At 34.9% G+C, this 121,319-nt stretch overlaps 18 protein-coding genes and 4 non-coding genes across 22 annotated transcripts; 8 read left to right on the forward strand and 14 right to left on the reverse strand.

Annotated features, from left to right (window-relative positions):
* Positions 1–463: 463 nt before the first annotated feature.
* On the reverse strand, positions 464–4,744 carry LOC148543606 (uncharacterized). Its single transcript, XM_088500620.1, has 4 exons — positions 4,618–4,744; positions 2,835–3,185; positions 2,175–2,279; positions 464–552 (listed from the first exon to the last, which is right to left on the reverse strand). Exons 1-4 carry the CDS (start codon positions 4,742–4,744, stop codon positions 464–466), a joined length of 672 nt encoding a protein of 223 aa, XP_088356746.1.
* Positions 4,745–6,639: 1,895 nt separating this feature from the next.
* LOC107614756 (uncharacterized) lies at positions 6,640–7,098 on the reverse strand. Its single transcript, XM_016316894.1, has one exon. It carries the CDS (start codon positions 7,096–7,098, stop codon positions 6,640–6,642), a length of 459 nt encoding a protein of 152 aa, XP_016172380.1.
* Positions 7,099–15,800: 8,702 nt separating this feature from the next.
* LOC148543607 (uncharacterized) lies at positions 15,801–17,295 on the forward strand. The gene is made up of 2 exons (XM_088498594.1): positions 15,801–15,927; positions 16,895–17,295. The coding sequence occupies exons 1-2, from the start codon at positions 15,801–15,803 to the stop codon at positions 17,293–17,295; spliced, it is 528 nt and encodes a 175-aa protein (XP_088354720.1).
* A 14,907-nt stretch (positions 17,296–32,202) lies between these two features.
* On the forward strand, positions 32,203–33,015 carry LOC107614753 (uncharacterized). Its single transcript, XM_016316891.1, has one exon. The coding sequence runs from the start codon at positions 32,203–32,205 to the stop codon at positions 33,013–33,015; it is 813 nt and encodes a 270-aa protein (XP_016172377.1).
* Positions 33,016–33,419: 404 nt separating this feature from the next.
* Positions 33,420–34,604, forward strand: LOC148543608 (uncharacterized). Its single transcript, XM_088498595.1, has one exon. The coding sequence runs from the start codon at positions 33,420–33,422 to the stop codon at positions 34,602–34,604; it is 1,185 nt and encodes a 394-aa protein (XP_088354721.1).
* Positions 34,605–37,502: 2,898 nt separating this feature from the next.
* On the reverse strand, positions 37,503–39,310 carry LOC148543609 (uncharacterized). Its single transcript, XM_088498596.1, has 4 exons — positions 39,028–39,310; positions 38,539–38,880; positions 38,059–38,456; positions 37,503–37,970 (listed from the first exon to the last, which is right to left on the reverse strand). Exons 1-4 carry the CDS (start codon positions 39,308–39,310, stop codon positions 37,503–37,505), a joined length of 1,491 nt encoding a protein of 496 aa, XP_088354722.1.
* Positions 39,311–49,961: 10,651 nt separating this feature from the next.
* Positions 49,962–51,414, reverse strand: LOC107614752 (F-box/LRR-repeat protein At3g26922-like). The gene is made up of 2 exons (XM_021112335.2): positions 50,461–51,414; positions 49,962–50,258 (listed from the first exon to the last, which is right to left on the reverse strand). Exons 1-2 carry the CDS (start codon positions 51,364–51,366, stop codon positions 49,962–49,964), a joined length of 1,203 nt encoding a protein of 400 aa, XP_020967994.1. The 5' UTR covers positions 51,367–51,414.
* Positions 51,415–53,539: 2,125 nt separating this feature from the next.
* LOC148543610 (uncharacterized) lies at positions 53,540–55,090 on the forward strand. The gene has a single exon (XM_088498223.1). The coding sequence runs from the start codon at positions 53,540–53,542 to the stop codon at positions 55,088–55,090; it is 1,551 nt and encodes a 516-aa protein (XP_088354349.1).
* Positions 55,091–59,523: 4,433 nt separating this feature from the next.
* Positions 59,524–60,757, forward strand: LOC107614751 (F-box/kelch-repeat protein At3g23880-like). The gene is made up of 2 exons (XM_016316888.2): positions 59,524–59,919; positions 60,050–60,757. The coding sequence occupies exons 1-2, from the start codon at positions 59,524–59,526 to the stop codon at positions 60,755–60,757; spliced, it is 1,104 nt and encodes a 367-aa protein (XP_016172374.2).
* A 5,809-nt stretch (positions 60,758–66,566) lies between these two features.
* LOC107614749 (uncharacterized) lies at positions 66,567–67,118 on the reverse strand. The gene has a single exon (XM_016316887.1). It carries the CDS (start codon positions 67,116–67,118, stop codon positions 66,567–66,569), a length of 552 nt encoding a protein of 183 aa, XP_016172373.1.
* Positions 67,119–70,447: 3,329 nt separating this feature from the next.
* On the reverse strand, positions 70,448–72,019 carry LOC148543611 (uncharacterized). The gene is made up of 4 exons (XM_088498355.1): positions 71,954–72,019; positions 71,178–71,304; positions 70,698–70,777; positions 70,448–70,564 (listed from the first exon to the last, which is right to left on the reverse strand). The coding sequence occupies exons 1-4, from the start codon at positions 72,017–72,019 to the stop codon at positions 70,448–70,450; spliced, it is 390 nt and encodes a 129-aa protein (XP_088354481.1).
* Positions 72,020–73,653: 1,634 nt separating this feature from the next.
* Positions 73,654–75,101, forward strand: LOC107614748 (F-box/kelch-repeat protein At3g23880-like). The gene has a single exon (XM_016316886.3). The coding sequence runs from the start codon at positions 73,656–73,658 to the stop codon at positions 74,934–74,936; it is 1,281 nt and encodes a 426-aa protein (XP_016172372.1). The 5' UTR covers positions 73,654–73,655; the 3' UTR covers positions 74,937–75,101.
* A 3,514-nt stretch (positions 75,102–78,615) lies between these two features.
* LOC107618793 (large ribosomal subunit protein eL28y) lies at positions 78,616–81,717 on the reverse strand. Its single transcript, XM_016320950.2, has 3 exons — positions 81,380–81,717; positions 80,862–81,025; positions 78,616–79,033 (listed from the first exon to the last, which is right to left on the reverse strand). Exons 1-3 carry the CDS (start codon positions 81,606–81,608, stop codon positions 78,887–78,889), a joined length of 540 nt encoding a protein of 179 aa, XP_016176436.2. The 5' UTR covers positions 81,609–81,717; the 3' UTR covers positions 78,616–78,886.
* LOC148543612 (small nucleolar RNA R24) lies at positions 79,329–79,416 on the reverse strand. The gene has a single exon (XR_015901837.1). It is a non-coding gene; the product is annotated as a small nucleolar RNA R24 (small nucleolar RNA).
* On the reverse strand, positions 79,600–79,689 carry LOC148543613 (small nucleolar RNA R24). The gene has a single exon (XR_015901815.1). It is a non-coding gene; the product is annotated as a small nucleolar RNA R24 (small nucleolar RNA).
* On the reverse strand, positions 79,901–79,989 carry LOC148543614 (small nucleolar RNA R24). Its single transcript, XR_015901826.1, has one exon. It is a non-coding gene; the product is annotated as a small nucleolar RNA R24 (small nucleolar RNA).
* LOC148543615 (small nucleolar RNA R24) lies at positions 80,129–80,218 on the reverse strand. The gene has a single exon (XR_015901804.1). It is a non-coding gene; the product is annotated as a small nucleolar RNA R24 (small nucleolar RNA).
* Positions 81,718–83,342: 1,625 nt separating the features above from the next.
* Positions 83,343–85,650, reverse strand: LOC107617128 (elongation factor 1-delta). The gene is made up of 8 exons (XM_088498245.1): positions 85,484–85,650; positions 85,093–85,178; positions 84,864–84,980; positions 84,559–84,646; positions 84,362–84,482; positions 84,122–84,235; positions 83,694–83,865; positions 83,343–83,562 (listed from the first exon to the last, which is right to left on the reverse strand). The coding sequence occupies exons 2-7, from the start codon at positions 85,176–85,178 to the stop codon at positions 83,702–83,704; spliced, it is 690 nt and encodes a 229-aa protein (XP_088354371.1). The 5' UTR covers positions 85,484–85,650; the 3' UTR covers positions 83,343–83,562; positions 83,694–83,701.
* Positions 85,651–86,443: 793 nt separating this feature from the next.
* LOC107614747 (Ubiquitin-conjugating enzyme family protein) lies at positions 86,444–91,201 on the forward strand. Its single transcript, XM_088500115.1, has 11 exons — positions 86,444–86,601; positions 86,865–86,930; positions 87,032–87,099; positions 87,468–87,501; positions 88,060–88,129; positions 88,299–88,356; positions 88,575–88,700; positions 89,259–89,350; positions 89,989–90,067; positions 90,540–90,618; positions 90,737–91,201. Exons 1-11 carry the CDS (start codon positions 86,595–86,597, stop codon positions 90,814–90,816), a joined length of 759 nt encoding a protein of 252 aa, XP_088356241.1. The 5' UTR covers positions 86,444–86,594; the 3' UTR covers positions 90,817–91,201.
* A 984-nt stretch (positions 91,202–92,185) lies between these two features.
* LOC107617127 (uncharacterized) lies at positions 92,186–100,006 on the reverse strand. The gene is made up of 16 exons (XM_016318916.3): positions 99,657–100,006; positions 98,602–99,203; positions 97,698–97,827; positions 97,402–97,603; positions 97,041–97,127; positions 96,909–96,968; positions 96,716–96,802; positions 96,228–96,299; positions 95,829–95,884; positions 95,639–95,724; positions 95,333–95,423; positions 95,095–95,252; positions 94,865–94,956; positions 94,408–94,488; positions 93,447–93,520; positions 92,186–92,648 (listed from the first exon to the last, which is right to left on the reverse strand). Exons 2-16 carry the CDS (start codon positions 99,131–99,133, stop codon positions 92,573–92,575), a joined length of 1,884 nt encoding a protein of 627 aa, XP_016174402.1. The 5' UTR covers positions 99,134–99,203; positions 99,657–100,006; the 3' UTR covers positions 92,186–92,572.
* Positions 100,007–103,484: 3,478 nt separating this feature from the next.
* LOC107614746 (dentin sialophosphoprotein-like protein) lies at positions 103,485–112,286 on the reverse strand. The gene is made up of 12 exons (XM_088498114.1): positions 111,132–112,286; positions 110,413–110,639; positions 109,462–109,529; positions 108,238–108,309; positions 107,790–108,139; positions 107,603–107,671; positions 107,438–107,526; positions 105,135–107,324; positions 104,935–105,012; positions 104,722–104,833; positions 104,006–104,056; positions 103,485–103,894 (listed from the first exon to the last, which is right to left on the reverse strand). The coding sequence occupies exons 1-12, from the start codon at positions 111,471–111,473 to the stop codon at positions 103,844–103,846; spliced, it is 3,699 nt and encodes a 1,232-aa protein (XP_088354240.1). The 5' UTR covers positions 111,474–112,286; the 3' UTR covers positions 103,485–103,843.
* A 701-nt stretch (positions 112,287–112,987) lies between these two features.
* On the forward strand, positions 112,988–116,028 carry LOC148543616 (uncharacterized). Its single transcript, XM_088498597.1, has 4 exons — positions 112,988–113,236; positions 114,866–114,923; positions 114,990–115,231; positions 115,420–116,028. The coding sequence occupies exons 1-4, from the start codon at positions 112,988–112,990 to the stop codon at positions 116,026–116,028; spliced, it is 1,158 nt and encodes a 385-aa protein (XP_088354723.1).
* Positions 116,029–121,319: the final 5,291 nt, after the last annotated feature.

Consider the following 121,319-nt stretch of genomic DNA (forward strand, 5'->3'; position numbering starts at 1 on the left):
TTCATATTGAATTTCTCAATTAACTTCTTGTGTTTATAATTTGCTTTTATTCACTTTTGGTTTAATTTCCAATATGTAATTAGTCAATTTCATCCTACATTATAAGTTCAAAATATTCCCAAATTAATTGACCGTGGTACTTAGAACAATTTTATATTATTTCTACGTGCCGAATTATATAAAATTACAATTTTTGTATTTAAACTCGAAAAACAAATTAGCAGAAACTAATCATAACAATATATATAAAACATGGAAAAACTATTAAAGAAGAACAGTGCTGCATACTTTTATTATTTAGGACATGTATAAATAAGTTATATAACAATCCATCATAGCTAATATCTACATTTCCATGCACAGACTCACATAGTCACATTATTAGCTAATTCATAGTAATGTGTGCGTAGCCTCTCTTCTTCTTTTTTTTTTTTTTTTTTATATTTTTAACTCTAGCTATGTGTCATGGTAGATGTTTTGGTTGCAAATACATGAAAGTTTCCCAGTCAACTTCTGAATGCCTCACTTCATATCCATCATCCTCATACTTATCTGTTAAGATTTTATTATTGTGTTAGTTAGATAGAGAACCCAAACCCATGTGTGTATATATATATATATATATATATATATATATTGAGGATATAATAATAACAAATTTAGTTTGTTTTGACAAGAAATATTGCTAATTAGAATAAGATTATGATTTTAATAAAAAGTTCAGTTATCATGCACTTTAGTGCAAATAACTAAATGTAGGACATGATAGAGAACGATAAAGAAATAAAATTAGTGAACTAATAGGAAAATAAATAGCCAAGATAGTCTTTATATCTACGTATATATTAATGCACTCTTTTATAGTTAAATGTGTGTAATAATGACAAATGTAAGATTAATTAAGATGGTAAGATTTTTACATTCTAATTATTTAGTGAAAATTTAGGTGCAGTTAACTTCACATAAAATTAATAACTCAAAATTGTTAGATAAAAATTTAGCTAAATTAATCAAATTATTTAACTGTTCTCAGCTATTAATTTCACAACATAAAATTAATTGCACATAATAAATTTTCATCATTATATTTATGTAAGTTTAAAATTTAGATGTGCAATTTTTGATTTATTGAATGTGAGAATATTTTATTGTTGATTGGTTATTAATTAGTTAATATTTGTTACATCTCTAACAAAATTGTACATATATATTTTAGAAATTCATTTCCTTAGTTTTTAGAGTATATGTGGATTGAGCTTCCTCCTCAATTATTAAAAAAAATGAAAAACGTTTGTTTTTAGCCGATTTAATTGTTCTGATAGTTGTTATAGTTTTATCAAATTTGTAATTAGATAGATTTTTATATATTTTTTTAATTAGATTCCTATATTGGTTTAATTTTATAATTAGGTTCTTGTTAGTGTAAAAAATATTAGAGTTAATTGACTATTTTTTTCGCAAATTGAAGGTATTCACAATTAAGAATCTAATTAAATCTTTGACTACATATTTTTTTAAAGAAATATTCTGTTATTGTTAATATTTTTGACATAAAAAGAACTTAATTACAAACTTAAAAACAGTATAACGACTTAATTAAAAAAAATTATTTACAAATTTGATAAAATTATAAGAACCATAAGAATAATTAAACCTTTTTAACATGAAATTATACTTTCAAATTTTATATAATAATGAAGCTACGGGAGAAAAAGAAAAGATAGAAATTAAGTTTTAATAAATATATTAGAATGTCTCACCAATAAAATCTACCATGCTTAAGGCTTGATGGGTACGTAGCTGAATGAGTATAGTGATTTCTTTTGGTTGAAGGCATCAAAGAAGAAATAGGTTGATATTCATGGTTTTGTTTAACTTTTCGTAGCCTAGGAGGTTGACGATGATGGGGACGGGGACGGCGAGGCAGAGGCAGAGACGGAGGCGAAATTGGTATGGTTGGAATCGGAGAAGGATGTTGTGGATTTGGATATGGAACTGTCGGAATTGGTTCTATTTCCATTGGATACACCATTATTCCTCCTTGATAGTAGTAACTGGGATCATCTCTAACTAAAGGAGTAATAAAGAAGGAATAATCCATGGAATGTCCTTGGAATGATGATTAATTATTTTAATTTAAGAAGCAACCAAGATTATTTGGAAATTCACCATACCTACATATGCAGGGTCATGTCTTTGTCCTTTTTCCAAATCCTTCAACAATAATGTTGGATGCTTGAAAAAATTGTTTCCGGCATCCTTGTCAAAGTATTCTACCCCTACATTTACATAAATTAAGGGGCTAAAAAGAGAGAATGAACAAATAAAACTAGTACCTAGTTAAGCAAAGATATTTTAGATATATGAATTTAATTTTTATACATTGTTAATACAAAAAAAGTTTATATAATTGTATATTTTTAAATTAACAAAAATAATTATTTTTTAAATTTATTATTTAAAATTTTTATCTAAACATATGAATTTAATTAGAATCGTATAATTTTTTGGAAAAGTCTAGGAGACCAGCAATTTTATTGAATTTTGGCCAGCATGTAACCAGCAAAGAAAGGTGAGCCATTAGATGAAATCTCACAACAATCTCACACCATTAAATCATCATTGATGGCTATTTGATGGCTACTAATCACAAATGTTGCTGGTCCCCTAGCATTGCTCTAATTTTTTTTTACATTTTCAATACATCAAAATTAATCTCTCTGCATATATATGTTACCTATAATAAGTAACATTTTAAGATGAAGTTATACTAATTGTAATATTAAAAGGCTGTGGCGGAAAGAAAATAAGTTTTAAATATTAGAATTTCTTACCAATAGTATCTTGCATGCTTAAGGCACGAGGATAGTGATTGCTTCTAGTTGAAGGCACCAGAAAAGGAATATAATAAGGTTGATAATAATAATAAGGATAGTAACCAACTAGGTGAGACGTATATATGGGGTTTTTCTTAATCCCTTGAAAGGCATTAGAATGGTAACCCAACAAGTTTGTATGATAAGGTAGCAAATTAGGACGAGGAGGTGGACGCGGCGGCCGACGAGGCGGCCAATCTGGAGGTGGAGGGGGTGGCGGAGGTGAACCCGGAGGCGGCACAGGAATTGGTTCTAATCCCGTTGGATATACTATGAATCCGCCTTGGTGGTAAATGAGATAATAGCTAACTAAATAAGTAGGATAGGATGAAAATTTAACAACCAAAAATTAAAATTAAAGTTAAATTTCATGCCAAAATAATAAGAAGGAAAAAAATTTCCAAAAAAAGAGAAATATTTGATAACAAAAAATTAATTAAAAAAATTTAAATTTATCTTATTTAATATTTGTTAATCATTGTTAAAATTAATAAATATTAAATAAAATAAATTTAAATTATTTTTTTATCTTTCTAATATTACTAAAATAAAAAAAAGATGGCAGACAATTGTTGCTTAAAAAGAAATGAATGGATATATTTGGGTAAGATGCAAAGTTAAAATAATTTCAATTATCAATTAGAAATATAATTTATTTTCTCTATTATTGATTACCATAAATTTAACTCTAGGATTTATATATTAAGTAAAGGCAATTTTAATGTAATGTGTTTTTCTTGGCCTTTGTATTATATGTAAAAAACTAAAAATACAAGAGTACACTGATAAGTGAATAAGTCATTTTTTATTAAATCAAATTTAAAATAAAATATCTCAAAAAGTCCAAAACATAGAATTAATGTTCTTTCTTTTTCTTCTCTCACTCTTATCTTCTCTCCTTCTTTTTCCCGCCTTCTTTTCTTTCTTTTTTTTTCTTTTTTTTCTCCTCTTATTTTGTCTCCTAACATGTTTTTTTTCCCTTCTTCACCGTTATTGCGATTTTTTTTTTCCTTCTTATTTTCTTTCTTCTCAATATATTTATTATTCTTCTTCTCTTATCATACTCTATTATTTATATAAAATATTTGTGTTTTTATAAAATAGTTTTCTCAAACATTTTTATGTTGGTTATAAGAAATTTTGTGTTTTCTTCAAAAGTTTTTTTGTTTTTTATTTTTTTAAAATAATGTTTTAGAGACTTAGTCGAAACTTGATTTAAAAAAATAATTGTTCATCCAATATTTCTAAAAATATTTTTTATTTTCTCCATTTTTAATGCAAAATTTTTAGTATCGTATCAGCTAGTCTAATGGCTAGTCATAGTAGTATTAATTATTTAATCAATTTAAAATTCAAAAAACAATTTGATTACTTAGTGAAAACCTCATGGACCAAATTAATAATTGGTATTATACCTATATATATATATATTATTCATAATTCTGAGAAATAATGAAGATTTTTTAATGATGCATATATTAATAAATATATATAATTGAAAAAAATATTTATATTTTAAATAAATATGTTACATTATTTTTTTCTAAGTATATAAAGGATATAATTAACAAGATATAGTATTAACATGGAATTCTCTAAAATTAAAGTTTAAGATACAATTACTTTTAATTTCAGGGTAATTATTTTTTACATAAAATAGATGGAAAAAAATTATTCAATATATAGTACAACTGTTTTGTTTGAGTGCAAAATTGAAATGAAAAGAAAAGATCATACTTACCCTCAGATATTTTTTGTGTCAAGACATGAGAGAATAAGTGAAAAATAAAAAGAAGAATAAAGGGAAGGTAGAGCTTTGGGTTAATCATGTTGTAACTCTCTGGCTTGAATGGAATGTAGTGATTCATCAATACCTTCTTATAATGTTAGGAATCCATCATAACATTTCATCAATACCTTCTCTCGCAAGCAAATGATTATTTTATGAAGGTTTAATCAATTATCTAGCCAATATAGAAAGCCAAGAGTCATGTATATCAAGGAAGATATATATTGATAGGGTAAACGTATGATTAACGGTCACGGATATGAGATACGACACGATACGAAAGATATGGTAACACACGAATTTTAAAATTTTATAAGATATAGAATACATATATATAAAATATAAAGTATTTTTTAGATAAATTATAATGATATTTTGATATTATAAAATATAAATTAATTTTTTAATTATTTTTAATATTTTATTTTAATTATATAAAATATTTAAAATATATTTGTTTTGATAAATAATAATATATACTATTTCTAAATTTATTTCAAAATTACATATTAAGAATAAAATTAGACACGCTGATATGTAATGATATTTAGGTGTGTTCAAATGTGTCTGAAAAAGTTTTTTTATTTTTTATTAAGATATAATTGGACACAACAAACATGTATATCGAACGAGTATCGATGAGTGTCGTGTCTAAAATGTGTCTGTGCTTAATAGTGGTAAACTAATGTTTAGGACTAAGTAATCATTTTGTTTAACCTTCTTTGAAATGACTTTTTATTTTCTATTCATTTTATTTTATTTTATTTTTTAGTTAATTTTTTTCCTTCTAAATATCCTCTTTTCTTTCATCATCAATTTCTTTAATTTTAAGGAGTAGTAATAAACTAATAATCACATAATAAGTGTGGTAGTCGTTGTGGTGATTGTAGTAATTTGGTAATAAAATTGATAGAATAATATATACAATAAAAATTATAATAATAGAAAAAGATGAATTTTTAAATAAAAAATTTTAATCTTGACAAAAAAAACAAAAAACAAAAATGACACAATAAAGTGTTAGAGACAAAAAAAAAAGACATTTCATACATTAGATATTAAATTAGAATTTAATTTAAGTTTAATTATCCCAATAATTTTATTAAATTTTTAATTAAGTCTTTATAAATTTTTTCTTTTTAATTAGGTTCTTATACGATATTAAATTTTATAATTAAAAGGTTATTAGTTATAAAATCTTATATAATATAAAAATTTAATTAAAAAATATATATAAAATCTAATTAAAAATTTGATAAAATTATAAAAATCAACGGAATAATTAAATTTTTAATTTAAACATTAAAATTTAAAACAGTACTTGGCTAATATATTAACTTTTTTCATTAGCGAAAAGTAAGAATATATATTTTTAATTCGCCTATTTTTGCTTTTGGAATTTTATATTCTTTTAACTTTGTCTTTTTAAAATACGGAAACCACAATATTATATCAATAATGCTTGCAAGCAATCTAGCATAGTCGAAGTAGTAGATTCCAATTTAAATAATCTAACAACTAAAGTATGTGTGAAAGAACATTAGATCAATACATCGTGTAATGTCTGTTTGAGAAATAGTATCCATATGTTATATATGTATGTTGATAGGAAAATTAATTATGTCAGTTTATGACTTTATAAAAAAAAATTAAATAAAAATGTGCACGTAATTAATGACAATCTGTTACCAGATCAAAAGGAATAAACGTATAGCTGTATGGAAGTACATAATTAAGATTAAGTACAAGTCTGTGGAAGTGTATAAGGTATAGAATCAATGGAAAAATTGGAAATGTTTGCAAAATTGGGTAAAATAAGAAGTTCCAAGTTCACCTGCGCAGAAAAAGCATGAATCAGCACAGGATAAGCAAATAGAAAGGAAAAACAAAGAAAATGAAAGATAGATGCAGAAAGAAGGTTCTCACAATCTCTATGCCTTTCTCAGTCCGCTGCTGCTCCTTCATATTGGCTTCTCACTCCTCTCCTTCCATGTGAAAGTTTGTTAGATCCCCTTTCTGTTGCTCTCCTTTTTTTCTAACGGTTTTCTCTCTCTCACTTGTAACATTACCCCCTCCATTGAAATGGACCTTGTCCTCAAGGTCAAAATTAGGATATTGTGTCTTCATTTCTTCATAGGGTTCCCACGTTGCCTCCTCTCCCAAGGTATTTTGCCACTTAATGAGAACTTCTTCAATCCACTTGCCATCTTTTTTTATCATCCGATGCCCCAAGGTTGTCTGAGGTTGTAATTGATAGCCCTTCTCATCTACTAGCAGCGGAGAAGGGATGGTAGCTGGTGATGGGACTCCTTCACACTTCTTGAGCAGAGATATGTGGAAGACAGGGTGGATTCGGGCTGTATTGGGGAGTTCCAGCTTGTAGGCTACCTTACCTATTCGAGCAATGACGGAAAAAGGACCAAAATAACGCATGGATAATTCTGGTTCCGCCTCAGGGCCACAGATCGCTGGCGATAAGGTTGTAGTTTGACGTACACAAAATCTCCCACTTGAAATTCTAATTCTTTGCGTTTGCTATCTGCCTGGTTCTTCATTCTGGTTTGGGCCTTTTGTAAGTTCAGTTTTAAGGAAGCTAACACCGAGTCTCGCAGGAGTAGTTGTTCTTGTAGAGCTGGGGGATCCTTCGGGTGGGGCTCATATCGCAATAAAGGAGGAGGGTCCTTGCCGAACACTGCTTTGTATGGTGACATGCCGATAGAGGAGTGAAAGGAAGTGTTATATCTAAAAGCCGCCCACGGTAAAAGGTTATACCAGTCCTTCGGGTTCTCTTGCGTATAGCACCGCAGATACATCTCTAGGCAACGGTTTAGCACCTCCGTTTGGCCATCAGATTCCGGGTGGTACGCCGAGCTTCTAGCCAAGCGTATACTTTGTCCCTTACAGCACTGCTCCCAGAACTTGCTCGTGAAGACTTTGTCCCGATCCGAGACAATGGACTAAGGCAAACCATGGACACTCACCACATCGCGAAGAAAGACCTCTGCCACTTTTGGTGCTGTGAAATCAGCCGGAAGCGGTATGAAATGAGCAAATTTTGATAAACGGTCTACCACCACCAATATGACGGAGCAGCCGTGGGCTGGGGGTAACCCGGTGATGAAGTCCATCGAAAGATCTTGCCAAATATGTGTCGGAATAGGGAGAGGTTCCAACAAACCGGCCGGAGGTTGGGTGCTGTATTTGGCCTGTTGACAAATGGAGCAAGATTTGATGTAGTCCTTCACTGATTGCGCCATGTTCTTCCAATAAAATTGGGCGGATAATCTAGATAATGTTTTTTGCACGCCGCCATGGCCACCCACAATTGAATCATGAAATTCTCGTAACAGGTGTTCTACCAGAGATGAAGAATTTGGAATTACTAATCGGTCAATCCAGTACCAAAATCCACCACGGTTCTGCAGCTTACCAGAATTCATCTCATCCTTAGAAAATTCACTTTCTGGCCGAAACCGTTGATGCTCATCCTTTAAGAGCGGTAGTAATGCCCAAGAAGTTGTGGAGAGCTGCCAGAATGATCTGGACAATCCGTCTGCTGCTTTATTCTCGCACCCCTGCTTGTATTTTATGGAGAAATCATAACCAAGTAGTTTGGCCAACCAAGTTTGCTGTTCTGGTGTCTGAATGACTTGCGTTTGGAGTTCCTTCAAGCTTTTATGGTCTGTGCGGATGTCAAACTTATGGCCTAGTAAATAATGTCGAAACTTAGTCACTGCCGCGAGAATTGCTTGCATTTCTCGTGCATATGCCGATTGTTTCTGTGCTGTTGGTGCTAGCTTTTTGGAGAAATAAGCAATGGGGTGACCGTCTTGGCTTAGAATAGCCCCAATTCCGGTTCCACATGCATCAGTTTCCAAAACAAAAGGCCTAGAAAAATCAGGTAAAGTCAATACCGGAGCATGAGAGAGAACCTCCTTCAATTTCACAAAAGCCATTGTGGCACAATCAGACCAGACAAAACCATCTTTCTTTAGGAGATCAGTTAGAGGACTCGCAAGGATAGCAAAATTCCGGATGAATTTGCGGTAATAGCTAGCCAAACCGAGAAAAACACGTAATTGTTTGAGTGATGTAGGGAGTGGCCATTGAGTAATAGCTTACACCTTTGACTCGTCGACCAGGACACCCTCCCGTGATACCACATGGCCCAAATAATCAACCTGTGTTTGCCCGAATGAGCACTTAGAAAGTTTGGCAAATAAAACATTCTCTTTCAATATGGATAGCACCTGTCGCAAATGTTCCAAATGAGAGGGCCAATCTGGACTGTATACTAGTATGTCATCGAAGAAAACCAACACAAATTTTTGAAGCACGGCAGCAAACACCGAGTTCATAAGGCATTGAAAGGTAGTTGGAGCGTTGGTCAAGCCAAATGGCATTACCAACCATTCATACAAGCCTTGGTGAGTCCGAAACGCCGTCTTGTAACGATCCTCTGTCTTAACACGAACTTGATGATATCCTGCCCGCAAGTCCAATTTCGAAAAATACTGGGCACCGCAAAGTTCATCCAGAAGTTCATCCACAGTCGGCATAGGAAAAGAGTCCTTAATGGTCACATCATTTAAAGCCCGATAGTCGGTGCAAAATCGCCAAGAGCCATCCTTTTTCTCAACAAGAAGGACTGGAGAAGAGAAAGGACTGGCACTTGGTTGTATGATCCCTTCGGCCAGCATTTCGCACACAATTCTCTCAATTTCGAATTTCTGACTATGCGGGTATCGCTAAGGTCGCACCTTTACAGGTGCCGAGTTGGGCAGCAAGTGAATTTTATGATCACGAGAACGCACCGGGGGTAACCCGTGGGGTGTATCAAAGACCTCTTTAAAGGAGTACAATAGCTTTTCCAAATCCGGAGGCATGGAAGTGGGCAGGTCTAGTACCAGTCGAGGTTCTTCAGGTATAGGGTGTAACTGGAGAGTATATAATTCTAAAATCTCTTGTGCAGCATGTAAACGCTTGAGATTGTGAAACTGAACTTGAGTAGGTAAGTGAGTCAATTCACCCTGCAAGGTCACAAGCTTATTACCATCCATAAAAGTAATGAATTTCTTCCTATAATTCACCAAATGAGTATCCAAAGTCTCGAGCCAAACATCACCCAAAACAAGTTCCTCAGTCGCTATTGGGAGGACAAAAGTTGTGATGAACAGAGTGTGGCCTTGAATCATCACAGGCACCTGTCGGACTTCCCCTTCACATTGTAATAAGGCGTCATTCCTAACTTCAACTTGAAATTGTGGAGCCTGGTGAATGGGCAGATTCAAACGTTGGGCTAAGGAGGGATGGATAAAATTATCCGAACTACCACCATCCATCAAAACTCGGACCTCTCTGCCCTGAACAGTCCCAGAGAAGCGAATAGACCTCTTGGTCGGTCTCCCTGTTAGCACATTATAGGACAAGTGCAAGGGTTCTGGTGTTGCCACTACCTCAGAAGGCTCCTCCGGCTGCTTAATCTCATGAATTTCCTCTAACATTGGTTCCTCAGATGGCACTTCTTCCATTGTCTGAATTAGGAAGTAATGCTTGGCTGTACATTTGTGGCCAGGGAAGTACTTCTCATCGCATGTAAAACACACCCCCTTCTCCCGTCGAAATTGAATCTCAGTAGGGGTTAATTTGTGCAAGGTCCCTGGCTTAGTGGGTGTGGGTAGTAAAGGGGCACTTTGTGGCGGGGTGACAGTAGATGGGGGCGAGAGGGGAGGTTTGGGGGGAAGGGTAGCGGGCGATTTCGAATAAGGGGGAGATGAGAGTGAGTTCCACCAACGCTGGGGCTGTGGTAGAAATTTTTCCTCAAACAGTTTGGCCAAAGACACCGCATGCCACAGAGATGTGGGGGAGCGAGACTTGACCTCGCGTTTGAGTTCCGGGATTAACCCACCAATAAAACAGTCTAACAACAGGGTATCATCCAATCCATACGCTCTCGCGGCCAGATCATTAAAAGCATCAAAGTATTTTGTGACTGATGAAGATTGTTTCAGCTTAAACAATTCCTCGCGAGGGTTCTCAAACTGTGATGGTCCAAATTGAATTTGAATAGCAGTAGACAGAGAAAGTCAGTCATATACCTGTTCAAATTTCTCCCAAGTTTGGAACCAAGCCAGAGCTCTGCCTTCTAAGCTGACCGCAACTATGTCGAGTTTTTAATCCTCGGAAATATCATAAATCCTGAAGAATCTTTCAGCCCTAAAAATCCATTGTAGCACATCATCACCGCCGGAGAAGCGTGGGAAGTCCACCTTCATCTGGCGTGGCAGAGCAAAGACAGAGGGATGAGCATATGGTTTTGGAGATTCCTCCACTCTCGGGGCTAGGTGGGCTTGAATCGCTGCCAAAGATTGTGCCATCGCCGTGAGTTGTTCTTGCTAGCCATCAACCTGTTCAGTCAATTTGGTGATAGCCGCCTGCATCGATTGTAATCGGGTATTTTCTGCCATGACTCAATGAGAGCACCAATTGTTACCAGATCAAAAGGAACAAACGTATAGCTGTATGGAAGTACACAATTAAGACTAGGTATAAATCTGTGGAAGTGTATAAGGTATAGAATCAATGGAAAAATTGGAAATGTTTGCAAAATTGGGTAAAACAAGAAGTTCCAAGTTCATCTGCGCAGAAAAAGCATGAATCAGCACAGGGTAAGCAAATAGAAAGGAAGAACAAAGAGAATGAAAGATAGATGCAAAAAGAAGGTTCTCACAATCTCCATGCCCTTCTCAGTCCCCTGCTGCTCCTTCATATTGGCTTCTCACTCCTCTCCTTCCATGTGAAAGTTTGTTAGATCCCTTTTCTGTTGCTCCCCTTTTTTCTAACGGTTTTCTCTCTCTCTTGTAACACAATCGTAATTAATGACAATTATATATATATATATATATATATATATATATATAAAATTATAAATTGCCAAAAATTATTTTTATTAGACAGATTGATAATTTTATTATTTTAGAGGTACTAATTTTTTTATTATAATAATAATAATAATCCTTTACCTAATTATTTTTTTATAAAATTTATTATATATTTATTTGTCTAACATGTATGTTAAAATTTTGATTAAAAATAATGAAAGAAATCTATTTGACAAAAATAATTTTAAAAAATTTCTGATAAATAAAAAATTATTAAAAATAAATTAAAATATATCATATAATTTTTTTTTAAGAATCAATTTAGATGTTTAAACACGCAAAAACTTTTAACAATCAAGAAAATACTTTTAAGGAAAAGTCCTTTAACAATCACTTATTATGGTTTTGGATGTATTGGATTTATATTTATATTTATATTTTTAATATTTTGTGAAAAAAAAGAGAGAGAATAATAAAAACTATAAAATTTTATTTTTATTCTCATTTTTATTTTCTTACAAAATTAAAGAATATAAAATATTAAAAATTAAAACAAAAATAACAAATACAAAACCAAAATCAATCTTAATTTTTTTTATTTTTTTTATAAAAATACATTTCAGACACCACAATGTAATTTCTAAGTTCAATAAAAAATATAATAAATTGCCAATTCTAGATAATAATGTACACATAATTTACTACATTGAGATTCACCATACAATTCAATGAATTCATCGTATCTATAGTTCTTGTGATCCACGCCTTGATTCCCACCAAGATATATATACATCAACAACCAATTCTCTAACGGATATGCACAAATTCCCGCTAACATTTGATGTAAAACTCATAATATTCTTCTTCAAATTAAACTCTCCAATCCATCACCAATTTCTCCCACCAAATCGACAACAATTGTGCTCCTAGATAATTTTTCATTAACAATAGATATACAGACTCAATTGTAATTAGTTAGTCATTAATAATTAACTAATTACAATTGAGCCTATATTTATTACTAATAAAAAATAATCTAGGTAACAAATTAAATTGAATTTGCGATATGATCGAGTATCATCACTTGCCTCTAGACTCTAGAAGTTCCAAAACGGCCACTAACTTGGCGTGCATACGCTACAACAGCCTTAGCCCACTTCTTGATCTCATCTTTCAATTTGTTTGAGTCCATTTCTTTAAGCTTCTTCCCCGGCTCCAACGACACCTCCTCCGCCGACGAAAACCACCGCTTGAACCGGCCGCGTTTCGCCGGCTTCTGGCCCTTAAGGATGGTAATGGCGTTTCCTCCGTTAAGTGATAGAGATTTCTTCACCGACATGGCAGTTGTTTGTTGAAAGATATTTGTTAAATTATTGAAGAAGGTTTGCATTTTATATCGAAGTTATTTATATGAGGCTGTTGAGTTGCACTAAGACAAGTAACTTAGTATTCCAATGCGTGTGATAACTTGCTTTCATTGACTTTTGACTTTGTCAACACTTTGTAGGATGGATTGCACAGCAAGTTTCAAACCAATAGAAATCAAGAAAAATATTTTTCTAATTTTTGTTTTTTTTTTTATCAAAAAACTTAATTCAAGGGAGCATATCATTAGAATAAAATTTGCTCAAAACATAACTCGCTTTTACTAATAAGTTAACTCATCTTTGTAAAAGCGTGGCAATAGATAAAAGCGTGACAAAAAAAATTATATCAATAAATCAATAAAAATATGATGATAGAGCAATTGACACACTTATAATTATGATCCTTTTAAAAGCGTGTTAATAGTTTAAAAAAGTGACGAAAAATTATTATTATACTTTTTTTTTAATTTTTCGGCACGTTTTAAAAACATAGTAATAGTCTATTTTTCTTATAGTGTTTATTAATTTTTTATATTTATATAAAATCTTCTAATGATGAATAAGTGATAAAATAATTTATCTAGTTGAGTAAATAAGATGCATGATTCACCAAATAATGACTCTAAAATAATGAATATATAAGGCAGTTTAATTTATCATAAATTATATATTTGAAAATCTCATATTTTTCTTGTGTTCTTTTAATTTTTTTTTTACTCCTTAATTTTGCCAGATAGAATAAAATCAATAAATTAATGTAATAACGAAAAAAAAATATAATCCCTTTTGTTTCTTTTGTAAAGGACGAACATATATATATACGTAATAGATTAGAGGTTGGTATTCATAGGAAAGGTGCTTTTTACCTTTCAATATTTGATTTATTCTTGTCCGTACAAGTTTACAAATTAAATAATAACACAATTTGATCTCGGAATATTCTATGAAATATTATTAGAGACCGGATTATTAATTAACTTAACTATGAAGGATAATTACATAGATTTGATCAAATGCAAATTTGTAACGAGAAGCTCAAAGGGCATCACATTCTTTCCGGGGTTGGATTTGAAGAATTCGTTCTTGAAGACCTGTCACTTTCGCCACCAACTTTCAAAACTCATATGATTGGTTTTTACTAATTTAATACATATATAGTCAACAATAAATCACAAGCTAAGGTTAATTATTTAAACTTGGACAATAAAATACCAATCAGGTATAACAGATGAGTAGTATACATATAAATTGGAAGAAGATAACATAATATAAATTTTATTCGTATAATTGCTAGAAATGTTTATACTTAGTTGATAATTTGTGATTTAAAAAAAAAATTGATAATTTAAAAAATAGAACGTTTGGAATAAAAAACACGGTTTAGAGTAAACGACTAGTCACACTATAATTGTTCAATAAAAAAATATTTGCAATATATTCTTGATAAGAATAAATGATATTATGATGTAATATCAAAATTTTTATAATCTAAAAAATTTAAATTAATTCAATGGCTATTGAATGAGGGTATACATGATAAATTTATATTTTAAAATTTTTAAAATAAATAATTTTTTTCATAAATTTTATATCTATGTATATTATCATAGAATCATGGAATAATTCCATTACATTTAAGCACATATACTTAAAAGACTCCTTTTGGCGTATAAGAAATAACTGAAAACTTGTTTAAGGCAACACAAAAAGATACCTATTGCTTGTTTCTTTGTGCTGTTAAAATAATATTTTTTTATATTGAATTAAAGTTCTTTAAATAATTAAAATAATTATTTGTGGTGCTTAAGTTTTATAATTTAATAAATCCATGCAATAATTATCGTACTTTTAATCTATTTAGAGATATTCTTAAAGTGAAGTAATGAAGCCCACAGCTTCTAAATTAAGTAGTTTAATTTCAAACTTTGAAGTTAGTCTAAATTTATTATGTGCATTTATAATGTGATACATACTACAATAAGGCACGGCATTGAATGAAGATCGATAATTAGTAAGAGTAATGACAACGAGATAATAATCACAGTTATTTTATTTAATTTAATATTTATAATTTTATGTATATAATATCAAAAATTACTTACTTATTATATTTAATATTATGTATTTTTTTAAAAGTAATTAATAAATATAAAATAAAATTATTTTTAATTATTTTTAATTAATTTTTATTATCTTTCAAATATATTTGAATTAGTAATAACCATGCAACGAGGTGTGCAATTACGTTAATCAAACTCCGCCAGCTGTAAGAGTAACAAATCTGATCTCTTAAATAGAATTTCACGATTGGAAAAAAAAAAAGACCGATAAACATGCAAAATATATAGAATTTTCCACCATAAACCTTTCTAATAATATAAGTTTTACTATTATGGCGCGCTAATGTGATATGATCATATGAACAACAAACTATAAAGTGTCACGTGTAAGGATCTAAACTTTAATTATAAGTCTTTTCTTCTTGTTGAGCCTAGTTTGATTTTGGGTTAAGTTATGATGATAAACATTCATTTGGGTTAAAATCTCAATATTGTTTTATGAGTATTTTTAGTATTGCAGGTCCAAATATTCTAGTTCATGCTACATCAGTCCATCACAGCAAATAGAAGAACAGCTCACATTGTTCTTTAGTGCTGTCAACAAGTCCAACAATTTCTCATAGCACCATTCAGCAATTAAATGTTTATATATTTTACCAATTGTTATGAGAGGACAGCTGTATCATGCAAGGACAGGTGTGGCTCTGTAAAAGCAAGAAAGGACACTAGGACAACCACTAACCCAAAGACATTAGCTGAGTAATACTAGGATCGTGGTTGAGCAAAACACAAACGAGCAAAGAGCACAGAGCGGCAGCAGCAAGGAAATGGAGCAGAATGCAAAAGAAGAGCATGCCAAGGAAGAAAGCAAGAAAAAGGACCACAGAGGTGGTGGACGAGCTCCTCCAGCAGCAAGGGTAGTGGAGCATGATGAAGAAGGACAGCTTGCTAGCTGTGCCAGCTCCAACGGGCAGCAAGGACAAGCAAAAGGATGAAGCTACAATGAAGCCAAGCTGAAGATATATAACAAGCTTCACTCTACCATTTCAAGTCAAGAAAAAGATAGCACACATACAGAGCACCATCTCATACATTGAGCTGGAATCTTTTTCTTCTACTCAAACTTAATTCTGATCTTTGTGTTATGGCTGTCTTGCGTTATTTTCTATTTTGAAAAGGCAATTATGTGAGGTTCAAAAGCCAAGAGAGAAAAGGCAAGAGTGATGCAAAATAGCCACTGATTTCTAATGTAATTTGGGTTTATGAACTAGGATTAGTTTCCCTTGCCAAGTTGGGTTAGCACTTGGTGAGATTGAATCTGTTTAGATTCCCCTTCCAAGTTGGGACAACACTTTGGGGTTGCTAAGCTTTGGTGAAGAAAGCTTAGGGGTAGATACTAGTTGAATTAGGGAGTAATTCAATAGTATTGGTGTATGTAACCTGAGAATTATAGTGAAAATTCCACCATGGTTTGTGGTGGAGACTGGACGTAGGATTTATGGCACTGAGAATCCGAACCAGGATATATGTTGGCCTCTTTCTCCTCTTCTCTGCTCTTTTTATGTTCTGCGTATGAGATAATTTCAAATAATCTCCTGCAACTCAAGCAACAGCAAAAACAGAGTTTAAAACTTTAAGTTTTAAGCTAACTTGATTCAACCCCCCCTTCTCAAGTTCTACAAGAACCATCAATTGGTATCAAGAGTAAGGTCTCAAGGAGTCAAGCTTCACAGCTTTGTGCAAAGATCCATGGCCAACAACATGAGTCCCAACATCGTGGCGTTCACTCTCACTGAAGGGAAGTCTAATAATAGACCTCCCTACTTCAATGGCAGCAACTACTCTTACTGGAAAGAAAGAATGAGAATATTCGTGCAGTCAATCGACTACAACATCTGAAAGATCATTCTCAACGGACCAGATGTCCCCACTAAACAGAATGCTGATGGAGAAGTTGTGGCAAAAGAAGACAGTGAATGGACAGATGAAGAAAAGAAGAAGGTTGAACTCAATGCCAAAGCAATCAACCTGATGCACTGCACAATTAGTTTTGAAGAGTTCAGAAAGGTGTCAAGGTGCAAAACGGCTAAAGAAATATGGGACAAGCTCAAACTCACTCATGAAGGCACTAAACAAGTGAGGGAAACCAGAATTGACATGCTGATGAAGGAGTATGAAATGTTCAGTATGAAGGAAGATGAGAGCATCGATCAAATGTTCGAAAGGTTCTCAATAATCATCAACAATCTGGACGCCATGGGAAGGAACTACTCTGAAGAAACTCTAGTAAGAAAGATTTTGAGAAGTCTTACTAAGAAATGAGAAGTAAAAAGCACAGCCATCTCTAAAAGGAATGATTTGATCAAAATCACCTATGATGAGCTGAGAGGCAAGCTGCTGGCCTATGAAACCACTCACATGTCTCAAGACAAAGATGACAAAAAGAAAAGTATAGCACTAAAATCAAGAATGACAGCCCAAGAAGAAGAATCTGATGACAGTTTCTCAGATGAAGAAATGGTGCTCTTTGCAAGAAAAATGAGAAGGCTATTGAGATACAAAAGCAAAGGCAAAGGAAGCTCTTCATCCAAAGATGTCAAGAAATATCAAGTCAAGTTCACATGCCATCACTGCAAGGAACCTGGTCACTTCAAGTCAGATTGCCCTCAACTTAAGAAAGGCGAAAAATCTAAGAAAGACAAAAAGAAGGTGATGATGAAAACATGGGAGGACTTGGAGAACGACACCGGCTCAGAGAGCTCAGATCAAGAAGCTCAACTATGTCTGATGGCAGATCATAATGATGAAGATGAGGTTTGCCTTGCATCCAAGAAGAAAATGGACATGTGGTATCTTGATAGTGGTTGTTCAAGGCATATGACCGGAAGGGATACTGTCTTCATTAAACTCAACAAGTATAATGGAGGATTTGTCACTTTTGGAGATAATGGTAAAGGTAAAATAATTGCCATTGGTAAGGTTGGCAAAGATTTTTCAACTTGCATTGATAGTGTCTTTTTAGTTGATGTGTTAAAGCATAATCTATTGAGCATAAGTCAATTGTGTGATCTTGGATATGTTGTAACCCTTAGAAAATCTGATTGTAGAGTCATAAATGAGAAAACAGGGACTGTTTTATTTGTTGCCAAAAGAAGTGACAATGTTTATGGTATCACCCTAGATGATCTAAAAGTTCAAAATGTGACTTGTTTCTCTTCAATGGAATCTGAAAAATGGATGTGGCATAAGAGGTTAGGACATGCTAGCATGTTCCAAATTTCTAAGCTTGTAAAGAGAGGCTTAGTTAGAGGTCTTCCTAATATAAAATTTGATAAGGACATCATTTGTGATGCTTGTCAAATGGGTAAACAAATTAAAACCTCTTTCAAACCCAAGAAAGATGTCTCTACTAAGAAACCATTGGAGTTGTTGCATCTTGACCTGTTTGGACCAACTAGGACTCAAAGTCTTGGAGAAAAGAGTTATGGCATGATAATTGTGGATGACTATACTAGATTTGGCTGGGTGTTCTTTCTTGCTCATAAACATGAGACTTTTTTTTGTTTTTGAGAAATTCAGCAAAAAGATTCAAAATGAAAAAAGTTTAAAAATTGTTTCAATTAGAAGTGATCATGGTAAAGAATTTGAAAATCAATTCTTTGAATCCTTTTGTGATGAACAAGGCATATCACATAACTTCTCTTGTCCAAGAACACCTCAACAAAATAGTGTAGTTAGAGAAGAAATAGAAGTTTACAAGAAATGGCTAGAGCTATGTTATGTGAATATGAAATCCTCAAGTTCTTATGGGCTGAAGCTGTGAATACAGCTTGCTATGTTTTAAATAGAACCATCATTAGGAAGTTTTTGAAGAAAATCCCATATGAACTTTGGAAAGGGCATCCTCCCAATCTTAGTTATTTTCATGTGTTTGGCTGCAAGTGTTTCATTCTGAATATCAAAGAAAACTTAGGAAAATTTGATCCTAAAACACATGAAGGCATCTTTCTGGGTTATTCCACAAATAGCAAGGCTTATAGAGTCTATAACAAAAACTCCAAAACTCTTGAGGAAACCATGCATGTCACTTTCTATGAGTCTAACAATGTTCCCAGTGTTTGCATTGATGATAGTCCAGGTTTTGAAGCTGATTTATCCAAGAATGCTGAGCCAGTTCCTCAAAATTCAAGTTCTCATGAAGTTGCACCTGTTAGCAACGAAAACTCAAATTTTGCAGGAGACAATTTGGAATTATCTCCTGTCACTGCAGAAAACACTGATGAAGAGGCCATTGTTGATCAAGAGGAACCTGAATCCTCAACTCAACCAAGAAAGCCCAGGGAATGAAAGTTTCTGAAAAACTATCCTGAGAAGTTCATAATTGGTGATCCCTCCAAAGAAATATCAACAAGATCATCTTTGAGAAGAGCTGAATCCAACAACTTAGCTCTTATATCAAAGATTGAACCTCAAAACATCCAAGAAGCGTTTGCTGATCCATCTTGGGTGTTAGCTATGAAGGAAGAATTGCAGCAGTTTGAGAAAAATCAGGTCTGGACATTAGTGCCTCACTCAAATGGGAAGAAAGTCACTGGCACTAAATAGATTTTTAGAAATAAGTTGGGTGAAGATGAAACCATTGTCCGAAACAAAGCCAGATTGGTTGCTCAAGGCTATGATCAAGAAGAAGGGATTGACTTCGATGAATCCTTTGCACCAGTAGCTAGAATGGAAGCCATCAAATTGCTCCTTGCTTATGCAGCTCATTGTGGCTTCAAGCTATTCCAAATGGACGTAAAGTGTGCTTTTCTTAATGGCATAATAGATAGAGAGGTTTATGTGGCTCAACCACCTGGGTTTGAAAACAAATCTTTTCCTAACCATGTTTCAAACTAGCTAAAGCCCTATATGGTTTGAGACAAGCTCCTAGAGCTTGGTATGAGAGGCTTAGCTCATTTTTATTGAAAAACAATTTTCAAAGAGGAGCCACTGACACCACTTTATTTATTAAGAACTATCATGATCATTTTATTCTTGTGCAAGTTTATGTTGATGATATAATTTTTGGTTCGGCTAATGAGGATTTGTGTGCAGATTTTGCTAAGCTTATGACTAATGAATTTGATATGAGCATGATGGGAGAGCTCAATTTCTTTCTAGGCTTGCAAATCAAGTAAAATGCAGAAGGTATATTCATCCATCAAGAAAAATATACAAAGGAACTTGTCAAGAAATTTGGGCTGGACTTTGCTAAGCCAATGGGAACTCCCATGCATCCTAATATCAAGCTTGATAAGGATGAACATGGTAGAGATGTTGATGAGACACGATATAGAGGGATGATTGGATCCTTGATGTATCTAACCTCCTCAAGGCCTGATATCATCCAAAGTGATGGAGTTTGCTCAAGGTTTCAATTAAAGCCTAAGGAGTCCCATCTCTCAGCTGTCAAGAGGATCATCCAATATGTACTTGGTACCACTGATTATGGGTTATAGTTTCCTAAGACTGATTCCTTTCAATTAGTGGGTTTCTGTGATGCAGATTTTACTGGGGACAGGATTGATAGAAGAAGCACAAGTGGCATGTGCTGTTTTCTTGGGCAATCTCTCATTGTTTGGTCTAGCAAGAAGCAAGCTATAGTGGAACTCTCAACAGCTGAAGCTGAGTACATTGCAGCCTCCTCTTGTTGCTCTCAATTATTATGGCTGAAAACTCAACTAGCTGACTATAAACTAAATGTCTCTAATATTCCACTATTTTGTGACAACATGAGTGCTATTAATATTTCCAAAAACTTAGTTTTGCACTCAAGAACAAAGCACATTGAAGTTCGATTTCATTCTATAAGAGAACATGTGCAAAATGGAAATTTAGATATTCAGTTTGTTAACTCTGAAGGTCAGCTAGCAGATATTTTCACCAAACCATTGATATAGGAGATGTTCTACAAGTTACGAACTGAATTGGGCATTCTTGCTTCATCTTTGTTTTCTTAATGATTCAAATAATGAGATCTTTCGTGTTTTGCCTCATAAATCGCGGTGAGATTTTTTTTGGCAGATGATGAGTAAACTTCATTAAGTCACTATGAAGCTAATGGATTCAATTCTGACCATAATGAATGATGGGCATCAAGTGCTGAAGCAGTCTCTGGAACTATGGGCTTTTCTTTATTGAAAACTATGGGGCGTTTTCAATTTTTATTGATGACTTAGTGTACTTTTTGCACTTGTTTAATTTTCTGGATGACTGTAAAGACCTTAAATATTATGCTACTTAAACTATATGCACCAGCCACTAACAAATTTTGTGCAGGTTATTTTCGTTTCCTCCCTTGATGACAAAAGGGGGAGAAAAGAAAAGGAATGTTAGCTTTGGCTTAGGGGTTAACAGTAATAGTTAAGAACAATATTTTGTGGTGCTATAATTTATCCTGTGTTGTGCTTAGTGTTAATTGCTCTATGCTTCCATTACTATGATATATTACTTGGAAATATTGGTCTTGGCTGTTTTTAAAGTTTTTGTCCAGGTAAAGATGTGAGCCATGATCAAGGGGGAGTAATGCTAGCATTGAGGGGGAGCAACTCAAAATCCAAATGTCATCAAAGGGAAGTGTTCTTAACTCTTTCAAATTAGTTTTCTTAATTTTTCTATTTTATCATGTTTGTCATCAAGGAAAAAATTGTTGAGCCTAGTTTGATTTTGGGTTAAGTTATGATGACAAACATTCATTTGGGTTAAAAGCCCAATATTGTTTGATGAGTGTTTTTAGTGTTGCAGGCTCAAATACTCTAGTTCATGCTGCATCAGCTCATCACAGCAAATAGAAGAACATCTCACATTGTTCCTTAGTGCTGTCAACAAGTCCAACAATTTCTCATAGTACCATTCAGCAATTAAATGTTTATATGTTTTACCAATTGTTATGAGAGGACACCTGTATCATGCAAGGATAGGTGTGGCTCTATAAAAGCAAGAAAAGACACTAGGACAACCACTAACCCAAGGACATCAGCTGAGCAATACTAGGATCGTGGTTGAGCAAAAGACAAACGAGCAAAGAGCACAGAGCGGCAGCAGCAAGAAAATAGAGCAGAATACAAAAGAAGAGCATGCCAAGGAAGAAAGCAAGGAAAAGGACCATAGAGGTGGTGGACGAGCTCCTCCAGCAGCAAGGGTTGTGAAGCATGATAAAGAAGGACAGCTTGCTAACTGTGCCAGCTCCAACGGGCAGCAAGGATAAGCAAAAGGATGAAGCTACAATGAAGACAAGCTGAAGATATATAACAAGCTTCACTCCACCATTTCAAGTCAAGAAAAAGAGAGCACACATACAGAGCACCATCTCATACATTGAGCTGGAATCTTTTTCTTTTACTCAAGCTTAATTCTGATCTTTGTGTTATGGCTGTCTTGCGTTATTTTTTGTTTTGAAAAGGCAATTATGTGAGGTTCAAAAGCCAAGAGAGAAAAGGCAAAAGTGATGCAAAATAGCCACTAATTTCTTATGTAATTTGGGTTTATGAACTAGGCTTAGTTCCCCTTGCCAAGTTGGGTTAGCACTTGATGAGATTGAATCTGTTTAGATTTCCCTTCCAAGTTGGGACATCACTTTGGAGTTGCTAAGCTTTGGTGAAGAAAGCTTAGGGGTAGATACAAGTTGAATTAGGGAGTAATTCAATAGTATTGGTGTATGTAACCTGAGAATTAATAGTAAAAATTCCACCATGGTTTGTGGTGGAGACTGGACGTAGGATTCCTGGCACTGAGAATCCGAACCAGGATACATGGTGGCCTCTTTCTCCTCTTCTCTGCTCTTTTTATGTTCTGCGTATGAGATAATTTCAAATAATCTCCTGCAACTCAATCAACAGCAAAAACAGAGTTTGAAACTTTAAGTTTTAAGCTAACTTGATTCAACCCCCCTTCTCAAGTTTTACAAGAACTATCACTTCTTTTTTTCCTACTCTTTCTTTTCCTCCTCTTAGAGATTATCAATTCAATTCAGAACACCTGCGTCCATTCAATTCAAACGATTACAGAAATACACCCCAACGATTACAGAAATACACCCCAACGATAATTAAAGAATAGATTTAGAATTTAAAAAATTAAATAAAAATATTTTTTTAAAAAAATATCATTAAAATTTTAATTTTTTTTATTATTTTCTAAAAATACGGAAAGAACTAAAATTTTAATTTCAATCTTTCACCACTAAATATAAGACTAGATCCCAATCTCTCAATTGCAGATTTAGTCTCTAAAAACAAACATTACCTTAATTATTATTAACACATACAGTACAACAATACATCCATACATACATGTATCAAACACTGCCATCAACTATCAATCTACCATTCCAACACAATTATTGCATGGTCAACATATATATAGATTAATTTGGATTCCAAAATTGATGATCCATAAAGTAAGGATTATATGTCACAAAAAAAGACAAGAAATGTAACATGGCCCATAGTTCGAATAGATATAGAGATGATACCTTAACAAGCTAAGATGATATAATCTCAAGTTGGCATATCTTAGATCCAGTTGGTGTAAGATATAACTCTTCCTCATCAGTGCTAACAACATCAAATCCCATCGGATCCGCCCAAATTTTAACTGATTTCAAAATGAGCCCCTGTTTTAGAATATAGGTAATAAATTCTTTTTCCTCTTCCGAGTCATGATACATGTAAAATGTAACACGTTCCAAATGTGAAACAAAACAATTAGGAACTTCCTCGGGCTCTGTCCATTCTTGTGATTCACCTTTCTAGAACAACAAAATAAAATAATATCAACTTAGTTATCTATCTCACTTGTCAAGCAATTCGTTGTTAAAATCAGTCAATAATTATTATTTTAGAGATTTTTTTATTAAGAGTAAAATATTATTTTAATTTTCAACATTTAGATTAAATTTTAATTTAATCTTAAAATTTCAAACGTCCTATTTTAATTTAAAATTTTCAAACATCTTATTTCAATCCAACAAAATTTTAAGCGGGTTTAATTTTGTTCCACCGTTAAATTTAACACAAGTAATTTGTATATTAAAGAGTTTATAACATTCAATTTCAGTATGTCAGTAAAATTGACTCATCAACGATCACTAATATAAAAAAATTTTCTTCAATTTTAAAGCATTGATGATTTATTGTTAGTATTTAAAGTTTTGTACCAAAAGAAAATTAAGGAGAAAAAGTGTAACTTAAAAGTTTTAGTTATGTTTTTTCAAGAAAGAGATATGACTTAACTAGTAACATTACTCATTTTGTTAATTATTAGTGTCAAAAATTTAATGGTAAGACAACAATAAAATTTTTGAGAGAAAAATATGACGTTTAAAATGTTGGAAACTAAATTAAAATTTGGCCCAAATGTTGAAGATCAACATAATCAAAATCGGTCACTAAAATTATTTAACTATCCCTTCTTGGTTTATACAAATTTAACCATGTTAAATGTATATTAAAAATTAATTATTAAATTAACTATTAATATAAAATAAATATTAAAATATAAAATATTTATTAAAAATAATTAAATAATACTGATTTAATATAGCTAATTATTTTTTATGTATAATCAGGGGTGGAACTTATTAGTTGAGACAATAGGGCCATGACTTTCCCAATTTTTTTATAAAAAAATTAGTAGTACTTTTTTAAAAAATAAAAAAATAATTTAGTTGGTTCAAATACTTTATTATAACTTAAAACACCCATTTTTAATTCTCATTTCTTACTTTATTGCAAAAAAAGTTATCTAACAAAAAAATATAAGAATAAAAAAAATCGTCGCATAAGAATAGAAAAGGATCATCGCATTTCGCAGCTCTCTATTCAACAAGAAACACTCCCTCTACATTTGAGTTCAAATATAAAAAATTAGATATTTTTATTTATTTAATTTAATATTATTTTATATTTTACTATTTATTTAATTTAATTTTTTATATAATAAAAAATATTAAAATATTCAATAAGTATTGATATTATTGTATTTGTATAAATTGATAAAAAAATTTAATAAATATTATAAATTTTTAAAAAGTTTATTTCTCATTGAATTATTGAAGATTTTAAGTTACTAAGAACTCAAAAAGTACTATTATAAATTATTTTATATTTTTTATCTGTAGAATTATTTATTTATTATCTTATTGTACAAGATGTCTCTGGTACGGGTTGAGAGATGGATTGAGAACTTGCGGGTTGAGGCAGATGCCGGATCACTTGACTGGAGCAATGGGGGGAGGTACCTGCAAAGACACTCCGACGCTCAAGTCAGAATGGATCTAAGAGGTATAAGGTGTGAGGAATGAATGAATACCTGGAGGGACCTGGGTCCTCTATTTATAGGTGATGGTAGTTATCTTATCTTATCTTGTTTGGCTAAGATAAGGGAGACGTTTGAATTTGAAAGTTGGTTAGGAGCTCTAGAGGGCCAGTTCCGGGCCTTCTAGAAGGGCGAAGCGGGTCGGACCCGGGTAACCGGGTTCGAGGACCATTCCGGGCGTAGGATCCGTGGGTCGGATCCGTAACAGTTGCCCCCGGAGCGAGAGAGTGAGAGTGCTCAGTCTCATCGCTGGAGGAACCTTTTCCTCGCTGTTTGTGGTTTGGCAAGGAGATCATTTATTTGGTTTTTCCAGTCGAGGTCGAGGATTTGGGGAGTTCCTGGCCGTTTCATGGTCAGGCGAGGAGCACGTTGTTTGGACGTCTCATCACATGCCGAGCTTGATGACCGTTCTGAAGAAGGGCCCGGAGATCGGGTCTGGAACAGTTGTCCTCGGAGCATGAGAGTATGCTTTCTTGGTCTCAATGCTAAGTCATTGGGGAGTCTGATTCTCTGTAGTTTGGGAGACTGTGAGGGGCCTGAAAAGGGCGTGACATCATCCTGCATTTATTGGTAGGATGTTGGTCAGTCTGGCTTTCCGCAAGTTGGAAGACCGTCAGCTCATGCTTGTTTTGTGTGGCCTTTTTTGGATTGTTATTGTGAACTTATTTTAGGCCTCTTGGTGGGCCGATTTCAAGACTTTGTTTATTTAGCTTATTTGGATTTCTGTTTTGTTGGCTTTGCGGGTGATCGATTTCACGAGTCATTGTTTTTGTTATTTGGATATCCGTTTTGTTATTTGGATATCTGTTTTATTGGCTTCGGGGTGATCAATTCCCGGGTAGCCATTCACTTATTTGGATATCCGTGGGTAATCGATTCCCGTATAGCCGTTTACTTATTTGGATATCCATTTTGTTATTCGGATATCCGTTCTGTTATTTGGATATCTGTTTTATTGGCTTCGGGGTGATCGATTCCCGGGTAGCCGTTCACTTATTTGGATATCCGTGGGTAATCGATTCCCGTGTAGCCGTTTGGATATCCGTTTTGTTATTCGGATATCCGTTTGTTGGCTTCTGGGTGATCGATTCCCGGGTAGCCTTTTCACTTATTTGGATATCCGTTTTATTATTTGGATATCCGTTTTGTTGGCCTCGGGTTAATCGATTCCCGTGTAACCGTTTGCTTATTTGGATATCCGTTTTGTTATTCGGATATCCGTTCTGTTATTTGAATATCTGTTTTATTGGCTTCGGGGTGATCGATTCCCGGGTAGCCGTTCACTTATTTGGATATCCATTTTATTGTTTGGATATCCATTTTGTTGGCCTCGGGTAATCGATTCCCGTGTAGCCGTTTACTTATTTGGATATCTATTTTGTTATTTGCATATCCGTTCTGTTATTTTGGATATCTGTTTTATTGGCTCTGGGGTGATCAACTCCCGGGTAGCCGTTCACTTATTTGGATATCCGTGGGTAATCGATTCCCGTGTAGCCGTTTGGATATCCGTTTTGTTATTCGGATATCCGTTTGTTGGCTTCTGGGTGATCGATTCCCGGGTAGCCTTTTCACTTATTTGGATATCTGTTTTGTTGGCATCGGGGTGATCGATTCCCGTGTAGCCGTTTACTTATTTGGATATCCGTTTTGTTGGCCTCGGGGTAATCGATTCCTATGTAGCCGCGTTTGGTTCGTGCCGTCGGACGGGGCAATGCTTTTGAGAAAATGAATTCCATTTATGGTTTGGGCCTCGTTAAAACCTCCCAATGTGGGTAGGAAAGAGTGCCCAGTAAGAAAATATATGATTAAATGACTTAAGCAATAAATGCAAGTAAAAAAGGCAAAATATAAAGAGATAGTCTTAAACGACCTCAATCTTGTTGCTTTGGAAGGATGTTTCTACATATAGTAGCACCGTAAGTTAGTGGAATTTCAGGATCTTGGAAGCTTGGTCCCGTCTAGTCTTTCGAGCATGTAGGCTCTTTTTTCGATTACTATCCTAATTTGGTAGGGACCCTCCCAGTTGGGCGTGAGCATCCCTTCTTCCGGAGTGGGTGGACCGATATCGTTTTGTCGTAAGACGAGGTCTCCTGGTCCAAAGTCTCATCGTACCGTGCTGCCATTGTACCTTAGACTTATTCTTTGTTTTAGGGCTAGCTCCCGTAGGTGTGCTATGCTCCTGACCTTGTCTGCAAGGTCCCACTCTGCCTATTTGTCGTTTCATCGCACGGTTCTGCGCGAACTTTGGTCTTGGCGTACATCGAGGTCGGCGAGGAAGATGCCTGCCGCATCTCGGGATCTCTTGCGGAGGGTCGAGCTGGTGTTCTCACATTCTACCGCGACTTTCCGGTCTCTGTGTATTGTGCCGATAGTGCCGTCATCGGCTTGGAACTTCATGAGTAAGAATTTGGTGAAGATGACCGCCGAGAGGTTGTTAATGGTCTTTCTCCCGAGGATGATGTTTGTAGGTGGTGGAGTTCTTGAGGATGACAAATTCGGAGAGGATGGTCTTTCTTTGGTTCCCGGCTCCGATGGTGAGGGGAAGTGTGATGGTGCCGTCCGGTTGAAGGAAGTTATCCCCAAGCCCGGTTACCCCATTATGGTGGGTTTGTAGGTTTTCGTTTCGGAGCCCGAGTTTGTCGAAGGATCCCCTGAAGAGGATGTTGGAATCTGCTCATGTGTCGAGTAGTATTCTTCTGACCAGCCCGGTTCCTATCTTTGCGGAGATAACGAAGGGGCATCTTTTGCCGAGGTGCCGTATTGGCAGTCCTCGGGGGAGAATGTTATCGCATTATTGGTGATGATTGTTGGGGTTTGGTTTCTGACTGCCAGGACCTTGAAGTTCTTTTTTAGTGCCGATTTCGACTTTTCCGGCTTATCCTTGCTTGTTATGACGTTGACGACTATGGTCAGGTCTGTTTCTGGACTTTCCCGAGGGGCTTGTCTTTGTGTCCTTGGGTTGCGTCCTTCCCTCTCTGGTGATCTGTCTCTTTCTGTGCGCTTAGACTCCCTGATGATCTTGGCGAACTCGGAGAGCTTGCCGTCTCGTATGGCTTGCTCTAGAGCGTCTTTTAAGTCGATGCAGTATTGTGTTCTGTGCCCGTATCCTCGGTGGTAGTCACAATATAAATTCTTGTTGCCGCCCGTTCTTTCTTTAAGTGGTCGGGCCTTCGGAAGGACGCCTCGGTCAGCTATTTGGTGGTAGATCTCGGTGATGGGAGCTAACAAGAGGGTGTAATTTGAGCATTTGTCGGTTTGGAGTGTTCCTTTCGGTTTTCTCTTGGTGGGGTGTTTTGGCGAGGTGCCGTACTGTCGTTCTGCCGTTTATTGGCCGCCACGACTTGGCTCACCTCCTCATCGTTTATGTAATCTTTAGCGACGCTCTGAATCTCGTGCATAGTCCAGACTGGCTTCGCGGTGAGATACTTTTAGAAGTCCTTATTCATAAGTCCATCGACCGTTAGGTATTTTCTCGTAGATTCGTCTTGTCTTTGGGTAATTCCGAGCAAGCTAATGGGGTATTTAACTTTGGTGATTTTGATAGTGAACTAGGCCATGAACTTTCTGGTAATATCGTGGAAGCTGGCTATGGACCCGTTTGGGAGGGCGTTGAACCATTTGATCGCATGGCCAACTAAGGTTATCGAGAAGGCCTTACACTGGATCATGTCGGCGGCTCCTTCCAGGTTCATCCTGGCCTCGAAGGCCGTTAGGTGTTTCCGAGATCGTTGGTCCCGTTCTATTTCATGTCAGTGGGCTTGTTGAAGTCCTTCAGAAGTTTGGCTCTCAAGGATTTTTCTGTGAACGGGATGGCTTCCATTATCACGTGCATGTTTCCTGCTTGTTTGGCCTCCCGATGGTACCGTCGGTCGTCTTCTCCGCGTCGGTGTTTCGGGTCTAGGGAAACGTTGCGATCGTGTTGTTTGCAGTGTTGTTGCTCAGGGGCCTGGTGTTCCTGGTATCGCGATGAGATTAGGTCCTGGAGGTCGCTTGACTTGTATGCTCCGGGTGGTACCGTTCTTTGGGTATGACTCGGCCTTTGAGGTTTTGCACCCTGAGGCACAACTCTTGGATTATCTGGACCGCCTTCTCTCCTAGGCCATCGGGTGGCCGGGCTTCAGTGGGAGGATGGTTGTCCTCTCTTGGTTGTTGCTAGGTTGTGGTTGGTTGGCGATGTGCCGCGTTTATTATCCTCCCGTGGGTGGGAGGAGTGTTATCTTTGGAGTTCGGGAGTTGGGCTTTGTGGGTTTGAGTTGGGGTGTCGGGTGAAGGATTGCTCCTCGAGGTTCTCCGTCATGCCGCCACGATTTGGCTGTCCCCCCGTATCTGTGCAAGAACCTTGAGAACTTTCTTGATCTATTGGCTCCTGAAAGGTCTGAGCTTGGCCACGGTGGTAGCATTTAAGGAGGTCGTTCATGATGAGCTTCCTTATGAATTTTCAGTAAAGTCCGAAGGGGGATCATGGCGACAGAGTTGTCACAGGTGAGGCGGCGGATGACAGAGGTTTGGAACCTAGTGTTGAAAGAGGTGACCTCGTGGGTTTGGAGGAAGAGCTTGAAGAGTTCAAAAGAAGAAGCAACCTCGGTGGGCATGGAGCCGAAGTAGAGGGAGAAGATGGGGCCATGGCGCTTGGAGAGACGGATGAGGGAGTGGTGAATGAGAGGGTCCAAGGGGTGGAGGTGTCCCACTAAAGGGAGGCGAGACTTTGGGCTCAGAGGATTTGGAATTTCACCATTGGAGTAGGGCGAGAGTGCATAAAGAGTGTTATCACTAAGAAGGTAATTGCAAGTAACATTGTTCCTTTGGGATTTCGCCGTTGGAATAGGGCGAAGGTGTGTTATCGCTGCAAAGGTGATGTAAGTTAAGGAAACATTATTCCTTTGGATTTCGCCGTTGGAGTAGGCGAAAGGGTGCATAAACATGCAAAGGTGATGCAAGTTAAGGAAACATTATTCCTTTGAGATTTCACCGTTGGAGTAGGGCGAAGGTGTGTTATCTCTGCAAAGGTGATGCAAGTTAAGGAAACATTATTCCTTTGGGATTTCGCCGTTGGAGTAGGGCGAAAGGGTGCATAAACCTGCAAAGGTGATGCAAGTTAAGGAAACATTATTCCTTTGGATTTCGCCGTTGGAGTAGGGCGAAAGGATGCATAAATATGTAAAGGTGATGCAAGTTAAGAAAACATTATTCCTTTTTGCTCTCAGTTACACGCAAGAAATCTGAGTTTGATGATTGCTCTTCTGGGTTATCCGCCAAGCCGCCACAACGTTGCAAAGTCCCCACAGACGGCGCCAATGTACAAGATGTCTCTGGTACGGGTTGAGAGATGGATTGAGAACTTGCGGGTTGAGGCAGATGCCGGATCACTTGACTGGAGCAATGGGGGGAGGTACCTGCAAAGACACTCCGACGCTCAAGTCAGAATGGATCTAAGAGGTATAAGGTGTGAGGAATGAATGAATACCTGGAGGGACCTGAGTCCTCTATTTATAGGTGATGGTAGTTATCTTATCTTATCTTGTTTGGCTAAGATAAGGGAGACGTTTGAATTTGAAAGTTGGTTAGGAGCTCTAGAGGGCCAGTTCCGAGCCTTCTAGAAGGGCGAAGCGGGTCGGACCCGGGTAACCGGGTTCGGGGACCATTCCGGGCGTAGGATCCGTGGGTCGGATCCGTAACACTTATTATTAACAAATTTAAAAAAATAATTATATTTATAAATTTTATTTTAATATAAATATTATTATTATATTTTTATATTAAATATTTTTCTTAAAATTTTGTTTTAAACTCCGTCACTGTCACTGTGTATACTTAACCTTTCTTATATGAATTATTTGACGATCAAAAGAGTAGTTTCTATGAGTGATGGAAATAAATGTAGTGAGCAAACAATAATTGCATTAAATTAGAAGTTAACAAACCTGATGCCTCAAAATTGTAAGATCTTTAAGCACATGACATTTTCCGAGCATGTCCATGACAACCTCGCTTTCGAAATATTGAAGAGTAAGCTGCAGTCGTAGCAAATGATTAAAATCCATAAGATCACAAGCAGCTAGAGTCAACTCCATCGCCGAAGAAGCCAAACTAGAATCTTAATTTAACTCTTCCAATATTTCAATGTTACTGATATGATCAGTAAAATCGGTTGCGAGTTATAGCTCGGTAACGTACCCACGATAATAATCGAATATTTGCAATAATCGGCATTTATTTCTATAACGTCGGACATATGATTAATTCTCTCCCCAAACGTTACGACTAGGACAAAACAATCATCTTTACCCGAGCAAGTATAAAAGAGAGAAACAGGAACAAAAGAGGTATGCAATTTTTTCTAAGAAAAAGTCTTCATACACATTCTCTTATTGACTTGAGCGTCGGAGTGCCTTTGCAGGTACCCACCTCTCCAACTCTTCCCTTGCCGACGAGATTTACATCGCGCCTTAGGAGTTTGCCGACCTTATCGGGAGGACGACCTATACCTCGGCTCAAGCTGGTAAGAACATTGGCGCCCACCGTGGGGCCCGAAAATTTGAAACATCACTTGTGGTAAGCCCCAAAATCTTTTTACATTCTCATGGCTGACGCTCCCCCGCCTACTCCATCCGAGCTTTTACGGATGGTGACCGAGCTTCAACAAGCAAACCAACGAATGGCGGAGGATAACCAGAGAATGCAAAACCAACTCGCCCAATTGGTACAAGCTCGCTTAGAACACAATAATAATGATCACGAGAACAACAAACGAACTCATGTTTCTGAGACACCTCAAGCAACAATGAAGGAAATCACCAGATTGAAGAAGCTCAGCCTGACAACGAAGAAGAACAACCTGACAACTTTGCAGGGCCATTTACAGCAGATATAATGAACTTTCAGCTCCCCAGACAATTCACTCTTCCGTCGACTCTAACCCTATATGACGGATTGAGCGACCCAAAGCAACATGTCAAGAAGTTCCGATCTATTATGATTGTTAATGGTGCATCTGATCCAATTCTTTGTCGATGTTTTCCATCTTTTTTAGACGGTCCTGCACTTGACTGGTTTTGCTCTTTGCCTGCAGATTCGATATCCCGTTTTCAGGAGTTAGCTGGCCAATTTGAAGACCATTTTGCAGCGTCCGCAATATACCTCCACAATTCCGACTATTTAACGACTATTAAGCAGGGACCACAAGAGAGCCTGAAGGATTACATCATCCGCTTTACAAAGGTCGCCATGAGGATCCCCGACCTCCATCCAAAGGTCCACCTCCACGCCATTAAAAGCGGCCTCCGCCCCGGCAAATTTCAGGAAACTATCGCTGTGACAAAGCCCAAAACTTTAGCCGAGTTTCATGAGAAAGCCAAAGGTCAGATTGATGTCGAAGAACTCAGGCAAGCAAGGAGGACAGAAAGATCAACCACAAGCAAAGACGACGATAAACCCCGGGATGGCAAAAAAGCATTTAAGCCGGTCCCTCGTTATGACTCATACACTCAATTCAACACAAAAAGGGACGACATTATCAAGGAGATACTCAACTCTAAGCTAATTAAGCCTCCTCGCAAAGCCGGCAATTATCCAGAATCAAAAAGCGTTGACAAATCGAAATATTGCACTTTTCACCAGAAACACGGACACACAACCGACGAATGCGTCATTGCTAAAGATCTCCTCGAAAGACTAGCAAGGTAAGGGCATCTCAACAAATTCATCGCAGGGCATATCCAGAAGAACACTATCCCCGCCCCCGATACATCAGCAGCTGGCACATCCTCAAAAGGAAAGGAAAAAGCACCGGCCCAACCTAGAGGAGTAATAAATTGTATTTCAGGGGGTTACACTGGAGGAGGACACACAAGCTCGGCCCGAAAATGCACTTATAGAGCCATGCTGGCAGTAACGGATGCCCCAAACAATCCTCGCCACTGACGAATGTCCCAGCAGTGACCTTCAGATCAGCCGACTTCAATGGTGTCGATACCAACCTAGATGACCCTGTTGTCATCTCTATTCACTTAGGAGACCTGATAGTAAGAAAGGTTTTACTCGACCCAGGAAGCAGTGCGGATGTCTTATTTTTCACAACCTTTGAAAAGATGAAGCTGAGCAATAATATTCTGCAGCCGTACTTTGGAGACTTGGTCGGATTCTCAGGAGAACGAGTTCCTGTACTGGGATCGGTGTGGTTACAAACCACACTCGGTGAGCAACCATTATATAGGACGCAAGATATTCAATATCTTGTAGTTGATTGTTTTAGCCCTTATAATGTCATTTTAGGTAGACCCTTTTTAAATAAATTTGCAGCAATCGTATCTACTCTTCACCTTTGCGTCAAGTTCCCTGTGCAGGACAATGTGGTAGCTACGATTCACGGAGACCTCCAGGAAGCTCGGCAAAGCTATAACACGAGCTTAAAGCCCCTCAAAAAAGTCGGACAATCACAGATCAACTCCATAAAGTCAGAACAAATAATACCAGCCGAACTTGACCCTCGGGCTGATTTCGAAGATCGGCCTATGCCAAATGAAGAGCTAACAAAGATCACTCTAAATGATGACCCAATGAAGTTCACTTTTGTGGGCACCTCAATGAGTACTGAAGATAGAAAAAGCCTTGCAAGTTTCTTACGGCAAAATGCCGACCTATTTGCATGGACCTCTGCTGATATGACAGAAATAGATCCGTCTGTTATAACACACAAATTGGCAATCAATCCAGCAGCTCGGCCGATCTCCCAGAAAAAAAGAAACCTCGGCACCGAAAAGCGACAAGCATCAATAGCCGAGGTGAAAAAGCTAATCGACGGCAATTTCATCAGAGAAATCAGGTTCACAACATGGCTGGCCAATGTGGTTATGGTAAGAAAAAGTAATGGTAAGTGGCGCATGTGCGTCGATTTCACTGATCTAAATAAAACATGTCCTAAGGATGCTTACCCTTTACCTTGTATTGATACTTTGGTTGATAACTCTTGTGGTTACGGTACTTTAAGCTTCATGGACGCATATTCTGGTTATAACCAGATCCTTATGCACTCAACAGATCAAGAAAAAATGGCTTTCATAACTGAGAATGGTAATTACTGCTATAATGTTATGCCTTTTGGCCTAAAGAATGCAGGGGCAACATATCAACGGTTGATGAATAAGATCTTCGAGCAGCAAATAGGCCGGAATATAGAGGTTTACGTTGATGATATGGTCGCCAAAACCAAGCTCGGCGACTCCCATGTCCAGGACCTAGCCAAATCTTCGGGCAAATCCTACGATACAATATGAGGTTAAATCCAGAAAAGTGCGCCTTCGGGGTTCAGGGAGGAAAGTTCCTCGGATTCATCCTCACTAGCCGAGGAATTGAAGCAAATCCAGAGAAATGTCAAGCAATACTCGACATGCAAAGTCCATCCACAATAAAAGAGGTTCAAAGGCTAACAGGATGATTAGCCGCTCTATCTAGATTTTTACCATGTTTAGCACCTAAATCCTCAAACTTTTTCCAATGTTTAAAAAAGAACGCAAAACATTTTGAATGGAACCAAAACTGTGAAATGGCTTTCAAGAGCTTAAAAGAATTTCTTTCAAAATCCCCCATTTTACAAAAACCAAAGTTCGGCGAGCCATTATACATATATTTGTCTATTGCTGATGTGGCAATTAGTTCTGCTCTTGTAACAGAAACAGATAAGGCCCAACACCCAGTCTATTTTGTGAGCAAGTCCTTACAGAACGCCGAGCTTCGCTACCCAAGGTTGGAAAAGCTCGCCTTGGCCCTAGTATTCTCATCGAGACGCCTCCGACCATATTTCCAGAGCCACACGATCATTGTTAGAACTGGACAACCTTTACGGCAGGTTCTTTCAAAACCTGAGCTAGCAGGAAGGCTGATTAAATGGGCCATTGAGCTGTCAGAATTTGACATTCAATATCAGCCAAGAGGGTCGATCAAGTCCCAATACTTAGTTGACTTCGTTACTGAACTCACGGAACCATGCTCAGATGCATCAAGTACAGAGTGGACCTTATTCGTAGATGGCGCTTCCAACCCTCAGGGTGCTGGTGCTGGAATATTACTCGAAATCTCGGATGGCATAGTTCTCGAGCATTCTCTCAGATTCTCATTCAAGGCCAGCAATAACCAAGCCGAATATGAAGCCCTCATAGCAGGGCTCAGGTTAGCCATCGATTTACATGTTGATAATTTAAAAGTTTACTGTGATTCATTATTAGTCGTTCAACAAGTGAACCACAGTTTTCAAACAAAAGACCCGATCTTATTGAAATACTTAGATATTGTCAAACAACTTCTAAAAAATTTTTCAACCATTGAGGTTATTCACATACCTAGGGAGCAAAACCACAGGGCAGATATTCTGTCAAAATTAGCAATCACACAAGCCCACACTGCCACCCTTTTACAATCAACTCTAGATAAACCAAGCATTGATGCATTTAATGTTTTAAACATTGATAATAAAGACAGTTGGCAACAGCCTTACATTCAGTACCTCCGTTCTGGATCCATTCCAGAAGAAATTGAAGATAAAAACAAATTCAGGAGACATGCCTCCTATTATACGTTGTTAAGTAACATTCTGTATAGGCGAGGATACTCTCGACCTTTGTTAAAATGTTTGGACAGGTCAGAGGCCGACCTTGTCTTATCCGAGGCCCACGAGGGCATTTGTGGAATACACTCCGGAGCTCGAAGCCTAGCACAGAAAGTTCTTCGAGCCGGCTTTTACTGGCCGACGATATGGGAAGATAGCAAACACAAAGTCAGAACCTGTAATAATTGTCAGAAGCATTCGCCGATCATTCATCTACCAGCAGAGCGTCTTCATCATTCAGTGGTAAGCTGGCCATTTGATAAATGGGGAATCGATATTCTAGGACCATTCCCTATCGCTCCAAGACAGGTAAAATATTTGGTAGTTGCAATTGATTACTTTTCTAAATGGATCGAGGCACAACCCTTGGCAAAAATCACATCAACACAAATGATAAGCTTTGTTTGGAAAAGCATAATTTGCAGATTTGGTATACCCGGTCACATTACAACTGACAATGGTCGACAGTTTATCGACCAAAATTTTAAGACTTTTTTGCAGAATCTGAAAATAAAGCAGTACTTTTCCTCCGTCGAACATCCACAGTCCAATGGGCTAGCAGAGGCTGCTAATAAGGTCATCCTCCAGGCTTTACGAAAAAAGCTTGACAATGCAAAAGGATTATGGGCTGAGCTTGTCCCAGAAGTACTATGGGCATATAATACTACAGCTCATTCGACAACCAAGGAAACCCCATTTCGTTTGGTCTATGGATCTGAAGCTATGATTCCTATAGAAGTGTCCCAGGGCTCAATGCAGACGTTAGCCGAACAACACGATCAAGCTCGGCAGGCAGAGCTCGACCTAATCGAAGAAGTCCGAGAAACAGCAGCCATTCGGCACCGAGCATTACAACAACAACTTAGCCGACGATATGGGCGGAAGGTGATCCCAAGATCCTTCAGCATTGGTGATTTAGTACTCAGAAAAACCGAACAAGCTCGCCGACCTCCCTCCCATGGGAAACTCGCAGCAACATGGGATGGTCCGTACAGAATATATGAAGTCCTAGGCCGAGGAGCATACAAATTGGAAGAAATAGATGGCACTAAACTTCCTAGCACATGGAACGTCAGCTCCCTGAAACGATATTACAGTTAATAAAGCAGCATGCCAGTACTCTTTTTCCTACCATGAGAATTTTTTCCCAAAGGGTTTTTGCTCGTGGAGGTTTTAATGAGGCTGTCTTACCGTGAAACGATATTGTACAGGTACTGTATTAATAAAATGTAACTTTTTATTTCATATATATTCATTAAGCCAATTACTTTTTTCCGAAAGGAATTTATTCTATACAACGTTACACTCCTTCAAAGGAGGAACCGATCATATCAAAAGTCGCATTACTATAATACGAATGCGCGAAAAACATAATTATAACTGTCGTTTAAGCCAACTCAGGGCAACAAAATATATGATTAGGAAACAGACAACCCTAATCAAAATAGTTTTTTACCAATAAATACAGAACATTAAGTTTGGCAAAAGGAGCCAAATAGTCACTTCGAACAGCTAAGTGAACCTTTTAGTTATGCAAAAAACAAGCTACTAACACTACATATGTAAGATATTAGTCACCCAAATTATCATCTCCCTCCTCGACAGTCTCTTTGTCGTTAACAAGTTTACCATCCCGAATTATCTTGCCGGGATCCATAGCGGAAAAATCTCCATCAGGAATTAGAAACCTTGCTTGATTAACAGCTCGTTGAAACCCCTCAGCGAAAGCATCTAAGATATCCCCTTCCTTACGACTCTCAAGCTCTTTCATTTTCGCCGACACCTCGATAACCTGATCACTCAAACTCGTCAAGTCATTCTCCTTCTTTTTCAACAAACCAGAAATCTTTTCATGGCATTCTTTTTCCACCTTCAACTCAGTTTCAACCTCAGACACCCTTTTCTTTAAATCACTCACACTTGTTTCCTTCAGCAACAATTGTTCCTTTAACTCGGCAACTAGGGAAGCCTCACAGATTGACTTTCTATGTTTTTTCTCCTGACTCTGCCCGATGCTAGCCAATCGAAATCCTAGTACCTGATATTTACAGGTCAATGTTTGGTTATCAAACACGTTTCTTATACAAAAAAAAAAAACAAACAACACAGAACAAAAAAACAACAACCTGTAGAAATTGATCAACCCCTATATCCCCCACTTCCTCCACTCGCTTAATGTTTGTCATAGTCTGAACGACTTCATCGGCCACAACATTGAAAGGAAACTTCTTATTCCACACTGAAGAACCCTCCCCTTCCTCTTCAAACACGTGTAGCCTATCTTGTTTTATCAAAAAGTTTGATAAATCTTCCAGTTGAACGCTTTCGTCCTTACCTTGTACCTCTTCTGGCAGAACTGATTCTGACTTCCTCTTTTTGAAAACAATCGCCTTCTTCCTCGGCGGGGGCTGATTAACTTCGGCACCTCCATCAATCTTGTCTTGATTGGATGACGATCCCTCAAAATTTTTGGTCTTAAATCGAGACCTTAGGCTAGATGCAGTTACCCCAGGAAAGTTGCCAGCTGCAACATAAAAACATTATTTGGTCAGCCCATCAAAGATATTAAAGATCAGAACCAAAGAACAATCTTTTCAACTTCTTACCGAAATATTTTATAACAGAAGTCTTATCTTCCTCCCAAGAAAGCGGATCAAAAACCGAGATTAAACCACCTTTACCAACCATCTCTATCAGAAACGAAATTATACATTCATTTCGACCGTTTATGAATTCAGGACCCAGTATGTGTTGCGGGTGGCAACACCAGTACATGGGAAATTTTTTCCCCAAATGTTCATCAACGTAAAACGGAAATTCCTCATCAACCGATTTTACTTTCAGAAACATTTCTTTGAAATCTTTAAAAGACGATTTATAAAGCTTGAAGACAGAAAAATCTGGAGTACTATTTAAATTAATCCACAGACCCTTCCATACCCCTTTAGCTTGGAATAAACAAAAAAAAAAAAAAAACAGTTCCAGCTCCGCTTCAATTTCAAGAAAATCCATTAGAGCTTGGAAACATCTGATAAAAGCCCAGCCATTCGGGTGTATTTGAGAGGGGGCGCAATTCATTTGTTTCAACACATTACACTCAAAGCTAGTAAAAGGAAGCTTAACTCGCAATTCCTCCATGACACAACTGTACATATAAAAGCTTTGAAAATCATTTTTTCTATGAAAAACACGATCAGACCAACTGCATGGCAGCAGTTCCAGCCGAAACCCAGTCCTCACTATTCTACCCAGGTTTACCCTGTTCACACTCTCAATATCAAAAAACAAGGAAGCACGTATGTGAACGTCTTTTTCAACCCAACTATAATCCTCATCATTTTCAACTTGAGGTAACAATTTTTTCTTTTTATCACCCATTCTCAGTGAAAGATTAGAAGCAGTAGAAGTAAAGAAGGTTTACTAACCTCTGGTACTCATGCTTCTATGAAAAACTGCTGCTTCCCACTTAAACAGAATACGCAGAGAGTCAATCTTGAACCTAAGCCACTAATTAAATGAACCTTTCAGTTCCATGATTTAATCCACGCCGTTTACCTAAAGCCACTTAGAACGGTTACGAAGTAACTTTGGAAGTTGAACCAAGTCATAATAATGACTACGCACAACGCCCAATGAAACAAAATGTTTCAAAGTTACTTCGCACCTCTCTATACCCTAAAAGTAAACCTGAGTGAGCCACGTTGACCTGGGGGCTCCGTATACCGAGCTATAACTCGTCAAAAAGCTCAACCCGTCTCCTCAAGGCCAGGCTAAGCTTGTGGGCTGTGATATGACCAGTAAAATCGGTTGCGAGTTATAGCTCGGTAACGTACCCACGATAATAACCGAACATTTGCAATAATCGGCATTTATTTCCATAACGTCGGACATATGATTAATTCTCTCCCCAGACGTTACGATTAGGACAAAACAATCATCTTTACCCGAGCAAGTATAAAAGAGAGAAACAGGAACAAAAGAGGTAGGCAATCTTTTCTAAGAAAAAGTCTTCATACACATTCTCTTATTGACTTGAGCGTCGGAGTGCCTTTGCAAGTACCCACCTCTCCAACTCTTCCCTTGCCGACGAGGTTCGCATCGCGCCTTAGGAGTTTGCCGACCTTATCGGGAGGACGACCTATACCTCGGCTCAAGCTGGTAAGAACAGTTACAATTTTAAATGAGTCACTCAATAGTAGGGTTAGGGCATAGGTGGATAATTGAAAGTTTAGGGTTTCAAGAACTGGACAACCGGAAAGAAGAGCTTCGAGGTTATTGGAAGATTTGAGAAGCAAAGACAATCTCTGGAGGGATGGAAGGTGAAAGGATGAGACTTGGTCTAGTGCTGTAACGGCAACGCCGAAAGTACGCAAATTTAAAGTCACGAGCTTCGTGCAAGTGAATATGGTGAGAGGCATCACCAGATTCTGCTTTCCTTCTACTAAGAGATTGAGCTGTAGTTCTTCAAGGTTGGATCCAATGGCGGCGTTAAGCCATGACTTTCGAAAGCCACGTATCGTGCGGAGGGAAAGAAAATTTTCAACCGAGGCGAATAATGGTGTGTTGGCCGTACAATAGTACTGAGATTCACCGTTGCCATTGGTAAAGGAAGATTGGGTGGGTCGCGCCACCGGCGAGAGAGGAGGCTGGTGGTGGCAACAACAGAAGTTGTGGTTGGGAGGAAGGACAGGATGTGGCAGAGCAAAGAGTCCGGTAGAGTACTGATCTTGTCAATTTTGTTGACCGTTAGACGGAGCTATTGTTGTTGTTGTCTCATTGATTTGTTTAGGATCTTCTAAAAGCTTTCTTCTTTTGTTGCTACATGATTCTGCCATGGTAGCATGGGAGAGACTTGGTCAAAGGTCTTGTAAGCCGGGTTCTGTGTTGTTTGACTATGGCAGTAGTGCTAGTTAGGTTGTGTTGGCCATTTGATTTCAGTTAGTTTGATTCAAATAAAAATATGTAGAAATTCAAAATTAATTTTATGGTTGAAATATCAAAAAGATTTTTAATTTTGAACTATTTCAAACATTTCAAATAATGGCTTGAAGAGTAGTTATCATCAAGTATGTAAAAGTATACGATTTAGTAGATTTTGTTTAAATTTAAAAATGTACTCTAAGAAGTACAAGAAATATTATATTTGAATATCGTGAAAATTTGATTTGTTTAGTATTTAAGTTATAAATATTAAATTATTTACTCTAAAATAGTAAAATTTAAAATTTTAAAATTTAGTCTATAAACTATAAATTCTGAATTCAAACTATAAATCCTAAATAAAAAAATTAGTTAAAATTTAGGATTTTTAAAATTAATATATATAATAGAAGTATTTTAGTCATTTTCTATAAAAAATAATATTAATTTAGACCAATTCAAGATTTGATTCACCATTTTTTGGTCAAATCAATTTGTCTAACCTAATTTTAACAAAAATAACACGATTTAATCAATTATATGTGTTAAATTTTAATTACTTGAAAATATCTTTAAAACGAGACGTTTTAAGCATCTTTATCCGAGTGGCTCCAAAAGGGTATTAACAAATTTCTACGAGTTAATATATATGGATGTTTCTTCTGCTAAGTATCAGAATGTTTCTTTTTCATACTAAATAGATGTTCTTTTATATATTTTTCGAATTTTTTTGTATTGCAAATGTGAATGTCTCTATTTTTTTAAGAATTTCATATTTTTTTTTAAATTTTATAGATATTTAATTATTTTTGCTAAAATATAATTGAATGTTTCTTTTGTTAAGTATTAGGATATTTTTTTCATATTAAATGAATATTTTTTTTTATAATTTTGCAGTCTCTTTAATCATCAAAACGGCACCTAATATCCCAAAACACAGAGAGCAACATCTGCAACAAACCCTTAATTACAAACATGTGTGTTGAATACAAAATAGGAACTCCATCGTCCACATCCTGCACTCTAACATGCCCCTGCACACTTCGAGTACAAGTCAATCAAACCACATCCTACATGAGAATTTCTATGGAACCCACTCTTAATCATCTTAGCATGAAACTGCATCCCCCTGCCAAATCCTTGAGGGAAGTAAAGGCAGTCAAAACACTAGCCATAGTGAACATGTCAACCTCCAATCTCATCCTAACCATCTCACATAACAGTGCTAGCGCTTCCGATCCCTCGCGGTGTTGTCCGCACACCACAATCATCGAGTTCCAAGAAACCTCATCCCTCCCACCAAGCCCCATCTTATGAACCAGCCTTTTCGCCTCACACAAGAATCCCTCCTTGCTATAACTCGTGAGCATGGCATTGTTAACAGAAGCATAAGAATCAAACCCACCCATCACCACGAAGCACAGCAGTATTGGTGAGAGAGATATGTGTGTGTGATTATTGGAGGTGGGTAGGTTAATGTGAGAGAGAAGAAGAAGATTTTTATATGTTTTAATTAGGTTTACTTAATTAATTTTAAATTTTTTTAAATTTTGAATTTAAAAAATTTAAAATTAATTATTAATATAAATTAATGTGATTTTGTTTAATTTTTGGCTTTTAAATTATAATTCGTTAGCAATAATTAGTTATTAGTATAAAATATATGTTAAAATATAAAATATATATTAAAAATAAATTAAATAATATATATTTATAAAAAAATATATAATAATTAATTTTGATATATAAATAATATTTTTAATATATATATATATATAAAATAATTACGTGTTCATTATTTTTTCATGTAAATAAATAATTATCGAATAAAAATAATATTATATAATATAAAAATATTAATTAAAATATAAATTATATATTATTAGTTATGGAACATTACTTTGCGTTTGACTGCATAGAAAAGACAAACTCAAATATTAAGATGTGTTTCAACTTAAATCCAATTTGATTCTGTTATATAGACAATAGAAAATACAAATAATATAAATAATGGACTGCATTTTAAATTCACTGAACATACAAAAAAAATCTCAATATAATTATTCATTTTTATTTTTAATTATATTTTTTATCTTTTCTATTATCCTATTTTTATCGTAGGCACTCTACTCCTTTCTCTCTTGTCACGCTTTCAATATTGTCAGTAACATTGGATCTAAGCACCGCAACACAAAAAACATTCATACACAATAAAAAGTAACATTCATCAAATTCAAAAGACACGCATGATTGATGGAGGGTGGAGGGTGTTCCGCATCGGGGAAGGAGAAAGAGAAGAAGACTGACGGCAGGGGAGGGACGCGATGGAAGACGACGATACAAGAGTGGGACAGAGGCAGTCACCGCGGTGCAATAGAGGATGAAGCTGGATTGCTTGCAGCGGTGCGATGGAAGCACGACAAGACTGGACTGCCTGTTAGGAAATTATTTGATTTCCTAACTTATTTGTGGGCAATACATATATTAATTATAATCACAAATTATGCTATTTCAAAATTAAATGACTTATATAATGGTGATCTCATTTATTGTTATAAATGCTAAATTGAATAAGTCATTATTACTTTTGATTTGGAATTAAATGAGAATAAAACTAGATATTATCTTTTGTTCCTTAGATAATTATCTTTTTGGATTTTAGATATATTATCTTTTGGGGTTTAGATACTATTTTATTTGGGCTTAAGAGTTTAATGGGTGTCATGCTCAAATATAAATAGACCTTCAGGGTTTCGGTCCCCAATATACCAAAGCCGCCTTTGTTACTCTTTCCCCATCAAAAGAGTTGCAGTTCAGCCTCCTAGGAATACAGAAGGCTTTGGTTGAGGAAGATCGAAAGAACCACAAGATCCAAACTCTTCCTGTCGTATAATTTATGTTTATGAATTCAGGTACGCTTCCGCATTCGAGTATGATATATATTTTTGATGATTCAATATGGATGATCTGGGATATTGAAAATTAATTTATTCCAACAAGTGGTATCAGAGCCATCCATGATTTAGTCATAAAAAATATCAGCGTTATATTATTTTGTTTGGATCGATATATGTATGTGTGTCATATATAATTGGTATTGATCCAGGAGCACAAAGATTATTTGTTTTAACGCAAACGCCCTGGATTGCAATTATTTGTATATATACGTGCAACATCATATATATATTATTGCGTGCTTATAACAAGCATATTTTGGTTACCTTCTTTTATATGATATGGCATTCATAATATTTATGTTCATTGTGACCGTATATGAACTCTTGGCATTTGGTTTCAAAATATATATGTTATCGTATCCAGTTTTGATATAATAATAATTGATTTATTTTAAAATATTAGTAGAGTATTATTATGATTGTTTTAATTTTAATTCTATGTGCTATTAATTTAATACAAATTAATAGATTATCCTTTTGGGATATAAGGATTATTATACCCATCTCTTTTATAAAGATTTGGTTTTGAAATAAATTGATTGAACATTATGCTGCCAAAGTAGCCTCTTTTGTGAAAATTAATTTATTCAAAACATTAGGAATATGATGATATGTAATTCATGCGAATATTGGTCAGCCCAAAGGAAGGTCTATATTTGGCCGAATTACATACACATATTGATAGTAAATACATGTTTGGGTATAACCAATTAAGAATAAAGTAATACTTATTATTTATGCGAACAATAATCGGTCCAAAGGAAGTTTATTGTTTGGCCAAATAATAAGCATTGCACACTTCCGTTTATTTTCTATTAATTATGCGGTCAATAATCGGCCCAAAGGAAGGTTATTGTTTGGCCAATTAATAGAAAATATATGCGGTAATAAATAGGTTGCGAAGTTTAAGTTTCCATGTGCGCATTAAGTCGGTCCAAAGAAAGGCTTAATGTGTGACAGGAATTTTGACAATATTTGATTACTGCAATGAGAGTATCACTTACAGTTAATTTTTCTATCCAAAGATTGAAAATTAATGTTGTGCTGGATATCTCAATATGGATTTTTTACCCATTAATTAACTAATGTTTACTGCATGTTCCTTTTTGTTCTAATCCAGAAACTATGGCTTTAGCTACCAATGTTTCTGCGCAAATTAGCAGTATTCCTATGCTGAATGGTTCAAACCTTAAAGTTTGGAAAGATACCGTGGAGATTGTCCTCGGTTGTATGGATCTAGATATAGTTCTTCGAGAGGAGAAACCCACTTCCACTCCGGAAAACCTCAATGAGGTTAAAATAGAGAAGTGGGAGAGATCCAATCGAATGAGCATTATGATCATGAAACGCTCAATTCATGAGGCGTTTCGGGGCTCAATTACTGAGGATAAAGATGCCAAACAGTTCCTAAAGGATGTTGAGAAATTCTTTACTAAGAAATTCAGTGCTCACATGGCTTTATCTTCTCAGTATAAAAGAAAGCGTGATACTACTGCGGATGCGCCTTCTCAGCAGAAAAAGGCTAAGAAACAGGATCAAGTTTCAACCTGTTTCTTCTGTAAGAAGGTGGGACACATGAAGAAGGATTGTACCAAATATGCCACTTGGCGTGTAAAGAAGGGTATAATTCTTACTTTCGTTTGTTCTGAGGCTAGTTTAAGTTATGTACCTGTTGATACTTGGTGGGTAGATTCTGCTGCTACTACTCATGTAAGTGTCACTATGCAGGGTTGCCTGTGGAGCCTACCGCCAAGTGATGCTGAAAGATACATCTACGTGGCAGACGGAAATATAGTTGCAGTCGAAGCTATAGGAACCTTTAGATTATGTTCCACGAGTGGATTTTACTTGGATTTATTAGAGACATTTTATGTACCGTTGTTTAGACGAAATTTGGTTTCTGTTTCTCGTTTGGACAAATCAGGTTATTTTTGTTCATTCGGAGACAATAAAGTCAGTCTCTTTTATAATTCGAATAATATTTGCTCTGGTCATTTGGTGGATAATCTATATAGGCTTAACTTAAATTCCTATAATAATGAAATACTGCAAACGGGTACAAAACAAAAACTGAATGAGAATTCGGCATCATTATGGCACAAACACCTAGGCCACATCTCTAAACAGAGAATTCAGAGGCTCGTGTCGGATGGAATTCTCGGACCCCTAAATTTGGCGGACTTTGAAGTCTGCATTGAGTGCATAAAGGGGAAAAGGACAAACGAAAGGAAATTAGATGCCGAGAGAGCTAAAGATGTCTTAGAACTAATACATACTGATATATGTGGCCCATTCCCTACTGTCTCTTGGAATGGACAACGGTACTTTATTACGTTCATAGATGATTACTCTCGTTACGGGTATCTATATTTAATTCATGAAAAGTCCCAAGCCTTGGATGTTTTCAAGTCTTTCAAAGCTGAAGTTGAACTTCAACTTGGAAAGAAAATTAAAGCTGTCAAATCTGATCGTGGTGGTGAATACTACGGAAGATATGACGGTTCAGGTGAGCAACGTCCTGGGCCTTTTGCTCTTTTCCTAGAGGAGTGTGGTATTGTTCCGCAATACACTATGCCAGGCAAACCTAGCATGAATGGTGTTGCAGAGCGAAGGAACCGAACTCTTAAGGACATGGTGAGAAGTATGATTAGTCATTCTTCCTTGCCTGAATCACTCTGGGGAGAAGCCTTAAAGACCGCAGTGTACATCCTTAATAGGGTGCCAAGCAAAGCAGTTAACAAAACCCCATATGAAATTTGGACTGGGAAAATGCCTAGTATAAAGCATTTGCATATTTGGGGATGTCCAGCTGAGGCGCGACCTTATAGGCCGCATGAAAGAAAATTGGACTCAAGGACAATTAGTTGCTACTTTGTTGGTTACGCTGAGCGTTCACGGGGGTACAAGTTTTACAATCCTGCATCAAGGTCTATTTTTGAGACGGGAAATGCGAGATTTCTTGAGGATGTTGAGTTTGGGGGGAAGGAAATATTAGGAATGTTGCTTTTGATGAGGATTCTGTAGCTGACAATGATCAGGTCCTCGTGCCTATTGTTGTTCAAGATACAGTTATAGTACAAGAGCAAAATGAGAATCTTACTGTAGATCCAGTTATAGTACAAGAGAACAATGAGAATATTGTTGTTGCTCGAGATACTGCTACAGTACAAGAAAATGATGAGAATCCTCATCAACCCCAACCCATACAGCAAGCTCAACAACCTCAAGAAGTGTCATTAAGAAGATCTAATAGAGAAAGGAGAAAATACATCTATGATCTCAAACAAGCTTCCCGTCAATGGTATCACATGTTCATCAAGTCATTACCTCATGGTTTTGAGGTAAATATCATAGATGAGTGTGTATACCGCAAGTTCAGTGGGAGTAAATACATCTGTTTGGTCTTATCTATTGATGACATTCTACTTGCCATTAACGATATAGGTTTGTTGCATGAAACTAAGAAATTTCTATCGAACAAATTCGAAATGAAAGATCTTGGTGATGCCTCTTTTGTATTAGGAATCGAGATACTAAGAGATCGCTCTCAAGGTATTCTTGGATTGTCACAAAAGAACTATATCGAAAAGATTTTAAGTAGATATGGCATGAAAAGTTGTAGACCAATGGACACACCCGTAGCTAAAGAAGACAATTTCAGTCTCAAGCAATGCCCTAAAAATGATCTTGAGATGACAGCAATGCATGATAAACATTATGCATCAGCACTAGGGAATTTAATGTATGCACAAGTCTGCACACATCCCGATATATCATTTATGGTGGGAGTGTTGGGTAGATACTTGAGCAATCCGGACATGGATCATTGGATAGCTGTTTAACGCGTAATGCGTTATTTAAAGAGAACAAAGGATTACATGCTTACTTATCGGAGATCAGAAAATTTGGAGATCATTAGGTACTCTGATTCCAATTTCATGGCATATGGTTGCGAAACTTTGTCACTAAGCTTCATATAGTGGATGACATTGAAAGGCTATTAAAGATATTTTGTGACAATAAGTCAGTAGTACTATACTCCAATAACAATAAGAGCTTGACAAAATCGAAGCATACAGACATCAAGTTCTTAGTTGTCAAGGAGAAAATTCAAGAAAAACAGATTTCCATAGGAAATATAGAAACAGAGTATATGCTAGCAGACTCATTAACCAAGGAATTGATCCCTAAAGTCTTTCAAGAGCACACTGCTCGGATGGGTGTCAATAGTTGTGATGTCTTGGTTTAGTGGGAGTTTATGCTATATGTCCTATGACAGATATTGAGTTATTTTTCTGCAGAATTAAGTTGATGGTTTATTTCATGTTATGTGAAATGTTCATTTTGCAATATTTATATTATGTTTGATCTCAATAAAGTTGGACCAGCTGGAAATAGACATGCATGAGATCACTTGGCATGTAATTTCCATATTACTCATCCAAATTTGATCTATGTCGTTAAGTATATTAGGATGGTGATTGGCGTGGTTTAGTCACGGCATTTAATGTGATAAAAGCTGCGGTAGTTCCATATCTAATGTATGAGACGGACCAGATTGTTAAAGTAATGAAAGAAATAACATTCAGATGCGCGCATAAAGTTTATAAAGATGTGATTATGTCAAGAAATAATATATGTATAGCCCAAGTGGGAGATTGTTAGGAAATTATTTGATTTCCTAACTTATTTGTGGGCAATACATATATTAATTATAATCACAAATTATGCTATTTCAAAATTAAATGACTTATATAATGGTGATCTCATTTATTGTTATAAATGCTAAATTGAATAAGTCATTATTACTTTTGATTTGGAATTAAATGAGAATAAAACCAGATATTATCTTTTGTTCCTTAGATAATTATCTTTTTGGATTTTAGATATATTATCTTTTGGGGTTTAGATACTATTTTATTTGGGCTTAAGAGTTTAATGGGTGTCATGCTCAAATATAAATAGACCTTCAGGGTTTCGGTCCCCAATATACCAAAGCCGCCTTTGTTACTCTTTCCCCATCAAAAGAGTTGCAGTTCAGCCTCCTAGAAATACAGAAGGCTTTGGTTGAGGAAGATCGAAAGAACCACAAGATCCAAACTCTTCCTGTCGTATGATTTATGTTTATGAATTCAGGTACGCTTCCGCATTCGAGTATGATATATATTTTTGATGATTCAATATGGATGATCTGGGATATTGAAAATTAATTTATTCCAACACTGCCTGCAACCACGGACAGAATAGAGGCGCGATGAAGGTGGGCTACGTGTGGTGGTTGGAGAGGCGCGACAAAATACGGATGTGTGCGGCGATTGCGGATGCACGAGGGAGCCAAAATGCGTGCGGTGGTTTGGGGGAGAATGGGTGGAGGGGGAGTTGTGGGGAGTAGGGGTGGGGCGCGGGTGTGAGGGGAAGGGTTTGCGAGAGACACATTATAACTCTTAAATTCTTTTACTTTCACCTCCACTTTTCTTCACACCCTCTCTATGTTACATCTTTTGAGAAAGTATAGGGAGCCAATGACCTAAGCGTACAATGTGTACAATGAAGGTTTAGAAAGTTTTAGAGATATGATTATTAGTGTTACATTGTCCTGTCAGGTTATGCTTTTGGGATGAGTGGTTTTAGGACATATGGTCCGGATGGTTACTCTGGATAGTATAGATGATGTTCATTTTATTCATAAACCAAAGATTTAGCCCATTGTACCCATTGTACGCTTAGGCCATTGGCTCCCTAGCACTACTCTACTTCTTTATAGTTCCTATATTTAACGTCCACCATGAATCAATTCATTTTTTTTTAAACAAAAATAAAGAGACTCGAATCTGCAATTTCTTAAGTGAGTATGAGGAGATTATACTATTTGAATTATAACTCAATGACACCATAAATAAATTCATTGCAAAAGTTGTGAGAGGAAATCAAATTAAAAGCAGTTAAATATAGAAATTAAATATTTAGAGAATATAGTTACCAAAATATTTTAAAGTAAGGATTATAACTTTATAAGCTACACTTTCAAGCACGGCAAAATAACAAGGATGTATATATTCATATGCAGTCAATTTTATATAAAGTTGATAATTGAAATCGTTAAATGATTTAACTAAATTTTCATCTGATCTGATGCCTCTCAGTTATTAACTTTACATAAAGTTAACACACCTGATGAGTTTCCACGTTAAATTACAACCTTGATAATAAGGATGGACATAGTTAAATTGACACTTCTTAGATCCACCTGGAAAGAGAGATAGTAATGAATTACAATCAGTATTGTATCCAATAACTGACTTTAAAACTAACCCTTTCTGTAGAATATAAGTAATAAATTCTCGGTCTTCTTTAAATTGATCTAACAATAAAAATGTAAAGTTTTCCAAGTGTGACACCAGAGAACTGGGAACTTCGATCGGCTCTGTCCATCTCTTCGAATATGCATGCTTCAAGCAAGAGAAAAAAAATCAATATATAACAAAGACATTGCTTGGAGTGCCAAAATAAAAATCTCAATAATCTATGTATGAGTGTAATTTAGAAATCGTAACTAAATTTATAGCTGAGTATTCATATACCAATTAACTATTATCGAAGTTCATAGTTAAAATTATTTTAATAATGTGAGTAGCAGTGAACTAAACAAACCTTTCTCCTGTGAACTGTAAGATCTTTAAGAACACGACACTTTTCAAGTATTTTCATGGCAAGCTCGATCACAGAATAACCACCAGCTGTATCACAAAAATCAAGAGACGCGCTTCTCACGCTGTGCAAATTACGAACAGAAAACCCCTCCAACTCTCTGTTGAATAACAGACTAAGATTTTCAAGAGACGGCGCGTCTAACTCAAATCCCTCAATTACATAGTTACTCAAAGCGGTGATGGTAAGACTCTTCAAGGAAGAAGAAGCCACGCGAAGTTTTTGCACGCGCAGATCAGGACACGTGGAGATGAAGAGCTTAAGATTCAGAGTTTCAAGAACGGGACATCGAGAGAGAAGAACATCCACATTCCGAGTAGATCCGAGATTCAGAGACAGAGACTTCAGCGATGGAAAAAAGAGGTACGATTCACGTGAGAGAGCCGCGATACTGTTCCTGATCAATAAAGTGGGAGCCAATGGAAGATTATCATTATTTTCTCTTGAGAGGAGAAGGTGCAGTTCTTCGAGTTGTGGCCCCATGGCGGCGTTGATCCAGTTCTTGACAGTTACTAAGTTTGCTTCGCTGAAGTCACTTTGGAGGCGAAACTTTCGAATACGGCCTGGTCTGCGGAGGGCCAGGACAGATTTAACAGAATAAAATAACGACTTCTGCGATTTTTTTTTCTGTTGGAACTTGAAGACTTCCATATCCTTCCAGACGTTCCGCCACCGGCGAGATAGGACGCTGGTGGTGGCGACAATCACGGGGGTTGGGGTTGGGAGGAAGGAGAGGATGTGGCAGAGTAAACAGTCCGGTAAGCTGCTGATTCTGTCAATGTCGTCGTCGGCCACTGATATAATTGGTGTTGTTGTTGTTTTTGCCGCCTTTGAGTCTCGTTCCGCCATGGAAGTAGACTAGAGCAAAGGTTGTGTTACTGTTTTTTCTTTGGTTTTTTCTACAGGTGGTGGTGGTATATATATATTATGAAAAATATACCGTATGGTAGGGTTTGGTTAATTTATTGTATTTGATATTTAATTTAAAAAAATAAAAAATAGAAAATAGAGAAAGTTTAAGGGAGTTTGGTGAGCAGTTATCAGCAGAAAAAGAGTAAGTAATTTTATTCTTATATTATTAAATTTAATTTTATATTATTAAAAATATTAATAATAATTAATTAATGATTACAAATTATAAAATTTATTGATTTCTTAGCACTTTTCTAAAAAAAGGAAAGGAGATAAAATTAAAATTAGAAGTTAATATTTGAAATATATAGGAATCAAGCTGAAGATTAATTATTAAAATTCTAGATTTAAGTGTATTTTATTGGTTGTAAATATATATAGTTTGAGTTTCAATCAAAATTTTTTATTTTCAATTTTAAATTTTAAATTTTATATGTTTGGTACGATTTGGTTGAAATCTAGAATTTGTTTTGATTTATTTATTTTGTATTTGATATTTCATCCTATCAAATCATAGGAGTGCACATGGTTAAGCCGGAAGATTAGGTCTGATTTTGAATATTTTAAGAATTACTTTGGTGTGATTTCACCATATTTAAGATTGGATAAGAATCTCAACAATAGACATGATTATTATTTCAGGCCGGATCCGGGTTAAAATAAACTCGGTTTCACCCGACTCATGTACACCCTAAGAGAATTAAAAAAAGTATATATGTTTTAAATTAATTTTAATATTGTGTTATATTAATTATAAGTTTATTATTTTATTTTTAATTACACTTGTTGAATTAGAAAATAGATCAAAGAAGCATCAAATTAGAATTTATGAAAAATTTAAGTTGAAATATGGATGTCAACTTTTTGGTAACAAGTTTCTTCTTTATAAATAAGTGCATCATAAATAATTTCTTTATAATTTTTTTATAAATAATATTAAAATTTTAAAGATCTGGTTTTTACCTAGTTTGGACCGGTATATATAGTTGATTTTCGGTAACAAGTGTCTTCTTTATAAATAAGTGCATCATAAATAATTTCTTTATAAATAATTTTTTTTATAAATTAATATTAAAGTTTTAAAGATCTGGTTTGCACCTGGTTTGGACCGGTATATATAGTTGTGACCAGAAAATGTTTAGAATTTATCGGATCTAAGATTGAGTTAGGGTCTAAAAAATAGACTGGATGTATATTTAGAGTTAGGAGAAACTCAATTTTACCCGACCCATTAACACTCTTACCAAATTTGATAGGATTAATTTAAAAAATAAATAAATAAAAGAAGAAGTTAAAATTAAAAACCGATCAAGTTAATATTTGAAATATATAAGAAATCAAACTAAAGATTTTATCATTAAACTCTATATTTAACTGTATTTTACGTTCTCGTTATAAAATATGTATTGTTTTATGAAATATATTTCTTTTATTTTTGAACAAAAATGATATTTTTAATGCATATTCTGTAAGAATACTTATTTTTTGTGTATATGTATTATGGTGGTAAAATTAATTCTAAAATTTCATTAGATTGATCTGTCTATGTAATCAGGTATTAGAATTTATAGTTTTACTGATTAAATTTATTATGCATAAGATATCATCTCTCAAATTTAAATTCATCCTTAAAATTATAATTGATTCACTTTGTCTTCTAAAATTTACAATAATAACTTATGTTAACTTTTGAGATGATTTTTGTGAATGGTGTATTAATTTTATATGTTAATTTGGTAAGATTTGAATTTCTCACTTAAATTTTATGTGATTAAGAATTATTATTAGATTTCTTAGAAATTTTATTGACTTTCTAACATTCTCATGAAGATAATAATAATAAGTTCAATTTAAAAATTTTGTAGTTCTAAAAACAATAATCAAACTTCCAGAGCTCTAATAAATTTTAAGAGTTAACGAGATTAACTCAAAGATTAACGTGAGTTGTCATTATAAATTTTAGGATTCAATTTAAGTATATTGAATTTTAAGGATCAAATTAAATCTGACTTTAAATTTCAAAAGTTAAATTAAATATTAATTCATATTTTGTGTAATTTAATAAGATTTATATTCAACATAATTAAATTAACTTAAGTACTCAGAGAGAATGAGAGAAGGAGAGAGCGGGAGAGAGCGTTTGAGGGTGAAACACGGTGAAGAAGATGGCCATGCCATCGAAAGAGATAAGGGGGAGAGTGTGGGAGGGTTTGCATCAGGTGTGAAGGAGGGATCAAGTAAGGGCGACCTTAGTTCCAGGGTGACTTCCAAGATTTCGTTCCGTGACAAGGTTATTGGTTCTACGGTAGCCACAGGGATAAATCGGGTTGAAGCTCTAGATGAGGATTCCATGGCAGTGGTCACTGGAAAACAAGGAGATCCTATGCCTCCAAGAGTTTGCTTCTCCGAAGAGGCTAGGAACATCCTTTCTGAACCATACAAGGAAGCAATTGTGATTAAGGTTCTTGGAAAAAACCTTAGTTACACGGCCATGTTTCACAAATTGAAAGGGGTATGGAGGATCACCGGTGGATATGAAATCTTGGATGTGGGTTTTGGGTACTTCCTCGTTAAATTTGATCGCATGGACGATCGAGAGAAGGTTTTACTAGGGGGGCCATGGATGATCTTCGGTCACTATATTGCGGTCAAGCCATGGACACCGGATTTTAAACCTTGTGAGGACACTTTCGGGGAGACTATGGTTTGGATTCGAATCTCTGGTTTGAGCATATGGTACTATCAGGATAAAGCCATGATGAGAATCGCTTCTGCTGTGGGAAAACCAGTCAAGGTGGATCTGGCTACTAAGTTGGCGGAAAGGGGAAAATTTGCTCGGGCTTGCGTGCAAATTAATCTTGGTTTGCCGGTGGTCCGGAGTGTGATTGTCGATGAGTTTGAATATAAGGTGGAGTATGAATGCTTACACCTTATTTGTGACAAGTGCAATTGTTTCGGGCATCCAGCAACTGACTGCAGAATGACCCCAATAGATTCGGAAAGGGTGGATCGAAAGGAAACATCAGTGACCGAGACGGCGGCCCGGGTGGTGCAGCCACAGGAAGCTTCAAAAGAGAAAATTTTTGAATTTGGATGCAATCCCAAAGAGTCAGTGATAGTTGCAGAAATTGGGGAGGAATTAGATGATACGTTGCATGGGAAGGAAGTGGGGTCCCAACATTTGGAAAATGAGGCTGGCTGGACCAAAGTCAGCGGCAAAAGGAGAGAAAAATTGAGTCAATCAAACAAAGCCCAACAAACATCTAAAGATAAAATGCCGGTGCGCTCAAATCAGAAATTGGACCAGAACCGTGACTTTGGACTACGTATGAGAGGAGCCGAATCAGGGGTGAAGACCGGGTCGGTTAGCGGATCTAAGGCACGCATGGCATCTTCCAAACAGCAAGGGGTGAAGGGCAAATCTGTCTCCGTTGCGGTGCCGACTTTCACTGCCATTATCAAAAACGGACACAAGAGGTTGCGCCCTTCTTCTTTGCAGAATTCGCCGTCGACTCCGGACTGCCTTGGCGACACCAGCAAGCAGCAAATCGGCAAATTGGAAGGGTTGTCAGTGGAGGGACACAGACAGACTGGGCAACAACCGGACAAGGACAAGCAAGGCTCAGGGGGATATGATGGTGGATCTTCATCATCTCGTTAGGGACTTCAGCTGAGGTTGGTCCTTTTTACAATACAAATTGTTTTATGGATTATTTAGATTTAAGCTTTCTATTTTGGAATATTAGAGGTGCCTCTAATAAATTGGCCCGGGTTCATAGTAAGGAGTTAGCGAATAAATTTCATCCTACTTTTTTCATTCTGTTTGAAACCCATATTGCTTTCGAGAGGATGAAATCTTTTTGGAATAATCTAGGTTACCAGGATGTTGGTATTGTTGAGGCTAATGGTCATAGTGGGGGTATCTGGGTTCTATGTTCTAATTCAAATATTTCTGTGAGAGTATTGGATGTAGTTGATCAATGTATCAGTTTTGAAATCACTATGGGCAATACATCTAGTTACTGCAGTGCGGTGTATGCTAATCCGCATATACATCGGCGTAAAGAACTGTGGGGTGACTTGACAAGGATTGCTAATATGATCCACGGACCTTGGATTGTGTTAGGGGACTTTAATGATGTTTTGTTGCATAGTGAAGTTAGAGGGGGGCAATTTAGACTTGCCAGAGCAGAACAATTTGCGGAAACATTGGAGGATTGTGGGCTGTTTGATATGGGGGCTATTGGGAGAAGATTCACTTGGTACAGGAAGGTGAAAGGTGGGGTGCAGGTGGCCAAGAAGCTTGATAGAGCAGTCATCAACCAGGACTGGCGACTAATGTTTCCAGAGGCTTATACTGAGGTGCTGGCGCGCCTTCACTCTGATCATTGCCCATTATTCACTAGGTGCAAGATGGCAAAGAGGGCTACCAAGGGCCATCGTCCGTTCAGATTCCAGGCTGCGTGGATGACTCATCCTCTTTTTAGGAATGTTGTTGATACAGCTTGGAATAGAGGAGCTCCGGATGTAGTTAAATGTTTGTTGGAGGTTCAAAAAGATGCAACTAGCTTCAATAAAAAGGTTTTTGGCAATATTTTTGTTAAGAAAAGGGAGTTGGAGAGGCTTTTGAATGACGTTCAGATTACTCTGGAAAGTCGAGAGGATCAACAGCTTAGGATCAAAGAGCAAGTTTTGCATCAGGAACTGAATGCTGTCCTTCTTCAAGAAGAGTTGTTGTGGTATCAAAAATCTAGAGAACAATGGGTGAGATGTGGAGACAGAAATACAAAATTTTTTCATCTGCAGACAGTTATCAGGAGAAAGAGGAACAAAATTCATGGGTTATTTTTGGAGGATGGGTCTTGGACCACGGAGACTACGACTCTAGAACTGGCGGCAAATTCTTTCTTTCAAAAGCTCTTTTCTACAAGGGAGGATATTGACCTGGACGCCATGGGGCCTTTTCCTTGCCCGTCTCTTAGTACTGAGGCTTGTCAAAAGTTAGTGGAACCGGTGACGTCTGAAGAGGTTAAAAGAGCTGTGATGACAATGAGTTCATTTAAAGCCCCAGGGCCAGATGGATTTCAAGCAATTTTCTACAAAGAGTTCTGGGACTCTCTTAGCAACGATGTGTGTAGACTGGTCAAGCGAGCCTTTGAGGGTGAGCCATTGAATGCGGCTATTTTCGATACTCTCATTGTTCTAATTCCTAAAGTGGAAGTTCCCTCTTCCTTACGGGAGTTTCGGCCTATTAGCTTATGTAATGTAATTTATAAAATTGTCACAAAGGTTCTAGTTAACAGGTTCAGACCTTTCCTGTCGGAGATCATTGGTCCTTTGCAAGGAGGGTTCATTCCAGGAAGAGGAACCACAGAGAATATTATCATTGCTCAAGAGATTATGCACTTCATGAGGAACACCAAGTCTCGAAAAGGGACCATGGCATTCAAGATTGATTTGGAAAAAGCTTATGACAGGGTAGACTGGCGTTTTCTGGAAGCTACTTTGGTCCGGTTTGGGTTTCCAAAGGCTACCATTAATCTTATATTGAATTGTGTGATTTCCTCTTCGTTGGCAGTTTTGTGGAATGGGAACAGGCTCCAAAATTTCAATCCGAAGAGAGGGTTGAGGCAAGGAGATCCTATGTCTCCTTATCTATTTGTACTCTGTATGGAAATGCTTGCCTGCTTTATCTCTCATAGAGTTTCCCAAGGTTTGTGGAACCCAGTTGCGGTTTCTAGGAATGGACCACGACTCTCTCATTTGATGTTTGCAGATGATCTTTTGCTTTTCTGTAAGGCATCAAAAGCTCAAGTAATAGAGGTCATGCATTGTTTGGACTTGTTTTCTAGAGCGTCAGGTTTAAAGGTAAATCTTCATAAGTCAAAGGCCCAGTGTTCCAAGAGGGTGTCGGAGAGGAGAAAAGAGGTTCTCTCAGGGGTCTCTAACATCCGGTTCTGCAATGATTTGGGTAAATACCTGGGAATTAACATCGGTCATGCCAGAGCTTCCAGGAAGACGGCTCAGGAGATTATTGAAAAAATTTCGAGAAAGCTCTCCAGTTGGAAAGGACGCCTACTGAATAAGGCAGGGAGGCTTTGTCTTGTTAAATCGGTTATGGCCTCTATCCCAGTTTATGAAATGCAAATTTCTCTTCTCCCGAAGTATGCATGTAATAAAATTGATTCCTTGATGAGACAATTCTTGTGGAAAGGCCAAGCGACTGGAAAAGGACTGCCTCTGGTCAGGTGGGAGGTCGCCATAACTCCTAAAAAGGCAGGAGGATTGGGTATTAGGGATACTTCCTGTGCTAACATGGCGCTTCTGGGAAAGTTGGTATGGGATTGTCTAAATAATAGTGAGAAGTTATGGGTGCAGGTTCTGAAGCATAAATATCTCAGGAATCAATCTGGTATGAACGGAAACAGTAGAAATTCTTCATCGGCTACCTGGAAGAACATTGTTAGTGCCTATGAGCATCTCAAGGAAGGGCTTCATTGGAATATTGGAGATGTCCACAAATCAGTTTGGTATGATGAGTGGACTCCTTTTGGTAAGCTTTGCAACCTTGTTCCTTATGTACATATTTCTGAATCAGATTTCATGGTGGCTGACTTGTGGAAAGGGGTGTCTTGGGAGGTTGATAGTCTTACCACGCCTATTCCGCATGAGATTAAGCAGTTTATTTATGGTCTGAGATATCCTAGTTTGACTGAGTTGGAGCCACAGTGGGAGTGGTGGCCTGCAGCAACAAAAAAGTATAGTGCAAGGGAGGGTTACAGATGGTTATTAAAGAAAACATTAAATTGGAATGCCAACAGTAATTGGAACTGGTTGTGGAACACAAACATTCCAGAGAAGTTCAAATTTACTATGTGGCTTAGCTTACATGATGCTCTACCAACTGAGACCTTTCGATTCAAGCGGCATTTAGCTTCTTCAGATATGTGTAAGAGATGTAACAAGGCGCAGGAGACAATGGAGCATTGCCTTAGAGACTGTGAACGATCAAAGGCAATCTGGTATATGTTGGATCCTAGTATCCTGGACTCGACGACTGGTACTGCTCTTGAAGAGTGGTTTCGGAAGGCCTTGGCTAACAATGAGGCGTCCTTTGGTGCAGGGCTTTGGTGGGTATGGAGACATAGGTGCAATGACATATTCAACACTGACAACCCTTGGACAGACCATAAGGTTGTTGCCTTGGCCAGAATTACCGCCAAGGACTTACAGGCTTACAGGAATCGAAGCAATGCCTTTAGGTCTCTCCGAAATTGCCTGTGTTGGGAACCACCGGTAGGCAATAGTTTTAAAGTTAATTGTGATGCAAGCTTGTATATGGATTCAAATTTAGCGGGATTTGGGTGTATTATTAGAGATTCTAAGGGAGATTGGATCTCGGGCTGCTCTGGAAGCATTCCCCCTTGGTCTATAATCAGATGTGAATTATTTGCTGCTTGGAGGGGGCTGGTTTTAGCTTGGGATTGCGGTTTGAGGGATATTATATGTGAAACAGATTGCCTTGACATTCTGCCCATCATGCATGAGCTTACAAGTGGGTATCCATCTGAAGTAACAGATTTGGTTCACAAGATTCAGGAGCTTTTATCTCGTCCTTGGCTTGTTCACGTTGAATGGGTGTCCCGAGAAGCAAATAGAGCTGCGGATTGGATGGCTAAATATGGTGCCAAGAGTAACTCTAATCATGTTATTTGGTCTGAGCCTAGTGTTGATCTCCAACGAATCATCCGCTCGGATTTAGAATAGTTTTTGCTTTGTTTCTTTCCTTGTTTAGTCACCAAAAAAAATTAACTTAAGCTGATTTATTTAATGGTTAATTTATTAGTTTATTTAAATAACTCATTTTTAAAGTGACATATTAGTCCTTAATCTGACTTTGGTAACTAGTTGTGTAATCAGATCTTCTCTTGAAATTTTGGTTATTTACGAAATTTGATCGTATTTGTGAATTAAGTTTAATTATATTGCTGATAAAAATTAGTTACATTAATGGTTTACAAATGAGATTTGATTATAAACATGAATATAATCAAGTAAAACACTAGCTAGTCATTTTCCCTAATATACTCGAGTATGAGGGCACATGCAATTGTGAAGAAGGTGTTTGGAGCCGCCACCAAGTGGTCCAAACTGCTTTCACTCCTGCTGCCGCCGCCACTGCGCCCACCGACACTACCAATGTTGCCGGCTGAGCTCATAGAGCTAATCCTATTGAGGCTTCCAGCCAGGTCCCTTCTGAAATTCAAGAGAGTTTGCAAGTCATGGAAAACCCTAATCTCCAGCTCCGACTTCACCAAGAACCAAGTTCAACTTTCAATAATGGCGGAACCAGCCATTTCCGAAATACACTTGGTCTATTCCAACTTTCTCCGACACAGCGAACCCAAAATTGGATTTATCCCCATTCAATCTCTGTTGGAGAACCTTTCTTTCGGTACCGAAGTGGTTTACTTCCCCATGGACGATTGCGTGAAAATTTTGGGCTCCTGCAATGGGTTTCTATGTTTAAATAATCATCCAAGAAACACTGATTTCAAAGTGAGGTTGTTGAATCCTTGCACTGGATTGGCGTCAGAATGGTTGACACCTTTCGCGTCAGACTATAACCAACAGAGACCTCCTATCACCAATTTTGGGTTTGGCTATGATCATGTCAATGACAAGTTCAAGATTCTCGCGGTTGTTAAGAGTTCTACCAGAATATACACCGCTTGAACGGGATGGAACATTTGTGACTGGCACCGGAACACTTAATTGGGTAGCTACTAAAATCGCATCCTTTATTACCTATCCTGTCCATCAAACTACGATAGTAGTTCTTTCTTTCAACTTTGGAAACGAGAGCTATGGTCAAATAGCATTGCCTAACGTTGATGAAGGCGGCATGATTCATTACGAGCCTGTGTTGCTAACACTAAGGAATTCTCTGTGCGTTTGTCATGGATACAAGAATTCGGTGTGGGATTTGTGGATGATGAAGGAGTATGGAAATGAAGATTCTTGGACTAGAATGTTGGTGAGCTCACATGATGAGGAGATTATTCATCATTATGCTCTTGGTAATAGTATAAGACCATTGCACATGATGGAAAATGATCTGCTTCTTGTTTTGGTAAGACCTCCTGCGTATCGTAAATATTCACAATTAGCTGTGTATAATCCTGCAAATAAGGGTGATCGTTTAGGATATCCTGTGATCAACTACTACTCAAGTGATGACATGCCAAAGTATAGCGGATGCTTCTCTGTTTATCGTGAAAGTTTGGTTTCTCCATCACACTATGGTCTTAAAACTGACCATGTGTGACTTTGGGATGATGATGACGATGACAATTGATCAACCATTGCTTACCCTTCAATAGGTGTTGCTCTTTATGTTCATTGTTAGAAGGTTTAATTAGTCTTTTCAGTTTTACCGAATTTTTAATTAAGTTTTTATATTTTTTTTCTTTCTAGTGGAATCCTTATATCATATTAAATTTTAAAACTAAATCCTTACTATTAAACTATACAGAATATTCAGTTAAGTGTTAGGCATATTCATTTTGTTTAATGGAATATTCAGTTAATTCTAACGTTTTTGTCACGGTAGGAACTTAGTTATAAGAACCTGATTGAAAATTCAATAAAACTATCGGGATCGATGGAATAATTAAACTTCTTAGAATAATATAGACTACATTGTGATTGACTACTCATATAAAGAAGATATTTTTGTGTGAAGAAAATAATTGAGTACAAATTTAGATGTAGTTATTTTTATATAAAGTTGATCGTTAAAAACGGTTAGATAATTTGATATATTTGATTAAATTGTTATTTAATAATACGTGAATTTTTACCTAATAATTAAGAATTATGAGATGATTTAACATGTTTGATTAAATTGTTGGTTGATACAACAAGCGTTTATATATTAATTATCTTCTTTTATGTAAAGATGTTCAAGAGAATATGGAGATGGTGTTAATCGATGATGTAGCACTGTTTCTCATTACTGTCATTACATTGTCATTTTATTTCATGACTCTTTTAGGGTTAAGAGTAGCAGTAGTTTTTAGTTTTTAGTTTTTACTTTTTATTATGTTCACTTATACATCTCTCTTCCTAGTTTTCGTCCTAATAAGTAGGGGTCTGGCCTAGCTTCAAACATTTTAAGAACTAATTTGGTGTAATTTTATTGAGTTTAGGGTTAGATAAGGGTCTCAAAAATAGACCCGGTTATTATTTTGGGTCGGGTCCGAGCCATTATTCGGGTCGCCCGAATTCGGCCCAGTGATCCGATCATTATACACAATTAATATTTTGTGTTATTAGTGATGGATGATGGCTATTCTTATGTAGAATTTAAGTATTATAATATAAACCTTAATATTTTGTGTTATTAGTCATTATAAGACTATAAATTAATGTTTTATGTTTAAAATGTATAATATAACAACCCGAATTTTTAAAACTCTTATCATAAATTATTTATGATCTATTTTATTAGTTTAAACTATTTATTTAGAAATTATTTTAGTAGCTATCATCAAATTGATTTTTTATGACTATTAAGGTTTAAATTGATTAGGAATTATTATATATATAATTTTATTGAATGAGTTAATTTGTATAATTGAAATTAGAATTTCGGTAATTTACAAGTGATGAAAAATATATGATTTATATTGAATAATTATTATTTTGAGCTCAAATTTTCATAAAAGATGATTAATTTGATTATTGTAGTTTTCAAATTTAAAATAATTATTTGAATTTGTTAGTATGTTGATAAATTTTATATATCTCCAAAATAATTTCTGGTATTATAATCAAATTTTAAATTATTATTTTAATGCAAAGATTTTGTAAAATTTTATACTATTAGTATGTATTTTCTTAACCCTAGAATTAGCTACAGACACTCATAACACTCATCTCACCAACACACGCTTATCACTCTCTTCTCTAACATATAAACATGCGTTCTTTTCTCCTCCTCCATCACCATGACTCACTCATAATGACACTTATTTCTTACTCATTCAGCCACGTTCCTTCACTCCTCACTACTCATTCTTGTGAATGACTCCTTCTTATTTGCTGATTCATAACAACAACTCCTAAAAGATAGAAAAACGAAGGAGGGCCGAGAAGAAGGAAAAAAGAGGAGAAGGGAAAGAGGGGGTTGGTGTCGCTGCTGCACATGGTGGGAAAAGAGGGAGACTGCGCTACTATTGCCATCATCGTCGTTGTCAAGAGTGAAAGGAGACGCCATTGGGGCTGCTGCTATTGTGGGTGTCGCCATTTTTAATTACTGCTTCACTCTACCATGACTGAACCCTATCATTCTCTACCCAATAGAGCTTATGGCGCTGCTATGAGAACCACTGCTGGAGAAGACAAGCTACTGCTGCTACCTTGGTTCTGCATCGGAGCTGCTGTTACTGTTACCATCGTAGGCGCGCGATTGGCGTTGCTGCTGTTTCAATTGATGCTACTGCCGCTATTTCGATTGCACTGGGGTGTCGCCGCTGCTGCGAATTCAAAACAAAAGAGGGTTTGTTGGGTTAATTTTGGAGTTCGACTAATTGAGGTAAGGGATTTTATTTTAAAATTAATCGTTTTCAATTTAAGAATGCCCAAAAGTATAGTAGATAATTACAAATATATTAATAATTATAATGTTATTGAGTTTGTATTTTTTTCGCTGTGAATGATTATTTAGTGAATTGTGGGTCTGATAATGTTACTTGAAGTTTTGTGTTGCTATGTGCGGAATTTGTTTGGCCATATTTTGTGATTGAATTAGTTGGTAGCATGAGTCTCTGTATTTGAGATGGGTTTTATTGTAACTAAATATAGCTGATTGATGATGGATTAAATGAACTGTGTGACTAATTATGTGGCTAGACACCATTGAGCAAAGGGTAGAAGTTGGTAAGTTCATCTATGATAGTTTAATTGAGAATGGTGACATAAAAAGAGGATATAATAATTTTGGACAGTTGGGACTGTGTTAAGAATAAGTTGGGACTGTGTTGAGGATAGTAGAAATTTTGATTAGTCAAAAGAAAGTCGGAATTGTGGTTTTAGAAAAATTTTAGGCTTGAATATATAGTTTGGTATGAAAGTTTGTTAAATTACTTAATGCAGAATATTCTGCATAATTGGCAGCAACTCAAAATAAAAATTGGGAGCAATCTAAACATGATTTTCAATCCAAATTATTTTTCTACTAAACCTCAATAAGTCAAGATTTCTCCATAAAAATTTCAGGAAATTTGGCCAAATGGTTTGGCATAATGTATGAACTTAGTTAAACAAAGGTGTGTAAGTTATTCTTAGGACACATTTAAAGTTAAATGGTGATGTGGAAGTACGCCTAGTTTCACGGTAATGCGAATATACTTTTAGCTTCTTGGTGATGCGGAGGTATGCTTAGTTGTAAGGTGAAGCGGAGGCATAATGGAAAGGAAAGAAAGTGGGAATTAAAGAATGGAAAGGATACTTAGAGGAAAAGAAAATGAAAGTAATGAATGAAATAAATAAATGAAAATTGTATGTTAAACGGGTCTTGTGCCAAACTGCTAATGTGAAAGTGCCCACCTAATTGATAGACTGAGATTGCTAATACGGGAATGTTCGCCTAACTGATACACATTAAAATGTTATTATGATGAGGCCTAACTGACACAGGTAACCATGATGCCAAGGTGTCTAACTGACACCGTAAAAGAACCATATTCGGGGTTCGCTCTGGGTAACATCGGGTTGCAGGGAAACAACTGACGCATGAGCTCATGGTCTACGCTAGGAACAGGCATGCATCATAAATTGTTTGCGCACTTGCATTTGATTGTGGTTATTTATTTTATTTTTCTGTGATTGTGTTGTTTGCTTGTGTTGTTTGCCCTGATGACTTTCTTAGTGATGTGATTTAAAGAAAGGACTTTAAACGGCTTTAGATAAGACTTAGGAAAAATTTTAAGGATTTAATAAAGAAAACTATTTTTGGGATATGAGTTAACTATTTGTAGTTTATTTTATATTTTTTTACGGCATTCACTTTTTCTACTGAGAACATGTGAGGACGACGTTCTCACCCCCTACAGATCTTCTGTTTCAGCAACAGGTTCACGAATCCTCGGCGAGGAGCCGCGACTAATCCATAGAGTTTTACATATATATGTAATTGTATTTTCAGTTTTTGGTTTAATCTTAGATTTTATTTTCCCCTCGCCTTTAATATTTTAAAGTGTTGTATTTTTTCAGAGGGGTAGGTTTAAATTTGAGTCTTGCATGAATAATTATTATATATTAATAGTAATTATGTGAGTATATGTTTATCTGATATAGTTGAGTTTGAGGTATATACCAAAATAAAAAAAATTATTTTTCTGAAAAGCTATCGACAAGTTAACGTGTAGTGGCTCAATATTAAATAGTTGATAAAAGAAAAGTAGATTAGTAACGCCTTATCTTTTGTACGATCATGACGTGCTAAAAGTTAGGGTGTTACACATAAGACTTTAGACTAATGGTATAATATTGTGTTATTTGTATTGATTTAAATATTTGGTGTGACTAGACAATATTAATATTGATTATGGTTATGCTTTGATTTTAGAGAAAGGTTAGTTCTTGTTATATTTTTCTAAGTGAATTTTACCATGTCAAATAATGATTGGAGTCTTGGAAATTTGGATATTTTCATATGCTAGCTTACAAGAAGATATCAAGGTAATGTAATGTTAACGGTTCAGTTTTCACCCGGTATAATCGTGGCCCAAAAGTATATAGATTTTATCGGATTTAGAACCGAGTTCAGATCTAATAAATAGACCCGATATATATTTCGGACTGAATCTAAATGTGATTTCATCCTACCCATAAATACCCTACTAACAAGCTAGTTTCTTTTTGAATTTCTGTAGTTCCAAGTCTAGCCAATTATTATTCATTTGTGAATCAATTGATTTATTGATGTAGCCTGTGCATACTTGGTTGGGAATTTACTTGAAAAAGACCTGTTTAAAAAAAGATTTATTTACCTAACACCAAATTAAAATTAATAGTTTTCTATTTGTACAAGTAACTAGTGTTAAATGCACGAATTTATATTTAAATTTAGCATGTTAAATTAAAAATAATATTTTATAATCATAAATATTTTGAGTTTAGTATAATACGATCATTGTCATTATATAATAAATGTACTGAATATGTTGTTTTATCTTTATTCAAATTAAAAAGCAAATAGAAGAGTTTGAAGTCTATAATATTCTTGAACCATAAGGAGGGAGCTAGACATGAAAAAATAACAACATATATAACTGTAATAATAGCATGTCAATTTTACACTAAATTTTATATCAAAAGGTTAATAAAAATTTATCGACAACCTAGTATCTGACTAAATTCATTAAAAAAGTAATTGACATATGATGTTGTGCTCTTGTTACACATTGCATCTCAAATATGAAAACATAGTTATAGATAAATTAGTTATATCTACAATAAATATTTATACAAATGTGTAAATCATAACATGCTATTAAAATGAAAATAATATTATTCTTACCTAAATATTATTAAAAACTTTTTTGAATACGACATTTATTGTTGATGACTTTGGATTGCCGTCTTCGTCTAGAATTAAAACACTGAGGCCACTGCGACTCTTAACTCTTAACAAAGCAACATAAAATTGTTCATGGGTGAACACTGATTTTGGCAAGTAAAGTCCTACATGTGATAATGATTTATCCTGACTCTTATTAATGGTAATTGCAAAGCATACTGTTAATAAAAATTGTCTCTGTTGGAACTTAAATGGCAACCCTAAATCTGAAGGAATCAAGTTTATTTTTGGAATGTACATTTTATCTCCAATATTTCTACCGGTCACTACCGTCGCTCCAATTACGTTGCTACCAAGTTCGTTAACTATTAATCTTATCTCGTTACATAAACTTGAAGTCTGGTCTATGTTTTGCAGTAGCATTACAACGACTCCTGGCTTCAAAGTCAACTTGTGATTGGGTAGTCCCGAATATTTGATGTCATTTAGGAACTCTGGTGTGAACCACTCTTATTGTACATCTTCATTCTCATCAGCTTGACATGTTGTGTCATAACTCATACTCCTTTTCCATCCCTGAAAAGATTGTCAACACAAAATCGTTTACCTTCTCGACACTCTCAAGCGTGGGTGCAAGAATTGTCCTACTCTGAAAATACCTATAATCTGACATGTTTTGTAATAAATTTAGATATGCAAAGTCTACCAAATAAGAGAGAGGGTCATCAGTAGTTATAATCAATAGATCATATGAAATTTTAATTTTTGATTCATCACCAACAACATAACCAATATTTCCATTTCCAACATCAAGTATCCAATTAGCAAATCTATTCATTTCACCTTCATCTTGATTTGAAAAAGACATTAGAAGTCTCATGTTCGTATGCAGTTTCAGAACCTTACAAAACGACCACAGATGGGATAAGTTAATAGCTGATGTCAATATATCGTGTCTACTCCTTTTCGGAATCACCGGAAGTATCTGTCTGAAATCACCTCCTAGAACAACAACTATACCACCAAATGGTTGATGTATCTTATGTTGATTGGTAACTGACATAAGATCCCTGAGCGTCCGATCAAGTGCTTCAAAGCACATTTTATTGAGCATTGGAGCTTCATCCCAAATTATTAAGCTACTTTAGATGAGCAGCTCATCCTTCAAATTAAACTGTCATGCTTGATGTTGCAAGTAGATCCATCAGTAATTGTAATAGGTATTGAAAATCTAGAATGAGCCATTCTGCTTCCAGGTAGGAGTAAAGATGAAATTTCACTGGATGCGACATTTAAAACAATCTTTCCTCTAAACTGAATAGCAAAAGAAAGACTATTCCAAATAAATGTCTTACCACACCCACCATGCCCATAAATGAAGTAAAAACTACCAGAGTTTGTAATAACAGCATTGAGTATCTCATCGAATACTAATCTTTTCTCATGAGTCATCTTTTGTTTCGTATATAAGTTTGTATGAGTCAACTCATTTGTGTCATATGCTAACTCCTCCTCTATTAGCTTATTCTAAAAAAGGCGAACATCAGACATCTCAAGATATGGCATTGATTGATAGTCTCTTAAAGATCTCACATTGCTGTTGAGTATCTTTTCAATCTCAATAAAACAAAGATTTTTCAATTCGTCATCAGTCATGTTTAGCCTAGCAAAAGTACATGGTGGTTTTATGAAATATTTAATAAGTAATTTCAAAATAAAAATATTAATATTATTAATAAAAATAAAAATAATAAGAGAATACAATCTTGAAATAAAAAAAAGACATAGTAAAATACCTTGATTTTTCAAAACTTTTCTCCTCTCATATAGTATTTCATCAGCTAATAATGTCCAAGTTACATTCGAAACACGTTTTGGGTTGCTAATGCTATTAGCTAGATATCAGTAGCAGCTCTTAATTGATGACCAGATACAAGTTCAACTACCTCATTAATAGTTGTAATGAATTCCCTATCATCGCACAGTAGTCTCATGGAATAGCAAGCATCTTGGAAACTAGAATATGTAATTCCTTTAGCTGTCCTGATAGACTCATATATTGTGCAATCTCTCTGAACAGCTAACAAAATTCTCATATAATAAATATCACTCGTACTTGGTGGAACATAGTTTAACCTCCCGATAGAATACCCTCTTTTGCGTGGATGTCATTCTCTTACTTCTCTATCATAAACAAATTGATTTGAAAACTCAGCATATGTCAAAATTTGACATGATTCAAATTCAAATTTTTATTGGCCTCCATCTATGCTAAGAACATCGTACATTTTCCTTTCTTTTCTTCCACGATTTCCTCAAGATTGTCATCGTCTTTAAAGATGATATTTTGCTCTCTAGGCAAATGAAAAGTTAATCTCATCACTGAAGGCCACCTCTGAAGAATATCATAAGCTAAAGTTCTCCACACAGCCTCGCATGCAGGCAAATATCTGCAATCATAAAATTGTTTGATCTCGTCAATAACCTGAACATCCTCTCTTCTGGAAGCTTCCTTTGTAACTCCAACTGCTACCCTGTCTGGACCTTTATTCACGTACTTGAACAAATATTTGATAGCATTTGACTTCTTGCAGTACTCTACATTAACATGCACTTTATAAGACATCAGCAAATATACATTGTATGGAACCACATTCCTATTATCCATATGGACTTCCTTCTTCTCAGTAATTACTCATGTGTCTCGTCTTCTATATGATGGGTATCCACTATCATCGATAACTGTGGTTTTACTGAATATTTTGGGATAATATTTAGTGCAGTACCCATCTTTCATGCAGAGAGATTTTGAGAAAGCTCTACCATATGGTCCATGAATCATAATATGTAGATACAGCTTTAAATAATTTTGGGTGCCGAACAGGATCTGGCCACTCTGAAGATATTAACCGATCAATTTGAGTTGTCGTTGTTATCTTATGGTCTCCACTTAACTATAAAAGAATATGAGCATTTGGTAGACTTATTTTTTGGAATTTCACTGTATACATCCCTTATATCAAAAAGATAAAAAAAATATATGTTATAAATAAACTATCTATTTTATATATGTGCTTTGATAAATTAAGGGTGATAATAAAAATTCAACAATATGTTAAGTAAGAAAATATTTTGGCATTTATTTTATAAAAATATAAAGGAATATTTTTCTAAAAATAAGGTTGGATGATGAGCAATACTTGCATCTAGCAAATGGAGTAAAGAGAAAATTTATAAATGTGACAAATAAAAAATTTTAAATTTAAAAATCAAAACGGTTAAGAAGTCGCTTAATTAGGAATTAATATTAAAATTTTAAATTTCAAATTTTTAAATAGAGTTTCCTAATTAGTTAGTATAAATTTTAAATTTTTAAATAATTTTTTTTAATTAAACGTTCGTTGTTCATTAGGAATATAGGAATTTGTTAATTTAAAAATTATTTTTATTAGTTTTGTCATAAATAGTATCAATCCTATTATTTGTTGATAAAAATAAATAAAATTAAATACAATCTAAAAATTAATAACCTTATAAATTACGTAAATTTAGAAAAAATATTTAAAAAGAGAGAAAAAAATGAAAGTACTTTTATTGTGTAGAAATAATTTAAAATATAACGATGTGAATTGAGTAAAGAGAAAATTTATAAATGTGGCAAGTAAAAAAATTTAAATTTAAAAATCGAAATAATTAAGAAGTCACTTAATTAGGAATTAACATTAGAATTTTAAATTTCAAAGTTTTAAATATAATTTTTTAATTAGCTAGTACAAATTTTAAAATTTTAAATAAAATTTTCTAAATTAATTCAATTTTGTCGAAACAACATTAGAAACAGAATTAAGTATAGAAGAATGTCAAATTAAAATTTTCTTTTAAATAGTATAAACAACCTCGCATTTTAATAAGACTCGTAATTCTATTTACTAAAGTTTTAAAAAATATTCTCAAACCCAATTGCTTACTTAAAAATTCAAAAAAATTATTTGAATTTAAATTTAAAATTTTAAACATAATACTTTAATTAAAAATTATAATTAGATTTTTTTAAATAAGTACACATTAAAAATCAATAACTAACTTAATTGTATCAACAATAATTCATATGAGAAATTTATAACTTTATGAGATTAAATACTAAATTAGAAATTAACAAAATATCAACAGTGTGAATCGAATTTAAAATAAAACCACAAGTAATAACTAAATAACTTCAATTTATATTTAAAAAATTCTAAATTTCAAAAATAAAAATCGAAAAGAACAAAAAAAAAAAACAACTCAAGAAAAGACAATGTTTCCACCAAAACAAACATATGCTTGACATTATTCTATTAGATAGACTCTAAAAGGAATTCCAAAATATGTGCATCCAAATTCTCAAGTTTCATTCTCAATCTTGATCTTCTTGCAAGTTGAGGTATCTCCTTACACCTTCGAATCTTCTGACTCCGAAAATAGTCGCTTGGTTGGTGTAATAGCATTTTCCAACACTTCGAATTCATCATTATCCGCAACTTCATTGGAGAATTCAAGTAACAAATTCTGTACAAAATACTACGTTAAATTAAAGGCTTCCTTCTCATCTTTGATTTTATCAATAATATTTTTTGAATAAAATAAAGATCTAACTTTGAGAAAAACAAACAAACAAAAAATTTATTTTTTAAACAAATACCTTATCACCTTCTACTTTTTCTCCTTCAATGATTGAGGATACCTTTGAAGTTGGAAGCAAACCACGAGTGTAGTCAGCATCTTAAAATTATAATTAGTTATTAATTATTATTTATAAATTAGATACTACTAATGACCAAGGAAGAGAAAAATAAACTAATTTTTAATAGAAAATACACTTATAGTTGTACTCACAATTTGAATAGGGTGAGCCTCTTTGAATTTATTTATGAGGTTCACATTATCAGTCATCTTCTTAACTTTATAAGAAGGTGAAAAATGTGGATTATCAGATATTTGAACTTCAACTATGAAGAAAAAGGTCTTATCAATTAGATTGAGTAAAAGTATAGGTGTATCCGATAGATCTCTTTTCTACAGGGTATTACATAATATATTAATAATAAATAATATAAAAATATAAAAAATACCATTAAAAATATCTTCACTAATGTTTTTAGAAATAAATATTAGTTAGAACTTACCAATATGAGTGTATCAAGTATTTCTACACAACTCTTTTCCAAAATTTGTTTTGCCTCCTTATCAAAGACTACGAAACATACATAGTCAAAGTCATCAATGACACAAGCTTTATTCGGTACCTGCTTAATGAAAAAAAAGTATAAAAAAAGGTTAAACATAGACTTATTCAATATCTAATCCATTGTGATTAGACTTTAAATTAAAAAATAAATAAATAACTTTGGAGTTATGGATAAAAGGAGACGGCCACAACTTGAACATTTGAAAGTTTTTGTAAAAGCATATGTGGACCTGTTGCATTCACATTGGCCGTACCACCAGTCTGGAGTATCTATAATATGACTTATAGTAACCAAGACAACACAAACAACATTTTGGAAAAAAAAAAAACCTTAAAGATTTAAATTTCCTGAATTTGGTGAGTTTTTAAATCTAAAAGATATATATATATATATATATATATATATATATATATATATATATATATAAAAGATGAATAAACAAAAATAATCAATGTACAACAAATTTAAATAATTTTTTTCTCAATTTTTTTACAGAAAAGAAAATTACTGTATCTTATTCTTTTAGCTGCTCAATGATTTTGCCTTTATAAATTTTTAAGAATGCAGTCTCATTTAGAATTTCGCTGATATTACCCCTAGGTTCTTCAAATCTTACAAAGATAGATAAATAAAGCAAAAAAAAAAAAAAAAAAAACTACGTTAGATAACACATATAATATTAAACTAAAGAATTAAAAAATATATATACCCACCTATTTTTAAATTGGATGACATTTGCTTCTTCAAGATCGAAGAATATCTTTGTGCCATACATAAAATTCTGTAAAACAATTTTTTCTGAAAAATTTAATTTAATACAAAATGAGTAAAACTCACATAAAAAATGAGTAAAAGCTCACATATAAAAATTCACATAATTATAGATAAATATTACTGTTATATAACTTCACTCTAACAAATTGTAAGACGATAACAGCTCTATCTTTATTGTCGGATCTCAAAAAGTATTTAATTCATATGCATAGTTGTCAAAAAGTGCACACTCCATTATTTTTTATGTCAAATAAAATATTTAATATTAAATATATTCTTTATAAAAAAATAAACAAAAAATAATTACAACTAAAAAAGTAACTACCAATAAAATAATATCAAATTATATATATTTTATATTTTAAAATTTAAAAATTAACAATAAAATTAAAATGTCAAACACAATTTAAAAAAAATAATAATTAATTTATTAATTATTTTAAACTCATAAAAAACTAACTACGAAAAGAATGCTTTCTATTAAAATTTTCAAAATTAATCCGAACATATTTTTCAAAAAATTTAAATACTATTAATAAAAAAACGTTGCCTTCGAATAAAATGTTTGTTACATATTAATAATATTAATAAAAATATTCATAACAATTTAAAAAGATGAACATATCAAAATTTTTAAATTTATAAAAATAAATATATGATTACTCATCTTCAATTTCTAATTCAATAGCAGTGTATTTGGTAGATTTGTCATCTTTTTTTAGAGTCCTCTCACTTTTAATTCCAGCAAAATATCCAAAGATTTTGGATGTATGTAAAAAAAGGGTTTAATGTACTTTTAAATTGTCGTGCTACACATATCTCATAACTTATACTTTTATAGTTGACTCATAACTAAAATTTTTTAAATTTGATTGACTTTAATTTAAATTTGAATTAAATTTGCAGATAAAGTAAATAAAGATATTAACAATTTTTTAAATTCTAAATTAACGTAAATTTAAGTATGTAACTGTAATTTTTGAAAAAAATTTACAAAAATTTAAAAAATATCTAAAAAAATTTTAAAAATAGTGCTAAAAAGAATGAATAAATTTTTATAAAAATAGTGTTGAAATTTAAAAAATAACAACCTAAGTAAAATAATTTAAAATTTAAAAAATTTAAAAAATAACAACCTAAGTATACCAATCTAAAATTTAAAAAATAACAACTTAAATAAAATAATTTAAAATTAAAAAAATAACAATCTAAATAAAATAATTTAAAATTAAAAAATAATATAACAACTCAAACAAATAATTTAAAATTTGAAAATAATAACCTAAGTAAATAATAATTTATAATGTATAAATATAAATCTAAAAACACACCTAAATAAATAAACTTCGAGATTTATCGTATGAGTGCCATGTTAACATATAAATTCCCCATTTATATATAAACTTCTATTATTTGTATTACTATAAAGATGATAATTTTTAACTTTGACTATAGTTCTTTAATAGTTTGCACAGCTCAATTAGTTATCCAAAAACTTGACACGTAATTGATTTGAATTAAGTTTAATTATTTGCTGATAAAAATTAGTTACATTAATGGTTTACAAAATTTGATTAAAAACTTGAATATAATCAAATAAAACCACTAGCTAGTCATTTTCCCTAATATACTCGAGTATGGGGGCACATGCTATTGTGAAGGTGGTGTTTGGAGCCGCCACCAAGTGGTCCAAACTGCTTTCACTCCTGCTGCCGCCGCCACTGCGCCCACCGACACTACCAATCTTGCCGCCTGAGCTCATAGAGCTAATCCTATTGAGGCTTCCAGCCAGGTCCCTTCTGAAATTCAAGAGTGTTTGCAAGTCATGGAAAACCCTAATCTCCAGCTCCGACTTCATCAAGAACCAAGTTCAACTTTCAATAATGGCGGAACCAGCCATTTCCGAACTACACTTGGTCTATTCCAACATTTTCCGATTCAACAACAACGAAATTGGATTTATCCCCATTCAATCTCTGTTGGAGAACCTTTCTTTCGGTATCGAAGTGGTTTACTTCGCCGTGGAAGGTTATAACGTGAACATTACGGGCTCCTGCAATGGGTTCCTATGCTTAACCAATCTTCCAAGCTTTGATTTCAAAGTGAGGTTGTTGAATCCTTGCACTGGATTGGCGTCAGAATGGTTGACACTTCATTCTGAATATGACCAACAACAGAGACCTCTTATCTCCACTTTTGGGTTTGGCTATGATCATGTCAATGACAAGTTCAAGATTCTCACGGTTGTTAAAAATTCCACCAAAATATACACCTTTGGCGCGCATTCCTGGATAACCGTTCAGGATATTCCTCTCTATACTCTGGACTGGGATGGAACATTTGTGACCGGCACCGGAACACTTAATTGGCTAGCTACTAAAATTGCATCCTCTATTACCTATCCTGTCAATCAAACTGCGATAGTAGTTCTTTCTTTCAACTTTGGAAATGAGAGCTATGGTCAAATAGCATTGCCTAACGTTGAAGGCGGCATGATCCATCGCGAGCCTGTGTTAGTAACGCTAAGGAATTCTCTGTGTGTTTGTCATGGATACCAGTGTTCGGGGTGGGATTTGTGGATGATGAAGGAATATGGAAATGAAGATTCTTGGACTAGAATGTTGGTGATCCCACATGAGGAGCTTATTCCTCATGCTATTGCCATAAGACCATTGCACATAATGGAAAATGATCTGCTTCTTGTTTTGGTAAGACGTCCTGCTTATGGTAAATGTTCACAATTAGTTGTGTATAATCCTACAAATAAGGGTGATAAGTTAGGATATCCTGTGATCAACTACTACTCATATGATGACATGCCAGACTATGATGATCCTCTCAGATGCTTCCGTCTTCATCGTGAAAGTTTGGTTTCACCATCACACTATGGTCTTAAAACTGACCATATGTGGCTCTAGGTTGATGATGATGACAATTGATCAACCATTGCTTCCACTTTACAGTCTTCAATAGGTGTTGCTTTTTATCTTGATTCTTAGAATAATATAGACTATGTTGTGGTTGACTGTTACTACTCATATGAAGATTTTTTTATGTGAAGATTATAATTGAGTAAAAATTTAGATGCAAAGTTGGATCGTTGAAAACGGTTAAATAATTTGATATATTTGATTAAATTGTTATTTAAGGTAGCGTTTATTTTCGGAGACAGGACAAAGAAATATGAATAACTAATATTTAAAAAGTGTTTGGAGGTAGAGATATAGACACTGAACACATTGTCTCCGGGACCATTTTTTATATTTTTGTATCCATTCTTTTATAAAGGACAACGATAGACACGATACTTGAAAAATGGACACAGACTCTTTTATTAATTCTTTTCCTTTTGTCTATAGATATTTTTTATTATTTCACTGTTATCCCTTCTTATTTCCGTAATTTGAGATTAGTCGTTATTAGGTACTCTCTTCCTTCTGTTCTTTTTTTTTTTTTTCAGGTACTCTCTTTTTCTTGTAGAATTTTTTATTAGGCTGGATAATTTCTTTTTTTATCGTTCTTACTTCAATAGTATTTTGACCTTGTTAGTTCATCGACCAATTTTTCTTGTAATCCCTCTATACTACGTATTCTTGCGTATTCTCTATTGAATTAGTTTGTACTTGATGCAGAAAATTTGAATCACATGGTTATTTTAGTCATTTTATATAATATTTAATTTTAGTCTTGTTCATATATATCCAAACATAATACTGAACATTACATTAGTATTTTATACATCGTATTCAAATACAATACACAAAGGATAATTTTTAATATTTCTGTTGTATTGTCTCTGTTTTAGTATCCTGTTTTCAAAAATAAACGCAGCATTTTTATCTAATAATTAAAAATGATGAGATGAGTTAACATGTTTGATTAAATTATTAGTTGACACACCAAACGTTTATATATTAATTATCATTTTTATGTAAAGATGTTCAAGAGAATAGGGAAATGGTGTTAATCGATGATGTAGAACTGTTTCTCATTATTGTGTTATATTGTCATTTTATTTCAAAACTCTTGTAGATTAGGAGTATCACTAATTTTTAGTTTTTACTTTTTAACATGTTCACTTACACATCTCTCTTCCTAGTTTTTGCCATAACAAGCTAGTTTCTTTTTGAATTTCTGTAGTTCCAAGTCTAGCCGATTATTATTCATTTGTGAATCAATTGATTTATTGATGTAGCCTGTGCATACTTGATTGGAAATTTACTTGAAAAAAGACCTGTTTAAAAAAAGATTTATTTACCTAACACCAACTTAAAATTAATAGTTTTCTATTTGTACAAATAATGATAATTTTGATCTTTGACTATAGTTCTTTAATAGTTTGTACAACTCAATTAGTTATCCAAAAACTTGACACGTAATTGATTTGAAAAATGAGTCATAATGTTATACAGTTTCTTTTCTGTAAATATATTATTTATCATCATGCTCTTGTAAAATGATTCGGATTATTTAAATGTGTTTTATCATGAAAGTGCTTATTAGAACTTTTTTGGATGTTTTTTCTAAAAAGAAATTATTTTTTAAAAAAATTGAAAAGTAAAAATAATTTGATACTTAGATATCTATATAAAATATTTTTTGTTTATCAATTATATTTTGGTAAAAAAATTAAAATTACTTTTTGTCTATTAATTATATTGAAATATTTGTTTTCATACAAGTTAATTCCCTACACACTTACTTGAATAGTGATGTGGTGTTTGGTAATAAGAAAGTTCTTGCACCCTTTTTACAAAGAAAGAATTAAGTAAAGTTCTGTTTGTACCTTTACAAGCTAAAAATAGAGACACAAAAAGAGAACTATCTCTCTATGACTCGATGGTAATTAAGAACAATACAAAAATATTTGAGTTAATAGTCAAAATCGTTCCTGAAGGATATTCTGATCTTTATTTTCGTCTCTAAAAAATAAATTTAATCAAAATCGTCCTCAAAAGATTTAAAATTAATCACGTTAGTCCCTCCGTCTATTCTGTCACTAACAACGTTAATTTTGTTGACGTGACACGTTAAATTTTTTTTGTCTTTTTGGTCATATGGGCTGTTAAGCCCAAAAAACAAAAACATAATCCTAACTACCCAGAACCCGACCCACCCGTACCTGCTCCGAAAATCCATCCTCAACCCATCTGAGTAGTTTCGAGCCTCTATTCCCGTCCCCTGCAACACAACCCTGCAATGGTGGTTCTTCAAGCTTCACGCTGCGCACCGTCTCCAGTAACCACCGCCGTCGTCGCCGGATATTACGAGATACCACGCCTTGCCTGAACGCTTACCTCTGCCACCTATCAAACGTCTTAGATCCCCTGTTCCACAGCTGCTGCCACCGCCGCATCAATGGTATAGTGCTCGCTTTCCACCCCTAATCCAATTCATTGCCATGTCCCTTTTAGCAGAAATTTTGGAATTGGGGTTTCCTCAGAAGTATGGCAGGATTACTGGAAGAATCATGCGGCAAATGAATAGGACAAATAATTTATCTGTGTTTGAGAGAATGACAGATGAGGCATGGACATTGGAGATGAAAGCTTGGGGAGAATTAGACACGGCTGATGACGTGGAATCCGGAGAGAAATCTATCATTGAAGGAAAGCCTGAGTCCTGTCCTTCTTGGATATCAATGACTTGGGATGAATTACAGAAGAGAGATGGCTTGATGTTTCTACCTTGCAGGCTAGCAACTGGTTCCTCAATCACTGTGGTGGGGACACCCCATTTTGCTCATAAGGAATATGTTCCTAAGCTTGGGAATTGAGGAAAAGTGATGGATTGGTTGCAGTTTAACATTTCATGATTGGAGCAAACTACCAGTTATTAAGCATATCAAGCATAATACCTGCTATCGAATGCATTGGGGAACAGCTCAAAGATGTGATGGCTTGCCAACTGAGGATGATGAAGGAATGCTTGAAGAACCACCATTGCGGGGGTTGTGTTGCAGCGGGATGACAATGGAGGCTCGAAGCTACTTAGACGGGTTGAGGAGGGATTTTCGGGGCGGGTACGGGTGGGTCAAGTTCTGGATAGTTAGGGTTCTGTTTTTGTTTTTGGGGTTTAACAGCTTATGACCAAAAAGACAAAAAAAAACTAATGTGTCACGTCAGTAAAATTAACGTTATTAGTAACAGAATACCGAAAAGACTAACGTGATTAATTTTAAATCTTGAGGATAATTTTGATTAAATTTATCTTTCAGGGACAAAAATGGAGATCGAAATATCTTTCAGGAACGATTTTAACTATTAACTCAAAAATATTTCCATTTTTCAATATTGTCTCTGTTGTCCCATTCAAAAGAACAGAAGTGTAATTTCGCCCATGTATTTTCGCCCATGTATTCACAATCATACTAATAAATTTGTGTGTTCACTGAGCCAAACACAACTTAATAGATCGTTTTATCATGTTATTATTTATACAAAGAATTCACGGGTTTTATTTATTTTTTAATAAATAGAGAAGTTTTTCGTTGCAGCACTTTGCAGAGAAAAATACATCATATACAAACCATTTACTCTTACTATTTCATCCTTTTGGTCTGATTTTTGGTTTATAGAATAATTAATGAAATTACCATTTTCAAAGCATATATATATATATATTCTTTCCTGATAAACTGATACACAACATCCAAACTAAATTCTCTTTTTAGACTATTAAAGCATGATAACCATTATCCACATCCATAAGGGAAGAATGTGAGAAAAAGAAAAGATTGGAAGCTATAGCATATGAGTTCCAGTTTCATATAAATGTGTTTCAAAAACAACTCAAAATCTGAAAGAGTTTTACAAACACTAAAATAGAAAGGAAACACAAACTAGGCTGTAATGCAAAACATCTTGATTCACTTCCACTTCCTGCCACGGATCTTCAAGCCCTGTCTGTTCCTCTTCTTGACACCAGACTTGGCAACTCTGATGCTTCTATTGACGGCACTCAACCTTGCAAGAGCTGCATTAGTGAGATCAGGCCTGTAGTGGTTTTTTGTCACCTGCAACACATTGCATAATTCAGAAAAAGAAATCAGGAAAATATAGACAGATGGACATGTTAAGTAAAAACTTCAGAATATTCTTCAAAGTCATAGTAGAAGTTCAGAGCAAAAAAATTCCACAATTAGTTAAACATAGGAATAACACACCATTCATACAAGGCCAAATAAAGCTTATATGCCTTTAAAGGCGAATTAATATTTTGCATAAGAAACATTGGCAACAAAATTTTGTTCGAATAAAACCAAATACATGAAGTGAAAACAATACATTCAAAATACTTTTACAATGATACAAACTCAGAAGCCAAGCATAACATGTATATTTCATTGAATAAACCAGACAGGGTTTTTCTTACATATTAGAAGCTCATCACCACTACGCACTAATTACAAGTATCACAAGAATAAGCAAAATATTGGTGAAAAATCCCACCTGTCTAAACAATATTGTTGAAGCTAATGATTAATCAACACATAAAAGAGAAGTAATCTTTGACCTACAACAACCCAAGACTATGAAGGGATCAAAAAGTGTACACTCATGAAAGAATTTATAACCTATATAAGCTCAGAAGCCAAGCGTAACATGAATATTTCATTGAAGAAACCCCGCTGGGGATTTTTCTTACATGTTAGAGGCTCATCATCACTAAGGAGAAGACGTGTACAACTCATTAGGCTCATCACAGGAACTACGGTGAAGCAAACTTTTATTGGAAACTCAATACAACACCAAACATAATCATTTAATATAATGATTAATCACCAAATAAGAGAGAAGCATCCTTTAATTTATAACAACTCAACACTCTGAGGAGATCCAATGAGTATAGTAATGAGGCATGAAAGAATTTCAGAATGACAGAAGCTCAGATGCCAAGCGTAACATGACTATTTCACTGAAAAACCAACAATGGGGTTCTTCTTACATGTTAGAGGCTCATCACCACTAGGGCGAACATGTGTATATGCTCAATTGGTCAATAAGAAAAAATAAAAGGGAGGCAACATTTGCTCTATTAATAACTCAACAGTGAAAAGATTAAAAGAATACACTCATTCATGAGGGAATTTCAGGATGATGTAAGCTCAATAGCTCAGAAGCCAAGCGTAACAAGAATATTTCATTGAAGAAACCCAACTTGGGATTCTTCTTACATGTTATAGGCTCATCACAACTACATGGAACAGGTCATGTCAGCAAAGGTTCAAAAAAAAGTTTAATTTCAATAAAAAAGGATTCAGAACAGATTCTTGGAACACCAACATATCTAGAAAACCATCTTAAAAAAGTACAACTGATCCAAACAACACAAAATAAAATAACACATGAAGCTTTGCTCCATTATTAACATAGCATTCATAAAGAACTTCTAATGAACAAACTAAAAAAAATGTAACATGTAGATTTCATTTAGAAATTAAAATAGGATTCTTGATTACAAGTCGGGCTCCAGACCTCTGGGGAGCACAGCTGTTGTAAACAGAGCATATATCATTACAACATCTAATGCAAAGCAAACATTCATTTTCAGGACCACCATGGACCTCAACAAACTAATGTAAACATACAACTAAAACATAAAGAAACTATGCACCAAAACATACCCTATTCAACATCAACCTAAAAGGTTTTTTTTAAAATATATAAAAAAATTTCTTTCAATCATAAAAAAATACACACAATTTTCAGCTAGCGAATGGTGAATCAGTATATAATGCTAGTGAATAATCCAGCATTTAAGCATCAACGAAAAAAAAACTCAGGATATTTTTAATATCCAACCTAGGAAAACAGGGACAGATTAAATCAACATCCTTTTACCTGATTTTGAACAGCCTTAGCCATCCTACTGAACTCCTTCTTCATCAGAGACTTGTGAAGAAGAGCAGAAGGCTTGTTCTGCTTCTTGGTCTTGGTTGTAGCCAACAACACACCCTGATCCTTACCAGCAGGCTGAATGGTAACAGTTTTCTTGTTTGCCAAACCTACCATGACCAACATAAAATGAATTTTGAATCAACAAACAAGTGAAAAAGAAAAGTTTGATAAACATACCCAACAATAACACCACTTTACTTCTAAACTAGCCTCAGTATATAAACACTATACACATAGCCATCATCATAAAAATTAAATCATCTAAGTAGCAACGCAAGCTCTACCTAAGCAATAATCATCCAATTATTCTTCCTTCATTTTATACTTAAAAAAAATTGGCAATTAATCTTTTTCAATTACTCATTTTTACTGTCCCAAATTCTTCTCAGAAAGGAGATTCCAATTCAACCAACAAAGCAAAAATCTTTTTTTTTACCAATTATGATGATGATGAAAGGTACCTGAGTATTTAAAGGAGTTGAGATTGTAGAGATTGTTAGGCTCTCTGCTGAATTCAACACTCTGAGTGCCCCTTCCGAACTCTTTCACCAAGAAGCAGTTGTTCTTCTTCACGATCTCCCACACCAATTGCCCTGGAACAGTCGTCATCTTCTCCTTCTTCGACTGCAACACAGAATTAGGGTTCTTATAGACCATTATATAATACGATGGAGAAACCCTAATTAACATGAATCGGAGTTGATCGGGTCGGTAAGTTCGACCCGTTTATCCGGTTTTAAAATGTCCATGGTCTAAGACTACTACTGATCCAGTTTAGCGGCCCACTGTACAACAATACAAAAAAATAGAAGGATTTAGTCTTAGGCTATTAGCAATTGCTTTTTTTGGGGTAAAAATTCACATACAGTTGTTTTTATGTAAAGTTGATAGTTAAAAATTTGTAAATAATTTGACAAATTTAACTAAATTATTACCTAACGGTTATCAACTATAAATTTTAGATGAAGACAAATACATGTGAGATTTTTCTTTTTTTTTTTTCATGATGTATTTGAGATATAATCTTACTTTTCTTTAATATTTTTGGGATTTAGATTTACATGTTTTAATTTGAGGATAGATTACAGAAAGGAGTGAGGACCTTTCCACTTCTCATTAACGATATTTTTACATAGTTGTTTAAAAAGAATAATACTATATATTCAAGTTTTTTTTGTTAACAAAGTCTAATTAATTTAGTCTAATATAACAAAAAAAGTTATGGCTAACAATAATCTAAGTTTTGTTATTTAATTTAGTTGAACTTGGTTCATAAAAAAATTTAAATATGTATCATTACTTAAAATATACAATTACTCTGGAACCTCTTGTAACATGGAGAGTAAACCATTTTTTCTGATGTGCTATGTTATAAGCTCACATTTAACTCAAAAAATTATAGTTTAGTCTTTATAAAATATAAACTAAAACTTAAATCTAAACAAAAATAAACATTATTATCAATTATCATTTAAAATTTGAACAAAAATAATCACAATTATCAGGTATCATTTTTTACATGATAAACCTTTCTTTTTTTTACACTGCAAGAAATTTAACCCACGAGAACTCACAAATTCCTCGCGAAAGAAATTTTAGTTAAATGCCTTTATATATATATATTATCATAGTATTTTTATATTATGTTAAAAAATTTGTGTATATATTATTATGTTAAATTTACTTAAATACCTTTTTTATTTTATTTTATTTTGTATGTTAAAAATTCTATACATAAATTATGTTAAATTTATACTTGAATTATATTTAATTTGATATATTTAGTTAATTAAATTGAATTTATGATTATGTAAAAAAATTTTAAAACTTTATATTTATAAATATTTACGAGGATCCATCTCTCATGCACCCTCTTGCAGGAGGGTGAGAGGGGTCCGTGCCTGCATGAAAACCGATGACAACACTAAACATAAAAATGATGTCAAGTTACTAACAAAATCAGAATGATAATATCTATCTCAAATTCAAGACATTTTTATTTAGTTAAATCCTTTTTTCATGATTATTCAGGTAATAAAATAACAGATAATTTTTTTATTCGATAATCTATAGATAGGCCTAGGGGTGATTGCGTGGAAGAGGTTCACCATCCTATAACCAAATGACAAAGGTTTGACCTTTACTTTGAAAATCAATACGAGATTAATCATTGTACTTGATAACAAATGCCCCGTCTTTGAACTGGCAAGAAGAGGAAGAAGGATGGCTTGGTGGAAGTTATAATTTATTTTGAACATACAATAATTTAAAATTTTAAAATTCAGACAGCTAAAATCTCAGTCTTATTGAGAGCATCAATTTCGGTTCCATGAAAACACAAGTAATGGGATTTAATCTCATGTATGCCTGGACATTCAATTTAAGCCACTATTTAACCTTCTCACCCATATCTTAAACATAAACTAAAATAACAAAATCATTATCATTGGCAAATAGAATACCAAAAAGATTCCAACCCAAAGCATAATTATCAGTTGATCACATTTCCAAAAAGACAGTCGACATCATTAATCATAGAACAATAACAATGGCGTATGGAACAGACAAAAAACATTCTCAACTTCCAGTAGTTCCTAACATAGAAGTTCTAAAACCTTTCCAAGTCCCCCTTTAATAGTAGATTCTGCAATAAATTTTTACGAAACAGAATTAGAATAATATGATAACCATAAGCTCATAGACAAGCAATCTTATCGCTGATTATAAAGCAACCTTGAGAAATGATGGATATAGGAAGAGCCTGAATCCACTTACATCACAATTTATATTTTGTTGAAAGCAACAATGTCACAACTCTGGACATATTCGTTGATCGGCTCGACTGTAAGTTGCTCCTCGATGAGCGAATCGACAGAGACCAAATCATCCACAATAGTAAGCATGATTTGCAGTTTCTTGATACCATACCCAACAGGAACAAGTTTGGCTGCAAATCAATAAAATAAATCAGAACCACAAATAGGAACAATAAATGAGCTTTGAGATGTAAAATATAAAGTAGACTACAAATTTTCCCAATTACATAAAAAATACAAGATTTTACAAGAATGAAGCTCATCTCATTATTTGTATTGACTATTTTATGAAATCTATAAGAATGCTGTTAGCAGAATAACAGAATCTACAAATATTAATAACTATGTGCAAACTAAAATAAGAAACATAAAGAAAATGTTACATACATGCTCCCCAAAGCAATCCTTCCATCTGAACACCTCTCACTGCTTCTTCAAGCTTTTTCATGTCAGTTTCATCATCCCATGGCTTGATATCCATCAAAACAGATGATTTTCCAGCTGAAAATGAAAACAGCAAAAACAAATGCTCACACAAGTGACAAACTGCTGCAACAAAAAGAGAATGCGGGGCAGATCCAAATGAAATTCAGTGAATTGCTAGCTTACTACAAGAGAATAACTTACACTCTTTCTTCTTTCCAGATGCCTTTAGGGCAGCAGCACGTTCCTCGGCAGCCTTCTTCTCCTCCTCAGTCTCTTCACCAAAGAGATCCACATCATCATCGTCATCATCAGCCGCAGCAGCCTGTATTGCATTCTGTCAATGATCATCCAAACAAAAAATCAACAATGCAGCCTGTATCTATTATTAAAATACTTGCCTTAGAGTCAGCTGGTGGAGGAGTGGCAACAGCTTCAGCGACGAGAGAAGACTTCACAGTGACAACAGATCCCTCACCAGAAACACCCCTAAAGTATCAAAATCGTGGAGAAAAGTTACAAAAATACAGGCATTACGCATGGAAAATCCAATATTTAGCACATACAACCAAACCACCAAATTGTCACACTCATAGATAACAATCATTACACTACAAACCACAAAGAACAACCAAACTTATCGGGAATAAATTTCCATTAGTTTAACATATAAATGGTAAAATATATCGAGGTGAAAGTAACTTACGAGATTCTCAACAATGCATCGATATGCTTGTACCACCTGCACACATTCACATATTCAGCAGATGGAACTTTTGATAAAGCTGCATACACTGTAAGGTCATCCTTTGAAGCTTGGTACCTAAAACATGTAAAAGCACAACGCATAAGATACAGTGGTATAAATAATAAATAATTATGAGAAACTACAAAATAAAAAAATATAAAAAGAGACATGCAAAACAGTAACATACCCAGTGATGTAACTGCGGGTGAGAAGGTACTCATCAAGCTTCTTCAACCCAGATGCAGAGCCAAGGTCATACAATGTAACTGCCATCTGCAAAACATGCAAAAATTGTGGTTAATTATTGATAATATTATCGAAAACAGCTCACAAAACAGTAAAGCAGTGAAATCAAACAGTAAAATTAGAAATTCGTGAAGATATTTCAGAAATTGATGACCTACAGATCTACTTTGTAAGTTAAAGAAAGCAATTCCTATCTTCACGCCTGAATCACTACACACGACGAATGACTTGGAACAATTCTTACTAGTGTGAATTATCAATAATAAGCATAACAACAAATAATATTTAAGAAGAACGGTTTAACAGATTTGCAAGTAGTAAGAAGAATTGACCTTAAAGAAAAGGAATGGCTGCGGCGGTTGCGGTTTCTAGTGAGTGTGAAGAGTGAAGAGGCAGATCGAGAATGCGCTTGTGAAGGAGGCAAAACCAGCAAGTTCTGTATCTTATATATGTATGATACCCGTGCTAGGGTTTTCATTTTTTGGATCAAATTGCAGTTACACTCCTGTAAGTTTTTGAAATTAAAATCCACCCTAAAGTGGCCAAAAATAGCTATATGATATATCCCATTTTTTACTTTTATTTAAAAAAAAAATACACAATAATATAATATCAAATCAAGAATTAGATAATAAAAAAATTTAAAAATGTAGATGTTGCAATGACCTTGAGTCATCAAAGTGCAAGTTTTACATTATTCTTTATCTTATAGCATTTTCTAATAAGAAAACTTACGTAAAAATTATTTAATTTAACTTTTAACATCAGCAAAAGAATGTATCAGTATAATTTTTTACTCTAAAAGATCTTAACTTAATAGGAGTAATGAGTTTGGATTTAAAAGTGTATAAATTGAAAATTCTTTTGTGGATAGTTAATTTTTTTTTATTTTTACTGTAAAACAAATTGGTTGGTCAAATTTACAAATAAAAAAAATTAAATTAAAAAATAAAAAATCAATGAGTTAGATTTATAAAATTTAAAAAACTGACCATCTAATTTTATTTTAACAAAAATTGATCCAGTTAGGTGAAACACACTAACCTATAATAATGACCCAAAATATAATATTTTTTTAATATTAAAATTAAAAAATACTAATGAGATAAGGTTGATGATGACTTTATTGTTACAAAAATATAATTTTTTATAATAATAATAAAAATTTTGAATTTTTTTTTTTAAATAAATAGCAGTTTTTAAGATGTAAATGACATCTAAATAAACACTTCTTCCAAAGAATTATTTGAATGAAAATTTAAAAGTTTTTATATTAACATATTATATTTTCTAATAAAAATGACTAAAACGGTGCGTTTGGCTGCTTAGGTTTTAGAGCTTTTCAGCAACTGGAAATGGTGCTCTGAGACACTGTTCTCTGTTCTTTCTTTACATTTCCACACGCATCTCTCTACCAATTTCCAACTCTCCCAAACTGCAACCATGACCGGTACTCATTAATTCCTTCATTTACTCATTTTTTTCTTTTTTTTTTCCTAATTGTTCACTCGTACAGTGATTAATGTTAGCTTTAATCTATTGTTCTTGTCGTGCATCGAATCATTCATCTAAGTTTCATTAGAATTACTTTGATTTGTTTCACAGTTATGCGATTCTTCGTTGTTGTTATTTTTTTTCCCTATGATGTATGAGAATGCATCAAACGAGTTGAGCTTTCTTCTGTTACTGAATTTGAGCATGTGCATTGCACAGACTATACTCAAGAACAGGAGATGGAGATCGAAGCATTAGAAGCTATACTTATGGATGAATTCAAAGGTTTGTATTTTATCCTTTACTCTCTTTTTTTCCAATAATAATGATAATAATATACTTTTTTTTTTATTTACCAATTTTTCGTTTGCTTGTTTTCATTGTAGAAATACACTCCGGTGAAAGTGGCCTAAGTACTTCTAACCGCTGCTTCCAAATAACGGTCTCTGCCCAGGTTAATGTTCTCTCTACTTTTACTTACACTGCATTTTTAAGTAAGTGTAAGACATGAATAATTATGAATGTTGCTTTGTGGTTTAATTGGTTTGTGCGGCTTATATATTGTGGAATATCTTTGCGTTTGATTTAATAGTGTTGCAACCAGTGAGTTTTGATCAATGTAGTAGAATTTGACTTTCTTTATTCTTAGTTGACAAAATTATTCTTATTTTAGATAATAGCAGAACATCTTTTTCTTTGTTTGTGTGTGCATGGGGTGTTGTGAATACTGCTTAGTTTAATGTAGTAAATTTGCTACTCGGACATTTTTCTGATCAAATAATTTACCCTTACATTTATCTATATGCTGTTCATTTGGTGCAGGATGATGATACTGATGGATCATTTAACAATCCAGGTTATTTCTCTTTCTCTTTAATGTATAATTTCCTTTCCCTCTCTGTTTTCGTGAAAGAAGAATAATACACGATAGGAGGATAAGAGATCTTCTTTACAAGAGCAAATGAACAAAAGAAAAAGAGATTTCTGAAGGATAATATTCTAATCCTCTCATAGTTGAGAGGGAAAGTCCTCCAAAACGCTCATTAGCTTTACACTAAATAGAGGCTAAATGCCTAATCTATCCCCAAAACTTCCTTGTTTGAAAAGCTATCACTGAAAGTGTGTAATTGTGTTCCAATCAAATAATCCAAACCATGGGATATACTGCATTGCCCCAGATTTTGCCTCTTTTCTACTTCCAAAAACCTGAAAACCTAGTTGGGGAAACTGATCTGATTCAGAGCACATCCAACCCTCTCCAAACTTTTTTATATTTTGGCATTTCTTTTATTTTGTCTTCCTAAGTTACTGCTATATTTTTTGGAGTGTTAGTTACCAGCTTTTGTACATATTGTCATCTGATGTGCAATTTACAAAGGATGTGATTGATTCTTTTTAACCATTTTGCGTGCAGCTCAACTGGCTTTGATCTTCTCACATACAGAAAAGTATCCTGATGAACCTCCTCTTCTGAATGTGAAAAGGTCACTATTGCTATTATAATTATCTATTATTATTATTGTTGTTGTTATTGTTGTTGCTGCTGTTGTTGTTTGTATGTTCAGTTGATTTCAACTGCAGTACTTATGGCTTTGTTTTGTTTAGTATACACTAACATTAATATGCTAATGTTGTGTTTCATTATGCTAACAGTTTACAAGGAATAAATACTGAAGATTTAAAGAATTTGAAAGAGAAACTTATCCAAGAGGTGGTCTATTTTCCATGTTAGTTTTTTAATCTGTTACATGATTAGGGATTTATGCTATTATAGCATTGATTGGTAGCTATCCCATTGAAAGACTTTGTAGTGCTCGCTCTGAATTAAATACGTTTCTAGTTATGAATGCATCTGTGCACAATAACTGATGGTGATGGAATTGATGACTACTTGTGGATGAATATTGATGCGCCCCATTTTTTTAACAGGCATCTGAAAATCTGGGAATGGCTATGATCTACACTCTGGTTACCTCGGCTAAAGAGTGGTTGGCTGAGAAGTTTCAAGACACTGAAGCTGCAGAGGCTGAAGCAGAAGAGGCAGCCAAGGATGATGTATGACTTTTCAATTTTATGAATTTTATTTTGAAACTTTTACTAGTTAATTGCCTTCTTCATTTCAAGTATTAAATATTATAGGTTTGACTTTATCTTTATGAAATAACCCTTACCTCTGAAGCTAGTATTTGGGGTGAGTTAGGCCCACTTGATTTTCAATGTGTTTTACGACTTCTGATACAACTTGAATGACTTAAAGTTGTTTTAGGCAAATCACTTTTGTAATTCTTAAAATTTCTTGCAAAATGATGCATGTCTTGCACATGGACTGCATTTTTCTCTTTTCCAGTTGCCTTTTGTTTAAATATTTATTTATACAGTTACTTGTATTCTATTTGAGTATGCTCTGAGGATAACCTTTTATTCTTAATAATTGTAGTAGTAAAGGTATTGGTTTGTATCTTTTCATGTTTTTGCCTTAATATCAACTTAAGATTTAAGATGAAAAAGCATTTTCTTCAGCAATATATTCATTTTAAGGTTCCAAGCATTAGCCTGTTAAATTTTGTACTGAAGAAGCTATTTGACAATCTTTTATCTCTCCACCTCTATTAGGTAGTGGTACCCCATGGGGAACCAGTTACCCTTGAGACATTTTTGGCATGGAGAGAAAGGTTTGAAGCTGAACTGGCGCTGGAGCGAGCCAAGTAAGCCCTTCAGTTACTTTTCTTCTGCGGTATACATTTCTAAATAAGTTTTTAAATACAAAGGGGTTATGCAAACGGATGAATATTCTCCATTTATAAGTCCTGATTATTATTCAGGGTGGAGATTTCAAAAACTACGTATGGAAGGGGAAAAAAAGAATATAAAAGAGAGAAGGGTGGAGGGTTTAATTGAGTTGTAGGTCCTTATAGTTTGGTTGGACTAATTTTTAAGTAGGCCTCTATAGGTTTAAACTGTTTAATCAGGTCCTTATATTGAAAACGATTTTGTAATCAAGTCCCTAGAGCAATATATTGTTGCGAATTTTTAGCTCAATTGAATAGATTTTTGTGTTTAATCTTACAAACTTCATTAGGAGTCTGTAGAGTTATGTGAAATCCCAAGCATTTGAGTTAAAAATTATATTAATATTAAGACTTGGTTAAAATTTTTAAACTATAGAGATCTAATTGAAAATTAAGTTAAATTTTAGAAAGATGCAGTATGACAACCACATTTTATCAAATAACATACTAGAGTAGAGGATATTTACAAAGGATTAGTCAATACAGTAATTGGTGATTTTATCTAAAAAAGTAAGTGTAAATTTTGATGTAAAATTAAATTGTCCTAATTGCAGGTTAATGCCGGAGTCTGCACTTACAGCTCCCAAGGAAAAGAAGCTCAGTGGTAGACAATGGTTTGAAAGTGGAAGAGCGGTATGCTTTTGTCTTTACAATAGCTATTCCTATCTTTCATGTCTTAAACCTGAATTTTATACGCTCATAAGTTCTTCAAATCAAGCATCTAAGTTCCCTCTAATAACTAAAAGTATATGATCAAATGAAGTTTAATTATTTAATATTTAATCATATAAAAAGATGCAAGTAGGATATGATATTGTAACAGAAAAAGTCTGCTAGCAATCTGAAAAAACAAAAAATTTATCTTGGTACTTCAACTCTTCAAATTAAGAGAAGTTAAGTGTGACTTGGTTAAAATTAAGCCGTATCCACTGGTTCACTGCATATCAAGATTAATGACACTTGAATATGTTCGAATCTTAAATATCATGGTATTAATCGCAATGTTAAATAATTTGTAAATACCGTCTCTACCGATACTTTTCAATAATTCTCCTTAAACTTTGTAAGTATATAAATACTACCAGTTATTTTTTTCCCCTTACAGAAAGGTGCAGCGGCTGTCAATGAGGAATCTGAAGAGGAGGATGAGGAAGATATTGATTTTGATGATGACGATTTTGAAGGTCTCTGATTCTTCCTCCCCATCGGAATCAAATTACTTTTTTTGTAAAAAAAATAATTTATTTTTTCTATTATTTATAAACAAGAATAGAAACTGATGTTTGTTTTGTGTCATGGCAGTTGATGAAGAGGATATGCTTGAACATTACCTGGCCGAAAAATCTGATTCATCCACACATTCCTCCAAGAGAGCTAGTTAAACTGTGTGCACAGCACTATCAGGCATTGTTTTACAATTCAACTTGCCGACTTTGGGGATTTTCTGCCATCCTTGTAGGATACAAAAGTATTTGATTCAATGATATTATTTAGGGGGAAATGAGTATTCATCACAAAATGTTAGATGTGTGACATTTCCTTTCACTAAAAGCAGATTTCAATCTGATAAATCATTTTTGTTCGTAGTTGTCGGTTGTCATCCTTGAATTTTTATAAAAGCATTAGTAGCCGATGGATGCACAAACATTCAACTCATCAACTTGAAGTAAAAGAAATTGGATGCATTTGATCCATTGTGAATGTGTGTATCAATGTAAAAATGTTTCTGTTAAAAACTTACGAATCCTTGTTTGTTCTTTTTGTTTACTTTCTATTCTACATGCTTGAAATTTAGATTTCTTAAAAGTTTGGAATGGGATAATTGAACCTCGAATTTTAAGATTGTTTCTCATTTCCCTGTTGAAAAATGTTTAGGAAATGATGTGGCATGGCATGTTACGGACTCTTGAATGAATATCGAGTTTTATTATCTCATTTTATCTAACTAGTGATTTCTATTTAGAATTTTGAAAGGTTCCATTTTTTTAAAAAAATATATATAAATTGCATTTATAACAAACAAATGGAATTGATTAGTACTTGTAATAACAAATGAATTGAGTAGTACATATAATGAACTACTACCAAATTTATGCTCTAGTTGGTTGAGATTAAATTATTGAATTTAATTTTGATACACTGATAATGTAAAATGGTTTTATATACATAATTATATAATGCTATATCAGCAAAAGTAGTAATCATCTTTTACATTGATCGTATAAAATATAAATGATAATCTAAAAGAAAAAATGTAATTAAATAATTATGTAAAATATATTTTACACTAATACTGCATTACAATTAAATTCTAAATTATTAATAAAAATGGGATATACTAACCACCGTGTGTTTATAACTTAGAAAGAGTCTTATTAACAACCGCATTAGCAAGCCCCTTTTTTTATTAGAAGATTATTTCATTAATTGAAAGAGAGTTATTACGCAAGACAGATCAATATGAATGAGACTAAAATTAGGATATCCCAACCAAATTATAAAAATTAATTTACTAATAGTCCAATATGATTCCTCTGCATTAGTGTTTGAATTGGATGCCATTGGTGATAGTTGGTGTTTGTGAAGTAAGAAGTGTTAGATGAGATTGGTTTCGTGTGAATTGTAATTCCGAAGTCCACCAAAAATAATAGTTTCAGACTCTCCTTTGTAAAGGAGCCCACAACAATCTCATAAATAACACAGATCCTCCTAAAATTAAAGAGCATGGTCATCCCGATGAACAAATAAGCATTTTTAAACAAATAAGCATGCTCGATGATAACCTTTTTTCTTTTTTTATTTCTTATCTCAAAAGTCCTAATATTTCTCATGTTAGGAACAAGCAACAAAGCTTTGGGTTAAATAAATGGGGGGAAAATCACCATTTTCTTGGCAATAATCCAAATACCTTTTTTTCTCTTGTACAACTAAAACTATATCAGAGGTTTCCTCTAATAGTACAGCTTGTCCTCTAAATCTTTAACCTTTTCTAAAGTTCTTATGTTACATATGTTACATTGAAATATCTTTGATAATTTAATGTCCATGGTAATAAAACTTTATCAGCATGGATCCTTGGCTTGCAACTATTAAGTGCATTCAGATTTTCCCTCCATAGAGGCATAAAAATATGAACTTCTATACACAGCCTTGATCAGTCATTGCTTGAGCAATGGTCAGAAAGGAAGAGATGACTGATCCATGTACCAGAGCCCTAACATAATAACAAGCATATATAAGTATTAACTAGGGTTCCATGTTTGATGGGAGAAAAAGAGAAAAGAAACCATTGTCAACTTGAAGGTTATGTATTATTTCAATAAATCCGCGTCGGAGAATAAAAACACATCATTGAAGAAAATTAAAAATATCTATAAGTATGTCGGGTCGGGGGTAAATATCGGGTGGAAATTTTCATGGATGAGGTCTGTGTAAATTGTAAACATCAAACTCAACCGCGAAAACTTAGATCCCCCTTTTACCCCCCAACTCAACACCCTGAAAAATTCCGGTACATGATTACAGAATTACAAGAACCTATCTTCTACCTTAATAATGAAATATAAGAATGTATAGCAAGCTAGATCATTGCAATTTGCTTTACAATATGCAGAACAGAGAACTGAGATGTCATAGTCAAGAAATCAAGCTTATTTACTTTGGCATCCTAGTCAATTCAAATTGATCCCAAATAACAGTAAATTGTGGTCCAAGCCCTAATGCATGAGAATCCCACATAATGAATTGCTACTTGTAGGATTTAAACTTGCAAGTTCGGGTCAAAAGGCAGAAAAGTTATATGGTGATGTATGATGTTCATCGCTATTGTGCATATAACTAAATAAATATCAGTATCATAATTAATCATGACTAATTAACATCTCCATTTCATGAAAGAAGGAGAAGAGAACCAATCAATTAGGAAGACTAGAAGAATAGCATTGAATTTGGAAGGTAGATCACAAGTTACGAGCTTTCATCAGTGTTATGTTGTTTTCAAGAAAGCACTTACTCAGGATTTTCTTTTTGATAACCGAAATCAGTTGCAGCTTTCAAAGCTCTCTGATAAGTCTGTTTCATTGCTTCCTAATAAGTGGAAATAAAATAAATGAAAATTTGAAAACAGAAGTTAGCTTCAATCAGTAACAATGGCAGGGGAAAAAAAAAGAGGAACAACCCAGTGCACAAGCATCCTGCATTAGCATTTGTCAAATCTATATGAAGTATGAACTCCGATTCTTGCTTAATGTGCACCATATACACCATAATATAAAGTTAGTTTGTTTTTAGAATAAGCAGCTAAGCATATATCTACCTTATATGTCCTGTTTGGTACATTATATAACATGGACATGATATTATAAGGCTTGATAATACAAAATTTGATTAGTAATACAATGTATAAGCTTTAATACTAAATGTTTGATGCACTACTTATGATTTTGTAATTTTATACTATCCAATGCAGGTTTGACCTAGAAATTAGGTAACTGAATTTAATTTGCTGTGATTTAAAAAACGTCTTGAGCTCATATAATCACATCTTATGGAGATTGATAATTTTATCTCAACATTATTGGATAAAAGGGTTAGGGGTACTGAATAAATTTAGCTTATCATATGTCACACCATATATACATATATATAAACTGCATACTATCAAACCTTATTCAATGTAACAAAAGCATCAAATAGTGACTTAAGATCATGAAAAAAAAAAAAACTATTGTATTGGCAAACTCACACTAAAGGAGATATTTTCTTGATTTTCATAACTCTAAAAGGTGCACGGACATGTATACATGTAAAATATAGTTTGATTTAATGGAAACTGTATTATATTTTTCAAAATAAAATCAAATATAGAGTTTAATTCGATTAGTATACCCAAAATATTAGATTAAAAGAAAAATTACATATCACATTAAGAAGAAAAGTACATGATTTGTAAGAAAAGAACTTAAAAGAACCACCTGCAATTTAGATTCAAAGTCCTCAGGTGACCAGTGCATCAAACTGCATTCGTGATTCAATTCAAGTTCTCCAGCCACAACCTATAAGCAAGGAGAACGAAAGATTAAACAGAAGTTCCTCTATAAACCGTCATAATTAAATGTTGATATCAAATTTGCCCTAAGCTAAACAAAAATAGCAGTTATAAATGTGATGCTAATCAATTTGATATAAACTTGATGTTTTAATTTGAAAATTTATATTTTGAAATGATAAATGTGAAATGATGTGTGAATAAGGCTATTCAATAGTAGCTTGACTAAAGCTTAATAAGTTATTTATGCAGTTGCGTAAAAAGTAATCCACAAGCGCATCACACCATAGACGCCACCAAGGGGCTACTTTACAGAATAAACCCAATGAAATATAAATACAATAAAACTAATGTACATAGGAGAAAGAAAGTAAATATCTAACCCCTCCAGCACCAGCTGCCATTGCAGGAGCAACAAGAATATTAGCTTTCCGTAGAACTTGAATTGCCTCCGGGGTACAAGGCATGTTTGAACCTAGGATTTACCAACAAGTGGCTTCCATAAGTATATAACAAGTGGCTCCATGAGTATATATTATTAGTAATATTACATTACATATGAGAATGAGAAAAAGAGGGTAAAGACCCAAAAATATATTACAAAAACAAATACCTTCTACTAGTATACGACAACCTGAATTAACCAAATTCATGGCATCGGATTGATTAATTTCATTCTGTGAAGCACATGCAAATGCAAGATCACACCTTTCATTCCAGGGTTTTGCTTCATCATAATATTTGGATCGAGCATATGTCTTTGAATAGTCTCTATAAAGAAAATCCATAAAATTATGTATAGTTTTACAAAAATGAAGCACAAATGAATGAATAATAGAATTGATACAAACCTCAAACTTCTCTGTTGAGCTTTGATGTCTCTCAGAAATTGTATTTTCATGTAGTCAAATCCATCCTCATCAACCAAATATCCTTTAGAATCTGAAAAATGCTTTTGTTAAGAAATATTCATATTTCTTGACAATAATGAAATGGAGTTAACTAAGGATTCTTAATTATGATTGGTATTAAGATGAAATCTAGCAAGAAATAGTGAGGTGAATGGTTATGCTCTTGTTAGAATAAAAGAATTCATGCAGCCTCACAGGCTCACAGCCAGTGCAGTAGCCTCCTAACATCATAATACAGCAAATCACCTGATACGGAAACGGGAAGAGCACCATAAGCAATTAGCTTCTCCAAAACATGCATTGCAATCTTTCCAGAACCACTCACCACGCATCTTGCAGGAAATAACAAATTAGATAAGTATTCTAGAATCAAGAAAGCATTAAATCAGTTTAAGAAAAACCAAATTCAATAGAGTCTAGAAAAAAAAAATCGAACCTTAATCCTTTGAGTTCTTTATTCATGTCAGAAAGCATGAGCTGGGCAAAGAAAACCTGCAGTTGGATCACAAAGTTGTCTTTAAGACCTTCTGAAACAATAGTTTATGAGAAAACTATTTATAATTCTTGATCATAATTAGGAATAATGGATGAGCATGTTATGACCCCCCACCTTCCTCTTTTTTTTCTTGAAATGATAAGCTGGCAGATATACATATAAGCAATAAAATATTTCAAATCTCATTGAGAAGAAGTATATGCAGAAATTTGATATGAACTGCCACAAAAGGATATGTCATTGAGAAGGATATCAGGGAGAAACATTTCATACATAGTCACCCATTTTCGAATCTCAACATGCACTGCACAAAGTTTAAGGATTAAAAGATAAAATTACCAGCCCATAGCCAGTAGCTTCAGTTCGAAGACTGGCACCAGACCAAAATATCCTTGGCCCTGTAAAACTTCCCTGCATAAGTAAGGCATACATATGAAAAATGCATAAAATAATTTTTTTTTTAAGAAGAGTGTTTTCTGTCATGAATCCAAACTTAATCAATATCTCAACATTTCATGTTCCTGAACTGATTAGATATGTTACACACTGCACTGTATTCAAATCATATTGAGCAAAGCAAAGAACTATATACGTATACCAGGGGAGGGAGGGGAGATGGTGGAGTAAATTTATATCAAACAACTTCAAAGGAGATAATAAGAGAGAATAGTATATTGACAAAAAAAAATGTCATCGAAAAAAATATTGATGCCCACCCTAGGATTGCTGATGCATATCATAACTCCAAATTTGAGGAATAATGGTAATGAATAAACCATGAGAATTCTGCCAACTAGATAGACAGGACTTGAGAATGCTTTAAGTACCTGAAAATTACCGGCTAGGCGTCTATACTGTCCAAACAGATACCCCATTTCTCGAGTACCAACACCTATTTCCTCTGATGGAAGGTCCTAATATACATGCATTATGGACAAAATGTGAAACATGGCTAGAACATGAATAATTAAAACTTAATAAAGCAAAAATGGTAAGGGGGGACAATCTACTTTAACTTACCCTGTCAGGACCCAAGTATCGATACATCTCACTCATGAAACTTTGGCAAAATCGCATAACCTGCCAAATTATCGAAGGAGCATTTAGAAACTTAAATATTTGAGTAGGGACTAAATAAGTTGGTACTTTTACCTCATTATCACTTTTTCCTTTTGGATCAAAATCACTTCCACCAGCTGCTCCTCCCAATTTGTATGGTGATAAGGCATTCTTTAATGCCTGCAGAGAATGAATTATGCTGTATAAGATGCTCCAATACATAATTGTATCTCACAGTATAGATTGTTAACTTTGGTGGTAATTGATTGCCAGCATGTGTGTCAAATTATGAATAAACAGACTACGATCCTCTACATCATTATTCAATTAAATCAAGAAGCTATTACAAGAAGAATGTGTGTGTGTGTGTGAGTGCGTAAAATACATGCGAAAAACAAAAACAAAGTATCTTAATAGAAAATTTCTTACATTAATACCAAAGATCTCATAATACCTGTTCAAAACCAAGGAACTTGGCAATACTTAAATTCATTGATGGATGAAAACGAATACCACCCCTACATGGACCCATTGACTGGTTAAATTGTACACGAAATCCCCGATTAACATGTATCTCGCCCCTATCATCCAACCATGGAACTCGAAAAACAATCATTCGTTCAGGTTCCAACAAGCGCTCCATGATATTGACATAACTGAAATATAGTAACATTAAGGAGACGTGTAGCATTAAAACTGTGATCTATGGATAAATAAATATGTAACAAAAACCATTTGAAGAGAACTCACTGCGAACTTTTCGCTATGACTCTCTCTAGAGCTTGAATTGCCTCCTGGACTGCCTGAATGAATTCAGCCTCATGAGGATCCCTTTTCAGTGTAGCTTCAAGAATGGATCCCGCTGTTTTTGACATAACAGCTTCAATAATGAAATTGTCAGATAATACTCAGAAATCCAAATAACATCAGCATCTTTTAAATTTATAAGAACAAATAAGATTTCTTGTCATTTCCTCATGATTACCTAGTCTGCAACCAACTAACTTAAAGATATTGGTACATAAATCATAAAAAAGTATTATCACAGAAAAACACAAGGGAAGAGCTAAACTTCACCGGAATAATAATAATCTTCAGGCTGGAATCTAATATGCACCTTAAGAAACTTTAAGGATTATTACAATATTATTCTGGACAGCAGCAAAAATGAAGCAATTAGAAAGTGTGTAAAATAACTAATTCATGCAAAGTGGCCACCAAATTAGTGGAGGGATCAAGTTGATACAAGAGAAAAGACAAAGAGGAAATAAATGTGTGCCATATGATCCTCCCAAATCACTAAATAGTTTAATCTTGAAAGAAGTGATATGGCTCCACAGTTACAGTCAGATTTGTCCAAAAAACGTGATGTTTGTTCTTCACACAACTCAAAGGATCAGTTAAACTAAAGAACCATATTCCTATTACCCTAAACTATTGATTAATTACATTTTTGTATCCTTCCAATACAAAACAATATCTTTGTCTTTAACTAGAGAGAACTAATTTAAAATTATTTCAGGCAAGAAAAGCAGTTTACTGATCACCAAATTGTTCATATATATTAAACTCAGTTTAAAACCATCAACATTTCCAAATAACCGAAAATATTATCTACACATGTTAGTTATAATAGCAAGCAAAGATGGCCAACCTTTTACATAAACAGGCTTGTCAGCGACAATTTTCTCTTTTGAGGCCATTTGAAGGCGAAGAGCCTCCTTGTGAAGCAAGCTGTTATTATGTTCTTCTAAAGCACTCATCTGCATATTTCGACTGCCCTCATTCCCATAAGGGTTTCTTCTGTGCTTCCTGCCATACTCCCTGCAGACAGAGCAAAAAATCCTTGCCGTCCCCTCTTTTACATCAACATATGCCCATTTGTAGGTGTCTGCCCATTCCTCTCTCCATCTTTTAACAACCTTCTTCTTACGTTTCACCGGTTGATTCTTCGACATATCTTGAGCATCATTTGGAAGCTGAGAAACCATCCCCATCTGTTTGCTCTCACCATGTTCCTCAACAGAAGATTCCCGCATCGGGGCAACAATTATAGTGTTACCAAACGGAGGATCGTCATCCCCAGGCCCAATTTCTAAGTCAATCTCTTCACCAATCTCCCTCACAACCAAGTGATGCCTCTGGGCTTGCTGAATTAAATTCATATCATCCATTGCAGAATTCATACCTACTCCACTTGTTGGCAGCTACATTCAGCATGACATGACTATCCTCAAATCCGAAACTCTCTGATTACTGTTGAGACAAACATGCCAAATCACCAAAGTACTCATTTCACAGTTAATGAAACAATATAAACTTATATGTAAGATAGTGACAAAAAAGAGAAAAACTTTCTGCCACATTAGTTTTAGACAAATTCAGCTACATAACATCATTGCTTGGCCTGAATTCAGTGGAACTAACTCTACAAACATAATGCATAAAACTAACTGCCACTCTACTATAAACCAGACCAATGGCATTGACTAGGTATGCCACCAGTTCTCTAAAACCATAATAAACAAAGAACACCATTTCACAAAATCTCTCAAGGCCAGATTCGGTGAATATCCATTTGAATTATCAACTATTTAAACCCAAAAGGACATAGGAAATACCTCAGAATCTCTAGAAAAGAAAAAACAGCCCAAAAATAAAAAGAACTTCTTTTCCAAAAGACCCACAAAGTATAATTCGTAGAAGTACCTTGAGAATTTCGGATGAAAATAAAGGACTTGAAAAGTGGAAGCTATGCCTTATAGACATCTCTCTATACTCCCTTGAACTGAGATGATGGGAGAGGCATGAAGGGTATTTTGGAGATTGCAGCAGAGGAAGGAACAAGGAGGAACGAGCGAGGGGGGAAATTGTGAATTTTAATTATTGTTAACTGGGAGTTAATGTTAACTCGGATTGTTCGATGTTGTGGATTTTGCTGGAAAATTGAGAGAGAGAGAGAGAGAGAGAGAGAGAGAGAATGTGATGTGATGTGTGATCAACAAAATAACTTTGGCAAAGTCTCTTTTGAAGTTTGCACGGCCAAGTGCCATTAACGTAATTGGATGTAGAAAATATTGCATGTTATTGTAGGTTTTCAATTTAAATTAAGAAACAAATATTATGATGTGTTTGATATGATTTGAGCTTTTATCTTCATAATTTCCTATTGTTTAGAATTTTGTGAAATAAAAAAATACGAGGTAAGAATAAAAATTCATTATTTTTTTTTTACAAAATTTTAAAAACAAAAAATATTAAACATATTCTTAATATTTCTAATTCGAGAAATGCTAGTTGTACAATATTAATCAGCCTTTAATCAGCCTTTAATCAGATTTAAATAATATTTAATTATTTTTTTAGTGTAACATGTTCCTATTTTGTAGATACATATCTATAATTAGATTTTAATTTAAATTTAAATTTTAAAATCTACCCACTTCATTGGTGGTTACGGTGACTTTGCTTTACTTTCGTAACTTCACGTAACAGATACAGTTTTTTAAATTCCTTATTCTACGGGACATTCACACGCATTAGTGAATCCCAAACCAAAAAGGACGATGCCAGCTGAATTCTCCATCTCGTCTTCATTGGTAAAGACCATCACCACCTTCCAGCTGAAGCACTCTCTCATTTTGCATTGGTGAAAGATATCATTATTTTTCACACATGTGTTTATGTAATTTGTTCAGAAAAATATCATGTTCAATATTTTTAATTATATTTTAATTTAAACATAAAAACATTCTACTGATTTAATTGGAACAAGGTTAATCTTATTTAATTTTATTAATAAAGTTGTTGCAAATAAAGTACTTTCTACGTAAGTAGTTTGAGCAAAGAAGTAAAAAAAATCTAGAGTTTAAGAGAGAAGATGTAGTTGATAATACAATTATGAATGGTCGAATATAATTATATACATAAACTAAAATATTTTCAATTGTAGTTTCTTTTTCAATTGTAAGTTTGTAACACATCTAAAATATTAAGTTATACAAAAAATATTTTTAAAACACATCCAAAATCATAAATCTAAAATTTAAATTTAAACATTAAAAAATAATTGTAACACATCTAAAATTATGAAGTTATACAGAAAATATTTTTGAAACACATCCAAAATCATAAATCTAAAATCTAAATTTAAACATTAAAAAATAATTGTAACACATCTAAAATTATGAAGTTATACAGAAAATATTTTTAAAACACATCCAAAATCATAAATCTAAAATTTAAATTTAAACATTAAAAAGACAGCGTTGTAATGAGCGCCGAAAAGGAGGAAGGCAGCGTTGAGGATGAACGTGGAAGAGGAAGGTGACACGGATGAACGGACAGCGGAGGATGACTTCTCCATGTGCACCTCTGAGTTTTCCATGTGCGCCTCTGAATTGTCGACATGGCGCAAACGTGACTTCTCTGCTTCTTTGAGTGTTTTTTACGAGTTTAATTAATAATTTGATAGTTTAAGGTTTATTTTATAATTTTAAAATCAAAATTTTGAATTTTGAATAATTTAATTTTTAGATATGTATTTAAATTATAATATATTAATAATTAAATATATTAAATCTGAAACAGAAATTTAAAATTTAAATTTTAAATTTCAGTTTTTTAGATTGTATTTTAAATGTGTATTTAATTTTAAAAAGACAGTAAATCTATTCATAATTTTTAGTTGTGTTTGTTTTAATTTTTTTTAATTATTGTAATAAAAGGCTGAATGTTGTACGATTTTTAAAGGATACCTAGTTGAACCGTTCTAATTCTAAGTAAAATTGAGAGTAATTACGCTACGCATACATGCATGTAAAATTTGATTACTTTCTCTGTATCTTGACGTGGTATAAGAGAAAAAATATTTTGCAATAAGACATTCCATTTCATGAAAGTATGGAAGTAAAATGGTCCTTTTTATTTTTATTATGGAGAAGGGATTGGGTAGGACGGGGATATGGAGAGCGTGTGAGTTTTACTAGCTTGTGGAATCAGTTAAGGACAAATCGGACGGTCCGAAATTTCTATAAATCAGACTTTACGAGTTGTTTAAATTCGTTCAAAAAATCTTATAATAATCAATTCGGACCCTCCGAATTACTTTTTCTATTACTACAAAAAAAAAAAAAACAATACGGACGGTCCGATTTGCACCGTCCAAAATTTAAAATTTTTCTCCTTACAAATCGGACCGTCCAATTTGCCATTTATATTTTACTTCACAAACAATTCGCATGGTCTGAATTGTTAACATCAAAATTCACAAAAAGTTACCCCACATTGTGGTGTAGCACCCTCATATCCCATAACGGAGCACTACACACTCATATGTTCCATATAAAAAAAATCAACCTGAAATAGTCAGGTTCTACAACAAAGTTACTAGATAGAATTTAGATCTTCTAAAAAAAATTTGACAAAATAATAAAATAAGATTAATTATTTTTTATTTTATAATTTTTATAAAATACATGTTATACTATTTTAATTTAAGAATAATTTATTTTTTATTTTATTATTTTATCCATTTTTTCATTTTAAAAAATATTAATGCATCATAATTAGAAGTGATAATATCATTCTTTTGTAAATAATAAATTTTATAGTGTCTATAACTTAATGTCTAACTTTTGTCTAACTTTTTATGACAAAGTTTGAATATTTAATAATTATTTATTTTTATATTTTAAAATTAAATATTAATTTTTAATCTTATTTTATAAGTTCAAATACTTTTAGACACTATAACAATCACTTTTGTAAATAGTCTTGAAACTTGAAAGCAATTTCTCCGTCTTTAACAAATCTAACTTTTATATATGCTTATATTTTTATAAAAAATATTTAGTCATTTAAAAAAAAAAAGTATTCTAATATAATTGTTTTATTAAAAATATGTATATAATATATAAATATATGAAGTTAATTTTTTGTGTTAATGGAATTTTTTTAAACAACTTACCTTTGAATCAAAAATCCCAATCCAACAGAAACCAGACAAAACCGAACTCAATCATCTACAAGTGGTGGTCTGCAAAAGAGTCTTGGCTATAGACACAAGCCCAATAAGAATAACATTTGTTTGTAGATTGTAGAACACATAAAAATATTCACACCCAAAACAAAACATATATAAAAATATAGGTGGTTGTTGGCTGCAACATTCTAATTTTATTCATGCTTTTTATTTTAGAGATAATTCAAGAGTATATACCAACATTCTTAAATTATCAATATGAAATAAGAGATACTCATACTTATATTAGAAATCCTATTTAAACATGCAGCTTTATGTATAACGATCGATCCTCGTAATATTTTCAAAACATTTAGTCCAAATAATTGCTCAGAAAATTAAACCTTTAAACAAAATCCCTCTATCATTTCCACAATCAACACCTTCGTTTCTGGTTAATACCCATCACTGTTCTCAAGTAAGTTCACTGCAACCTTTCTGCTTTCTTTCTCATTTCTTCTATATACAGTTCTATGTTTCGATCCAACAAAATAAAAGGGTTCGATTCTGTCTTGTGAACTAATAACTCCTGCAACTCAGATTTGAAAATTTTCTAAGTGTTAACATTGAAGCAAGCTGGAATATTCAACGAGCCTAAAAATATACAATTTATGCAGACATGAAAACAAAATTAGGGTCAGGCTAAACCAAAAAAAGTGCCAGACCTATGCACAAGAGCAATGTACAAAATTTAAATATGTACAAAATTTACGATTCTATAAAAAAAAAAAACAAGAAAACAAAAAAAGCTAATGCACATCCATAATCTACACATGCATTCGTCTACTCTGCTGTTGCTTCATGAATCACCCAAAACTTCCAAAGGTTGGTGGAGCAGGCTAGAATTTTATGCTCAAGAGTGCTCTTGTATTTTTTACTCTTTATTGTATGAGTCCGCAAATTCTCTGATCATTCGCTTAATATGCTGCAAGTAGCAGAAAAGGTTGGGTGAGGAGCATGTAGAAAAATGTAACAAAACCATTACTGAAAAATAAGTGACCGAGATACAGCCTTTGAAGAAGATTTAATTAATTACCTCCAGTTCCTCGTGGAGCACAAGGAATATTTTCTTCAATCTCTGGTGTCTCTGCAACTCAAATTAGGTCCAGAAATTTAGAAGTATATACCAAATACAATGATACAACATGAAGTAAATAAACCAGCAATTGTTCAGCAAAAATTGCACCAATTCAAACTAGACAACTAACAGAGTCAGTCAGTATCCATTGGTGACAATTCCTTATAAGGAAGCTAATCATGATAATAAAATCAACCAGCTTAAAAACATCTATAAGACTTGAATTAAGGATTTGGTCTGAGTGTCTTTTGTTTTAGAAATGTGTGAAGTAACAAGTAAAACAGTAAAATTTCGTTTCGCTACTTCTTTTCTTTTTTCTTTTGGTTTTACAATTTCCTTTAGACTGTTGCAATCATGAAAACTAAAAATACTGAAAATGAAAACAAAAACCGCTCCTAAAAGAATAATGCCTCCCAGCACATGCAATATGAATAAAGACACTAGACTGTACATACTGCTACTAAGTTATGCTAGAAAAGTGCAGAAATTTTAAAACCTAAAGGGAAAAAGTGTTTAAAATGCTTTATATGTCTTACTCATAGATTCTTTAGATGCTCTACAAGTGTTACTAAAGTTTATCCTCCAAAACAGACAAGGAAATGATTTCTCTGGCATTTGACCTCTATAAAATCATATTAATACTTCATGCCTGGTTGGAACCAAATAAAACATACCGTTCCACAACGTCGGTAGGATTCTTTTATCTGCCCCAAGATTTCATAATATCTGTCCATATCCCTGCCTTTAGCATTTTCTAAATCCTTGCCCAGTTTCATAAACTCATTCCTACAAATTATGGGCGAGATGTTAGACAGAATCAGACACGTGATTGAAATAAACATCTAATACAAAGCAACAATAAAACACTGAATTGGAAGACTGTTTACCTGTAACTCTCCAGGATCTTGTTCAAGGAGCTGTAACTATCATATTTATCCCTATATTCCTGCACATATTCTTTATACCTAGTATTGCATAGAAAACATGTATCAGATACCTAAAGTCTAAGTGCTTGACTTAAAAAAGAACCTTACCAATAACATCAGAGACTGCAACAACAATAATAAGGCACAAAACAACTGCTTACTGGGTGAAATTTCTTATCGGTCCCTTCAGTTCAGGCTCATCCTTTTCATACTTCGAATAAGAGCAACTATTTTCATCTGAAGATGATTCTCTCTTCTTTTGATCGCTGTTATTTATATCTACCAACAGTAAATCTTTTCCTCCATCAGCCATATCTTCCGACAAATTAGGTGTTCGCCTTTTATTTTCTTTGACAGTGTGCAAAACTGTTCCACGTTTATTGTCTTGCTGTTTAGATGCATTAACAGGTGCTCTTCTATTGCTTTCACTGCGACCTTCCAAGTCAATATCTTGGCTCGCCCCAAAGTCATTAATTCTGAATTTACTGCTCCTCTCTGCGAATTTGTTTTGAGACCCAACTTCCACATGGTCAGATTTCAAATGTTGTGATTGAGATGGCATAACTCTAGAATGAGACCTTGTTGTATCTTCAAAATGATTGTCCAAGTTCTTTTTATTGGTGCTTTCCAGATTGGTGGGTAAACCAGAACTAACAAGGGCTGGGGACTGCTTTCCTGAGTCTAAAGATGCTTTTAATGAAGACCTTGCTTTAGAAATATCTGCATTCCTGACCTCTGAAATGCTACCTTTGTTATCCACATGTTTAAACGAACCCTTTCGATCAAATTGCCTTGCAGCAGGGGCTTCATCAGGAGTGGACTCACGGAGTTCACCCAATTCCAAATCTGAATGCTCTCTCTGAAGAAGTGTACCTCTTCCATTAATTACAGGGGATTTATCAAGACAAGTTCTGTTGTTTTCATTGGGTGATGTTATTAAGTGTTGCTGTGCATTTTTTCGTCCTTCCTTATACTTACCAACCATATTGCCTTGTTTTTGGTAATGTGAATCCATGGATGGTAATTGTTTACTTCCATCACTACCATCTCTGGAATTCCTGGGGACCTTTTTCTCAGTGGCGTGAATGACTTCATTTTGGGCATCTCTATGAGATTTTTCTTTTTGCATAGAAGAAGCTTCAGGCACATGAAAGTCCCTTCCTGGGTGTTTTTTGTTGTGCCTTACGCTTTCTGGTTTTTCCAATGCATTGGTTGGGTTTACTACAGAAGTGTGATCAAAGGTCCTTTGAACTGTATGGGGTAAATCTGAAGTAGGTTTTCCAGGAAACGCTTGATTGAATCCTTTTTGTAAACCAGTTGTGTTTCCTTGTCTATCAGCTCTATTAATTAATTGTGTTGTGGGGCCCTTAGAATTGCCTTCAGCAAACTCAGGAGGAGACAAATTGTGAGAACTCTCCAACATTTGCACATCCATGTCAGGAGAAAATGATCCTTGAGCCAAGTTTCCTGCTTTCAACCTCTTGGTCCGTTCAGATTTCTCATCAATGTTCTTCACATTAGAAGGCCTCTTCTTACCCATCGATAGCCTATCAGAGCTGTCAGACTGTTCATGCCTATAGCTATCCTTAACATCACTTTCCCTTTCATCAAACAAACTCCCAATATAATTTTGGCGCTCTTGGAGCTGTTGCAAATCAGGTGAAAAAGGTTTTGTATCATCTGCAAATTTGCCACTTGCATTAGAGATGGCACCAGTAGTTGGAGCAATTTCAGCTTCTTCTTCTTCAGGTAAGTCTTTTTCAATCTCAACTGCATCAGATTCATTACCATCCTGCTTCTCATGAAACTCGTTCTGCATAGATCTTCCATCAGGAGATTTTACTGGACCGGGTAACGATATTCTTGGATCAGAGGCTTCTGGTTTGGGCCTTGACTCTTTTTCATCATCACTAGTCATAATATCTACATCCTCATCAGAACCGTCCTGGATGTCCTTACTGCTGGAAGATGCATCAGTATCACTGTCACTACTACTCCCACTCCCTGTTCCAGCAGGACTTCTACTTCTGCTCCTACTACGGCTTCCACTCTCACTTCCGCTGTCACTGCTGTCACTTTCACTGTCACTGTCAGTTCCACTCTCACTAGAGCTGCCTGCCTGCCCTTCACTATTATCAGCACCTCTTTTTTCATCACCAATATCAGGTGAAGTATGTTGAATGTCAACCTTTTCCAATGTGTTTAATTCTTCTTCCACTTTGGATTTTCCTTGCAACTGCTCCTCAAAATCGTCATTTGAGACTTTCTCTTCAAAGCCACCCTGTGGAGCTGATGTTGAATCATGAAATTCTTCACGTGCATGCATTTGGGGATTGTTATCATCAGGGGAGCTGTAAAATAAGATAATGCACCATAAATGCATGAAAGGAGTCTGTACAAGCAGAAAACTTACACCATTGGTATTCCAACGATATTGTCATGTGAAAGTGAAACTAACAGGTACCTTCCGCATTCATTCTGAGGCTTTTTTATGCTTTCCAAATCCACTCCCGGCTTCAAAATATACTTCCCTGGGAACTGGTATTTTGCAATCTGATGATCATGATTAAATGAAAAATTAGATCAAATATACATCATAAAGAATACCCTCAAGATTCCCAGTGCTTACTTTTTTTATAATGGGCTCAATTTTCTTTACAGAATTCGGAAGCATGTCACCAACAGCTTTCTCCAACGCCTATAATCAAAAGAAAGGGGGGGGGGGGGGTTAAGAGGGTAAAATTAGTTTAACAAAAAGATAGATACTAGAAAGAGGCCAAGCAAGAAAAATATTATATTCGATATGTATCACAGACCTTCAAACTCATTCCTTTAGGTTTATCCATGAGAAGAGAAACCAACATGCCCTGCAAATCTGTTGGTTTAGATCCATTATTTCCCTTGCCTCCTAATGAATTCCTCATAGCATTGTTTGCCTTGGTGGGGATTTCTTTCTCAGGAATTGCATTTGTATCTTGCTTACCCATCATTTGTGATGGTACAGCATCATCATTAACCTTAGAAGTATTTACTGCCCCGAGTGGAGAGGAAGCAGCAGCAAATGGATCAGGTGGAGATGGAAGAGGGGAAGGAATTTTGCTCTTAGAAGTAGTTGTTGACGTAAATCCAGATTTAGGGTTATGGGTAGTTTTTGGGGGGCCTCCGACTGTACATACATTCAAAAGATTAAAGATATACAACATAAATAAACAAAAACTTGTAGGAAAGGTTCCAATACTACTTAGGTCAATTAAATTTTAATACCTTGAAGAGTTTCCACTTTCCTTTTCTTAAGAGCAGCCTCTTTCTTTTTATTGTAGTTCTTCCATGGTGTAGCTGGACAAGTTCAGTATAAATCTCTTCAGTTGGATGATTCAATGTATAAACCTTATTAAACTAAGGCTTCCGGTTAACATAATAGAGCAATGATAAGCAGAAAAACATTCCCAATATCACAAAGAAATAAAATCTTCAAGATTTTCATCTCAATGACAATATATTTATATATATATATATATAGGCCATGTCTCTGGTGGCTTTGAAAATGGTGGCTATAGGTGACTAAGGGTTGACCACTAAATGAAGAAGTGACACTTGTCTTATGTCAAATTATAATTAACTTTTACTGTATACATGAAATGCTGCTTATCATTAATTCTGTGTTGGTAATTTAAAATTTTACTGTATAGACAAAAGTGAAATTTAAGAAAATAAAAAGTATAAGTGTAATTTTTAATGTCCATTTCTTTAAATAAAAATAAGTTGTTCTCTTTCTTTTTTTACTCTTGGCTGGAATGAAGCCCCAAAAAAAAAATCCCCTTCTCTAACTAAAGCAAGAAATCAGAGAATCATAGAATCAAATAAAGGGAGCAGGGGTGATATCTTCTTCTTATTCTCCCTTTTTATGGAGTCAAGTCGCTAGAGACCACCATCCTTCCAACGTCGAGGTAGCGGATGATGTTTTCTTCTTCCTGGACCTCCAAGGTAGTGAAAGTGGCGGCAAATCTGGGAACCTGCTCCTCGACTCAGTTGCCAAGTCTAACCTCAATGACCCGACCAAAATTCGACGGGAACGCATCTCAATACCAACAAAGAGGGTCTTCCACGCCTTCGTCGTAAGTTCTCCACCACCCTAAAGTGGGATCAAACCCTAATTGTTTTTCCAAATATTACACATTCAATCTTTCGAGAAGAAGAAATCTGTGGTTTTTATTTTCTTCCTTTATTATTTTATTCTTTCTTTTATGGAAGTAATTAAACAAAGGAAGAAAATTACTGCACCTTGTTAAGAAAATTACCGCACCATGTTAAAGTTCTTGGAAATTCATTAACGGGATCAACTGGGTAATTTCCTTCCACGTGTCAATGTATGATAGGAGGGTCATATGTAGCCAGCTTAGCCACCAAACATTAAGAGCCACCATAGACGGCACCATATATATATAAGGAAAGTTAATACATAAAGTATATGAAGTCAAAGAAAGTTACCCTCCACAGCAGCTAATTGCTTAATCTGGCACTTCAAAGATGGGTTTCCAGGCTCTAAGACAATGGCTCTGTTGTAGAGAACATATATAAATCAACTTTCAACTTGCCAAAAATAAATAAATAAACTGCAAGAGATATCCACAGATCAAATGCTTGTACTAAAAAGTGATGACGTAATATCTCTGAGCATAACATCATCAATGGTTCATTTACGTCATTAAATGAGAAAAATTGTTATCTGCATGTTGCTGCCATTGTTTATTGTATCAGAATATTGTATAAAATTAACAAACTCCTTTCACTGTTCATGACACCGCCATCTAAGTACAAGTAATCTGACACACATGTTTGTCTGGTTAAACAATGTGACTTCATCATAATATTGTACAAAATTCACAACTCCTTTGTTAAACAATGTGATCTAAAGAATTCACCACAAGACATTGAAGCTAAGCTTCACTTGTACTACCTTGGTAAGTGCTTGTAATTCATGCATTCTCAATTGCTTGTGTACGCATACAATAATTAGCATTCATACACATTCAAAATTTTGAAATTTGCATAAAACTTTCCATGAATTGTTCAAAAAAATAAGACAAACATTTAACAGATGGTGAAAACTCAGGTGCAGTCGATTTCATGTGAAGTTGATAACTGAGAGTCGTTAGATAATTTGACTGATTTGACTAAATTTTCATCTAACGGCTCTCAATTATCAACTTCACCTGAAGTCGACTGCACCTGAGTTTCCACCTTCAGTTTTTTTCTATTATTAATGCCTGGCTCATCCATACTGCAAGCAGCAACAAATTTTAAAGAAAATAGAGAAAAAGATTGTAAGATAATAACAAAGGCAAAGCAAAAGACAAAAACAAGGGTTACGTAGACGAAGAGTGCATCATATGGATGTATAATGATAAGTAAGGCATATCATCAATAACAGTTACATACTTCCGTTGCTTTGACTTCTTGTCGGCTTCGACTGACCGCATTTTGAGATGATTTTTAGTTGACTCATCCAGGATTCGCTGCACGTTCAGCTTGCGCCATGCAGAGCCAGATTCAACAAACAAACCATTTCCATCTTCACCACTCTGCCGCTCCTCATAAATATCACAAAGGTCACCAAATTCCCTTGACCATGTAAACCTGAATTCCTTTCCACCAACATCAATAATCTGGTACAAACACAACCACATTCCTTTTAAGCTACAGATCCAAAATTGATTCAATGTTCGCCCCCTCCCCCCCCCCCCCCCTTCTTATAAACCAAGACAAAAAACTGTACCCTATAAACCAAACCAAACAAACTTCGGATGCACAATTAACCTTTTTGAATGAACTAAAAAAACATTTAGAACTCCACAGTTTAGTAATTATCATCACAAATTGTATCGAATTGAGCACAATATTCAAAATATAAAGTCCCTTACTTCCTAGTAACATAACTCAGTACATGATACAGTGCTAGTCAAAACGAACTTTTCAACACCAACAACAAAAAAATTTAAACAATGTAAAAAAAATAATAATAATAATAATAAATTAGGAAAAGACTAGTCCCTATTCCCAAAGAACAAGGTAGCATTTCAACTAACAACAGAAACCAATATTCTTTTTTTCAAAAACCCTGAAACAATCCTCAATTTCTATTCAGTTAAGAAACTTACATTCCCGTTGGGATTGTGAGGATTGGGGTCGAATTTCATACGCGCCCTACCACCTTGTGCCTCCACGCGCCTGATCTCGTCGACGAGGTCAGGCGCAAGTCTTATGATCATCGAGAACGCCAGCGCGTCGCTTCCCGCCACCAGATTAAAGGTCTCCTCCACCGCCGGCGGAGCCTTGGAGGCGGTTGCGGCGGCGGGTTTGCGGGCGGAGCCGCCTCCGAGGGAGAGTCTGCCGGCGCCACCACCAGGGCCAGAGGGACGCGGCGGCGGAGGGAAGGATGAGTGGGGGCGCTTGTTGTGGGCGGCGGAGCGGCCCAGCTTGGAAGAGAGTCCGCCGTACATGGTTTGACAGTTGGGATCGTCGTCCTTCCTGGAAGGCAATGGAAGGAAAGCTAACGAGTCTATGACCTCGATGCGCCGAGACAACCTAAACCATTATGAGAATTTCTTTCTCTATATTTACTTTTTGGTCCCCTTTGACGTTCGAATAATTGCAATTATGCCCTGATCAGTTTTTTTATCTTGCCGTTTGGATTTGGCTTCTGCCAGCTGTAGCAATTCATCTCAATCTCCCCAAAAAGAAAAAAGAAGGATATGTACTTGTTACTAGTACTCGGCTTGTTAATGCAAAGTTCTAGAAACTTCGAGCAAAATTATTAACTCAGGAATATCATGGAGAACCACCATAGGTCTTCTAGGGTTTCTACTTAAGTCCTCGATCTTGTTCAACGTGGTACTAAGAAAGTTAAGGCGCGAGACATCGATCTCAACCAGCTCGGGGTCGGCATAAAAATCCTTGTCGATAATGTAGGGGAGAAAGTCACGGAACTAAAGTTATCTTACAAAGAGTTTCTCTTGACTACACCAGGTTCGATAGACAAAGATAACTTTTCAAATGAAACTATCAATGAGGATGAATCAAATTCGGAAGATCGGTGGTATAAATATGAGGACTTATTAAAAAGAGAGAAACTTTTTGATCCTTGTCCGGGAATTAAAGTATCGAAAGAAGAATTTGATGAATGGTGCAAGCCCTCGCATGCTGCTCTCATTGTCAAAGTCCTTGGGAAAAAAATCTATTTGGGAGTCATAAAGCAACGTCTGAATAGAGACCGGACAAATAAAGGTAAGATTAGTATTATTGATATGGATCGTGATTATTTCTTGATTCATTTTGCTGAAGAAAAAGATTATTCTCATGCCCTTCTTGAAGGATCATGGATGGTGGCGGGACATTATTTGATAGTACAAAGATGGAGACCGTTTTTCTTATCCTCAGAGCAACAAGTGAAAAAGATTTCAGCGTGGATTCGTATCCCAATTTTGTCTATTGAGCTATACAATCACCACTTCCTATGGAGAGTCGGCTCGGCCATCGGAACTATGCTAAAAGTTGATAGAACCACATATATTCACTCGAAAGGACGTTTTGCTAGGATTTGTGTGGAAATTGACTTATCAAGGAAGCTGGTGCTGAGAATATCAGTGCTTGATAATACGCTTAACATTGAATACGAGGGTCTTTATCTCACTTGCGTCACCGATCAGAGTTATATGGGGAAACACCGGCAGTCAGGGAGGATCACAAGGTGGAGGTGGCGCAAGGAAAACAGGTGGTGTCCGAGGGAGATTTGGAAGCCGCTAATCATGGGATACGAGAGAAGATCACGGATAAGATGATTATGGATGATAAATCGGGTAATAATCAACATTCCTCAAAATTTAGGCCTTGGATGATGGTCCAAAAATTTCATAAAAGGACGCCAAACAAGTCGCAACATGCTAAGAGACAATTTAATCAAATCAAGGATCTTGGTACAATTAAGAAAGGATCTCATAGTAACAGTAATCAAATCATGGATAAGGGGTCAAGGTTTAATGTGTTATACAATGATAAGGATGAGAAAATCTTGGAGGATATTAATGCATGCATTAATGAGCAAAACAGCCCCATGCCTATTGGGCCAGTTATGGAATCGATGATGAATGAAGGGGGGTCAATAGACCGGGTCCAAGTTGAAAAGCCGGCAGTAGATAAAGTCAACGGGACAACATTACAAGAGCAGAAGCGAGTGCTAAAACCAGGCGCAGGAAAAAATCCTCAAGTTCAGAAGAAAGGCCTTTCTTTTAATTTTGGACCTCAAAAAACTGGAAAATCAACTAAGCCCAAACTAGGGGTGTGCATGGCCCGACCCAGTCTGGCCCAAAGAATCGGCCCGGCTCCGAACAATTTAGGGACTAATTTGGTGTGATTTCACCGGATTTAGGGCCGGGTAAGGGTCTCAAAAATATATCCGGTCATTATTTTTGGTCGAGTCCGGGCCATGGCTCGGGTCACCTGAACTCGGCCCGATGGCCTGGTCATCATACAAAATTAATATTTTGTGTTATTAGTGATGGATGATGGCTATTCTTATGTGAAATTTAAGTATTGTAAAACTTAATATTTTGTGTTATTAGTTATTATAAGACTATAAGTTAATGTTTTATACTAATACATAAGATTTTATACTAATGCATAATATTGTGTTAATTGATTTAAATATTTGGTATTATTAGACAATATTAGTATTGATTATGCTTATGCTTTAATTTTAGAGAAGAGTTGGTTCTTGTTATATTTTTCTAAGTGAATTTTACCATGTCAAATAATGGTTGGAGTCTTGGAAATTTGGATATTTTCACATGCTCGCTTATAAGAAGGTATCAAGGTAATGTAATGTTAACGGTCCGGTTTTCACCCGGTTTTTACCCAGTATAATCGTGACCCGAAAGTGTATAGGTTTAATCGAGTCTAGGGCCGGGTTCAGGTCTAACAAATATGCCCAGTATATATTTCGGGCCGGTTTTGGGTCACATCAAACTCGGTTTCACCTAACACATGCACACCCCTAGCCAAAACTAAAGGAGACTGATAAAAAAGGCATTAATATTGGGAAATCGTTAGTTATGGCTTCATTCAAGTGCATCCGCATCAAGAAACCCTGAGATGGTGGCGTGGGAACAAGAGATGCTTAAGAGTATGTGAAGACTTCAAAGAAAGCAACTACAACTGACAAACTTCAAAATACAGTCTGAGAATTTCATGGCGGCACACGTAGTGAAGAATGCCTTTTTCAACCAGGGTGGAGCTTCTACAAGAGCTGAAAAATAGCTAAGTCAAAGAAAATCCTTCACTACCGGACAAGCCATCGGAAACTTTGCCGCCTAAAGGGAGCCTCTATTAGGGGGGAAAGGGTCAAAATTTGACTAACCTGACTAGTTTGGGTACGACAGCAAAGGCCATGTGCTGAGGGTCTCTGGTCTGGTGACCACCTTTCTTCGTGTTGTTATTTATGAATCTTTTAGCTTGGAATTACAAAGGGGCAGGGGGAAAAGCTTTCTCTAGCCTCATCAGAAACTTGCGAAAGGAATATAAGGTCAGTTTTCTAATTCTGGTTGAAACTCATATAAGTGGTGCTTGTGGTAGATCGGTTTGCGAAAAGTTTGGGTTAAATGGTAGTTTTATTGAAGAGGCTAGAGGATATTCTGGTGGTATTTAGTGCCTTTGGGATACTAGTCTCTGGAAGGTGGAGGTCCTCAGTCATAATTACCAAATTGTTCACATGAAAGTTAGTTATGAAAATTCTGAGCCTTGGTTACTCTCTGCTATTTATGGTAGCCCCCAACGGATTAATTGTAGAACCTTTTGGAATAATATTTGTAATCTCAATTTTGATAGTGAGCTTCTCTAGTGCCTGATAAGTGACTTTAATGCTACTCTTCATGATCATGAACGTAGGGGTAGGTCAGGTAACAACAGAAATGCTTGTGAAGACTTTTAACCCTGTGTCTCTGAAACTGGCCTTTTTTATATAGGTTTCTCTGGATGGCCTTATACTTGGAGAATGGGTGATTTGGTTGAGCGTTTAGACCGTGGGCTCTGTAATCTGGAATGGCAAATTCGGTTTTCAAATGCTAATATCAAACACCTTCCTAGCTTCAAGTCTGATCATTCTCTCCTCTATCTTCATTTATCTCCTCCCAACCATGGAGATGATCGTCGTAGACCTTTTAGATTTATGGCTTCCTGGCTGACACACCCGGACTTCTCTAATATGGTTAACAATAATTGGAATCCTGCCGGTTCTTGGTCTGAATGCATTTTTAATTTTCAAAATGCAGTTAATCTTGGAATTTTAATGTGTTTGAAAATATTCATAAAAGAAAAAGCAAAATTATTAGGCATTTACAGGGGATTGTAGATAACATGAATTTTTAGAATAATCGCTTTTTTCAAGACTTACAGGCTTCACTTTGGAGGGATTATGAAGAGATTCTCTTCCAAAAAGAGGTGATGTGCTTCCAGAAATCCAAATGCAAGTGGATTGAGTTTGGGGACCACAATACCAAGTATTTCCATGGTACTACTTTAGCTAGAAGAAGAACGAACAAGGTGGACAGCCTCCAAGATATTGATGGTAATTGGGTTAGTGATAAAATTACCCTGAAAAATATGGCTTTTAATTTCTACTTCAATCTTTACTCTGATGATACCCCTGATTCTGAGTTTATTTTGAGGAATTCTTTTCCTACCCTTCCTCAAGACGATCTAGATGCTATTGGCAATATGCTTTCTTTATCAGAGGTTAAGGATTTGATTTTTAATATGGGAAGCCTTAAAGCACCTGGTATTGATAATATACAAGCAGTTTTCTATCAAAATCAATGGGACAGAGTTGGTTTTGATTTGTACAAGCTTGTTAAGGGAATCTTTATGAACCCTGCAAAAGTAGGAGAAATAAATAAAACTCTTATTACGCTTATTCTGAAAGTGGAACCTGTTATTAATCTAAAGCAAATGCGATCCATTAGTCTTTTAATGCTCTTACAAGGTGATTACGAAGACTCTGGCTAACAGGTTGAGAGGAGTGATGGATAAGATTGTCAGTCCTACCCAATACAGCTTTGTGCTTTGGAGACAGAGCTCAGACAACATTATCATCACTCAAGAAGTCATTCACTCTATGAGGAATAAAAAAGGTCCTAAAGAGTGGATGGCTATTAAAATTGATCTAGAAAAAGCATATGACAGGTTGAAATGGAGTTTCATTCGAGATCCTTTGAACGACATTGGCCTCCCCTGAACATCATTGAGCTCATATGCACTTGCATCTCCATTACTAAGATGAGAATTCTTTGGAATGGTGATGCCTTAAATGAATTTTTTCCTACTAGGAGTATCCGGCAAGGTGATTCGATATCTTCTTACATTTTTGCTCTATGCATAGAAAGGTTGTCTCATCTTATTAATTCTGCGGTCAGTTTGGGGTTTTGGAAGCCCATTTGTCTTACTCGGGAGGCACTTGAGTTATCCCATCTTTGTTTTGTGGATGACTTGATCCTTTTTTCAGAAGCTAATATAGAACATGATGACATCATCAAGAGAGTTTTAGAAGCTTTTTTGGACGAGCTCCGGGCAGAAAATTAGCAGTGAAAAAATGAGAATTTTCTTCTCTAAGAATGTGGGACACCAAGTGAGGAATGATATAAGCAATTTCTTGAATTTCTCTGAAACGGACGACCTGGGTAAATATTTGGGAGTTTCGATCATCCATTCAAGACTGACAAAGTACACGTACATGGAGATTGAAGCTAAGGTTAAAAGGAGACTTAATAATTGGAAGGCTTCCACCCTATCCTTAGCGGGGAGAACCACTTTGGTGAAATCTGTCCTATCTGCTATTCCTTTTTATACTATGTAAATTGCTTTATTGCCTACTGCTACTTGTAATTTTATTGATTGTAAATGCAAGAGCTTTATCTGGGGAGAAACAGAACAAACTAGAAAAGTCCATCTTTTAAACTGGCGGGCAGTGAGCAAGCCGAAACCTTATGGTGGGCTTGGGATTAGACATGCTAAAGATTTGAATCAAGCCTTCATGATGAAAGCAGGTTGGGGATTGATCGAGAAGAAAGATTCCCTCTAGTCAAAGGTTTTGAGGGCTAAGTATAGATGCGGCAATGACATTGTCCTTCGTATTGAGAGGAGGCATAATGATTCTAATCTGTGGAAGGAAATCTGCTCGACTTGGGATGATGTTCAATCTATATCTATTTGGCGTACAGGAGATGGATCACAACTCAATTTTTGGGAGCATAACTGGGTCCCTAATTTAGGAAGATTAAATAAGCTTCAACCTCAGGTAAGTTTTACATCTAAGTCAGGAACCTTACTTATGGATTTTCTTACCATTTTAGGTGGCTAGGATATATTTAAACTTAAAAGCTGGCTTCCAGACATGGTGGTTTAGAAGATATTGGCTACGTCTCCACCCTCTGCTTGGAAGGAAGGCAATCATATTGCGTGGGCGACCTCCCTTGATGGAGCCTTTTCCTTGAAATCTGCCTATAATTCCTTACAAGACAACCCGAGAGTCCAAAATCAAATCTTCAAGCTTATCTGGAGATGGAAAGGTCCGGAAAGAATTCGGTATTTTTTATGGCTTGTGGCTCATAATGTTATCCTCACCAATGCCGAAAGGTATAGAAGACACATGTCGCAAGATACAGCTTGCCCACGTTGTCAGCACGGTAATGAAACGACTATGCATGTGCTTCGTGATTGCCATTTTGCTAGAGCTACCTAGAATTTATTGCAGCCCAGTAATTACATTGGATACTTTTTTTATCCTGAATCATATGGATTGGCTCATTAGAAACTTGTCATTCTTTGGTGATTGGTTCGTAAAATTCGGAGTGACTTTATCTTAACTGTTGTATTCTAGAAACAAGCAAGTGTTTGATGGGAAGAATGCTAATCCTAAAGAGGTTGTTGAGTCTATTATAAACAAGAGTTATGAGTTTGGCGCAGTGATGAAGGCGAATATTACCCTGAAGAAGACCAATATTAATCAAGACTTGATCCGCTGGTTCCCCCCAAATGAGGACTTCATTAAGATCAACGTCGATGGATCCTTCTTCAGCCATACGGGGAATGCAAGTTGTGGAGGAGTATTCTGTAATCAGCTGGGAAGGTTTGTCACATGTTTCTCTTGTAATCTAGGCAGCTACTCGATCATGCAAGCTGAGCTATAAAGTATTATTAGAGGCCTCGAGATCGCAGTGGCTAATGAATTCTGGTATGTGGTTGTTGAATTGGACTCTGAAATGGCCATAAATTTTATTAAAAATGGATGTTCAGCTCAGCATCCCTATGCAATACTCCTTGAGGATATTGTTATTCTTGTGAGAAGAATCCCACAGGTGAGTTGGAACCATATCCTTTTAGAAGTGAATTCGGTGGCAGATATTTTGACTAAGAAGGGACAGAATCTACCATATAGGCTCCATGTTTTTTATGCTCCCCCTCTGGATACAACTCATGCTCTCTCTTTAGATGCTTTTGGCTCTCTCAGATTGAGAGAATGTAATTAGTTGATTTTACCTTGCTTTGTTTGTTTTGTCTTTCTGTTGGGATCTTTGACCCCCCTACTCTACAAAAGAAAAACCATTTCAAATTTAATTATCTTATATAAATGTTGATGCAATAACAAAAAGTCTCAAAAAAACAAAAAAATTTAGCAAAAAATTATCAAAATTTATTAAAGAGAATTCTACTATAATTTTTACTCAATAAAAAAATGAAAAAATAGAATACAAAAAAAAAGTCAAGGCATGAGAAATAGTTAATCTAAATCAACTTAGCAAAAGTATATAAGTTCTTTGAAATGTCTCAGAAAGGCTTTGCTAAGGTTTCGTCACAAAAATATGATCTGATGCAAAGAAGCACAAAAAAAGTTAAATCTCAAAAAGCTTTAGATCTAAGCAATAATAGTGATAATATGGAGGAGATTAATGAGAACCATGCAAAAAAAAACTGTGGTGCAGACCGTGTTGTATAAAGATTCTCTACTCTCTTTTTCAGAGTATCCAGTAGAGAACATGTCGAACCACTCTAATGAGGTGGATGAGGACACACCAAATCTTGAAGATATATGGTATAAGAATGATGACGATTGATTGGATAGGGAAGAATCCTTTGATCCATGCCCGACCATTCCAGTGTCAACAGAAGAATTTGATGAGTGGTGTAAATCTTGGAAATCGGTGCTCCTTGTTAAGGTTCTCAGCAAAAGAGTGCATATGGGATTTATGGAGCAGCGTCTCTACCGAGACTAGACTAAGAAAGGTAAGATTAACGTTATCGTTATCGATATGGATCGTGATTATTTTCTTATTCATTTTTCAGATGAGGAGAACTACTTGCACGCTCTCATGGAAGGGCCATGGATGATTGCAGAGCATTACCTTATTGTTCAATGATGGAGACCATTTTTTCTATCATCAGAAAATGGGGTGAAAAAATTGCAGCGTGAATACGCATTCCTAATTTGCCTATTGAATTATACAATCATCACTTCATCTGGAGGGTAGGATCTGCCATTGGGACAATCTTAAAGATTGAAAAGGCTACTTCTGTTCAATTACTAGAAAGATTTGTGAGAATTTGTGTAGAGATCGATTTGTCCAAAAAGCTTATCGCTAAAATCTCGGTTCTCTGAAGCATCCTTAAAATAGAGTATGTAGGACTTTATTTTAATATGTTTTTCGTGTGGTAAATATGGGCACAGAGCAAATGGTTGTGTGGAGACCGTGAACTGTAGCAAGGATCAGCCAGAAATTTGCCACCGGCGATGGTCATGACGGAGGTAAATCAGGAATCTGGGAGCAATCAGGGACATCAAGCCAATAATGAAAACCAAGGCAATCAATAAAAGATAATTGAGAATCAGGATCTTTCTGATTTTGGTCCTTGGATAATGGTTAGGAGACCTATCCAAAAAAAGCAAGAGAAATTCACAATGGGAGAAAAGATGTCATGCATGATATGGGATCTCAATCAATTAGGAAGGAGGTTAATGCGAATCATAATATAAGTAAATAAGGCGGGTCCAGATTTATTATTTCGAGTAATGATACCAGTAATCATGAAGCGGAGAACCATAGGAGTGAGGAAACTAATTTGAAGATTCCCATGCAAAATGGGTCGAATGGTAGCCAAGCCCGTGAACCTTTGAAGCAAGCCGACAAAGTCCATAAAAAGATCTTAAAACCAGGTGCGAGTAAGAATTCACAAGGAAGCAAACAAAATATACCCATTAGAATTGGGCTAATAATGCCCAAGAAAGGCTTCAAAGCCAAGGCCATGAATCCAGAGAAGCACATTACCATTACTGACCCGAAACCTTCATCTTCGAAGACCATGGTATCTTCCTCAAGGGATCTAAATGTGCAAGCCATGGAGTTGGAGATGCTAGATAGAATGAGAGAAATGCAAAGACAAGAGTGGGAGATGTTCAAAGTTTCGAAGAGAGAGAATACCCTTTTTGAAGAACATATTTGCCATGATTCCTTTAAAACTCCAAACCTTGAAATGTTGCTTTTATTGTTAGGGTTCTGAGTAAAAGAGTCAGCCTAGATTCCATGGAGCAATGACTGAAAAGAGATTGGATGAAAAAAGGTAAGATAAATATTATCGATATGGACCGTGACTATTTTCTTATTCAATTTTCATATCAGGAGGACTCTGAATGATTGCAGGACACTATATGATTGTGTGAAGATGGAGGCCTTTCTTTCTTGAATCAAAGAAGGAAGTAAACGAAATTGCTGCCTGAATCTGTATACTAAACCTACCTATTGAGCTATACAATCCTAAATTCTTATGAGTGGTTTTATGACATAGTATTAGGACTCAAATACAGGGCTCTGATACCATTTTATGAAACCACTTCATGACATTATGGAGGGTGGATTCTGCTATTAGATTTATGTTAAAATTGATTGAATAACATCTATCTATCTCGGGGTAGATTTGCCAAAATTTGAGTGGAAATTAACCTATTAAAGAAACTTGTCCCTAGGATATCTATTCTTGGGAGCACTCTGAATATCGAGTATGAAGGTCTTCACTTGATCCGTTTTAGTTGTGAAAAATATGGGCACATGTCAGACTTATGCACAGAGATGTCGGATGCCACTGAAAATCACTATAATAGGGAACTTGCTAGAGAAGGTAGAGGAGATACTTAGATTGCAAGACATTTCATTGAGGGGGCTTGCGCCAATATTAAAGAAAATTAAGAAGATTACCATAAATAATAAAATAAGCAAGACTCATCCCCCTAATTTTGGGCCTTGGATGAT

Source organism: Arachis ipaensis, chromosome B9 (genome assembly GCF_059453495.1).
Source record: "Arachis ipaensis isolate K30076 ecotype BB chromosome B9, ASM5945349v1, whole genome shotgun sequence".
In the NCBI taxonomy this organism is placed as follows: Eukaryota; Viridiplantae; Streptophyta; class Magnoliopsida; order Fabales; family Fabaceae; genus Arachis; species Arachis ipaensis.

Bases quoted from the DNA above. Each gene is read 5' to 3' on its own strand.
- LOC107614749 (XM_016316887.1), bottom strand. From the start codon at position 67,118: ATGTGCTTTGAAGCACTTGATCGGACGCTCAGGGATCTTATGTCAGTT.
- LOC148543610 (XM_088498223.1), top strand. From the start codon at position 53,540: ATGAGAGAAGGAGAGAGCGGGAGAGAGCGTTTGAGGGTGAAACACGGT.
- LOC107614747 (XM_088500115.1), top strand. The intron at 88,130-88,298 runs GTCACTATTGCT...TTATGCTAACAG, and splicing joins CCTCTTCTGAATGTGAAAAG to TTTACAAGGAATAAATACTG. The intron at 90,068-90,539 runs GTATGCTTTTGT...TTCCCCTTACAG, and splicing joins GGTTTGAAAGTGGAAGAGCG to AAAGGTGCAGCGGCTGTCAA.
- LOC107614748 (XM_016316886.3), top strand. From the start codon at position 73,656: ATGGGGGCACATGCTATTGTGAAGGTGGTGTTTGGAGCCGCCACCAAG.
- LOC107617128 (XM_088498245.1), bottom strand. From the start codon at position 85,178: ATGGCAGTTACATTGTATGACCTTGGCTCTGCATCTGGGTTGAAGAAG. The intron at 84,981-85,092 runs GTATGTTACTGT...TACATGTTTTAG, and splicing joins ACCCGCAGTTACATCACTGG to GTACCAAGCTTCAAAGGATG. The intron at 83,866-84,121 runs GTATGTAACATT...ATTGATTTGCAG, and splicing joins AGGATTGCTTTGGGGAGCAT to CCAAACTTGTTCCTGTTGGG.
- LOC148543611 (XM_088498355.1), bottom strand. From the start codon at position 72,019: ATGTATGGCACAAAGATATTCTTCGATCTTGAAGAAGCAAATGTCATC. The intron at 70,778-71,177 runs GTTCTAACTAAT...TATAATTTTAAG, and splicing joins TGATACACTCATATTGGTAA to ATGCTGACTACACTCGTGGT. The intron at 70,565-70,697 runs GTATTTGTTTAA...TATTTTGTACAG, and splicing joins AAAAAGTAGAAGGTGATAAG to AATTTGTTACTTGAATTCTC.
- LOC107617127 (XM_016318916.3), bottom strand. From the start codon at position 99,133: ATGAATTCTGCAATGGATGATATGAATTTAATTCAGCAAGCCCAGAGG. The intron at 95,885-96,227 runs GTAATTTTATCT...ATCCAACTGCAG, and splicing joins AAGCTACTGGCTATGGGCTG to GTTTTCTTTGCCCAGCTCAT. The intron at 94,489-94,864 runs GTTAGATATTTA...CCTTGCTTATAG, and splicing joins TGGCAGCTGGTGCTGGAGGG to GTTGTGGCTGGAGAACTTGA.
- LOC148543609 (XM_088498596.1), bottom strand. From the start codon at position 39,310: ATGGGTGATAAAAAGAAAAAATTGTTACCTCAAGTTGAAAATGATGAG. The intron at 38,881-39,027 runs GTAATGTGTTGA...GTTTATTCCAAG, and splicing joins TCCTTTTACTAGCTTTGAGT to CTAAAGGGGTATGGAAGGGT. The intron at 37,971-38,058 runs GTTGTTGTTTTT...TGTAAATATCAG, and splicing joins GGGTTGATCAATTTCTACAG to GTACTAGGATTTCGATTGGC.
- LOC107614746 (XM_088498114.1), bottom strand. From the start codon at position 111,473: ATGTACGGCGGACTCTCTTCCAAGCTGGGCCGCTCCGCCGCCCACAAC. The intron at 107,325-107,437 runs GTACCTGTTAGT...CTTATTTTACAG, and splicing joins CCTCAGAATGAATGCGGAAG to CTCCCCTGATGATAACAATC. The intron at 103,895-104,005 runs GTAATTAATTAA...TGCTACTTGCAG, and splicing joins TGCTCCACGAGGAACTGGAG to CATATTAAGCGAATGATCAG.
- LOC148543606 (XM_088500620.1), bottom strand. From the start codon at position 4,744: ATGAATCACTACATTCCATTCAAGCCAGAGAGTTACAACATGATTAAC. The intron at 3,186-4,617 runs GTAAGTATGATC...CTACTTATTTAG, and splicing joins GACACAAAAAATATCTGAGG to TTAGCTATTATCTCATTTAC. The intron at 2,280-2,834 runs GTAAGAAATTCT...ATGTAAATGTAG, and splicing joins AAGCATGCAAGATACTATTG to GGGTAGAATACTTTGACAAG.
- LOC148543608 (XM_088498595.1), top strand. From the start codon at position 33,420: ATGAAGCTGAGCAATAATATTCTGCAGCCGTACTTTGGAGACTTGGTC.
- LOC107614756 (XM_016316894.1), bottom strand. From the start codon at position 7,098: ATGCGTTATTTTGGTCCTTTTTCCGTCATTGCTCGAATAGGTAAGGTA.
- LOC107614751 (XM_016316888.2), top strand. From the start codon at position 59,524: ATGAGGGCACATGCAATTGTGAAGAAGGTGTTTGGAGCCGCCACCAAG. The intron at 59,920-60,049 runs GTGAAAATTTTG...CTTTCGCGTCAG, and splicing joins ACTTCCCCATGGACGATTGC to ACTATAACCAACAGAGACCT.
- LOC107614753 (XM_016316891.1), top strand. From the start codon at position 32,203: ATGAACTTTCAGCTCCCCAGACAATTCACTCTTCCGTCGACTCTAACC.
- LOC148543607 (XM_088498594.1), top strand. From the start codon at position 15,801: ATGGAGCAGAATGCAAAAGAAGAGCATGCCAAGGAAGAAAGCAAGAAA. The intron at 15,928-16,894 runs GTGCCAGCTCCA...TCAACGGACCAG, and splicing joins AGAAGGACAGCTTGCTAGCT to ATGTCCCCACTAAACAGAAT.
- LOC148543616 (XM_088498597.1), top strand. From the start codon at position 112,988: ATGGATAAGGGGTCAAGGTTTAATGTGTTATACAATGATAAGGATGAG. The intron at 113,237-114,865 runs GTTCAGAAGAAA...GAGCTTCTCTAG, and splicing joins GCGCAGGAAAAAATCCTCAA to TGCCTGATAAGTGACTTTAA. The intron at 115,232-115,419 runs GTTAACAATAAT...CAAGACTTACAG, and splicing joins ACCCGGACTTCTCTAATATG to GCTTCACTTTGGAGGGATTA.
- LOC107618793 (XM_016320950.2), bottom strand. From the start codon at position 81,608: ATGTTAATTAGGGTTTCTCCATCGTATTATATAATGGTCTATAAGAAC. The intron at 81,026-81,379 runs GTACCTTTCATC...TGGTCATGGTAG, and splicing joins CAACTCCTTTAAATACTCAG to GTTTGGCAAACAAGAAAACT. The intron at 79,034-80,861 runs GTAAAAGGATGT...AATGTGTTGCAG, and splicing joins CTAAGGCTGTTCAAAATCAG to GTGACAAAAAACCACTACAG.
- LOC107614752 (XM_021112335.2), bottom strand. From the start codon at position 51,366: ATGGCGGAACGAGACTCAAAGGCGGCAAAAACAACAACAACACCAATT. The intron at 50,259-50,460 runs GTTTGTTTAGTT...TCTTGCTTGAAG, and splicing joins TTACAGTTCACAGGAGAAAG to CATGCATATTCGAAGAGATG.